Source organism: Dendrobates tinctorius, unplaced genomic scaffold, assembly GCF_039654945.1.
Source record: "Dendrobates tinctorius isolate UK_male_01 unplaced genomic scaffold, ASM3965494v1 ptg000027l, whole genome shotgun sequence".
Lineage (NCBI taxonomy): Eukaryota > Metazoa > Chordata > Amphibia > Anura > Dendrobatidae > Dendrobates > Dendrobates tinctorius.
In genome coordinates, this window is record NW_027361695.1 from 17,940,303 (window position 1) to 18,049,698 (window position 109,396).

Here is a 109,396-nt window from a genome sequence, read left to right on the forward strand (position 1 = left end):
GATAATAGATGTATAGATAATAGATAGTATATAGATAATAGATGTATAGATAATAGATAGTATATAGATAATAGATGTATAGATAATAGATAGATAGTATATAGATAATAGATAATAGATAGATAGTATATAGATAATAGATGTATAGATAATAGATAGATAGTATATAGATAATAGATGTATAGATAATAGATAGATAGTATATAGATAATAGACACTCGTCAACATTGGAATAATACACAGTATATATAGTATTTTTCCCCTTTGGAGACATGGGGGGCGGGCAGCCGCTGTCTCTTCTGACTGAGGGTGTCCAGCATTATTGGCAGCATGCATCAGCTGCTCATCCCTGGCTCCAGTGCTGGTGGGTGCGATGCTCTGCAGAGTGTGTGGGCTGCGGTGATACCGGGAGGATGGAGCTGTCGGCAGGGGAGGCTCCGGCACATTACAGAACAGGCACAGGTCACGTGACTGCTGCTCTCCTAGAAAACGCCGCGGACGAGGCAGCGCTCTGCAGATCCCCGGCGGCTGCAGCGCGGCGCGGTGTGTGCGGGCTGCACAGCAGGGGGCGCACTCATGTCACAGAGGTGGTTTGACCGGGTGAGGGTCCCCGATACCGCGGGCGCCGGGATGCACAGGGCCATGCTGGTCAAGTCTGGTAAGAGGGGGGCTTTATTCTGTATTCTGCTCACGACCTGGGACGTGTGGTGCCGCTGCAGAGCATCCTCTCAGCACGCAGCCCCAGGGGCAAGAGGTTCTGCAGCAGCTCCTAATAGCACTTGTGATTCCACAACAGGTGGAGCAGCAGAGCTTTACCCTACATATACAATGTATCTGCTGTATAATGGCTGCGATCAATATTTGCTACTTTGTGTAAATAATGAACCTGGGCATAAAAAGAAGCCCCCAGGGCTAAATACATTGTATGCTCCATCAGAATCCGCTGCATTACAGGCTGTCACCCAGATTTTTCACAGTCCGCCCTCTGTTCCCATATCACTGCATCAGATGGTAGATTTGCCATTCAGGAGTCTGGCAAAGTAGAATTCTTGGTTCGATGAGTGTCACAGCTTGGCATGTATCATAGCTGGGCATATGGAAATCCTATCCGGATCTGTTGGTGTGTGGATATGCAGGCAGGATTTCCTCCGGTGTGAGTTGTTTATTACTGTGTACAAACTTTGAAAAGTTTTCAAAACTTGACTCATTTTTGATTGAAGTTGTAACAGTCTTTGGACAGGCGAAGCGTAACTCACCGTGAAGTCCGCTGCCGCCACCGGGACTATCCGCAGACTATTATTTATTGAGCAAGTGAGTTACATACCATAAATATATATATATATGTAACTCACATTTAAAGCGCCATGGAATAAATAATAATATATATATATATATCTGAGATTCAGAGATGGAGCAAAGGAGGGTAATATGTCCAGATCTCGCTCTATATCTATCTATATGTGAAGATCTATGAGAAATCTGCTGTATATTTCATCATGATCTACCTGAGGTCACCCGAGGATCAGACCCTATTCCTTGGTGCTCTCTCTAGACTGTGTTTCGTATGTGAGTATATACCAGGGAATCACAATATTTTCTATTCCAAGAGCTATACTGTCAAATTGAAGCAATCCCAAGGGTCATAATGAAACTTAGGCCTGTTTCACACATCCATTTGTCACCATCAGTCAAAATCCGCCGATTTGCAAAAAAAAACGGCTCCGCCATTTATCTTGGCGGATCTGTTTTTTTTCCCCATTGACTTTCATTATCGGCAGATTTTGACTGATGATCGTCCATTGCATCCGTATTTCTGCGGATCCGCCAAAATTTTGGCATCCCCTGAGATCACCGAACGGACAATGCAACTTTTTTTTTGGTGTCCGGATCCGCATTTTTCTCGCTTCCTACATGTTTAACCCTAAATCCAATCTGGCTGCTGGATAATTTCTCTCTCTCTCTTTCCTCACCGCGACATCGCCCGAGATCTCGCCTCCACTCACCGCGACATCGCCCAAGATATCGCCTCCTCTGCCCGCTCCTGGCTACCGCTACATCGCCGGTAGTCATTTTTTCTTTTCAGCCGCGGTTCCTTTAAAATTCTGAGATCGGCGGATCCTGGCGCACCAACGGTCCGGTGGCTCCCGTTGGTGTTTCATCGCCCACAGATCCGTTATCCGACATTTTAGCGTCTGACAACGGACAGGAAAAACGTAAGTGTGAAACAGGCCTTAAAGGGATTGCCTCGTGAAAGACATTTATGGCATAATATATGATAGATGTGGGTCTCGGGTCTCAACTCCAGGACCCCAATCTACTTCCAGAATTTGGATCCGCTATTCCTCTGTTTCTCCGGTTTACTACTACCACTAGCGCATGGAGCAGTGTGCCGACTCTCTCCATTCACATCTATGGAAACACAACCTGGACTATTTGCAAGAAGACTACTTGGAAGAAGGCAGCCATGTTTTTCTAATTTCCAGACAACCTGAGTTGTGTCATAAAAAGCATTTTCGCATATACATCCGGCGTCCGACTACCAGCGACGAAGAAGAGGCGTCGTATGCCCCAGGTCTGTCTATTCATTGCTATAGGTATTCTGAATACCGCCAAGCTAATACATTAGGTTGTATTGCAGCTCAGCTCCATTGAAGTGAATGGTGTTGTACCACAACCCATAGACAGGGGAAACTGTTTCTGGAAGAAGAGAGACATGTTTTTGTGATTGTTTTACCATTTCAGACATTAATAGAAACTTTTTATTAAACCATTTTATTGTTACAAGCTGGGTCTTCAGGGCTCACGTGTGGTGCTCTCTCCTTTTTAGTTTTAGCCCCAATTTATCAATTGTATTTTTTAAGTAATTTTTTTCTGTCTTGTCTTTTTGTTTGTGCTGTTTGACTTTGACCCACTATCACCGAGGAGGCACACAAAGCTTGATAACATTTGGCACAAAGTGAAAGATGTGAGTTTTGCTCTTTTGAGTCTTTTTAAAATAAATGGCGCAAGATATTTTCAATGGACTTTAAAGTGTCGTACTTAAGAAAAATTTGGTTTTGTACTCCACTAGGGTAGCGGAGTACCTCTGTGCAAACATGTAGTGACATTTTGAAAAGTTGTAAATGATTAATTGGGCTAAATCATGTATATAATTGAAACTATGCTCAAGATGTCAAGAAAACCTCAAAAATGAGATGGACTGAAAAAAAAAAACTAGCACAAAAATGCCTCAAGAGACAATAAATTTGTCACCAAAATAAAAAATGCCTAAAATCTAAAGTTTTCTTCCTAAAAATGCACAAAATTAAAGGTAAATCAGTTCCTAAAAAAGGGTTCCAATGGCTTGATGCTATCAAAATAGTGGCGGAGAAGACCCTGGTGGACCTATCTAGGCTTGCGCAAGATCCATCTTCTACAGATCGTTCACTCACCAATGGAGAAGACCCTGGTGGACCTATCTAGGTTTGCACATGATCCATCTTCAATAGATCACTCATCCACCTGTGGAGAAGACCCTGGTGGACCTATCTATGCTTGCACAAGATCAATCTTCTACAGATCGTCCATTCATCAAGTGGAGTAGACCCTGGTGGACCGATCTAGGGTTGCACAAGATCTATCTTCTACAGATCACTCATCCACCAATGGAGTAGACCCTGGTGGACCTATCTAGGGTTGCACAAGATCTATCTTCTACAGATCACTCATCCACCAATGGAGAAGACCCTGGTGGACCTATCTAGGATTGCACAAGATCTATTTTCTAAAGATCACTCATCCACCAGTGGAGAAGACCCTGGTGGACCTATCTAGGTTTGCACAAGATTGATCTTCCTACAGAATGTTCATGCATCAAGTCACCACGGCTCGAGATCAAACCGAAGGCCATTAAAAAAAAAAAAAATATATATATATATATATATATATATATATATATATATATCAGAGTTGCTAAAATGAAAATAACCAAACTCATGGATGCCCACTTCATCCATACATTTTTGAAGACCCCTATCTTGCCTTTACGTAACCAAAAATTGGTTGCTGAAGCCTAACTTTTTGGGTTATTTTCTAATGATGTGTGTGTCAGGTGTAACTGTTTCTCACTGAAGGATCGAAATATAAACTTTTGAAATCCAGAAGAATTTGCTCTCCACTCTTTTACTGCCCAGACCTCGATCACTGGAGGATGAGGGAGGACCTCACCTGTCTCAGGGTTTCCCGGCTCTGCTTATCTTGGCACCAGATATATTTGTTCTGCAATCTCGGTATATCTTTCTCGCATTGGTTCTTGCATTTATCTTGGTTCAGTTCTGGTTGGTTCCTATGTGGATAATTCTGTAGTAAACATCTTAAGTTCTTTCTTCATCTTCAATGAAGCCCTGTGTATTCTTCATTGTCCTGAACTCACTGGGTCATTGCTTTACAGTGACACGCTGCTCATCCTCTCCTGTGTGTTACATCAGAATCTCGGAGCTGGTGTTGTGTCAGGTTATATGTATATTGCTCCCAGAGCACTGGATGGGCAATAAGTTGTGAAATAGACCAGGGTATTATTGTATTTTATTGCACTCCGTTTATCATGCATTCATATAGGCCAAGATAAACATTTGTTTTTAGGGGTAATTAAAGAGATGGTGCAAGAGTGAGAAATGCTGAAGTCGGAATGCCCTGTTTACTATAGGGGTTGTCTACTACTTAGATATTATTGGTCTATGCTTTGGGTGTAAACTGTGAACTGGACAGCACAGCGCCCTTCACTGCGTAATGGCCATTCTTGGGTACTGCAACTCATTTTCGTCAGATCTGAGCTGCAGTACCTAAAAACGGCTGCTACGCGTTACATCCATCCATCATCAGCACTGCAAATAGTAGATCATTGAGGGTCCTGAGTGTCAGACCCCCCCCCTTATCTGATATTGAGGCATAGTATTGCATAGCCTTTTTATATGAACAGCTAAGGGGGGCTTTTTTTAACTTAATGCATTTTTTTAAGCTAAAAATTAGAGATGAGATAATTGATTCCCTACGCCTCCTGGTCCAGCAGCCAGGTGAGTACTCCACAGTCTCCAGCCGGGTGTCCTGTGAACCTCCTCCTGTCTGCCGACACCTATAACTCCTCTTTTGATTAGCTGGCCTAATGCAACTCAGAGGCAATAAAAGGTGAACCGTGCACAATTTTTAATGAAACCCAATTGCAAAAATAATTTTGGGGCAGAAATATATTGACTTAAGTAAAATAAAATCTATTAAATTCCAAAATGAGTTAAATAGAGTTGGCATAATGGTGCACTGGAAAATGTGGGGCCTATTATGGCTTCTGAAAGTTGAAGAGAAAGTTTCTTGTGTTGGATGATCCTGAGCTAGCAATATAATCTGGTAGCCATATAAATGAATTGTTTTTAGGTTATTTGCAGCCTTAAATGTTGCTGGTCCATAGTCACAGACCACATATGACTGGTCGCAGATCTCTGAAAGAGAACATGGACATCATAGAAGGGGAATCGCTCCCTGTGTTAACCAGGACTGGGCTCAACATTTCTGACTGTGGTGACCATGTATGTATACTGGGCTGCTCTTTTCCAGAACAGTTTTCAGCTGATTATTGGGGGTTCCAGGTGTCGGCCCACCACCAATCTCATATTGAAGACACATCCTACAGTTTAGTAGTTCAGTCCTGACAACCCCTCTAAAATGGTTATCTGTAATCAGCTATGTAGCTCGATACCATCTGTTATATTCAATGCTGCTCCTGCAGACCTCGCCGGTAGACACTAGAATTATCAGCCTTTTCCTAATATACGTTATTATAGGAACGACTCCCTTTACAAGCAGGAATGATCGGATAATACGCCCAGAGAGATGACAGGGATTAAAGGCCAAAGACATCATGGTTAGTCTGCCAATTAGGGCTCCTTACAACTAAGCCCCCAAATATGTAATCATTTTAATATGACCAGGAGCCCCATCATTCAGAGCGGTGAGGATACCGTCCGGCTATAATAAAGCTCTGGTGTCCTGGGAATTTGTCAGATCTGATCTTCTGCTACATTGTAATTCACTAATGTGATGTTTTTCATGGGCCCATCTGTCGCCGACGAGAGCTGCAAAGTCTCAGGTCGATCATTTCTTGTTTTGTTCCCTCTTCGGATGGAACAACCTGCTTAGTTTCATTCCACTATTTTCTTTCCATCTATGTGACATCCTAATGAGCCGCACATAAAGTCTATAAAATGGGACCGGATCTGAATTCTCTACAAGTATCTGGGGGGAAGTTATGCATCGGTTATAAGGTTATAATTATATTACGATTGTTGTAATAGCTCGTTTCCAAATGCCCCCCGTCATTTATGGCATTTACACTCAGAGCTGGTACAGTGCCGGGACTGATGGCTTTGTCATAAAGGAGCTGGAAGTGCAATGTTATGGGGGTACTAATAGTAAGTGACACAATACTATGGAGGCACTGACTGTGACTGGCAATGTTATAGGGAGACTAATCGTAGCTGGCAATACTATGGAGGCACTGACTGTGGGTGGTAATGTTATAGGGAGACTAATAGTAGCTGACAATACTATGGAGGCACTGACTGTGGCTGGCAATGTTATAGGGAGACTAATCGTAGCTGGTAATACTATGGAGGCACTGACTGTGGGTGGCAATGTTATAGGGAGACTAATAGTGGCTGACAATACTATGGAGGCACTGACTGTGACAGGCAGTGTTATAGGGAGACTAATAGTAGCTGACAATACTATGGAGGCACTGACTGCGGCTGGCAATGTTATAGGGAGACTAATAGTAGCTGACAATACTATGGAGGCACTGACTGTGACTGGCAGTGTTATAGGGAGACTAATAGTAGCTGACAATACTATAGAGGCACTGACTGCGGCTGACAATGTTATAGGGAGACTAATAGTAGCTGACAATACTATGGAGGCGTTGACTGTGACTGGCAATGTTATAGGGAGACTAATAGAAGGTGTAAAACTATGGAGGCACGGACTGCGGCTGGCAATGTTATGGGGAGACTAATAGTAGGTGCAATACTACGGAGGCACTGACTGTGACTGGCAATGTTATAGGGAGACTAATAGTAGGTGCAATACTACGGAGGCACTGACTGCGGCTGGCAATGTTATGGGGAGACTAATAGTAGGTGCATTACTACGGAGGCACTGACTGCGACTGACAATGTTATGGGGAGACTAATAGTAGGTGCAATACTATGGAGGCACTGACTGTGACTGGCAATGTTATAGGGAGACTAATCGTAGCTGGTAATACTATGGAGGAGCTGACTGTGGCTGGCAATGTTATAGGGAGGCTAATAGTGGCTGACAATACTATGGAGGCACTGACTGTGACTGGCAGTGTTATACGGAGACTAATAGTAGCTGACAATACTATGGAGGCGCTGACTGTGACAGGCAGTGTTATAGGGAGACTAATAGTAGCTGACAATACTATGGAGGCACTGACTGCGGCTGGCAATGTTATAGGGAGACTAATAGTAGCTGACAATACTATGGAGGCACTGACTGCGGCTGGCAATGTTATAGGGAGACTAATAGTAGCTGACAATACTATGGAGGCACTGACTGTGACTGGCAGTGTTATAGGGAGACTAATAGTAGCTGACAATACTATGGAGTCACTGACTGCGGCTGACAATGTTATAGGGAGACTAATAGTAGCTGACAATACTATGGAGGCACTGACTGCAGCTGGCAATGTTATAGGGAGACTAATAGTAGCTGACAATACTATGGAGGCGTTGACTGTGACTGGCAATGTTATAGGGAGACTAATAGAAGGTGTAAAACTATGGAGGCACGGACTGCGGCTGGCAATGTTATGGGGAGACTAATAGTAGGTGCAATACTACGGAGGCACTGACTGTGACTGGCAATGTTATGGGGAGACTAATAGTAGCTGACAATACTACGGAGGCACTGACTGCGACTGGCAATGTTATGGGGAGACTAATAGTAGGTGCAATACTATGGAGGCACTGACTGACTGGCAATGTTATGGGGAGACTAATAGTAGGTGTAATACTATGGAGGAACTGACAATGTTATAGGGAGACTAATAGTAGGTGTAATACTATGGAGGCTCTGACTGCGACTGACAATGTTATAGGGAGACTAATAGTAGCTGGTAATACTATGGAGGAACTGACTGCGACTGGCAATGTTATGGGGAGACTAATAGTAGGTGCAATACTATGGAGGCACTGACTGCGATTGGCAATGTTATGGGGAGACTAATAGTAGCTGACAATACTACGGAGGCACTGACTGCGACTGGCAATGTTATGGGGAGACTAATAGTAGGTGCAATACTATGGAGGCACTGACTGCGATTGGCAATGTTATGGGGAGACTAATAGTAGCTGACAATACTATGGAGGCACTGACTGCGACTGACAGTGGCATTATACTGGTAGTAGTAGCTGGCATTTGTATGGAGGCACGCTCTGTAGGTTGCCATGTTATAAGGACAATGAATATTGCTATCAACGTTATGGGGGTATCTAGTTAGAAAGGGGTTTTCTGGGCTGATAAATAAGTATCTTCACTGTATGTGACTGCAGACAGCTGACTGATGATCGCACTTTCACGATTCTCTTGTATTCGCAGCTCCAATGTGGCTGCATTTGTGCCATTTGCAAACATTGGTCTTGTGCCGCCTGGATCCTCCAGGTCTTCGTCATTGAGAGACGTCCAAGAGAATCTAGTTGGCACGTGACTGCAAGTTTGCAAATTGTAGCCATGGATTCACATGACTGCCCACTCACGCTGCATGCTAAATATAGGGAAGACCACTTTGACACTTGAGAGGACAACAGAGACCCTCAGTTACTTATTAAATCTTGGGTAACTCAACTATTAAGAGCCCTAAGGTAATTTGCTTATAAAATGTGTCACAACTGATAGAACTTAACATTTGGAAATACATTTTTTTGGAAAACCTGCTTTTCTCTCGTCTACCTGAATAAGTGGCTCACAATGGCTCCCTGAAGAGCTGTATAATAAGCTTAGCTATGGCGCACTAAGTACACAGAAAACTGCTTTATTTCCACTCGCCCGGCTTCTCATTGTCAGAAATATATGGCCTTTACTTTGGCCATTTATCTATAGCAGCATTGTTTCTCCATAGATGTGCATTACGGCAACTACCAAAAGTTACAGTTGACAACTACCGTGGGGAAAATAAGTATTGGATACTCTCCCACCTACCAAGAATGGAGAGATCCGTAATTTTTATCGTAGGTACACTTCACCTGTGAGAGACCAGAAATCTAAAAATAAAAACCATTAAATCACATTGTATGATTTTTACATAATTAATTAGCATTTTATTGCATAAAATATGTATTTGACCACCTACCAACCAACAAGATTTCTGCCTCTCACCAACCTGTTTGTCTTTCGTTAAGAAGCCCAACTACTCTGTACTCATTACCTGTATTAATTGCACCTGTTTGAACTCTACCTGTATAAAAAAACACCTGTCCAAATACTCAATCACACTCCAACCTTTCCACCATGGCCAAGACCAAAGAGCTGTCTAAGGACACGAGGGACAAAATTGTAGATCTACACAAGGCTGGCATGGGCTACTGTTGTGAGTTCATTTTCCCCTTCACCATTGAGGTCTGATGAACTCCCTCTTCTGGTGAAGGAAGGTAGTGAGGCTGATTACCAAGCACCTGAGCTGGATGATGATGACTGGGTGATGGGAATTTCTGACTGGATATAAGGCAGCTGACGCCCTTCTGCCTTGCTGGTGATCTCTCTGAGGGATTCTAGAAGACCAGTCTGATTCCTGCTCCTCAAAAGCTAAGTTCTCTGCTCTGTTTTTTGCATTTGTATTTTGGTTTTGTTTTTCCTTGTTTTTCTGGATTTCTGCCATTCCCTGCTGGGGTGTGCTGAATTCCTTTTTGGTCTGTCTTCAGAAAATACCTGAGTACTGATATAGTCTTTTTGAAGCCTAGCATCTTCAGGGCTTTTTTCCCTATCAGCTGTTGGCTCTTTTGATAGGGTTTTGGCGGATTACAGACAGCAGCTTTTCTATCCTGTCCTTTGTAGATGGCTTGGGCCCCATCGTTTGCTCAGCCTATCTTTCTATCTGTGTGAGTGTTTTTTCATCTTGCTTCACCGTCATTATATGTTGGGGGCTGCCTATTGCTTTGGGGTCTGCTCTGGGGCAGGTTAGATTTCCCTTTCTGTCTTTAGGCTATGTAGTTCTCCGGCTGTGATCGAGGGGTCTAGGGCACCATAGGAACCCCCCACGGCTACTGCTAGTTGTTGTTGATAGGTTCAGAGGTCTGTAATCCGATAGCTGCCAACTTCTCTGGCTTTCTGGACTTAGCTAGTATTTCTGTTTTTGCCTCCTACGGTGACTCATTGATAACAGAATCACCAGCCATACCGCAGATCCTAGGGTACTCAATAGCAGGAAAGAATTGTAAAAAAAAAAGGGTGTCAGAATTTCTGTGTGTGTATTTTTTCCTCTATATCTCTGAGGCCGTAGGGGGAATTTTTTTTTCTCTCAATGGAGATAAAGCAATTGTCTGATCGTGTGGAGCAGCTCGCTGCGGAAGTGCGGGGATTTTCCGCCTACCTTGCTCATTCACATGCTGCTGAACCAAAGATCCCTACTCCTGATGTGTTTTTTGGGGATCGGTCTAAATTTTTGAATTTCAAAAATAATTGTAAATTATTTTTTGCCTTGAAGCCTAACTCGTCAGTGAGCTCCGCGCAGCAGGTTAAAATTGTCATCTCTTTGCTGCGTGGCGATTCCCAGGATTGGGCGTTTTCTTTGAAACCAGATGATCCTATTCTGACTAATGTGAATGCATTTTTTCAAGCCTTGGGGTTGTTGTATGACAAACCTAATGCTGTTGATCAGGCTGAAAAGACCCTGTTGGCATTGAGCCAGGGTCGAGATTCTGCAGAATTGTACTGTCAAAAATTCCGAAAGTGGGCGGTCCTTACTACCTGGAATGATAATGCCTTGGCAGCTCTCTTTCGGAAGGGTTTGTCAGAAGCTGTAAAAGATACTATGGTGGGATTTCCTGTTCCCTCTGGTCTTGATGATGCTATGTCATTAGCCATTCAGGTTGATCGGCGTTTACGTGAACGCAGGACTGCACGAGAGGTGTTGCCACCTGTTGAACAAGTGTCTGAACCTATGCAATGTGATAGAGTTTTGTCCAGGGAGCAACGTCAGGAGTTCAGAAGGCGTAATAAGCTGTGTTTTTTTTGTGGAGATGCCTCACATATTATTTCTCTCTGTCCTAAACGAGAGAAACGTTTTGCACACACGTTTTCTGTGGGTGGTGTTCAACCTAAGTTTCTTCTGGCAATTACTCTGATCTGCTCCCTGTCACATTTTCCGCCAAGGCTTTTGTGGATTCAGGAGCAGCCCTGAACCTAATGGACTTAGATTTTGCTAAACGTTGTGGATTTCCGATGACACCTCTGCGGACACCTATCCCTTTGAGGGGGATTGATGCTACTCCTTTGGCGAAAAATAAACCTCAGTTTTGGACCCATGTGGTAATGCGGGTCGCCCCAGACCATCAAGAAAATTGCGGATTTTTGGTGTTGCATAATTTGCATGATACCATTGTTCTGGGGTTTCCCTGGTTGCAAATTCATAATCCAGTTTTGGATTTGAGATCTGTGTCTGTTATGAATAAGTGACCGTAGGAGGCAGACACAAAAAATAGAAGCTACGTCCAGAAAACCAGAGGAGCTGGCAACTATCCGATTGCAGACCCCTGAACCTATCAACACAACTAGCAGTAGCCGTGGGGGGTACCTACGGTGCCCTAGACCCCTCGAACACAGCCGGAGGACTATATAGCCTAAAGATAGAAAGGGAAATCTAAACTGCCCCAGAGCAGACCCCAAAGTAAAAGGCAGCCCCCAACATATAATGACGGTGAAGCAAGATGAAAAAACACTGACACAGATAGAAAGATATGTTGAGCAAACGTTGGGGCCCAATGTAATCTAAACAGGAAAGGAAAGGAAAAGCTGCTGTCTGCAATCCGGCAAAAAACCCTATCAAAAACATAGGCCAGCAAGCTGAAATGGAAAAAGACCCTGAAGCAACTAAGCTTCAAAACTAAATCAGCACTCTGGTATTTTCAGAAGACAGAGCTAAGGAGTTCAGCTCACCCCAGCAGGGAATGGCTGAAATCCAGAAAAAACAAAGCAAGGCACAAATGCAAAAGGCCAGGAGGAAAACTTAGCTTTAGTAGAGCAGGAATTCAGACTGGACTCCAAGGATACCACAGAGAAATCACCCGCAGGGAGGAAAGGGCGTATGCAGCCTTATATCCAGTCTGTGACTCCACTCAGCCAGTCATCATCATTAATCTCAGGTGTCTGATAATCAGACTCACTACCTCTCCTTACCAGAAGAGGGAATTCCTCGGACCTCAGTGATGAAGGGGAAAATGAACTCACAACATGTGTCTGTGGTGAGTTGGGGTTGTCGGTGTGCCCTTAGTGAGGCTCTGTTTTTTTCCACCTCTCCTCAGTCGCATGATGTTCCTGACTATTTGGCGGACTTTTATGATGTATTTAGTGAGAGTGAGTCTGCGTCTTTGCCTCCTCATAGGAGTTATGACTGTGCAATTGAACTGAGCCCTGGGTGTAAATTTCCCAAGGGTCGGCTCTTCAATTTATCTGTACCCGAGTACGAGGCTATGCGATCCTATATTAAGGAGGCGTTGGAGAAGGGTCATATTAGACCATCCTCTTCACCCTTAGGTGCTGGGGGTTTTTTCGTGGCCAAAAAGGATGGTTCATTAAGGCCTTGTATTGATTATCGTGCCCTCAACAAAATTACTATTAAATATCAGTATCCGTTACCCCTGATTTCGGATCTATTCTCCAGAGTTAAAGGTGCTTGCTGGTTTACCAAGCTTGACCTCAGGGGGGTGTATAATCTTATCCGCATTAAGCATGGGGATGAATGGAAGACAGCGTTTAATACTCCGGAGGGACATTTTGAGTACCTGGTGATGCCGTTTGGGCTCATAATGCCCCTTCTGTCTTCCAGTGCTTCATCAACGACATTTTCCGAGACTTTGTGGATACATTTTTGATTATCTATCTGGATGATATTTTGATCTTCTCCAAGGATTGGGATTCTCATGTGGAACATGTTCGGACTGTGTTCCGGATCTTGAGGGAAAATTCCCTGTATGTCAAAGGATCGAAATGCCTTTTTGGGGTACAGAGGATTTCATTTTTGGGATTTATTTTGTCTCCGTCAACTATTGAAATGGACCCAGCCAAGGTACAGGCCATTTATGATTGGGTTCAGCCCACTTCTTTGAAGGCCCTCCAGAAGTTTTTGGGTTTTGCTAATTTTTATCGGAAATTTATAGCAAAATTTTCTAGTATTGCCAAGCCATTGACTGAGCTGACTAAGAAGGGTGCTGATGTGTTGAATTGGTCTCCGGAGGATGTTTCTTCCTTTCAGGAGCTGAAGCGAAGATTCACTCCTGCCCCGGTTTTGCGGCAACCTGATGTCTCACTCCCGTTCCAGGTAGAGGTGGACGCTTCTGAGATTGGTTCAGGAGCTGTTTTGTCCCAAAAGGATCCTGTAACATCTAAAATGAATCCCTGTGCTTTCTTTTCCCGAAAGTTCTCTCCATCCGAACGTAACTATGATGTGGGGAATCGGGAACTGTTAGCCATGAAATGGGCATTTGAGGAGTGGAGACATTGGTTGGAGGGAGCTAAACATCAAGTCGTGGTCCTCACTGACCACAAGAATTTGATTTACCTGGAGTCGGCCAAACGCTTGAACCCTAGACAGGCTAGGTGGGCTTTGTTTTTTACACGTTTTGATTTTGTGGTCTCTTTTCTTCCTGGCACTAAGAATGTCAAGGCTGACGCTCTCTCTAGGAGCTTCTTTGCTGATTCTCCTGTGGTGACCAAGCCTGCTACCATCTTAGGCGAAGGGGTAGTTCTTTCTGCTATCTCGCCCGATTTGAGACGTGCTCTGGAAGAGTTCCAGGAGGACAAACCTGAGTGTTGTCCCAATGGAAAGTTGTATGTTCCTGACCAGTGGAAGAAGAGAGTGATGTCTGAAGTTCATTGCTCTGCATTGGCTGGTCATCCAGGTATTTTTTGTACTAGAGATCTGGTGAGTCGGTCTTTTTGGTGGCCCGCCTTGTCTCGTGATGTCAGGAATTTTGTGCAGTCCTGTGGGACTTGCTCCCGGTCTAAACCTTGTTCTCGCTCTAGTGGGTTGTTGATGCCTTTGCCAGTGCCCAGGAGGCCAAGGACCCATATTTCAATGGATTTCATCTCTGATATGCCTGTCTCTCAGAGAATGACTGTTATTTGGGTGATTTGTGATAGGTTCTCTAAGATGGTTCATCTTGTACCACTCCCTAAGTTGCCATCTTCCTCTGAGTTGGTGCCCCTGTTTTTGCAACAGGTGGTTCGCTTGCACGGGATTCCTGAGAACATTGTATCTGACAGAGGAGTTCAGTTTGTGTCAAGATTTTGGAGGACTTTCTGTTCCAAGCTGGGAATTCAGTTGTCCTTCTCCTCTGCTTTTCACCCTCAGACCAATGGGCAGATGGAGAGAACAAACCAGACCTTGGAGTCGTATTTGAGATGTTTTATTTCCGCTGATCAGGATGATTGGGTTTCATTTTTGCCCTTGGCCGAATTTGCTTTAAATAATAGAGCTAGTTCTGCCACATTGATGTCACCTTTTTTTTGTAACCTTGGGTTTCATCCTCGATTTTCTTCAGGGCAGGTGGAGCCTTCTGCCTGCCCAGGTGTTGACACTGTGGTGGAGAGAATGCACCAGATCTGGGACCAAGTGATGGATAAGTTATCTCTCTCCCAGGAAATGGCCCAGCCGTTTTCCAACCGACATAGTTTAAGGTTGGTGATATGGTTTGGTTATCATCAAAAAATATTGCTATGAAGGTGGCTTCTCCTAAGTTTAAGCCTAGATTTATTGGACCTTACAAGATTTTGGAGATTATTAATCCGGTCTCTTTTCGTTTGGCTCTTCCTGTCACATTTAAAATCCATAATGTGTTTCATAAGTCCTTGTTGAAGAGGTTTGTTGAACCAGTAGTTCCTGGGGTGGCACCTCCGGACCCTGTATTGGTTGAAGGCAACATGGAATATGAGGTAGAGAAGATACTGGATTCCCGTCTGGCTAGACGGAGACTCCAGTATTTGGTTAAGTGGAAGGGTTATGGTCAGGAGGATAATTCCTGGGTCTCTGCCTCTGATATTCATGCCAAAAGATTGGTGCGTGCCTTTCATCGGGCTCACACTGATCGCCCTGGTGGCGTGGATGAGGGTTCGGTGACCCCTCCTCAAGGGGGAGGTACTGTTGTGAGTTAATTTTCCCCTTCACCATTGAGGTCTGATGAACTCCCTCTTCTGGTGAAGGAAGGTAGTGAGGCTGATTACCAAGCACCTGAGCTGGATGATGATGACTGGGTGACGGGAATTTCTGACTGGATATAAGGCAGCTGACGCCCTTCTGCCTTGCTGGTGATCTCTCTGAGGGATTCTAGGAGACCAGTCTGATTCCTGCTCCTCAAAAGCTAAGTTCTCTGCTCTGTTTTTTGCATTTGTGTTTTGGTTTTGTTTTTCCTTGTTTTTCTGGATTTCTGCCATTCCCTGCTGGGGTGTGCTGAATTCCTTTTTGGTCTGTCTTCAGAAAATACCTGAGTACTGATATAGTCTTTTTGAAGCCTAGCGTCTTCAGGGCTTTTTTCCTTCTCAGCTGTTGGCTCTTTTGATAGGGTTTTGGCGGATTACAGACAGCAGCTTTTCTATCCTGTCCTTTGTAGTTAGCTTGGGCCCCATCATTTGCTCAGCCTATCTTTCTATCTGTGTGAGTGTTTTTTCATCTTGCTTCACCGTCATTATATGTTGGGGGCTGCCTATTGCTTTGGGGTCTGCTCTGGGGCAGTTTAGATTTCCCTTTCTGTCTTTAGGCTATGTAGTTCTCCGGCTGTGATCGAGGGGTCTAGGGCACCGTAGGAACCCCCTACGGCTACTGCTAGTTGTTGTTGATAGGTTCAGGGGTCTGTAATCCGATAGCTGCCAACTTCTCTGGTTTTCTGGACTTGGCTAGTATTTCTGTTTTTGCCTCCTACGGTGACTCATTCATAACAGGCTACAGGACAATAGGCAAGGAGCTTGGTGAGAAGGCAACAATTGTTGGCTCAATTATTAGAAAATGGAAGAAACACAAGATGACTGTCAATCTTCATGGGTCTGAGGCTCCATGCAAGATCTTACCTTGTGGGGTAAGGATGATTCTGAGAAACCGCAGGAATCATCCCAGAACTACATGGTTAGGACTTGAGCTGGGACCACAGTCTCAAACAATACCGTTGGTAACACACTACGCCGTCATGGATTAAAATACTGCAGGGCATGCAAGGTCCCCCTGCTCACGCCAGCACATGTCCAGGCCCATTTGAAGTTCACCAGTGACCATCTGGATGATCCAGAGGAGGCATGGGAGAAGGTCATGTGGTCAGATGAGACAAAAATAGAACTTTTTGGTATCAACTACACTCACCCGTGTTTGGAAGAAGAAGGATGAGTACAACCCCAAGAACACCGTCCCAACCTTGAAGCATGGTGGGGGAAACATCATACTTTGGGGGTGCTTTTCTGTAAAAGAGACAGGACGTCTTCACCATATTGAAGGGAGAATGGATGGGGTCATGTATCTCGAGATTTTGGCCAACAACCTCTTTCCCTCAGTAAGTGTTTTGAAATGGATCGTGGCTGGGTCTTCCAGCATGACAATGACCCGAAACACACATCCAGGGCAACTATGGAGCGACTCCGTAAGAAGTATTTTAAGGTCCTAGAGTGGCCTAGCCAGTCTCCAGACCTGAACCCAATAGAAAATCTTTGACGGGAGCTGAAACTTAATGTTGCCCAGCGACAGACCCAAAACCTGAAAGCAGGGCTGCCACTAGGAATTTCGGGGCCCCATACTGGCAAAATTTATGGGGCCCCCCTTGAGACTCCGCCCAGGCTCCACCCCCAGTTCCGCCTCCACCCTAGCTCCTCCTTTACCATGCGAACCTTCCAAAATACCTCCGTGCTTTCATCGAAAAACTTCACCATGCCCTCAATCACACATTAACACCATATCACATACCTAGTCATCAGTTTTTGTTTTGACGGTATATATTGACGGTCCTGGCCAATATATAAATGTACAACAATATTCAATAAAAGTTCAGTATTCTATGTAGCATGCCAGAGCAACAAGTATATAATAAACACATATATTCAGTGTATTCGTTGTGGCCAATGAAATCCTCAGAATTTCAAATAACTCTACAATCAAAAAAAGTCTTATGATTAAACAAGAAATATTGATGATATTACATCAAGCCACCTTATAAATAACAAACAGCCATGTTAGCAATAGGATTGGCACCTAATAAAAACCAAATACAAGCGGTTAGTATGTTAATCAAAAGCCCAAGACAATAGAAAAGGCCGCTTTGTAATACCCTTTTCTTATGATAAGCCACCCTTGCTACTAGCAGAACAAAGACATGCTCACTGAACATGACGAGCCATAATGAATGCCCTGGTCCCAGGAACGGGATGCCACTCTTGTTACCCGATGCGTATCGTCACTAACGTGACTTCATCAGGAGTGGAAGAAGTCACTTTTCATAAGAAAAGGATATTATCATTGACCCTAGTATTTCTAGTAACCCCTTTTTTGCGACTCTAAATTTAACCGTTTACAAAGCGGCCTTTTCTATTGTCTTGGGCTTTTGATTAACATACTAACCGCTTGCATTTGGTTTTTATTAGGTGCCAATCTAAAATCTAATTTTATTTTCACTAAAATGATCTTTTCACCCCCAATGTTTGTTTTTCCCCAAGTGTAACATGAGAATTGGACCCTTAAAAAAGGTTTTGTACAATTTGTCCTGAGTAGGCTGATACCCCATATAGGAGTACAGGCTGAGCTGCAGGTGGAGACAGTCAACATGCTGGTACTGGTCAGCACAGTCTGTGATAACTAAAAGGATAGGACTACGGGCTGAGCTGCAGGTGGAGACAATGTGCCTACTAATCTTGGCACTGGAGATCTGTCCCCCTGGGCCCTGGCTCACCCCATCAGCCCCCTGGCTCCCCCCCATCATCAGCAGGGCCCCTCAGACCCCCCCGTGAATAGCCAGTCCCCTGGGTCCCCCCATCATCAGCTGGGCCCCTGGGTGACCCCCCACGGACAGCCGGGCGGGCCCCTGGGTGACCCCCCCCCACGGACAGCCGGGCGGGCCCCTGGGTGACCCCCCCACGGACAGCCGGGCGGGCCCCTGGGTGACCCCCCCACGGACAGCCGGGCGGGCCCCTGGGTGACCCCCCACGGACAGCCGGGCGGGCCCCTGGGAGAACGCCCAAGGACAGCCGGGCGGGCCCCTGGGTAACCCCCCACGTACAGCCGGGCGGGCCCCTGGGTGACCCCCACATACAGCCGGGTAGGCCCCTGGGTGACCTCCCACGGACAGCTGGGTGGGCCCCTGGGTGACTCCCCATGGACAGCCAGGCCCCTGGGTCCCCCATCATCAAACCCCAGACCCCCCCACGGACAGCTGGGCGGGCCCCTGGGTGACCCCCCCCCACGGACAGCCAGGCAGGCCCCTGGGTGACCCCCCACGGACAGCCAGGAGGGCCTCTGGGAGAACGCCCACGGACAGCCGGGCGGGCCCCTGGGAGACCGCCCACGGACAGCCGGGCGGGCCCCTGGGAGACCGCCCACGGACAGCCGGGCGGGCCCCTGGGAGACCGCCCACGGACAGCCGGGCGGGCCCCTGGGAGACCCCCCCACGGACAGCCAGGCAGGCCCCTGGGTCCCCCACCATCAGCCGGGCCCCTGGGTCCCCACAGGACCCGCAATGTCCCCCCATGATCGCGCCGGGGCCCCCAAACTCCCCCCCGTGATCAGACAACCGGCCCCCAGCGCCGGGGCCCCCAGACTTCCCCCCCCCCCCATGATCAGACTGAGACAACAGGCCCCCAATATCCCCATCCCCATGGGCCATAATCAGCAGGCTGCAGCCAGACATACAGACATAAGAAAAACATTCACTTACCTGCTCGCTGGCCGTCCACTGCACCGTCAGACTGTTACCCAGGGTCCAAGGACCGAAGTCTTCTGCTCTGCTGCAGGCCTGCAGCCGCTCCCAGTCCCACGCTGACGCCACGTGCACACCGCTCTTCTGCTTTCTCAGGAATGAGGAAGTGAAGAGGCAGCGTGTGACGTCACGTGAGCCGGGGGCGGTGCTGGAGTGTGGACCATCAGACCATGGTGCACTGGGGGGAGGGAGAGAGGAGGAGGAGCCAAGCGCTGGCCGAACCCTCCCTGCTGTCACAGACAGTGAGTGAATGTAACACAGGCAGAGCAGGCTGAGGGGGGAGGACAGGGGGCCCCGAACCACTGAAACAATTGTAGGGGGGGCCCGTCCGGGACCCGAGCGGCGAGCGCGGACCAGGCTGCAGCGCCCTGCTTGCTCAGGCGCCGCCGCCAGGCCCAGGCGGGCCCCCCTAATCACCGGGCCCCATACAGGTGTAATGCCTGTAATGCCCTGATGGCGGCCCTGCCTGAAAGATCTGGAGACGATCTGTATGGAGGAGGGAGCCAAAATCCCTGCTGCAGTGTGCGCCAACTTGGTCAAGAACCACAGAAAACGCCTGACCTCTATAATTGCAAACAAAGGTTTCTGCACCAAATAGTAAATTATTTTTTTCTATTGTATCAAATACTTATTTCATGCAATAAAATGCAAATTAATGATGTAAAAATCATACAATGTGATTTTCTATTTTTTATTATTAGATTCTGCCTCTCACAGGTGAAGTGTACCTACGATAAAAATTAAAAATGTCTCCATTCTTTGTAGGTGGGAAAACTTGAAAAATAGACAGTGTATCCAATACTTATTTTCCCCACTGTATCTAATCAGGGCTAAGTCTAACTCAGAGCCTTTTTCTTAAAGGGGTACTCCCATCTTATAGAGTGATGGCATAGTACTAATATGTGCCATAACTTTATGATCACTGGCAAGTGTTCAAAATGAGACCACTGCTCTGGTGTAACGCTGCATCCCCCTTATAAGTTCTCCCTGGACAGCTGTGTTCCCTGGCACTCTGTGCTGTGCAGCAAGTCTTAGGTGGGCCCATCCAAGTGCAGCATTTCCCTTCAAAGCAGGTGGATGGACTAACACTGTAGAAAACTATAAAAGCAATGCAGTGGCTCAGTAACTTTTCTTTACTATTGAGCCACCTGCCTTTTTTGTAGGCAGTTGATCACCTAAAAGCTCTGGTCACTCTGAAGAGTGACATGCCAGAGTAAGGAGACTTATAGGCCATGCAATGCTCCACTGGGAAATTAAATATGTAAATTGTCTCTTCAGCAAGGAAGAGGACTTGAACTCTAGTGTCACCTATTGGATGTAGCAATCCTAATAGTCAATATCGACCATTTACTGAGCCTTGCCACATGACTTTGGGTAAAAGTGCACTTTGCAAGGGGCAATAACCTGAAACACAGTGTCTGCAAAATGAGATTCTTGTTTGACTTTAATCCTAAGTCTTAATGCAAGGCTCATTAAAGGGTCGATATTGTCTTGTAGGATTGCTACTTCCAATAGGTGGGGCTAGAGTTCTAGACCTCTTCCTCTATGAAGAGGCAATTTGCATATTTAATTTCCCAAAGGACCATTGCATGGCCTATAAGTCTCCTCACTCTCAGGGCAGTTTCACACGTCCAGATAATTCCGGTACCGGAGCTGTCTGTGTGCATACGTATGCTATACGTATGTCCGTGTGTGCTGTCTGTGTCCGTGTTTTTGAAAAATTATTTTCAATGTTAACCCTTTGACTTTTAAAAACGCACACAGACAGCACATGGACAGCATCCGTGTTCGGTACGTGTTTACACGGATCCATTGACTTGTATGGGTCCGTGTGATCCGTGCTGTTGCACAAAAACGGACATGTCAGCGCGTTTTGCACATGGACACACGGTCCATGAAACAGAGACACTGACGTGTGAAACTGCCCTCACATGGCTTGTTAATCTCCACAATTAGAACCGATACCCCTTAGATCTTAGGATAAAAGTCAAACCAGAACCCCACAAGACAATGTTCACACGTTGCTTTTTTATGCAAATTAAAACATGCTATTTACAGTAGCAGCAAAAGCTATGAGACTTCAGAAATCTCATGCACAAACTTGTGCTTTTTCCTGACTGAATTAGAAAACTGCTGCTTTTTTATGTGTTTTTGCTTTTTTTTTAGTGAATAAAACTAACTCTATTAAACAAGTAATGTAGACAAATGACGCATAATCTGTACCAAAAAAATGCAGCATAAACGCACCAAAAAAAAGCATAAAGAACGCACCAAAACCTATTTTTTTAAGCAGTTTCTTTACTGCCAGGAGAGCAGGTTTTGCTTGCAGAAAAAAAAATGCAACGTGGTACGTCTAAGGGTGGTTTCACATTAGCGTTTAAGGCCGCAGCGTCGGACTGCGCACAGCCGCCGCTAAGCCCCGCCTCCACCGGTAGCTCCACCTATGGACGCAAGACACTGCATGCGTCCTGCGTCCCCTTTCTTTAGCACTGGGGACGAAGGCCGTGCGCAGGTATGTGTTTGGCGGCGCATGCGTCCTTTTGACGGTGCGCCGAGTGCACCAAATTGCAACAGGTTGCGTTTGGCGCTGGTCGGCGCACCCGTCAAAAGGACGCATGCGCCGCCAAACGCATACCTGCGCACGGCCTGCGTCCCCAGTGCTAAAGATAGGGGATACAGGACGCATGCAGCGTCATGCGCCCGTAGGCGGAACTACCGTTGGAGGCGCGGCAGGGTGCGGGGGGCTTAGCGACGGCTGTGCGCAGGCCTTAAACGCTAATGTGAAACCACCCTAATAGGTGTTGTTTTTTTTTAGAAGTTTTGGAGCTCCAGAATTCTCCTGAAAAATTGCATCAAAAACGCATGGAAAACTTTTCATGTCCATTTTTATGGGAAATCCACTTTGAGTTATTCAAGTTTATAATTCTTGAATATAAAAAAGTGCTGAAAGAATCCGCTTCAAACTAGGCACAGTCAAATCAAAAGACAGCAACAAAAAAAAAGATGTTTCAGAAAAGAAACCGCTTTCAAAACTCTTCAAAATTGCTTCGGGATTTGAAAAAAATCTTCCTAAAACTCCTAAAAAAAAAAGTAGTCTCTCCACTTGAAAAACTCAAGCAATAGAAAAACGTCAGCACTCACCTTGGCTGATTTTCCAGTTTTATTATAATTCCTTATGACAAATAACAGCAGGATACGGAGAGGAGGTACGGGGCAGCGTCTTAGCTCACAACGTCATGTTGTAGGTGTGAATTTATGGGATATAAAATTATAGTAAAGCATAGTGAGTACCGCTGTTCGACTATTGCTTGAGTCTTTTCAAGTGGAAACAACCTTAAAAAAAATACGTTTTGGCAAAATTTTAAAGGATTTTTTTCTTTTCCTTAAGCGATTTTGAAGACTTTTGGAAGCGTTTTCATTTCTGAAGCACCTACGCCATGATGTTGTGAGCCTGAAGAAGCGTGTGTCCATGCGAAACAACCTCCTCTCCCTTTCGTGCAGTTATGCGTCATATCAATTAATAATGAAGCATGAGAATCAGTCCCGACTAATGCCACTCTTCTTCTATTGTTTGACTTACACGTGTCTTCTACAATGGCACGTATCACTTCAGCTGAGCACCTGAAGCTGCATGCAAAAAGGTCAATGGAATAGCACTTTTTAGCTCCAGCCTATGCTAATTCTGATTCCTCATCCACTTGAAAAAATAATAGTTTTTTTTAAATGCCTCAAAAAACTGAGTGTGAACTTGGCCTTAGGTGAGTCTAAAATCCATGTCTCATCGGAAGCTCCTGTTTGACCACCTTCCTTATACTGCAGCTCTGCTTGTTCAGGTTGGCTACCGTTTCGCCAGGAAATGCAATGTGAGCTGAACTCCATTCCACAATGATTACTCACTACTAAGTAACCTAAACCACCACTGAGAAATAAAAGTTTATCCGGTAAACACTACACATGATAAAGGCAACTGAGTCTAGAGAATTGCCGTAAAACTGATTACTGTTTTTCGTGCTTATTATATTCGAGAGTTACTGGAGAGATCAGTTTCATCACCGATTCTACATTAGGGTTAATTTGCCACCATTCTAAGCAATCAGATAAATAAAAGTCAGATATGAATTGATGCGAACAGTTTTCTCTCCAAAAATCAAAAATGTCAGAAAAATAATACTGCGATGGGAATTAAGAGCGTTTGCTATGGAAACACAATTTTATGTTTAATATCTATGATGAAGATAAGAGCACATTACCCGGGTTCATAAAAAGAAAAGCAGATTGAACCTGTTGCCTCATACAAAAGAGGATTCCTTGCGTGCTCTCTTATAGGGAAACTCCGATACAAAAATTTGAAAATTGTTATTATTCCTTACGCAGTCCTTCAAGACTAGAAGTCGGGGATAGCGGTAAGATATTGTAAGTTGGTCAAACGTGAAAGTCATATCCATCTTAGGCTCTATTCACACTTTATTTTACTATGCATAGGGTGGGAAAGGTCTAGTGTAGTGTGCATGCATGGCCACTGGCCCTTCCAATGAGGCATTTTAAGTTTTGACAACCTGGTCTTCAGTTTTCAGGAGCAAACCGTTTCCCAGCCTCCCGGCTTCCTGCACGCCTGATGATTGACTGTCACACACAGTGTAGGACAGACTAAGTGCAACACAAAGGGACAAGGGGAAGCAGGGAGTGGAGACCCCTAGGCAGATCTAATATCACCCTGTCTGCCCTAAGGCTAGTTTCACACTAGCGTTTATTCCATGCAGCGCACGGCGCCGCTTAGCCCCGCCCCTTGCCGGCTCCCTGCCCGCCCCATCCGGTCATCGCCGCCTACTATCGCACATGGACGCATGCGATCTGCGCACCCTATCTTTAGCATAGGGTGCGCAGATCGTGCTCTGGCCGTGCGCTAGTAGGATTTTAGCGTGTCCTGCGCACTTTTGAAGGTGCGCCTGTGTGCGCCGAACGCAGCATGTTGCATTTTGGCGCGCTCGGCGCACCTTCAAAAGTGCGCAGCGCACGCTAAAATCCTACTAGCGCACGGCCAGCACACGATCTGCGCACCCTATGCTAAAGATAGGGTGCGCAGATCGCATGCGTCCATGTGCAATAGTAGGCGGCGATGACCAGATGGGGAGGACAGGGAGTCGGAAGGGGGCAGGGCTTAGCGGCGCCGTGCGCTGCATGGAATAGATGTTAGTGTGAAACTAGCCTAAGAGACCCTAAATAGGTTCCTCACCTATCGCCGAGCAGGATACCTAGTCACTGTCAAACCCTAACAGTAAGCCCTGCTTAGGGAAGGAAGGGGTGAATGCTGGTCGACCCCCACTAACAGTAAAGACAGTTAGGATACACAAAACAAGGGGAACCTAAGCTTGAGTACACTCAGAGAGAAACACCATCGTCCTTCAAACTCCAAAGAGGACGCTAGCCAACTGCTGCAGCTCCAAGCCTCAACAGTAAAGTGCAAATAGAAAATAACACCTGCATCTCACAACAGGAACTTGGGAGTTACAAATACCCAGATCCAGGTGACACCATTAAGGCCAGAGGAGGTGTCCATTAGTCAGCTTGGTCATCTTCTGAGACCTTCTGCAGCCAGATGCAGTGCGACTTGTCTGCAGCCTCTGACACACCGGGGACATTGACAGCACAAACTATGCGCTAGCAGAGGTATATTTGCATAGAAGCGTAGGAGTACTGAAGCTGGCCAGATCAGTATAGCTTCAGAACAGCGCTTACCAGCTGTATAGCAAACAGCTTGCAAATGAGCGCACCATGTCCAGGAAGCTGTCCACCTTGGAGGTGGCCTTGAAGATTGGCAATGAGCTGTAGACTATGAAATTAAAAAACCCTTCATTTGGTAAATTGCAAAGTTTTTCTTACCATCCATAGTATTGATAATATCATTCTCCAGCACCAAGTTTCAAAGGCATTGGTTCTTCTTCTGTCTTGTTTCTTTATCATTCATGTTTTGCATCTGTATGTAACCACAGAAAAGACCAGGCTGTGTACGAGCCGTGTCTTATGACATGTCAAGACATATGACTCGAAACAAGGCTCACCAAGCTATGACTTGCCTACTTTGGGCACATCATACGAAGAGAGCGATCACTGCAGAAGGACAGCATGGTCGGAACAATAAAAGCAACAAGTCGAAGAGGAAGACCAGCAACCCGATGGCTTGGTACTATCAAGATAACAGAGGAGAAGACCCTGGTGGACCTCTCTAGGCTTGTACAAGATCAATCTTCTTACAGATCATTCATCCATCAAGTCGCCATGGCTCGAGATCGAGCTGAAGGTCATTAAATAAATAAAAATTGCAGTTTCTTGTTTTATAAAGCACTTTACAACATTACCCATTAATGAAGATGAAAGAACCCTTTAAATATAAAAATATATTTTCTGTTCATCTAAGGTTCCTGTTTATCAAATAACTACAATAAAAAATTTTTCCAACTAATGAATATACATGAGCCATTTATAAAGAAGTGAAAATTGAAGTGGATGTTGGAATCAAATGGGGGCGAATAGAGGAGTCGGAGTCAGAAACCCCCATCTCATCTCATTGAAACCCCCCACTAATCCCTAGATTGAAGGGTCCCAACCATTAATCAATCCATCAAGGCAGCAGTAAAGTTCAGTTTTAATACGATATGATGATAACTGAAATTCGTAGCCTGGCAATTGTTGAAATCGCCTTTTTAATTACCTTTTTTCCAAATAACATACCAATCATTCTTTCTTACCCTATCGAAACCATGAAGAGTAAACTGGAAGTTTCTGCCAGAAACATTGTAAACTTTTAGGTGTGGTTGGGATCCGTTTACATCCGTGTTTGATCAGAACTGATTTGAAATTCAGATAGTACACAATGGCTATATCAAAACTGTAGGATAAATGTGTCTTATAGTCTCTTGATCATAAGAGTACCTGTATGATGTGATGAATGCTAAATGGGGTAATGTAATGAAGAAAAGTGCAAAAAAATAATGGAGAGAAAAAAGTCACTTAGATAATAATGCAGAAAAATATTGGTTCTGACACTTTCAAGAGGATCTGGTGACAGTCTAATGTCTAAAGCAGGGGTGGACATATCATTGGTGCAACTTGTGTAGGCAGACAGGGGCCCAGGAGGAATGGGGGCCCATCTCCACCTCCAGACCAGGTGGAATTGTGCATTATAATGAGCTCTTGGACTTCAAAAGAGCCATATATTCTTGCTCAGGAGCACTGTCATGTCAGCGCCCGCTGCCGCCGCTACCTCCGCTCCCATGCCCTCTTCTCTTCCCACTCACCGACTCACGCACCGTGCTGCTTCCCCGTCTTGTCCTCCTGCCACCCGGGGGATCCAGCGTGGCGCCTCCTCGCTCCCCTCCTTCCAGGCCTGCTGCGGCTCCGTGCACATGCCTTAGGCCGCTTGCGCACGCTCCCCCACCTTCTTAACCCTCCGAGCACCTTGCCCAGAAGCATTTGTGGCCCAATCAGGTCCCGGCACAGGGTATATCAGGCTGCTCCTCCATATTGGAGGCGCCTGATTACCGTGTGCATACTGTGCGATAATCCTAGCCCTGCTTGTGGGTTCTGCCCATTTCCTATTATCCTGCTTTGTTCTGACCTTCCGCTCCATCCTGACCTTCCAGACCCATACTGACCTCCAGCTCCATCCTGACATTCCAGACCCATCCTGACCTCCAGCTCCGTTCTGACCTTCCTGTCCCGTCCAGTTACTGGTGCCTTCGGCTCCGTCAAGGTAACCTGCCTTGGTGGCCCTGTCTCCCTAGCTCCGTCTGGGGGCCTGAGCCGTCCCTCTTGGTGCCAGCTGTCGCGGTACTAGACTCCCTCGGGTCTGCCCCTAACGATCCCTGTATAGGGGTTGGCATCACCTGGTCCGCTCGCTCGTGGGAGCTTCAGTGCCGTGACCCAGAGGGTCCACTCTCGGGAGCACGTCATTCCCTAGGCGTCACAGGCCCTTTTTTGTCTGTGTCCACCAGTGGTCTAGGTAGACTTCCAGACAGTATCCAATATCTGGCATTAGGAGTAGCAAGGACCCCAAAGATTGAGTTTTAACCTTTTGGATTTTTGGTCTCTTTCGAAGTGAACTGATGTGGCAACTTTGAGATTTTTACGGACAGCTTGAAAGGATATCCTGATAATGAGCGAATGAATTCACAGGACCATGGTCAAGTGTCCAGGGTCCCATGGTTGCCAAACAGGAGCCACCACCTACTTGTCGCCATCCACGTCTCCACATTTGATTAGCTGGCCTAGCTGGCATGCGTCACGCCACAACAATAATGTTGCACCAGGCCAAGTAATGAAAAGAGGAGCTGGGGATTTACTTGTTCGGCAAATTTATTCTCTCATCTCTACTACTGACCGTAGATATTTATGGTTTACGTGTAGAAGAAATCTTATCTTACATGTTTTGGCATGCAATCATTAATTTTGCTAATGGTTGTCATGCAATTCGCCAAGATTCGCTGCTTTCAGCTCCTTTTACAATTGACAGATGTGCTCGATGGCAGGCAAGTCCGGAGATGCTGCCATGGTATCACGTTTAGGCCACACAAGCTGCTTAAAATAGCACCGGCAACATACGACTTAGCATTGATGTGTTGAAAAACTACTCCTATGACACTTTGGAGAAATGTCTGTACCCCTGGTTCTACCAGCAAATGGATGTAACTCCAAGCTGTTAGTGCACTTTAAATGGAGACCATAGGGATCCTGCTAGGGGCAGAGATATCATTGGTGTAACCTGTGCAGGGGCTCAAGCAGTAAGGGGGCCCAATTCTACTTCCAAATCAGGTGGAATTTTGCAGTATGATGAGCTATGGAGTGCAGCGGACCCATATATTGTTCTTGCACAGGGGCCATCTTCTGTCTATGTTTGCCGCCAGTGGGTCCGGCTATCATACATTATGCCACTCCACTCCACACTCCCGGGAGCAGCAGTGGATCTCAGTGATTTGCATTCCCAAGTGTATTTAGCCTGGCAGAACATTTCCCCGATAACCTCATTTATAGCAGACAAGGCATACAGTGGCATGTAAAAATTTGGGAACCCTTGGTCAAAATAACTGTTATGGTTAAGAAAGTTGAAAATGAAATGATCTTTAAAAGGCCTAAAGTTAAAGATGACATATTTCCTTTTGTATTTTACACAAAAAAATAAAAATATGTTGTTTTTTTTCAGTTTATACATTGCAAAAAGGGAAATGGGCCAATACAAAAGTTTGGACACCCTTGGATATTTACTTTGACCAAGGTTTCAGACCTTAATTAACCTGTTAGGGTTATGGCTTGCTCACAATCATCACTAGGAAAGGCCAGGTGATGCAAATCTCCCAGCTTCATAAAAACCCAGCCTCCTCTAACCTTGTGCCAAACAACAGTAACTATGAGTTCTTCTAAGCAGCTGCCTAGTACTATGAAAATTAAAATGGGGAGGCCCACAAAGCAGGAGAAGGCTGTGATAGTGTAATTAAGAAATGGCAGTTAACAGGAACAATGGAGGTCAAGATAAGGTCTGGAAGACCAACCAGAATTTCAGTAAGAGCGGCTCGTAGGATTTCTAGACAGGCAAATCAGAACCCCCACTTGACTTTAATAGACCTTCAGAAAGATTTTGCAGACTCTTGAGTTGTTGTTGCGCATTGTTCTACTGTTCAGAGACACCTGCACAAATATGGCATTCATGGAAGAGTCATCAGAAGAAAACTCCTTCTGTGTCCTCACCTTAATGCATTCAATGAAATTTCAACTAATTCTTAAAACATAACACCATCTGTAAAAAAGCTGATGTTTTAAACAGGATGGCTTCTACAAATGGATAATGATCCTAAACACAATTCAAAATCCACAATAGACCAAATCAAAAGGCATAAGTTGAAGGTTTTACAATGGCCCTCACAGTCCCCTGATCTGAACATCATTGAAAATCTGTGGCTAGACCTCAAAATACTAGTGCATGCAAGACGACCCAGGAATCTCACAGAACTGGAAGAATTTTCCAAGGAGGAACGGCTGAAAATCTCTCAGACAAAATTAAAAGACTCTTGTCTGGCTACAAAAAGCGTTTACAAGATGTGATACTTTCAAAAAGGGGTAATAATAGTAGTAGCCATGCTGAAACTTTTGCGTTACTCATTTTAATTTTTGTAGTATTTAAAATGTAAAATAAGAGATTATATACGGTATATTTTTGTAATTTGTAAACTGTTAAAAAATGACAATTATTTTTTGTCTTCTATACAAAGGAAATGTGTCCTCTTTAACTTTAGGCCTGTGATTTCCACAACTCTTCTTTTTGGATGTTCCAATCTCAGTGTTGCACAGTCTTAGTAAGGTAGGTATCTTGTGTTGTCAGATCTGGTGACAAGATCAACTTTGAATATATAAATGGGGAATTGATGTCTTTCAGGGACTTCTTGTATGGAAGCATCTGGAGGGCCGTATGTTCTCTATCTGTGATGTCATTTTATAATGCACACAACATTGTGCCGGCGATCAATTCCTGCTTATTAATAGCTTTATGCTTCAGCTGAGGTCGGTTCTAACTTTATTTGCATAGCATTTCCATTATTTCTTTATTATTCGCATAAACTGCACCAAATTTATCAGATTTAATTAGGTTGTCTAGGACTGCAGCAATAATGACATCTCTTAAGAGCTCGGGCACACGATCGTATTTTCGGTCCAACTGCGATCCAACAAAGCAAAGGATCGCGCTCGGACCAATGGTAGTCTATGGGGCTCTGCACATGTACAAACTTTTCTTCAAACCAAGCCGTTCCGAGGGAAAAGTCACAGTAGAGTTTAGTCTGATATTCGGATACTCGGCCGTGCAAGTCAACATTGGACTGCACACGGATGACATCTAAGAGTAGTCTGATTTCCAAGGACTGTCAGAATAGAAAAGATGGAGAAAATGTTTTTTCCATCCTCTCCATATCCGAGAAAATCTGATCAGTGTTTGACCAGAGTGTGACGATCATAATCGTCCCGATTCTCTTGGATGAGAGAATGTATGCTGGCGTGACCCTAGCCTAAGGATAGGTCATGGGTATCCGATTCAGAGACGAAAAGTGCAGGGTTGAAGTCGCACCCGCAGCCTAGAGCTGCCCAAAAGGTCCATTTGGCCTATATGAGAAGACCAAGTCTATTGAAGACCATGATAGTTGGGGGTCCTGTTGGAGATTTTCTATTAGCGCCTACAAGCTTAAAGTTACACCCATCATCTAATTGGTGGGGTTCTGACACACGGCACCCCACTGATCATCTGTTACTTTGTCCCTCGGGAGACTGAAGTGTATAGTATATAGAGAATACAGAGCAGGGTTATGAAGTTGGAATCAGTGTCCATTATGGCGGACTGACTTATGTACATGCTCAGTAGTTAGGCCGTGCTGTGGAGTCAGAGTTGGGGAAATTGAGAAGTCGGAGGTTTGGCTTACTGACTCCACAGCCCTGATGTAGAGCTATGTAGACTGTGTAATGGTCGTTCTTGGATACTGTAGCCAAGCTCCCATTCACTTCCCTCCGCATGCCGGACCGCTACCTACCTGATATTGATGACCTTTCATAGGGATAGGTCATCAATATCGTAGTCTTGAAGTAAGCCTTAGCCTGATGCCTTTTATTTTCCGTAAATTCTTCAATCTACGGTATTGGTTTACCATTTCCAGAAGTCTATTTATTACCTGTTTACCCTAAAGGAGCAATGATAATAATATGTGTATAAACGTTATAGTCGAAGTGCCAAAATCAGCCAAGGGTGGGATTTCTGGGAGAGGGCGCTTTGCTTTAGCTATGGATACAGTACTTGGGCAGCAGCTTTAGAAAAGATGCAAAGAAGAATGAAGATAACTCCGCTCAGAAGCCAGAACCTGATTGATATTATCATCGATTTCACTTGGAACCTGTGAATTTGTCCCTTAGTGTGAATTCTGCCGTTCCTCTGATGAAAGAACGAGGAGGAGGAGGAGGAGGAGGACGCTCTTGCCCACTTACAAGCAATTATGTAAACAGCGTGATGAGCTGAAAAGTGCTGGAGAAATGTCAGGCAGTGAGTTGTGTTAACCCTACATGCAAGAATGACACTAGAAGAAATCTCTAATAATGATGATATGAACCAGCGGAGGGGGCGACCGCAACTCAACACGGAAAGGTCAACCGCTCCATTGGAGAAGCCAAACCACCAATGCGTCCTATGAATCTTGAAAGACCATTAAAATTGCTACCCACTTCTGCATTCAAGTAGTAACATTTTAATATTTTGTTGTACATTTATGCACAAAGTTATTTTACAATATTTTTAATTCTTGTTTTAAAAAAAAAAAAAATCATTTTTCTTTTTATACCTATTTTATATGTATTTTAATATTTGTTATATACAGCATTGTGGCAAGAGCTGTGCTGGATTCGAAGAATATGCAACTCCTGACTCTCAATATATCTCTTAGGCCCGATAAAGCTGGTGTACTTACTGTGAAAACAAGTATCAGAACGGCTGCATAGTCCTATAGAAGCTTAGCGCAATCTCTACCCACTTATGATGATTGACAGCTCCTCAGAGTTCCTCCTCCTTGCTCATGCTGAAATCTCACTCTGCTCGGTGCAAGCTGCAGCTGTCAGCTAGGCTGGGCGAGCTGAGAGTGGACTCATGAGCTCTGTCCACTTATAAAATGCTCATCTTAAAATTGGGCTCAAACAAATATTCTAACGTTGATTTTTCAAACTAAGTACACCAGCCTCATTAGGTCTAAAATATCTATATAATAATGAATGTTGTTTGTATTGTGAAATCTGATGACTGATCACAGCAGCTGGTATTTGTATTTTGTGGTTAGCACTACATGGACCAGCCGTGAGGAGGCTGCAGGTAATAGATGAGAGCTGGAGAATAGGGGAGCAGCATGGCGGCAGTGTGAGCGAACAGTGAATTGTATGGTGGAATTACAGTGTAATGCGTCCCATGTAGAATCAAATCCCATCTACCTAACACCCCTAACACATAACAGAACACCTCGATACACCCCATAATCTGTATTAGCATCATATGACCCCTTCATGTGTCCTAAGCCTCCCGGGAGCCCATATGATCTAGATTTTACCATGATGGCACCTCCAGGGCAGGAACAAGAATAAGGGATGGGGCAGCTACAATGGGCTCTGCAGCTTCCTCATCCACAGATCCTCCTTGGACAAAGTGTTTCTTAAGAACACTCGCTTCTTTTTTGTCCCTTTCCCCCTTTCTTAGCATCACTTTAATATAACTTTAATTAATATCTACAATATCAAGACAAGAGCTGCACAAAACCTAAAAAATATGCAGCTCCTGACCTTAATCTGATGAAGCTGGTGTACTTACTTTGAAAAAAATGCTTTATCAGTTTTTTTTATTATGGGATACTGTGCATGCTCAGATAACACCTTGCTGTTGCTATAAAAAAAAAGATGCATGGATGGATCTGATTTTTTGATTTCTGAAATTTCTACAGCCTTTCTGCCATGTGTGGACTTGATGATTGCCACCAGGAGCCCTAAAGAATGTATATCGTCTTAAAATAAGATGTTCTTAGGTGTAAAGTGATTTCAGACTATTTTGCTTACCGCCGGCCTGTAACCGTAGAGCCCTCTTCCTTTATCTCCCTATAGCCCTCCCCTCCTCTCCACGCTAACGGTACCATCTGTGCGCATCCTGCCAAATGTTCATTTTGTAAGCGCCATCCCTGCCAGCTCCGTGGACTGATATATTCCTCGCCAGGCTGCTTCCATTTCTGTAAATCATATTTACTTTATATTAACTGCATTTGCATAACGAGGTGTTTTACAATAGGTTTTTTTTACGATCCTGGAAATCAGCTGGAAGGTAAATGGCGAGATATCATTACGACAAGTGTTTCATAGCGGGATAATCAGATTTCAATTATCTATTCAATGATTCCTTTGCCTGTTTGCACTAAGACATAGATGTACCCATACACAGACCGTTCTTTATTTTTAGATATTAATTATTTTGTACCGTAGATATTACTCAGAAATAATACGCCTATAATACTCAAATAATATTCCCGAAAATTAATACGAGGATCGTTGCATTAATGAAACCCACTGGTGTCCCAGTTCATGTGACCATAGTAGATATTCCAAGTACAGCTGAAACCAGATGTTTCCATACACTATATAAAAAGACACATCTGCATGTTTTTTTCAATATCTGACATGAAATCAGAATAAACCTTTTCCCATTTTAGGTCAGTTAGGATTACCATAAAGTCAAAAGTTCACATACATTTCATTAATATTTGGCACCATTGCCCTTAAACTGAATGACTTGGGTCACACGTTTGGGATCTCCTTCCACAAGCTTCTCACAATAGTTGGTCGGAATTTGTGCCCATTCCTCCTGACAAAACTGGGGTAACAGATCCAGGTTTGTAGGTGGCCTTGCTGGCACCAGCCTTTTCAGCTTTGCCCATACATTTTCTATAGGACTGAGAGCAGGGCTTTGTGATGGCCACTCCAAAACATTGACTTTGTTATCCTTAAGCCACTTTGTTACCGTTTTGACAATATTCTTTGGGTCATTGGCCATTTGGAAGACCCATTTCCACCCAAGCTTTAATTTCCTGGCTGATGCCTTGAGATGTTGCTTCAGTATTGCCACATAATCCTCTTTTCTCATGATACCATCTATTTTGTGAAGTGCACCAGTCCGTCCAGCAGCAAAATAACCCCACAACATGATGCTGTCTCCACCGTGTTTCACAGTTGAGATGGTGTTCTTAGGCTTTCAAGTTTCACCCTTTTTCCTCAAAATGTAATGATGGTCATCATACCCCAAAAATTCAATTTTAATTTCATCAGACCACAGGACATTCTTCAAAAAATAATTTCTTTGTTCCTGTGTGCATTTGTAAACATTAATCTGGCTTTTGCATGTTTCTTTTAAGTATTGGCTTCTTCCTGGCAGAATGGCCTTTCAGCCCATATTGATACAGTACTTGTTTCACTGTGGATATTGGCACAATCTTACCAGCTTCCACCATCATCTTCACAAGGTCTTGTGCTTTTGTCCTTGGGTTGTTATACACTTGTCTTTCCAAAGCACATTCATTTCTGGGACACAGAACCCATCTCCTTCCTGAGCGGTGAGATGGCTGGACATTCCCATCTTGTTTGTACTTGTGCATAATTGTTTGTACAGATGAATGAGGCACCTTCAGATATCTTGAAATTGTACACAAGGATGAGCCAGATGTGCAAGTCCACAATTCTCTTCCTGATATCATTGCTGATTTCTTTAGACTTTCCCATGATGCTACACAAAGAAACAATATGTTTCAGGTGTGCATTAAAATACATCCACAGGTGTGTCTCTAATTAACTCAGATGTTGCCAAAAATCCTATCAGAAGCTTCCAAACACATGGCATCATGATATGGGCAATCCAGAATTGTTTAAAGGCACAGTAATCTTAGTGTTACGTAAACATTTGCCTTTGCAGTAAGTAATAAAAATGGCTTAAACCATTCTCTCTCCCTCATTATTCTGGCATTTGGCAAATATTAACTAGCTGAAGAGCCCAGCGTTGCCTGGGCATAGTAACTAACTGTGGTTATAACAAATTATGATGATTCTATTGCACATAAAAACATTTCACATCATATATTCAACACTACAGATTTGCAGCACAAATTAACTAAACGATTACCCAAGTATTGATAGTATTTTATTTTCAACTCATTCAAGATTTTTGGTTTTTCCTTTCGGTGCAAAGATGAACAGATTTTTGGCAGTTCCAACTCTTGTACAGACCACGTAAAGTTGACCATGAGAAAAGCATAGAGATTGCAAATCGATCCCTACTACTTTCAAGGACTGTTCCTGAGCATTGTTAATGGACATTGCAAATAGCAGTTGAATTGGAAACTGGAGGCGTATAAAATCAAAAAACAAATCAGATGGAATGAGTGGAATTCTTGGAATGAAAATGTCCTCTCCTTTGGCACATCCTGTTTCTGAGCTGTGTATCTAACCCTATCCTGTGTGATAATGTCTGCTGAGCTGTGTACCTAATCCTCTCCTGTGTGATACTTTCTGCTGAGCTGTGTATCTAATCCTATTGTGTGTTACTGACTGCTCAGCCGTGTATCTAATCCTATCCTGTGTGATACTGACTGCAGGGCCATGTATCTAATCCTATTCTGTTTGTTACCATCTGCTGAGCCGTGTATCTAACCCTATCTTGTGTGATACTGTGTGCTGAGCTGTGTATCTAATCCTATCCTGTGTGATACTGTCTGCTGAGCTGTGTATCTATTCCTATCCTGTGTGATACTGACTACTGAGCTGTGTATCTAATCCTATCCTGTGTGATACTGACTGCTGAGCCATGTGTCTAATCCTCTCCTGTGTGATACTCACTGCTGAGCTGTGTATCTAATCCTATCCTGTGTGATACCATCTGCTGAGCCGTGTATCTAACCCTATCTTGTGTGATACTGTGTGCTGAGCTGTGTATCTAATCCTATCCTGTGTGATACTGTGTGCTGAGCTGTATATCTAATCCTATCCTGTGTGATACCATCTGCTGAGCCATGTATCTAACCATATCTTGTGTGATACTGTGTGCTGAGCTGTGTATCTATTCCTATCCTGTGTGATACTGACTACTGAGCTGTGTATCTAATCCTATCCTGTGTGATACTGACTGCTGAGCCATGTGTCTAATCCTCTCCTGTGTGATACTGACTGCTGAGCCGTGTATCTAATCCTATCCTGTGTGATACTGACTGCTGAGCCGTGTATCTAATCCTATCCTGTGTGATACTGACTGCTGAGCCATGTGTCTAATCCTATCCTGTGTGATACTGACTGCTGAGCCGTGCATATAATCCTATCCTGTGTGATACTGGGCTCCCCCTGCAGTCTGTGTCAGAGGGTGGTCTGTGTTGGCACAGTAATAAATTGTGTTATTTCCAGCTTTACAGAAGGACGATAACACCATAGAAATGATAAGAATAATAGGCCAAATTGTTTGGTGAATTGGAACACGCATGGTTAAAATTTCGCCTCACAACATAGCCTATGACGCTCTCGGGGTCCAGACGTGTGACTATGCAAATTTTGTGGCTGTAGCTGCGACGGTGCAGATGCCAATCCCGGACATACACACATACATACATACACACATTGAGCTTTATATATTAGATTAAGGTAATCCTAATTGACCTAAAACGGGAAAGGTTTATTCTGGCTTCATGTCAGATATTGAGAAAAGCATGCAGATGTGTCTTTTTTTTAATAGTGTATGTAAACAGGGACAAAAACTTTTTGTCCCCAAAAATGTTTTTTATTGTTAAAAAAACAAATAAAAAAAACCTCAAAGCGTTTTGGCTGGTAACAGCCTTCCTCAGGTCACCTATTCTCTGGATAGTGGTTGTATAAAAATATGAGCCTGACCATCAAGATGAATGACGTCAGCCTCAAAACTCTGCTAGTTTGGACCAGTGCGGTGAGGTCCTTGTCCAAAAAACCCCCCCACAAGTGGCTTATTTGAAGATCTCTTCATTACAATTATCCATCCTTATGGTCTATAGTCATTCAGTGCCGTTCAAGTACGCAGTGCAGGCAGAACCAATGTGCTGAGCGAGACTCATGAGAAATGTTCCCTCTTCATCTGGGCATCGGGCCAGACTCCTTTCTTCACCGTACGGCTTGCTTCTTTATACGTAGCCAAACGTCCCTCATCTCTGACAGATTCACTCAGACCATTGAAAACGAGGAAATAAAAACTTTTTTCTTTTTTTTTTTTCTCAAAGCCTGGAAGCCAGGCCTTTAGGAATCTGCATTACACCATACGCCAGCGGCCGGAGGAATACAAATGTCTTAACTATTGTTATCACACAAAGATCCACTGTTGTCGGGAACGTTACCCACTGCCGAGATTGTGCTGAGGATCTCGATCTGCATTCTGCCGGAGTTATTTAGATATTAGATTACAATGGTGCCCGCAGCGCCCGGCCAACATAGTTCTCCAGTGTGGGGTTATATATAAAGTGCATTATGTGCTTTCAAAACGAAGAATTCTGCCGTCATTCCTCTATAATTCAAGAAAACTCTAGTGAAAATGCTGGAAAATATATTTTGGGGTCTTAAAGGAGTTTTTTTTTTAAGTTTGATGGACTCTTAACATCAAAGTAGAGTTCATGTAGGAGTCAAAAAGGTTGAATCATCTTGACAACTCTTAAGCCCCTCTTAAGGTAATATTAGTTAGAACTTAAAGAGGTTGTCCAATCACGAAAGAATGCAATCACTGTGACTGCGGACTTGTGAATAATCACATCCCGCGCAGCGGCGAGACTGAGCGGTCATGGGAACACAAATATACGATATGCACATTCCCGGTCACAGCCTGACTAGAGGTCACACACGACTAGTCGGAATGTGGCTAAGAGAATGCAAATCGCATACTTTTGATCATATGACCGCTCGGTCTGGCCGCCGTCTTACCGGGAGAATCTTCATAGCGCGTGATTTGAGGATTCATAAGTCTGCAGTCATTCTATGTGATAAACCTGGACAAATCCATTAAATTCTAATTGGAGACAGACCCACCATTGTTGCATATGTAAGGAAGTGGCGGGGAGCCTCTCGTGCCTCTTCTCCCCTGGAGTCTGATCACACAATTTCATGCGGCACCTCATTGTTTATTATTGTGAAATGTAACATTTATGCACCGTAATGTCATGTACTATGTTTAGGATTAGGGATAGAAGTTAGCATAGAGTAACAGTGGTGTTAGAATAGAGGGGGCGCGCATTAGAGAGTAGATAGGAGTGTTAGATGCAGACAGCATAGGGGTTAAGCAATTGGGAGGGGTCACAGAGCAGCGGAGAGTGGGGAGATATAGTCAGGACACCTCCTGATTAGGCAGCAGAGCCCAGGTGGCCTTGCCCATGGCAGGTTGTGAGAAGCAGTGGAGCAGACAGTTATTGGCTGTGGGGATAAAGCTGTGACGGCAGTAAGGGGCCCCAAGCATAGACTAGTGCAGTCGGGCACCAGCTCAACAGGACCATCCCCAGGACGGATCCGGAGTCTATAACCGGGGCAGGAACAGCGGAGATGGCATTCCTGGAACCTTTCCCAATTGGAACCGGACGAGGGGATGACAGGGAGCTGGTGACGTCGGCTGCTTGAATGGGACACAAATTGTCCAAGGAGTCAGCAGGGATTGCCAGGTGGAAAGAAAAAAAGATTACAAAAAGAGTAGAGTCTGCCCGGAAGGCAGGGAAAGCACAGGATACGTGGCTCTGTGTGAATTGTGCTGCCAAGGTGATGAGTGCCCTTTTGATAAGTAAAGTTGAACTGTTTGAAAAAGACTGTGACTCTGAGGTGTTATGTGAAACTTGGAAACAAGAAGCCGGAGTGCCAGAACTGGAAGGAACTCTGACAGTAACCGTAAGTGTCTGCTGCGCACGCTGCATGCGCAGCAAAAGGGACATTGTGTTTTATCTGTGGGGAGCCAGGGTGTGGGAACTGTAAAGCCCGTTGCCACTACTAACCATCCTGACCGCCTTCCAGAATACTCCAAAATGCCACTAAAGGGAATCTGTGACCAAGTTTTTGCAACCCTATGTAAAAGCAGGATAATGTAGGAAAGAGACCCTGATTCCAGTGATTCATCACTTACTTTACTAGGTGCTGCAGCTTTAATTAAAGACTGTTTTCTCTGCTGCAGGTAGAGCAGTTCTCTGAATGCTGAGCTCTGTTTAACCCTGCCCACACCACTGATTGGCAGCTTTCTGAATAAACTAGGTGGGCCATTTATATGGATACACCTAAATAAAATGGGAATGGTGGGTGTACCAGATCGGCATGCTGAATTTGCAGAATGGGCGAAACAAAAATTGGAACAGGCCCCTCAGTTTACACAGAACATTGTTCAGTGATGAGGCAATCTTTTTTAGGTGGGCCATTTATAAGGATACACCTAAATAAATTGGGAATAGTGACAGTTTTCTTGCGTAGGGTGTCTTGCACTGAAATCTGCTGCAATGACCCCGGGAACTTCGTTCACCGGCCATCAACACAATTTCTATCCGCTCCTCACGTGTTAACCTCTGCAACATGTCAATGGCTGTAAACAAAAAGAAACTTGTAGATAACTCATGAAAGAATAAAGTTATGTTAAAAGCAAGCACACCATTGTTATTCTTGTGAAATTCTCAATAAGTTTGATGTGTCACATGACCCTCTTCCCAATGAAGAAAATAAAGTTGGATCCAAAATGGCCGACTTCAAATGGCCGCCAAACTTGAAAAGTTTCCCCCCTCCCATATACTAATGTGCTACAAACAGGAAGCTGATATCAATGAGCATTCCCATTTTATTTAGGTGTATCCATATAAATGGACCCTGTACTATGCATAGGCAGAATCCTGCCAATCAATGGTGGGGATTTGTTTGGATTACATGACAGCATACTAGTCTTCTAGTGATAATCTCCTGCTGATAAAACAGTGATTTCATCAAAACTACAGCAAGCAGCGTGGTAAGTGTCATAGGAATACATGTCACCTTCAGGTTCGGAGAGCTGACCGCCAGTCCGAGGATTGCAGTGCGATCCTTGCTCGAGTAATACGGCAGTCTGACTGTGCCCTAGCGTGACTCTGAACTGTCTGGAGCTTACAGCAAGAAAACAGGGCACATTACCGCAATAAACATTACATATTCTGAAAGCACAGCCCAGGTCCTATTTCAGGATGCTATTAGTATGCTATGAAAAAAAATCGCCTGATAGATACCCTTAAAGTTATCAGCACCAAGTATTTCTGGACTGATCAAAAAGTAGTAGAAGAGTGCGCCCCTCGGTCATAAAGGGTATGTAAAGGGTACCTCTCATATAAAATAACGCTATTAACCTGCACATACGGGGCTCTCAGCGCGGGCGCCGCACGGTGTCAGAAGGCTATTAACCTGCAGATTAACCCCATAGACCTTACAGCAACACAGGTGCCTACAAAATAGCAAGGACAGCATAGCAGGAAAAAGTAGAAGAAAAAAGTCACCCAACATCCATTAAACCCTTTCTTCTTTATTGGAAAATTACATTGTGTACACAAGGACCTGTTGGTGAGAAACGGCTGTCGTCCTGCAAGCATTCCATTCACCCCTGCAAACCCTAAATTTTAATTTTTCCGTAAAGAAGAAATGTTTTACAGGACGCTGAATGCGTTTTTTTCCTCCACTTTTTCCATCTTAGTTGTTGCCTGCCTTTTTTTTTACTGTGCTTCTTTCGCCAGGTGGTGCCACACTTGTCACAGGCGACAACTCTAGTTCTGTGTCCTCTGGGACTTGAGTTCATCCAGTCTAGGATTTTGGGAGTTAACTTACGTCATGGTAGTGTGTCTGCATCTCATTAGTACTGTGGTTCCTTTATGGTCCGCAGTCTGATAATGATTGATAACAACAACTCCAAGCATCTCCTTACTGTTGTTCAGGACATGCTGGGAGTTGTAGGCTCATGCAACACAAATGTATATAAGGCTGACTTGACAATACAATTGATTGCTGTACTAAGCTTGGTGATGCAATCATGTACTTATGGTGATTCTGGTGAAGTATTCATGTACTGATGATGGTATTGGTGTATTTATTTACTGATGTGGTTCTGGTGATGCAATTATGTACCGATGGTGGTTCTGATGCCGTATTTATGTACTTTGTGGTGGTTTTGGTGATTTATTCATGTACTGATGGTGGTTCTGGTGATGTATTTATTTATTGATCATGGTCCTGGTGTCTTATTTATAAACTATTGATGCCTCTGGTGTTCTACTTTTGTACTGATGATGCTTTTGGTTTCATATTCATGTACCGATGATAGTTCTGTTGATGAATACAGCATCGGAACGACCATCACTACATGAGTGTCACCAGAACCAGTGCCAGTATAAAAATACAACACCAGTTTTTTACTTTTGCTGTTTTTTGGTGAAAAAGGTAACAATTTTAGTGTAAGTGGTCGTTAGAGCTTGTTACCTAACCTATCGGATGGGGAGGGTGGGTGCATTAAGTGTCTTGTTACCTTAATCTCTGTCCCATTCTTTTGCTTCGTGGCTAAGGGTTCATCGGGGTTAAGCACCATTGGCTTCTTCTGCCTTGGGCACGAAAATACCTTGACCTGGCCCTAATAGTTTGTTCTAGTCTGCATCATGGATCAGCCACTAACTCTGTGGCCACAACCCAGAGGCCCCAGTGAAAGTGCAGATCCCTGCGCAGGAGTCAAAGGGTGAAGGCCAGAGCTACCCCTGAGATCTGGCAAACAGAGTGGCTTGTGCTAAGATTGTCTGTAGTAGTCATTTTAGAGTTGTCATTCGACCACAGGCAGACCCACGTAACAGAAATTAAACGAAACACACAATACATATGAGTGGATCCATCATTTATATAGTTTTGTGGGATTTGTTGGCACTACTTGAAGAATAATAATATTCTTACAGGTCCGTAATAGTTGTCTGTGCTGCAGGTGCCTCACCCACTCACTCTCTGCATCTACATTATTTAGGTTTGTTACCCAAATGGAAAATGAAATGTATAATAACTTGTTGGCGCACAATCCATTGGATGCTTTTAATAAGTAATGGGATTAAGTGTCTTTAGTAGCAGCCTTTGGGTTCCTCTAAGTATTCTGTTTGGCTGTGTCTTAGACATATCAAATGACTGTTGCTTTGCAGGCAAATACAGTTTCGGGTTATAAAGAGGATGATAATTAATGCATCACAACAAATTAAAGGCCGTTCGGACTTGTGACTTCTCCCTCGAAGGCAAATTCAACACCTCAAAGAGAGTCTGAAGGACACTTGAAGACCAAAACTGAAATTTTCATCTTCCATGTGCAAAAGGCCACGAGTTCGTTTTAGAGAGGTGGTGCAGAGTGACATATATAGGCACAATATGCCCTATATATTGGGAGAGGGTTCGCGCCAGTAACACTCTTTTAGTCAAAGTGAAGAGCCACTGAAAAAAATTGACTTCCCCCCGCTAATAATGTTGGCGCAGCCATATTATACGACCTTGTTGTGTTGATTTATTACGGTATTATATATAGGTCATCAATATCAGATGTGTTGGGATCCAACACCCTGGACCCTAGCCGATCCATCAGAAATCATTCACCGTATAGTAGCCATTGCTGAGAACTGCAGATCAGCTTAAATTCACATGAATAGTAGCTAATCTGCAGTTCTTGGCAATTGCCGATACACAGTGATTGGATCTGTTCGGTTCTGTTCCGCTCACTGGTTACATTTGACCAGTACTGGGATTGAAAATAGCTGATGTGAGGGTGCCAATTATTCGCCCCCCCACGAATATTATATTTATGTCCTATTTCTTTAATGAACCATTCAAATTAATAATTTTATAGTCTTTGTGCCAACATCCATGGTGGTCAAGGGTATTGAAGTGGTCAAGGACAGTATCATTGATGCTCTAGGGTAATTAAACTCTTTGTTTGCATTCCTCGTAGCCTTCAGCAGAAAAGGAGGTAACATCTACAATTCTGGAAGTATATACTAGGGAATAATTTAATTTATGTATCCCTGGTTGTCCAGGGTAGAGTTGGGAATAGTATATCATGCCTGGTTCCCAGTGGTACAGAAGCACTAGGGACACTATCTGCATGATTTCAGCCACGTATTTCATGGCTTGTCAGAGAAAAACATACTTTAAAAGCGTCCGGGACCAAGCAGAACAGGAGACTAATCAGAAAGGCCGGTCCCCAGCGGCTTCTCCCTGCCCACTCCCCCTGAGTGCATGTGTGTATAGGGAGAGACCTGTCAATCATTGGCAGTGGACAGGGAGAAGCCGCCAGGAGCCAGCCTTTCCAACAATTCTCCTGCATGGTTCCTCGCCGGCTTTTTAATATACTTTTTCTCTAAAACGCAGCAGCATTTCAGAATCAAGCAAACCTGGCTGAGATCACACAACCGGTGCCCGATGCATGCCGCCCGCTGTCCGGTTCCCTTTAATGTCTACAGCTCGGGACACTACTTGATCTGCTTCATCACTTCTTCTGTTTAGAACTCTACTTCCCCTTTAATTCATATCTCTTATTTTTCTATGACCCTTTATACTGTTATGGGCGTTTTATTCTTTCTGACATTACGCTCTCAGTTTCCATTCCTTCCATTTTTACTTTTAAGTTTCTTCTTCTTTTCAGGTTTTTTTTTCTGCTCTCTCTCTCACAACCCCCATCTAGACACAAAGTTAATATTATCCAGGACGTGTGTCATTTTATAGGACGCTGTGAACGTCTGCTAATTCCATTTATACCCTGCTAGACCCCGGAGGGCCTTTTGGCCTAGAATGACTGTGCACCTGACCGACTTCACGTAGACATCTATTCATTCTTGGGGAATTAGCGCTGATTTTAAAGTAGGTTTTCGTTGCTTTTGTAAGACGTGCAGCTCCTTCCTTTGTATTTTTCCTCCAGAAAATGGGAACAGACTACGGAATCGCCTTTTTTATTTACACCCCTGGCACTGACTTTTATAAGCAGACTATTATAATAAGAATTGTGAATATTTTATCTAGCAGCTATATATTTCATAACTAAAGGGAAACTTGATTATTAGCGTCCAAGTTCCTTCCAGAGGAGACGGGACTACAGAAACATCAACGTGCGGCTGTTTCCCATAGGAGTGAATGGAAGTTTTGTAAAAGCGTGATACAGCGAGCTACATTGTTTCCTTAACCTAGGCGTTATGGACATAGCTTATTCTGCTATACTGCCTCCATAATGCCCAGACAATTCTATGGGAGTTGCAGTGTCCCTACAACTTTCATCCATTGCTCAACTCTTCCTAGAATGTCGTGCAACTTTCTATAGATATAAGTATTCCCATCTCCAAGATCCTATCCCAATATGAGTGTAATATTAATAAAATTATCAAATACCTCCAATTAGAAATGTAGTATAGTTTCTCTGATTCACTATGTCTCTTTCCTCATGTGCAGGCATTGCAGGACCTTAGGTATCCATGGTTATGACCACTAGCAACTAGCTGTCACTATATCAGTGGTCGTAACCATGGATACCTAAGATCCTGCAATGTCTGCGCATGAGGAAAGAGACAAAGCTAATTAGAAAAACTATGCTACATTTCTAATTGGAAGCATTTGCTATTATTATTATTATTATTACACCTACTACATATTGGGATAGGATCCTGGAGATGGGAAAACCTATTTAACTTTCCAAGAAATTGACAGGGATGTTAGTTATCTGACCCCCTATCGTTAAAAACTTTCACGACACCGTGACCTGAAAAAGTTCAACACCACACATACACCTTATGGGATTGGCACTTAAAATTTCAATGTCATCTGTTGGGAAAACTCAAGAGGTCCCTGTACAGATGAAATGGTCAGGTTTGGATGATTTCCATCTCAAGGGTAACAAATAGCCCCCTAGACCTCAGCACCCGGATTGATTGATTAGGAATTCTGCTCTTACAATTTCTCAGGTTGTGTTTCTTTTCGGCATTAATGTATCGTGTGTTTTACCCGCAGCTTCTATGTACTCTGAGATTCAGAGGGAGCCGCCTGATATTGGGAGTATTTTGGCTCATCCTGACTATCTGGAATCAAACACAGAACTTATCAAGCCCAAGAAACTCTTGAATCCCGTAAAAGCTTCCAGAAGCCACCAGGAGCTCCATCGCGAACTGCTCATGAACCATAGGAGGTACGGCTTCCCTTCTTCATGACTTATCAAAGCATTTCAGTTCTCTAGCTTAAATGTTGAAGGATTATTCCCAAAATCACAAGTTGCATCACATCTGTTGAAAAGGGAATAACTTTCTGATGACCCCCAGCGATCCCGAGATCAGGGCTCCAGAACTCCTGAGAATGGGGCTCTGCAGCGCCGTTTTTGAACGGAGTAGAGGTGCGCATGCAAGACCTTTACTCGATTCATTGTCTATTGGACTGGCAGTGGAGTGCTCTACTCTACCTTCCATTAAAAAAAAGGAGAAGAGTTTGCGCAAACATCCCTCAGCCTCATTCTAGGTGGTTCCAGAGCCTCAATCTTGAGATTGTTGGTCAGACCCCTAACGATAAGCAAGTTATTCCCTATCTTATGGATAGGGGAAAACTTGATTTGGTAATTTCTGATAAAACTCATGTCTAGTGATCCCCAAATAGCCATTTTTTTTAGATTGGAGTGGGAACATGATGGGCAAATTAGCTCTCCTTTGTATTAGGACTCGTTGACACGACCGACCATATTTTCAGTCCAAGTGCTGTCCATGAAAAAATAAAGGACTGAAGTTGTTCAACGGGGCGATTTTCTTTTTTCTCTGACCAAATCTGCGTAGGAGAAAAATGGCAGCTTGCGCATATTTCTTCCGTGTGACACCCACATTCAAGTGTCTGTGAGTCCGCCAAAAAAAGAAAAAAAATCGAAATCCATTTGGAGCCACGGTATAGCGTCTGATTTTTAGGGATACTTTGAAATTTTGCAACATAGGAAACTGTAATTGGTCCTGTTAAAAAAAAAAAAAACTGCCCTTGATAGGTGGCGCTAGAGAGACGGCTTTCTTATGGAGAGGAACTTATTATTATACCTACTGCCTGGCCTATAAGATTCCCTGTCACGGCTATAGGTTGGTACTAGGAAAAAAGATGCCTCATCCAAACCCAAATCAAAGGCCTCTTACCTGCCAACCAGTACTGAATTTTGCACTAAAGTGGTGCAAAACCTCTGAGTCCCAAAGTCAGTAGATAAATGTAAGACGTATAATGTCTTTTCATTTCTTTTTTCATTGTTTTAATAATTTACATTTTGTTAAATTTTTCTTTTTTTTTTTGTTTTTGTTTTGCTTTTTGTCAAAATTGCATCTATTTTCAGAACTTGTGACTCGCATGCGCTCACTTCTCCAGTCTCTCTCTGGGTCTCAATATCTATTAACAAAGAAATGGCATATTTTGCAGAGTTGTCCTTAATGTCCCATTTATAAATATTCCTTTTGATTAAAAAAAAAAATGCCAAAAAATTCATGTAAAAAAAAAAAAGTTGGCCAAAAAGTTGTATGAAGGCAGGCTAGCCTAGGAATGGCAAAAATTCAAGGCATGCCAATAATAAAATAATCCTGCTAGTGACAGTGCGTGGTATTAGGTTACCGTCCTGATAAGACCAATTTGTTTTCTTGACTTTGCCCTTGAATACCGGCGAGTAGCTTCTGTCCCAGAACAGCGGTTGTCAGCTCAGTATCACTCTCCATTTACAAGTCAGGTAGAAGTCTGACAACAAGGTCACCAGGGAATCCTGTCCTACAAGTAACCTTTATACTCACATTTAACAGCAGAGAGACATGGCTGACACCTCATACCGTATGCATTACAGCCGCCCGCACCGCCCCGTTCAGACCCAACGGCAGCGATGATCCAATGCGGCCTTAGCACAGACATTAAGGAGTAGTCAGACGCCGGTGCCGGGTCGTCTCCAATCAGCATTATACATCATTTTTCTAATAGTGTTTCCTACAGTCTTGTTTGTTCTTTTTTTTTTTTGGCAGTTGTATAAAGGGTTAAAATTAATATTGTTAAGTACCTTATGATCACAAACAATATTAATAATTAATTAATAATTAATCAATATTCATTATTGGCCACAATCAATATTAATTTAATATATTCAAATGGTATTTATGTATTTTATTATTATTATTATTATTACTATTATTATTACTATTATTGTTGTTGTTGTTATTGTCATTATTGTTGTTATTATTATTATTATTATTATTGTTGTTATTATCTATTTATGTTGTTGATGTAAGTTCAGAAAAGTGCATCGGGTAATAGTTGAGGAAACTGAACAACTCTTTTAAAGGCCATATACAGTCACCAAAGCAGAGATTTTCTTTGTGTTATTGTACGTTTGCTACTTTAAATACAGAGTTAAGCAACTTTCAAGAGTCCTCATTAAAAAAAAGTTTCTACTGGAAGTCATTGATCCAGCTGTGTGAGGGCTTTGGCAAAACTGATACAGATCAGTCAGAACTTGTGGTGCTGATGGCTCTTTCTACTCCCCCTTTTCCTTTTCTCAGTGTGAGTGTTAGTAGGAGGAAGGAGTTTTCCACACTGTGGACAGGGAAGAAAGGTTGTATAGTGTAAGTGAGGGCAGGGAAAATAGGATATAGACAAGGACGAAAGCACATGGAGAGGAAATAAGTGCAGGATAGAAGCTGTGCTATGGATATGTTTTATATACACTGATGAGCAAAAGGGTAACGATGTTTTGAATGTTTGAATTTCAGGCTCCATATCTCACCATCCACTACTGCTTTGAACGTGAGACCACCATCATTTTATAGACAATCATCTTGGCTATCTCATACGTAAATGTGACTTGTAACTATTTAGCATATGATTAGTTATGCCGATTCTTGTCGTGTCCCTGCATTGTTACTGTTTTGCTCCCGGTGGAGGAAAAATCTTTGTCTTCCTGAACACAACGAATTACAACCTGCTCTCACATCCCCTAACAGCTCAGTGTGTTATTGGGTTGGTTTCCAAGCGAAAGGTCACTGGTTCAAATTGAGGAGCAGCCATGAAGGAGATTTCCCAAGAAAAGAGAAACAGCATCATCCAGCTCATCGATAGATGTCTCTTGGCCAAAAAAATTGCCAAACTGCATCATGTGAGGTCATGACAGCTGGAAGCATACGGAATGAAGTCGTCCATCCATTCCGGAGCCAAGAGGTGGACGTCCAGGCAAAATATCAGTCAATAAGTCGGCTCATCCCAAGGTCTATCCGTTCTGGAGCGACAAACGCGGCAGTGGAGGAGGCTCGTATGCTTCATAATAGTGAGATCACAGACGTCTATGAAAGCACCGTGCAACGCCGGTTACAGAAGTCTGGAATGCTGACCCGAAAAAAGATGAAGTAGCCGCAACTACAATATTGTTATAATAAGCGTTGAGTTTGCAATAAAGTGCCAAAAGTGGACAGTAGAAGATAGGAAACTGGTGATTTGGAGCAATGAGACGAAAGTCAATAGACTAGGCTCTAATGGGCCTGGAATAAACAAGGGAAAAAGGGCTAACGGGATGGAGAAATTGGAGGAACTGTCAAGTTTGGTGGAGGAAGCCTGATGATATGGGGGTGTGTTTTACAGTCAAAGAGTTGGATACTTGACCAGGATCGATGGTGAGCTGTATGTGAGTGTCCTACAAGATGAGTTACTTCATACACTTGAGTACTATGGGTATGAAAAGGGCGACACAGTGTTCCAGTAGGAGGGCGACACAGTGTTCCAGTAGGACAACCACCCCAAACCATACGTTGAGAATATCGAAGAAATGGTACAACGACAATGAAGTAGAGGTCCTCTCAGACTTCAACACAGTCAAACACTTGTGGGTAGAATAGAAGAAAAAATACCAGTATACATACCCAAGTGATGCACCACACTTGTGAACGTGTAGAAGAGACCTGGGACAAGATTTTGGTTGGGACATGTTTGAAACTGATGGAGAGCAGCCAAGAAGGATTCAGGCAGTGCTGAAGCCAAAGGTGATTTACAAAATAAGAATAAAAATTTTGATTTTTAAGAGGAACAATGCAGGGACATGATAAGAATCTGCATGACTAATCACATGCAAAATAGCTGCAAGTCAAATTTATGTATGAGATATCCAAGATGATTGTCTATAAAATGATGGTGGTCTCACATTAGAACCTGTAGTGGATGGTGAGATATGGAGCCTGAGAGTCAAAGGTTCAAAATATTGTTACCCTTTTGCTCTTCTCTGTATAATATATTTATAGTTATATACTGCAGATAAGATATACAGTTGTGGCCAAAAGTATTGACACCCCTGCAATTCTGTCAGATAATACTCAGTTTCTTCCTGAAAATCATTGCAAACACAAATTCTTTGTTATTATTATCTTCATTTAATTTGTCTTAAATGAAAAAACACAAAAAGAATTGTCCTAAAGCCAAATTGGATATAATTCCACACCAAACATAAAAAAGAGGGTGGACAAAAGTATTGGCACTGTTCGAAAAATCATGTGATGCTTCTCTAATTTGTGTAATTAACAGCACCTGTAACTTACCTGTGGCACCTAACAGGTGTTGGCAATAACTAAATCACACTTGCAGCCAGTTGACATGGATTAAAGTTGACTCAACCTCTGTCCTGTGTCCTTGTGTGTACCACATTGAGCATGGAGAAAAGAAAGAAGACCAAAGAACTGTCTGAGGACTTGAGAAACCAAACTGTGAGGAAGCATGAGCAATCTCAAGGCTACAAGTCCATCTCCAAAGACCAGAATGTTCCTGTGTCTACCGTGCGCAGTGTTATCAAGAAGTTTAAAGTCCATGGCACTGTGGCTATCCTCCCTAGATGTGTACGGAAAAGAAAAATTGACAAGAGATTTCAACGCAAGATTGTGCGGATGTTGGATAAAGAACCTCGACTAACATCCAAACAAGTTGAAGCTGCCCTGCAGTCTGAGGGTACAACAGTGTCAACCCGTACTATCTGTCGGCGTCTGAATGAAAAGGGACTGTATGGTAGGAGACCCAGGAAGACCCCACTTCTTACCCCGAGACATTAAAAAGCCAGGCTGGAGTTTGCCAAAACTTACCTGAAAAAGCCTAAAATGTTTTGGAAGAATGTTCTCTGGTCAGATGAGACAAAAGTAGAGCTTTTTGGGCAAAGGCATCAACATAGAGTTTACAGGAGAAAAAAAGAGGCATTCAAAGAAAAGAACACGGTCCCTACAGTCAAACATGGCGGAGGTTCCCTGATATTTTGGGGTTGCTTTGCTGCCTCTGGCACTGGACTGCTTGACCGTGTGCATGGCATTATGAAGTCTGAAGACTACCAACAAATTTTGCAGCATAATGTAGGGCCCAGTGTGAGAAAGCTGGGTCTCCCTCAGAGGTCATGGGTCTTCCAGCAGGACAATGACCCAAAACACACTTCAAAAAGCACTAGAAAATGGTTTGAGAGAAAGCACTGGAGACTTCTAAGGTGGCCAGCAATGAGTCCAGACCTGAATCCCATAGAACACCTGTGGAGAGATCTAAAAATGGCAGTTTGGAGAAGGCACCCTTCAAATATCAGGGACCTGGAGCAGTTTGCCAAAGAAGAATGGTCTAAAATTCCAGCAGAGCATTGTAAGAAACTCATTGATGGTTACCGGAAGCGGTTGGTCGCAGTTATTTTGGCTAAAGGTTGTGCAACCAAGTATTAGGCTGAGGGTGCCAATACTTTTGTCTGGCCCATTTTTGGAGTTTTGTGTGAAATGATCAATGTTTTGCTTTTTGCTTCATTCTCTTTTGTGTTTTTTTCTTTTAAGACAAATTAAATGAAGATAATAATACCAAAGAATTTGTGTTTGCAATCATTTTCAGGAAGAAACTGAGTATTATCTGACAGAATTGCAGGGGTGTCAATACTTTTGGCCACAACTGTATAAGGTATTAAACACAACAGCCGCCTGAGTACACAAAGACCTCATATCCAGCCTATATTACTGGGAGAGACACTCCCACAAGAAAAAACATCTGAAACTTAGATTAGGCTGCAAACTGCATATCAATGGGTCTGGAAATGAATGAAGGAATGAAGATGGCAAACTGCAGTTTTATTAAAAAGGGTTTGTTCTGCGTTTTTTTCTATTGTGTTTTTGTCATGGAAAAAGTGCCATGGGGCAGCACGGTGGCTCAGTGGTTAGCGCTGCAGCCTTGCAGCGCTGGAGTCCTGGGTTCGAATCCCACCAAGGACAACATCTGCAAGGAGTTTGTATGTTCTCCCCGTGTTTGCGTGGGTTTCCTCCGGGCACTCCGGTTTCCTCCCACACTCCAAAGACATACTGATAGGGAATATAGATTGTGAGCCCCATCGGGGACAGTGATGAAAAATGTGTGCAAACTGTAAAGCGCTGCGGAATATGTTAGCGCTATATAAAAATAAAGATTATTATTATTAAGTGCCATCAAAACATATTTTATGCAACACTTTTATTGCTGTAGAAAAAATCTGCTGCAAATACTCAATGTCTGCACATTGCTTAAAGTTATCCATTTACATATGTAAAAATCATTTTTTTTTTTTTAATGTCAAAAGTGTCCGTAGTTTTCATATCTATTTCTCTGCAGGGGATCTGGTACAGGAAGCAAAATGAGCTATGCCATAAAGAAAGATTAAGAAAGTAATCAATTTGTAACCAAGTTTATCTGCAAGTCTTGTGGAAGACCACTGATAACCCAAGTGTGGTCAAGGGATATTCTCTGCTATTTCTGAGCAAAATTGCCATCAAAAGGAAATACACAGATCTGTGACTACATAGGATGCATCTGCTGTGATCTGATCCATTGATTCTTATCTATATGGTGCTGCTATGCCCTCTAGTGGCAGAAGTGGGCATTGCAGCCAGATGCCGCTCAGATCCCTGAATTACAGTAAATGGAAGTATCTCAATTTCACGGGAACATATTTCTGATAAGGGTCATTTTTTGTTTTCAAGCATTTTGGTGATTTTTTTTTTTTTTTTCTTACCGTGATTATTTATTATGGCCACTTGTCATTGGTACGAGGTGAATAATCACATCTGGTTCTTGTAGAGGTCTGAGCATTGACAAGAAGCCAGAGCTCCAGAGAGTGTTGGAAAATCGGCGAAGAGACCAGATCATACAACAGAAGAGACAGGAGGAGGAGACCAAGAAGATGCAGTCGCCATTTGAACAGGAGTTGCTAAAGAGACAGCAGAGGCTCGAGCAGGTACCAGTTTCTCTGCTGTGCGTCTCAAATCGATGCATCCCCTTTGAAGGTGTGAGAATTGTACTCTAGTAATATAAATTAAAGCGTATTTTATAATGATTGTTGCATCAATGGCTTACTCTTAGGCCACGTTCACACTTTCAGTATTTGTAAGTCTCAACCAGGAGTGGGTGATAAATCCAAAAGTGGTGATAAGTTTCTATTAGACATTTCCTCTGATTGTTCCTCCTGATTTTGGCTTACAAATACTGATGTAACATCCTGACCAAATACTTAGTGCAGCCATGCATGTTTGGCTGATCCAACCTCCAGGACCCCAATGATCCAGTACAATGAAGGGGATGTGGTCAGGGCAAGAAAAAGATATTTTAATGTCCTAGGCTGATGAAGCAGATGGCGCCTCCTTCATCCCCCTTTCCCCGGCCCGCAGCAGTAGAATAAATCAAAGTCTACCCTAACACAGCCTCCCTCCCGCTCTGATGGGTCAGTGAGCAAGCGCTGACAACCACTTCCACGAGAATTGCTACTTCTTTCACCAAAATACATGTACTGATGGTTGTTTTTGTGCTGTATTCATGTGATACTGATGGCTCTTGTGATGTATTCATGTAATGGTGATGGTTCTGTATTCATCACGAGTACATGAATGCAAAACCAAAATCATTATCAGTACATAGATGGAACACCAGAGTCATCAATAGTACATAAACACAGCATCAGAACCATCAACGGTAAATAAATAGGTCACTAAAACCACGACGAGTACATGCATCCATCACAAGAACCACCATCAGTGTATAAATACGGCACCATAACAAACATCAGTACATAAATGCATGACGACACCCACCATCAGTCCATTAATGCATTACCAAAAGCACCATCAATCCACAAATGTATCACCAGAAGAATAATTAGTACATGAATACATCACAACAACCACTGTTAATAAATAACAACACTGATACCACCATCAGTACATGTATGCATCACCAGAGCCAACATCAGTACATGTATGCATCACCAGAGCCAACATCAGTACATGTATGCATCACCAGAGCCAACATCAGTACCTGCCAACATCACCAGAGCCAACATCAGTACATGTATGCATCACCAGAGCCAACATCAGTACATGTATGCATCACCAGAGCCAACATCAGTACCTGCCAACATCACCAGAGCCAACATCAGTACATGTATGCATCACCAGAGCCAACATCAGTACCTGCCAACATCACCAAACTTAGTTACAGCAATCAATTGTAATAACAAATGACCCCATATACATTTGTATCGCATGAACCTACAACTCGTACTTTATAGGTGGATTGGGTCCTTTCTTTTCATCTCCATTTTGTCCAGAAGCCATGATAACTTTTCATATCAACAACTCGTCTCTGCAGGCCCTCCCTCTTCTCCGGTCTTCTGCAGCAGATCCCGAAGTGGTGTCTTTAAAAATAAGAGTATTATTAAAATGCCCTCTGCAAAAAAAAATCTGTTTATAATATGACCTAAATAAGCTTCATCATTTCCTCTCCCCATCACCTAACTTCAATTCATCATTTGCTGTCCCCCACTCCAAATTCATCATTTGTTGTCCCCTGACTCCCACCCCAATTCATCATATACTGTCCCCCACCCCCAATTCATCATTTGTTGTCCCCTGTCTCCGACCTCAATTCATCATATGCTGTCCCCCACTCCCAATTCATCATTTGCTGTCCCCCACCCCCAATTCATCATTTGTTGTCCCCTGACTCCCACCCCAATTCATCATTTGCTGTCCCCCACCCCCAATTCATCATTTGCTGTCCCCCACCAACAATTCATCATGTGTTGTCCCCCACCCCAATTCATCATTTGTTGTCCCCTGTCTCCCACCCCAATTCATCATATGCTGTCCCCCACCCCCAATTCATCATTTGTTGTCCCCTGACTCCCACCCCAATTTATCATTTGCTGTCCCCCACCCCCAATTCATCATTTGCTGTCCCCCATCCCCAATTCATCATTTGTTGTCCCCCACCCCCAATTCATCATTTGTTGTTCCCTGACTCCCACCCCCAAGTCATCATTTGCTGTCCCCCACCCCCAATTCATCATTTGCTGTCCCCCACCCCTAATTCATAATTTGCTGTCCTCCACCCCCAATTCATCATTTGCTGTCCTCCACCCCAATTCATCATTTGCTGTCCCCCACCCCCAATTCATCATTTGTTGTCCCCTGTCTCCCACCCCAATTCATCATTTGCTGTCCCCCACCACCAATTCATCATTTGTTGTCCCGTCTCCCACCCCAATTCATCATTTGCTGTCCCCCATCCCCAATTCATCATTTGCTGTCCCCCACCCCCAATTCATCATTTGCTGTCCTCCACCCCCAATTCATCATTTGCTGTCCCCCATCCCCAATTCATCATTTGCTGTCCCCCATCCCCAATTCATCATTTGCTGTCCCCCACCCCCAGTTCATCATTTGCTGTCCCCCACCCCCAATTCATCATTTGTTGTCCTCTGTCTCCCACCCCAGTTCATCATATGCTGTCCCCCACCCCCAATTCATCATTTGCTGTCCCCCACCCCCAATTCATCATATGCTGTCCCCCACCCCATTTCATCATTTGCTGTCCTCCACCCCCAATTCATCATTTGTTGTCCCCTGTCTCCCACCCCAATTCATCATATGCTGTCCCCCACCCCCAATTCATCATTTGCTGTTCCCCACCCACAATTCATCATGTGTTGTCCCCCACCCCCAATTCATCATTTGTTGTCCCCTGTCTCCCACCCCAATTCATCATATGCTGTCTCCCACTCCCAATTCATCATTTGCTGTCCCCCACCCACAATTCATCATGTGTTGTCCCCCACCCCCAATTCATAATTTGTTGTCCCCTGTCTCCCACCCCAATTCAACATATGCTGTCCCCCACCCCCAATTCAACATATGCTGTCCCCCACTCCCAATTCATCATATGCTGTCCCCACTCCCAATTCATCATTTGCTGTCCCCCACCCACAATTCATCATGTGTTGTCCCCCACCCCCAATTCATAATTTGTTGTCCCCTGTCTCCCACCCCCAATTCATCATTTGCTGTCCTCCACCCCCAATTCATCATTTGCTGCCCTCCACCCCCAATTCATCATTTGCTGTCCCCCACCCCCAATTCATCATTTGTTGTCCCCTGTCTCCCACCCCAATTCATCATATGCTGTCCCCCACTCCCAATTCATCATATGCTGTCCCCCACTCCCAATTCATCATTTGCTGTCCCCCACTCCCAGTTCATCATTTGCTGTCCCCCACCCCCATTTCATCATTTGCTGTCCTCCACCCCCAATTCATCATTTGTTGTCCCCTGTCTCCCACCCCAATTCATCATATGCTGTCCCCCACCCCCAATTCATCATTTGCTGTCCCCCACCCCCAATTCATCATTTGTTGTCCCCTATCTCCCACCCCAATTCATCATATGCTGTCCCCCACCCCCAATTCATCATTTGCTGTCCCCCACCCCCAATTCATCATTTGTTGTCCCGTCTCCCACCTCAATTCATCATTTGCTGTCCCCCACCCCCAATTCATCATTTGTTGTCCCCTGTCTCCCACCCCAATTCATCATATGCTGTCCCCCACCCCCAATTCATCATTTGTTGTCCCGTCTCCCACCCCCAATTCATCATTTGCTGTCCCCCACCCCCAATTCATCATTTGCTGTCCCCCACCCCCAATTCATCATATGCTGTCCCCCACCCCATTTCATCATTTGCTGTCCTCCACCCCCAATTCATCATTTGTTGTCCCCTGTCTCCCACCCCAATTCATCATATGCTGTCCCCCACCCCCAATTCATCATTTGCTGTTCCCCACCCACAATTCATCATGTGTTGTCCCCCACCCCCAATTCATCATTTGTTGTCCCCTGTCTCCCACCCCAATTCATCATATGCTGTCTCCCACTCCCAATTCATCATTTGCTGTCCCCCACCCACAATTCATCATGTGTTGTCCCCCACCCCCAATTCATAATTTGTTGTCCCCTGTCTCCCACCCCAATTCAACATATGCTGTCCCCCACCCCCAATTCAACATATGCTGTCCCCCACTCCCAATTCATCATATGCTGTCCCCACTCCCAATTCATCATTTGCTGTCCCCCACCCACAATTCATCATGTGTTGTCCCCCACCCCCAATTCATAATTTGTTGTCCCCTGTCTCCCACCCCCAATTCATCATTTGCTGTCCTCCACCCCCAATTCATCATTTGCTGCCCTCCACCCCCAATTCATCATTTGCTGTCCCCCACCCCCAATTCATCATTTGTTGTCCCCTGTCTCCCACCCCAATTCATCATATGCTGTCCCCCACTCCCAATTCATCATATGCTGTCCCCCACTCCCAATTCATCATTTGCTGTCCCCCACTCCCAGTTCATCATTTGCTGTCCCCCACCCCCATTTCATCATTTGCTGTCCTCCACCCCCAATTCATCATTTGTTGTCCCCTGTCTCCCACCCCAATTCATCATATGCTGTCCCCCACCCCCAATTCATCATTTGCTGTCCCCCACCCCCAATTCATCATTTGTTGTCCCCTATCTCCCACCCCAATTCATCATATGCTGTCCCCCACCCCCAATTCATCATTTGCTGTCCCCCACCCCCAATTCATCATTTGTTGTCCCGTCTCCCACCTCAATTCATCATTTGCTGTCCCCCACCCCCAATTCATCATTTGTTGTCCCCTGTCTCCCACCCCAATTCATCATATGCTGTCCCCCACCCCCAATTCATCATTTGTTGTCCCGTCTCCCACCCCCAATTCATCATTTGCTGTCCCCCACCCCCAATTCATCATTTGCTGTCCTCCACCCCCAATTCATCATTTGTTGTCCCCTGTCTCCCACCCCAATTCATCATATGCTGTCCCCCACCCCCAATTCATCATTTGCTGTCCCCCACCCCAATTCTTCATTTGTTGTCCCCTGTCTCCCACCCCAATTCATCATATGCTGTCCCCCACCCCCAATTCATCATTTGCTGTCCCCCACCCCCAATTCATCATTTGTTGTCCCCTGTCTCCCACCCCAATTCATCATATGCTGTCCCCCACCCCCAATTCATCATTTGTTGTCCCGTCTCCCACCCCAATTCATCATTTGCTGTCCCCCACCCCCAATTCATCATTTGCTGTCCCCCACCCCCAATTCATCATTTGTTGTCCCCTGTCTCCCACCCCAATTCATCATTTGCTGTCCCCCACCCCAATTCATCATTTGCTGTCCCCCACCCCGAATTCATCATTTGCTGTCCCCCACCCCCAATTCATCATTATTTGCGCTACCACACCTCAATACATTATCATTCACTGTCCCTCGTCCCACATCGGACTAGTTATCGACAGATCCCCACCATGTGTGTGCTTGCCAAGAGACCTGTCAAGCCAAGCTCTGACTAATGATGGGTGTCATTGATCCCTTTACACAATAGTTCACTCTTTGATGACGCATATTGATCCATTTTTACTTTTTCGTTTCTTCAGCTTGAAAAAGAAGAGGAAGTACCTAAAGACGAAGCTCACGCTCCAGAATTCATAAAAGTCAAGGAAAATCTCAGAAGAACGGCCACATTACCGAGTGACGAAAAAGTGGTGTAAAAAAAAAATGTAAAATTTGACAAGCGGGAAGGAAGTTCTGGATTGAGCCGGATTTGTGATGTCGCCGGACATCATTGTACAGGACTTGGTGCTGTGGATCATTTGTGCGAAGAACTATCCCTCATCCCGACGGCAGTATACACCGTGTGGGAGCCATGTAACACCCTGTATTTATCCGCCACAGCATTTAGTACATGATGCTTAAGTCTAACCCATGGAAGTATCCTCCTACACCTGCACATGGCCGTGGAGATTTGTGGCTGAGCTGATGTGTCGCCCGCGCTTTTCCATACGACTCGATGGTCAAGAAATGTGGGGAGGTGACCTATCCAATGTGTATGTTCTGTGACCCCCAAAGAAACACTTGGGGGCGTACGGGTTATTAGGCTGTGTATACCGCATACATGTTCTGCATGGTCCAATTCCAAGATATGTGTTGCACAGTCATCGTAACCACCACGTGACCGTCCAAGGACGCCGACGCTATCGTGTTACCAGCCCATGCTCTGGGCAGTATTACATTCCTATTTCCATATTACTATGATGCAGTATTACCTGCGTAAAACAACAACGGCACAATTTTTGGAAATGCGATAATTTTTGGACGTGCAGTTCTCCTTTTGACCACCAGAGGGAGCTGTGTGGTTGTGGGGTATGGATTCCTAAATATTATGCAGATAGGAAGAAAGTGTCGTAATTTTAGCACTACATGTACAGGGAAGATATCTCAGGCATAAGCTAAGCCAGTCTTTAATCAAGCCTTAATGACGCAAAATAATCTCAGAAAAAAAGGGGTCAGGATCGTCACAAATTAGAGGGGCCGCAACTCCCATCCATGAGACCCATTAAAGGGCAAGACTAGCAAAATCCAGCTTCTAGGAAAAACAAATATATATGCACAAAAATAATCACATGATGCACAAAAATCTGCTGTTTTTCCTTTAACTGTGATTGATCCTTCCCCTTTAAGAACGCTGGCCAATCACGATATCACATAGAGCGTATATTTATTTTGGCGCCCGTGCCGGCTATTTTTCTATACAGTCTTCTAATGAGAATAGGTCGATAGATGTATAATATTTGCATACCGTGTATTGAAAAGAAAAAAGGCACAAAGTATTTTTTTAACTCTAAATCGGACCTGTACCGTTTCGGTATCTCTGCCCGCGCTAATTATAATGAAATGACACGTTGCACTTTATGTATTAATAGGAAGGTTGTCGTTTTATTTTATTTTTTGGCCTTGATATCAGATACTTACAGATTAACCCTAAATAAATTGTCATACCTGTGATTTTTATCACTGTCCTGATAGGAGTAGTAGTTATAGGAGCAGTGGTATGTCGTACTATGTGCCCCCTACACCCTGCAATAAAGGGTATTCCCATCCCAGCTCCAAGGTCCTATCCCCATATGTAATAGGTGTATTAAATAATAATATTAGCAAAAATTTCCAATTAGAAATGTAGTTCTTTTGATTAGCCATGTTGTTTACCCTATGTGCAGGGCACTGGAGTAGCTTAGATATCTATGGTTACGACCACTCATATAGTGACAGTGACAGTTCTTAGTGGTCGTAACCATGTATATCTAAGCTACTGCAATGCCTGCACATGGGGTAAGTAACATGGCTAATCAGAAGAACAAAATATTTCTCATTTAAGTTATTTGCTAATATTATTATTACACCTACTACATATTGCGGTAGAATCTTGTAGATGGGAAAACCCCTTTAATGTCAACTTTTTCTTGTAAATTAACAATTATGGGGCGTCTATATTTAGAACATGATGCTGTTCCTCTGTTACTCATCCTGGAAATCAGGTATATAAACTGACAACTGAGCTTTATATTCATCGAAAGGTCTGAGAGATTGGTCACGGACAGTGGTGTCGTTTAGTTATACATTTCCAGGAGGAATAACAGAGGAACAACACTACATAGACTTCTAAGAAAATGTTCTGAAAGCATTCATACAGTTGTGCCTTTGGGTACTATATTTTTTTTAGTAAAATATGCATGTTTTGCTGGATTATTAGAGAAGTCTTCTCAATCCTCCATAGCAATGAAGAGAAACTACAAGAGGAATCTGCATTGGTGGCAATAAGAGTCAGGTCGCACGACCGATATCTCCACCTGCGTGAAAAACCATCCGATTATTCAGAGTGGCATCGGTTTTCCTCGGGTGTAGAGAAAAAAAAAGTTTCAGTTTCTCCAGTTTGTCCTTTATGGCAGGCGATGAAAATCGAACTGCACTCTGATGTCGTTCAAGTGCAGTCTGATTTTTATTACAGACCCACAGACTTGCATTGATGTTTTTAATCCGACTCCTTGGATCAAAATTGAAACACTTCTCTGATTTTTTTCCGCTGACCACTCGGTCCGAGGAAAAAATTGGAAATTGTGCGCGGTCCCACAAAATATCATAGATACGAGTGCTATCCGTGAAAAAAATGGACATGTGCAAGAGCCCTTATGGTGCATATGTGGACATCTCAGTGTAGGAGTCACCTTTCCCTCGTTAGAAATGGAGACACGCATATAACGTATTATTATGCTTTCTTATATGGCGCCATCATATTCCACAGCACTTTACATACATTATCATCACTGTCCCCATTGGGGCTCACAATCTACATTGCCTATCAGTACAAACTTGGAGTATAGAAAGAACCCAGAGAGAACTTACAAACTCCTTGCAGATGTTGTCCTTGGAGGGATTTAACCCCAGGACCCCAGCGCTGCAAGGGTGCAGTGCTACCCACTGAGCCACCGTGTTGCCCATGAGTGACGTAGCTGATGAAGGAGAGAGGCGTCACGATGATGGTGTCTGTCGAGTGCTGTGGAAATGAATGGCGCCATATAAGCAAATAAAACGAATAAAAAAATGTATGCATGTAAGTGATTGCACGACCAGAAGGGGTCCCTGAACATGGCAGGAAGAGCAGCTCTGGAGCACAAACTGCGTCTTTAACAGGCGAAATGCTGTGCACACTAAGATCACGTATAGGTTATAATGTGAGGATGAGGATTTGGGGACTTTATTATTATTTATGGATCCTAAAGGGAAGAATAGTCTGAAGTATTACATGATAGTAAATGCTGTCTTCCTTCTAAAGAATCCTTCCAGCCATTAGGAATCTCAAGTCCCTGATGTCAGATGTCCCTGTAATAGAGCCGGTGCAGGCGGCCGTAGATTTTCATCGGCCGACCAAAAGATCAGAGTAAGTTCAGAGTTAGTAAGTTCAGAGTTAGTAAGATTAGAGTTAGATCAGAGTTAGTTAGATCAGAGTTAGATCAGAGTTGGATCAGAGTTATTTAGATCAAACTCTGATCCAACTCTGATCCAACTCTGTTCTCACTAACTGTGATCTAACTAAGTTAGTTAGATCAGAGTTAGGTGAGTGTGATCCTATTCTTTCGGATGAGGATAAGTCTCTGTCAGAGATAAAAAATCAGACCTGAGCACAGCAGCCGCATAGAATAACATTGGTCCCAGTGCGATCCAATGTTTTGTCAGATCGCGTTCTGACAGAAAATATGCTCTTCTGCACCTGCCCTAATTAGGATAATTTTATGTGTAGCCTAAACTCTTGCTGTTCTCTTAATGTGATCCTACTTGGGAAATCTCAATATAGAGGGACCCCCTAATTCCGAAGCCTCTTTTATTTGCCAGACTCGAGTGGCTGCAAAAAGTGTCTCTAACTCCTTAGTGCCCGACACATCCATTGAATAATTAAATTTGATGGGTGCCACGTAATGCTTTATTTCCCCTGCGGCAGCGCAGCAAGGTATTGAAAACTTGCTGGCAGATTACAGCTGATTGCTGCGGAAGTTCTTAGCAGCGCGGTTTCATGTGCTTGGGACATTATACTATATTTCCTAAGGCAAGTCTGGGAGCAAAGTCACTTTAAGTATACAACCACTTACCAGTTAAAGGGATTTTTCCAAAATAGGAAATTATTCTCTATCTATTGGTTTGAGGATAACTTGCTGATCACTGGAGGTCCAGCCGCTGGAACCCCAATGATTGAGGCTGTGGAACCACAAGAAAGGCTCTCTGTACAGTCCCATCTTGTACAGTGCAGAAGTGCTCATGCTCAACCATTCATCGTCTATGGGACTGCTGGAAACAGCCCTGTGTTGTACTCTGCTTTCTCCTCCAGGCCTAATAACAATGAATAGATTGAAGTACCATGCGCACCTCTGCTTTTTTCAAGATGGTTCTCGGCTTTGTTGGGGTCCCAGCAGTCAGCCCCAACCGTGATCAGTAAGTTGCCCACTACCCTATGGATAGATGATAATTTTCTTCTTTTAGTATCATAACCTTGTTTAAAGAGCTTTCTTCTTTTACAAAAAAAAAAAATTTTTAATCCAGAAACAGCGCCACTTTCCCCCATGAGCGGCGCCTGGTATTGCAACTCCGTTCCAACATAGAGGGAATTTTATATCTTCACCAAGTTTTGGAGCTCAGTATAAAAAAATTAAAAAAAACTCTGACCACTATAACAATATATCAATATATTCCAAATGTATCATATCAGAAATTTTATTTTGACTTTAAGAATAAAACTTCATTTCTTAGTTGCTTCAACATTGTTGCGTATCCTGTACATCACCCCGATAGAGATCCCTTATTCCTTATTTTAGTTTGGTCACATGATTCATCATTTCTAGTTTCTGTGACCTGCATAACGAGTGTGCGAACCATTACACCAATATCATAAAAGGCAACATGTCAGAGCAAAATAACTGTTCAAACCAAGCACCGATGCTCAGTACACCCTCGTCATGGGCAAACAGTTTCCGTGGCCCTTCCTCACCTATTTCTAGCTATCTGTCATGCATCTGGGTTCGAACCCCTGAGCCTGTGCTCTGTGGTCTTCTCCTCTATCCCTTTATCCAGGTGTTTAGTTTCTGTTATCCTTGCTCCAGTCTTTTCAGGGTAACAGCTATTTTCATTTACTCATTTGTCTGTCTTATCACCTTTTGGGTGCGGCTTTATATACTTTCCGTCTGCTGGTATTTCCTGCTGGTGATAGTCTCATTTGAATGTCCAGCCATACTGCTGTAGCTTAAGCTAGTCAGTGAAAGACCAGCTAGGGTTTACCTCTTTACTGTTTATGTTCTTTTCCCTGCATCTATCTTCAGTTTCTTTTTAAGAAGTAGACGGCATGTTTTCTTACAATACATACTCAATCCTTTTATTTTGTAATTTGTGGTCTGTTTCACTCAGTCTGGGATCTTATTATTTCAGTACACTTTCCTTTTTGTAGGTAATTCTCACTCTGCTCTGCCCTCCGGTTCTTTAGAAGGAATGTGACACGCTCGATGGCCTTTCAGGCAGTATAGGTCCGAGTTGCCATAGTTTAGTCTGTGGTTAGGGCTGGGCTATCTGGGCTCACACATGAACCACTAGGAACTGCAGGGTCAGGATCTCTAGTCTGTACAGGAACCTCTAGTCTGTACAAGAACCGGTAGGGTCAGTTGTAGTTTTTAGAGTCTTAGCTATTTTCCTGAGTGAGTTGCTGCACATTATCTGTGCCCCTCTCTGGCCACAGAGCCAGCAATCAAAGAAGGGAAGGCAGAGGTAGATGGGAAGGTGCACTGAACCGCTCGGCCACGCCAATGGTGCACCGAGCGCCTTTGCTTGGTTTGAACTGTCGTTTAGTGCTGACAGACCGTCTTTACATGCATCTATGGCCTGTTTAGTTGGTTCTTTATAAAAGCATATTTCTTCTAGTATACTTAACTGGCAGTTAATATGTTTATTCATTTAAGTACAGATTGTAATTTCACATTAATCCTGTGATTGTGACGCAAGGTTTGGTTTATTAATCAGTATCTCCCTATCGATTTTGTTCGGCATTGTCGTCACTTTGTACAGTACTTTGTTTTTTTATTTTATATACATATATATATATATATAGAGAGAGAGAGAGAGTAGTTCTTGGTTACTATAAAGCACCTGGCCATCAATTTGCAACTTTTCATAGCTAATTTTGACTCAAAAAATGAAACCTTTCTTCATTACCCCCCACAGAAATAATGACATAATGTCATTGGATAAACAGCTGGATGATTCACCCCCTCGTTAATTCTACTCCTCAAGTTCCGTAATAATGCCACAAACTTGAATCTCTCTAACTTCCACTTTACTTTTTGGTGACAGTAATTTTAATTTTGTAAATCCAGTCCTTTCTCACACACTGATTCTGAGTTAGGGATCGGTCACACATCAGTGTGTCTCCCATACAAGATTAGAAAAAAGACTGCAGACTAGAGTCCGCGCAAAATAAGTCAATGAATCGAATGTATTTACAAAGATAATCAATTTCTTTATGTGGATTATATCTATATGCGACATGGGAAAGACGCGAATATACCTTTTATTCATATTGTATATATGTTTTGTGTAAACGTCTATGTAACTACAGTATCTATCTATTATCTATCGATTATATATTATCTCTCTATTATCTATCTATTGTCTATCATCTATCTATTATCTAAATATCTATCTTATCTATCTATTATCTATCTATCTATCTATCATCTATCTATTATCTAAATATCTGTCCTATCTATTATCTATCATCTATTATCTATGTATTTATCTATAATCTATTTATCTATAGATCTGTTTATCTATCTAGCTATCTATCTATTATCTATCTATTATCTATCATCTATGTATCTATTATCTAGCTTTATCTATTTCTTTCTATATCTATCATCTATCCATCTATCTATTTATCTATCATCGATTATCCATCTATTATCGCTCTATTATCTCTCTATTTATCTCTCTATCTATTATCTATCATCTATCTATTTCACTGTATCACTCTTATTTCTTTATATCTGTTTCATATCTATCTAATATCTGTGGTATCAGTTTAAATATCATGTACTTTTTGTTACAGTTAAAAAGGGTTAATAAATTTATTTCTCCAATTATTAAGGATTTCTATTAGGGCAATGTTTTCCCAGCGTTTTTTTAATTTTTTAGATTTCTCTAGTGCACTGGGTTTGCCACATTTATTTATACACACTGGATATTATTTTAGGGCATTTTCACACTGCTGGGAAAAAGTGAATTGCTAACATATTGTATATGTAGGCACCTTATATGCCTTTCACTAACACATAGAATAGATATTATGAATAACATGTTTTCTTCCGCCTTTGCTCTGTTATTCCTCCTGGCAATGCGCCAATAAGTCAATACCTGGATATTACCATTCTCATTGCATTCAGTGCTGAGTGTGAAGCAATACCCTATGGATAAAGCACAGATATTAATCCATGCAGACATTTCCGGGATAAATAACAGAGGAACAGCACAGTCTAGAATTCTAAGGCCGGCATCACACTACAGAGGAATACGGACGAGTGAGAGGCGTTAAAACAACGCATTGCACACGGACCAATGATTCTCTATGGGGTAGCTCCCATCAGCTGTATTTTTCTCGCGTATTTTCTACGGTCCGTGCCAGTCGCAGCATGCGCCAATGCAAGTCTGTGGGTGTGCAAAAAAATCGCATTACACACGGACCACCCGTGTGACTTGCAAGAAATACGCAAGACTTTTCCTGGTCACAGGAAATGGGCCAATCCATCATCAGGAAGCTTAGACATGCAAATTAGCTCAAATAGCGCTCCAGACATCCAGGAAGTACGCCTCCACAGAGTCCTGCAGCGTCATGTCTGGCCACATTAATGTGGAGCTCCTAATTGTGTTGGTCCAGGAAAGGCCCGAAATTTGGGACCAACGGGATGCCCATTATTCTGACGGGCCGCAAAGAGGCGGCATGGAGGCGCATCTGTGTGCACATGTTCCCAGACTATGCCCAACGTCCACGTGAGGAGCAACAACACATTCGTAAGTAATTGCCATTTTTACCAATCAGCTTAAAGGCCAGAACTGAGCTTTTTTAAATGTAGCCCCTACAATCCTAGACTGTGTATGTAGGGTATCCCTGTTTGCTAAAGAAACATTTAGAAAAAACCACCCCCTACTAGGCCACGTGACTATGTGAAATGTTAGGAATATTGCTTGGCACAATTCACAAAGGTTACAGTCCCTTTTCAATTCACATTGCAGTTGATATGATGAGACGCTGGCGCAGCATCCGCGACCAGTACCGGCGGGAAGACAGCAGAGGGCCAGGAGTGGGGCAGCAGTACCAACCAAGCTGAAATACATCTATTTTGACCGCTTGGCATTTTTGGCACCCAGTATGGATCTCGGACTGTAAGTACAGACATCACACCACATGACGCATATGCTTTTTAGGGTCAGAGCTACATTTTGTTTTTTGTACATTTCCTAACAGAACTCAGTCCAACCTCAAAGAGAGGGAGACAGGGTCGGATACTGAGCCCATTATAGACCCGGATGGGGGATGTGAAGAGGTGGCTGGCCCATCTTCTGACCATAACTTTTGCAACCCCCAAGCTCCACCAGCAGACCCAGCAGAGCCACCAGTAGCCAGCAACTTAGAAGACCCTGGCAACAGCAGCAGCCCTACTGTTGAGGGGTCCCCCCAGCCTGCAGCCGTAGACCGCCATGGGAGACGGAGAAGGGACAACACTGCCTCTGATACCCGGAGGCATGTAGACACAGTTGTCCTAATTTACCTGTCCAGGGATGCCCAGGATGAGGGTGAAGAGGCATATTCCCGAAGCCTGGCCCGGTACCTCTGTCCCCTACCCCGTGAGGTGAGGCTACGTGTGCGCGGATCCATTCAGATCCGCCTTGTCCGACAACCAGCTGTGCATGCTCAATTAGGATTTGAGTGTCCACCTGCACGTGTGCCTACACCTCCACCCATTCCCCCCCCAAACCAACCTTGGCAACAACAGGGCCAAATGGCAGCCTATAACCAACTTGCCCAATATGGCCACTTGTACAGACCTGGTGTTGGAGGCTGGCCCCAACCTGGGTTTGGACGACATGGTCATATTGGGGGGTATGATGGACGTGGCTACAATCAGCCACAGGATTATAATCAACAGTATCCTTATGGTCTCTTTGGTGCACAGCTGCAGGAACATGGCCACATCTTCCCACAGGGTCAAGATCATCCACCCAAACAGGGTGATGGTCAAGCTGGGCACCCCAACCCCCAACAAAGAGATGAAGGCCTCCCGCCATCACCTCCGCCAAGCTACCGGCAGTTATAAAATAGCTAATTGTTTTGCACATTTTTTTTGTTGGTATTTATAATTTCTTGTTACCTCTTTGTGTGTCAAAAAATGACAATGTTATATACAGAAAAGGCTAAATGGCCTGGGCAATATCTGCCATATGACAAAAATATGGTACACCATATTGTAAGCTATTTTTTGCTTTTATAAAACATTTGAAAATGCATTTTTGGCCGTCTTCCTGAATTATTTTAGGCATTTGAATAAGTAAGTCAACTTTATCACATATAAACAGACAACACAAATCAGAGAAGACCAAACCAAAAAAATTATATACACACACATAAGAACATCACAACATAGATACAGCCTGATCTTGCCAGGTAGTAGAACCATGAGGTGAAACAAAATACTGGGTGAACACATCACGTACTTTGAGTCCTGAGAGAGGACGCCGTAAAGGGAGCACATGTGGCCTAGGCCTAGCCCCATTGTCCACACACCTTCAGTCACATCAGATGAGGAGCAATCATGCAGTCTAGTGAAGTTATGGAGGACCACACAAGCTTTTATGACCTCATTGACGTTGGCTTCACTCAGCTGAATGGAAGACTGGAGGACACGCCATTTGGCACAAAGAATGCCGAAGGCGCCCTCCACCAGTCTTCGGGCACGTGAAAGGCGCACATTAAAAATCCTGCGCCAGTGGTCAAGGTTTCTGCGCGGGTATGGCCTCATGACATGCCTGGTCAATTGGAAGGCTTCATCCCCCACTAGGACATAAGGCACCGCTTCTTGATTTGAGCCTGGCAGCTGACGTGGTGGTAGGTCCAACAGGTTATTGCGCAGCCGCCGACCCATAATGGAAGAATTGAAGACTCTAGAGTCCAGTTCTTCCATAAGCCCCAATGTCTACAATTATAAACCTGTAGTTGCTGTCAACCAGAGCCAACAAAACTACAGAAAAATATTGTTTATAATTATAGAATTGGGACCCTGAGTTCGGCGGCTTACGCACACGGATGTGCTTCCCATCCAGGGCTCCAATACAATTGGGGAATTGGAAGTGCAACTCAAATCCCCTGGCAATCCTCAACCAGTCTCCCATCTTGGGCTCTGGCATGACCAGATGATGAACTCTGGACCAGATTTCCGAACATGTAGCACGAACAATGCCGGATATTGTCGATCGCCCAATCAAAAACTCCAGATGGAGTGCTGCATAAGAAAGGCCAGTTGAGAGGAACCTACAATTAAACAAATGTAAAAAATATATACATTAAAATACATGCTCAAGGATGCACACATTACATAGAGATCACCACAACAGTGAGTAAGTAAGAAGCTAGGCGAACAATACATATACACATGTCCCACGACTATGTAATGTGGAATAACACATCAAAGTGTTCTAAGTTTCAGAGCATATATTTGGTACCAATACCTAATGTTTCTTGGCCAAAAAGGGGTTACTGAGTTAGAGAATTATTTGAGAAAATAATCATCTACATACATTCTGTAGCTGAGAAATGCATACCGTAACGTAAGGAGAAGGCGCTCCTCCGTAGAGATACATTTGCGCATCCGGGTGTCCTGGAAGGTGATCCCTGGGCGCACTGTCTCCAACAAAACATCAAAGGTAGAAACGGTCATCCGACAATAGAGGAAAAACTTGTCAGGATGTGTCCTCAGAGCTGCATAAAGCCTGTGAAAATGGCCTTTATTGAGGCGTTGTCTCAAATGCGGATGCACCCACATGCGTCTCCTCCTCCTCGGATCCACAATCACTGGGTATGGCTGGCCAAAGCGCCTGGACAAAACCCAGTTGAAGAGAACATGGTCAGTTGGGGTGAACTGAAGTGTGTCAGACGTGTTTGCTAACAACCAGCGAGACCCCCACACAAGCAGAGCACCAAAATGGGCAGATTGGAGGCTGCCACCTGATGTTGAGGCAATAAATAGGGTTGGTGCTGATGATTTAAATTATGTGCAGGCCTCAAAACCATTAAATGTCCATTTTGCAAGGTTGCGAGAAAAAAATGGTATACGGATGCCATACGGATTACATATGGATTCTTACATGAGAAAAATACGCGCCCACACCCTGACAACGGATGACACACGGAGCACTGTTTAGGGACCATTTATGCGTATTACGGACGTAAAATACAGTCCGTATTTTTCTACCTTGTGTGTGACTCCAGCCTTAGTAATAATGTTCCAGAATTATTATATCCTCGGAAATCCATGTATTTATTGAAACAGATCTGTCAGAAAAGCTGCCGGGTCATTTTTAAGAGCTTCCTCCTTAAAATCATAGTTGCTCTGCACTTTTTTAGGCAACGTAATTGCATTTTTTTTGTAATTTCACCTATGGTTGCCTTTCACAGGATTACTGACAATATTTTCAGAAATTAAGCTAATAAGAGATATTGGGAAAGTTTTCTTACAGGATTTATTTTAAATATTACATTTTAGGTTCTAGATGTGTTGGAATTGTAAGATTGTAAGATATAATCACCTATCCAACACTTGTGATGTTTAAAGCCCCATACACAAGAAATAGCTTTCTGCCAAAATATAGTTCGGCTGACATCTAGGTCTCCCGACTCCCCCATACACGGTAATGTTCAGCCCGGCCAGGCGCTCCTATGTAAGGATGAGCAGATCCATGGAATTCGGGTTCTGGTACCCGACTGAGCTTTAGTCCAGAGTTCAGATCGGGTACCAGAACTTTACCCCAACTTGAACCCCGAACCCCATTGAAATGTATAGGAACCCAAACTCCTCCCGGAAATTTGAACATTAACATGGAAATCCAGGAGAAGCCCGTGTTCGGAGTTCAGCACTGGACACTAACCATCCGGTGCGAACCCCGAACTTCAAAGTTCAGGTTTGCTCATCTATACTCCTATGCTATAGTTAAGGCCGGATTCGGTCGACCGTATTTCCAGCTCCGTTTATAATCCAAAATGCTTGGACTGACCAAGAGTCTCCTAACCCGAACCTACAACCTCATATATGTCTATGTAGTTGTATACTCAGGTCAGGTGACCAATGGTCAGTCCGGGCACACTGCACTCTATATACGGACATTTCCAACAGTTCACCGGTAAATCCCAAGGATCTTAGTAACATCAATTTTTGGGCAATGTAAAAGCAGTATCAGCCGTCCACATAGTGGCACCCTAAATATGCCCTGCCTAGTATTTTTTTTTCAGAAATGATTTTTTTATTTTGTAAATTTTGCTCAAATAAAATATACGTATATTGCTGAACTTCTTTTCAATGTTTAAAACCAAGAATTTTCCATCAATCCCTGTATATTTTGTATTTTTTTTTTAGGGGATTGTATAAAATTTCTGGAGTGTGTAAACAGTGAAAAACTAATAATTATATACAGTATATATATATATATAGCCGATATTCCATTCTGACTACTATTCTTTACACATGATATCATGGCTCATGGAAAATAAATTACTAATATGACTAAGGCTGTGTGCCAATGTAACTCTGTGCTAGAATGCTACACGATGTATATATGTATAGGTTGCACCCAATAAATGGCGAGTGTGATGAGCAGAACACTTTACTTTGAAAGTTTGTTAAGGCAGGTCAAATGAATGTTGTATATATTTTTTATTGAACGTTTTCTGCTTTAACTGTGACTTGTTACCAGGAATATTTCTCATGACTGTAATAAAAACCTAATTATCACACGTACATTTGTTTTTGTTTTTCATTTAAGATTCAGATATGTATTGCAGGGTTTCTACTCACTCATCTACGGTTGAGGAAGGCACAGGAAGCATTTTCAGTAAAAAAAATGTCCAGGCTGGTTTATTAAAATTTCATAAACCGCTCTGCATGACCAAACAAAGCGACAGCCTTTTCTGGAACAAAGTGATACAGTTGTGCAGGTTCGCCCTCTCAGGTTAGTTCAGCTCTTGAGTGCTTTAGCAAACACAAGCAACACTAGAGGTCTACACACCTCCAGACACAAATACTGAATGTGACAACTGGCCTCCTTTTAATCCTCCATACCATGCCCCCGGGGTGGGAATATGTGAGCAGCCAGTCCCACCCATCTCTTTGACTGCTCGTAAACCCAGCCCTAATACACCCTATTAACTCTCTCAATACTATACGTGCTGGAGCCTGCTTTCCCAGGCTTACATCACCGAAGCCACTAACCTCAATGATGCATATCTCCCCTTAAAGGGAATCTATCACCCTATTTTTCGCCTATCAGCTGTCGGCACCGCCATTAGGGGCTTATCTACAGCATTCTGTAATGCTGTAGATAAGCCCCTGATGTAACCTGAAAGATAAACAGAGCAGAGCAGTGCGCCTGTGCAGGAGCCGTGACTGGAAGGAAAGAAGAAGACGTCACCGTTAGAAGATGGGAGGCGCCGGACTGCGACACCCATTGGACCCGAATCGGACCAGGACCACCCCTGGGTGAGTATAATATAACTTTTTTCTTATATTTCAGGGTACATCGGGGGCTTATCTACAGCACTACAGAATGCTGTAGATAAGCCCCTGATGGCGGTGCCGGCAGCTGATAGTCCAAAAATGGGGTGACAGATTCCCTTTAAGGACCTATTTGTTCCTCTGCAAATGTGAACCACCCCTATAAAAGCAGAAGTTTTTGAAAGTTTGCTGATCTGGAGAATTCAGGCAATGTTTGGTCATAATGCCCTGTGCCACGTTTTAGTGAAAAACACCTTATACTAATGTCCAGCACGGTTAAGAGTTGTGCTTGTTTTGCAGCCACATGAGCTGGGCACCTTCCTGTCATTGAGCCAACCATAAACTCCTCTGTGTTTAGGTTCAACTAGTGAGCTTCATCCTCTAAGCCTCAGGTTCGGGTGGGCACATGGAAACAGATGTTGGTGCACCTGGCAGGAAAGCACATAAGAAGTTAGGAATTTCAGGAGCAGCAAGGGGGATGAAGTGGAACCCAGTAAGGAAGGAAGCAAGCTGAAGCATCCCACCAAGGACAACATCTGCAAGGAGTTTGTATGTTCTCCCCGTGTTTGCGTGGGTTTCCTCCGGGCACTCCGGTTTCCTCCCACATTCCAAAGACATACTGATAGGGAATTTAGATTGTGAGCCTCATGGGGACAGTGATGAAAAAAAAAGTGTGCAAAACTGTAAGAGCGCTGCGGAATATGTTAGCGCTATATAAAAATAAAGATTATTATTATTAAGGTGGTGCACACCAAACATAGAAGTCTAGAGTCTCAAAGATAAAACACGGGTGTGTGACTCAATGAGCCTTAAATAGGATTAGAGAGAGAATGTCACTGAAGCATGACTGGCAACCTGAAAAACCCGATGTGGAATGCAACAGAGGGCAGCAGAATGAGCTGAGGGAAGCAGAGCCCCGATACCCAGGACAAGTTGTGTAACACCCTGCGGATTCTGCCAAGAGATGCAGATTCTGTGCAGAAAATTCTGCACCCAAATCTGCAACGTGTGCACATACCCTTAACTGCCTAGCTTGTGCTTGCTTGTAAGCTGTTTTGAACTGCTGTTTTAGCAAAAATTAATACCCCAACAATATTTACAAAATATTCCCTGTGTGTCATGACGAGTGTTTCACATTGTCCTGAGAGATCTGGGATTACACAATCTTTACGTACTGTGAATTGCAAGTCTTCCATTGATTTAGAAGGCGGTTTTGTTCCTCATATTAAATGGACTTCGTTTCCTTTGGTGCTGAAGAGGTTAACGACTGGTTAGAGGCATGCAGCTCCATCTCACAGCTGCACCTGACCTGCTCATTTTCTCTCTCTATAAAACCTGGCCAGACCTTCTCATCCCCGCCTGTGAAAGTTTACTCCCTGGTTTGCTGGAGTTGTGCTGAAGTTGGAGTTAATAGTTGCTGCTGGAGATTGACTGCTGTTTTTGGATGTTTGCTTTCTCCATTATCCTATTCCTATTTGGTTTGTACCTTCCTATCCTTCCCAATATTCCTACCTATTCTTGGTGAGTGTTTTTGCATGTAAGTTCCTTTTTATTATCCCTGTTTGTCTTACATGTATTTATATCTGTCCAAGGCTTCGTAAGGGAAGGACATTAACAGAAGCATAGTAAAGGCAGAGAATCAGGCCTCTCTACCTTTAACAGTACCCCCGGGACAGGGATAGTTAGGGTCTCAGTTCCAGGGACAGTTTGAGGCTCCCCTACCTTACTGAAGACCGTCAAAGTGTGACACTGTGAGCTTCTCTACTCCTCTCACAATACTCACACTGGCTGAACGTTTGTACATAGTGTATGAGTTTGGATTCCTGATAGATCAGCGGTTCAAAGCAGGTTCTAAAATAGCATGAACTAGGCAGCTAAAACTGCACTTTCAGCATGTTGTCTGAGACAGAAGGAAGCAAAATGATGTATTAGAATATCTTGCAAAGATTGATAACCTTACAAAGGCTGATGAATAATTACATAAAACATTTAGTTACTCTTTAAGCCTTTGAGGTTTTTATAGAAATTGTTCCAAGAGCGTTTTCTAGAGCAAAGTTAAAGGAAAATTCTCACAATGTTTGCCACAAAATTGCTTTTCAATGTGACCCTTCCATAACAAGGGCTTTATTATTTAACGTAATATCTTTTATCCCTTATTACATTTACAATTTGAAGTATCATCTTCAGGGTAAAGGAAAGCCAAGTTGGGAGACAACAATGCTCCTTTTGAGATAGATTGTTAATGTAATTAAAGAATAAAAAGCAAAAAAAAACTTATAGTAATGTATAGCTTTATTTTTAAAATGTAATTACAGCCCCCAAAATATAGAAAACAATTTGATGGTATGGTGAGAGGGTAAGCTATGTCAGTATTTTCTTAAAGTACAATACATGTTCATGGGGGATAAAATGTTCACTAGTGGAAGACAGGGAAGATAAGGATTTGTAAAGGGGGGGAATACTAACTTTGCCCGAGGCACTGGTCACCCACTCTACTTTATTAGACCCCATATTGGTGATCGATGGTGGTCCAGATGGTTGTGTCACCTCTGCTGTACCAGCCATGTCAAGTATGGATTACAAAAATATTCCTCCAATTATAGGAACAGGAGTATAGGTAAATCCGGGTCGGACTATGAGTTTTTCTGATAGTACAAATGTACGGCACAATCACACTAATTTATAGGGCGACCTGAATGTCCAAAAAAGAATTCTAGTGAAATGTAAGAATATTCTCCGATAATCCTTTAGTGTCAGATTTTTATGAAGTCATTCAGCTTTGTCTATGAAACGAATCCCTCATCGTTCAACAGGAGGCCACTGTGTGTGGCAAGACGTATTGGTAACACAATAATGCCGTCTAATCTCTGGGTGATTGGCGTTATGGAGTCTGGTATGTATACAGTCAGGTATAAAAAGGATCTGCAGGCGAGGCGGCAGTATTTGGAGACATGAAGCTTTTCTTGGCTCTGAGTGTTTGCTATGGCCTGGTTTTCCATTTTACACATTCAGGTAAGGAGCAAATATGCTTAATTTGGGTCTATTTGGGTAGGTTGAGATGTCTTCGAAGTGGTGCTGCAAAAGGCAGGACCACCAGCACATGGCATTAAAAAAAAAGATTCAAGGTAATGTTCAAAGATATTTTTAATGCATCATTAGACCCAAGTGATGCAAAAAAAAAACCCCGGTACATTGGGTCACGTTGGGATATTCATTTCCCCGATGTATGCGCCAAACTTATACCCATAATATATTGTGAATCGAAACCTTATTTCATTGAAGTCAGAATAGAAAAACATTGACTTTTTTAATGTTTTAAGTGGTCACACTACATCTTTCATGTAACAGGAGGTGAGAGGCTCCATTGGTATGAAGCCCGTCAGCTGTCTTTCAGGTCTCGTGCCTGCTAGGCAGGTATCGTTCACCTGCAGCCAATTCAGGGTTGAGAGGCTTTAAATAGTAATTATCAAGCCAATTCGGGGATCCATAGTGAAGGGATTAGTTTTCGTTTCAGACAAATCTGGGGGGATGGCTGGGCTGTATAGGATTTCGTGGACCGTGGACATTTGGATGAACATCCTGTAGACTTGGAAAATTTAGCAGTTGGGATTGGAGGTCTACTTTGACTTCATAGTTTCATAGTTTTAAGGTTAAAAGAAGACACAAGTGCAACCTATAACCTAACACAATGATCTGGAGAAAAGCAAAAATTCCATGAGGTAGATGCTCATTGCCCCATATTAGGGGAAAAGTTATTTCCTGACTCCCCATACGGCAGTCAGACCAGTTCCCCAGATCAATGTCCCATCACATAATCTAGTACTCATAACCTGTAATATATTTTTCAAGAAAGGCACCCAGGGTCTCCTTGTATTATTTTTTTAGGGAATCAATCATCATAACATTACGTGGCCGAGAGTTCTATAATTTCACTGCCTGCAAAGTAAAGAATCTTTACGCTCACTGCTCTTACAGTAAAGAATCATCATCTGTGATTATGATTAAACCTTCTTTTCTCTAGCCGTAGATGAGGCCTTCTTGTCACCATTGCAGATCTAGGTGTAAGAAGATGATTAGACAGATTTCTGCACTGGAGTCCCAAATTTGCCATACTAGAAACTTTTATAGAGGCAAAACTTCTGTATGTTTTGCCCAAAAACCTACTTACATTTGCACATGAATACTTAAAAAAATTGAAAATACTTCCTTTTATGCCATACTGACTCTTCTGGAACCAATTCTTCCAATTATAAATTATCAATATCTTACTTCTTAACAGTCTTTTTGAAGAAAACTGAAGCATCTGACTTCCTGCCCATAGTTGGAAGGAAAGAAGCCGGTAATGGACCTTGTTCTGGCAGGAGGTGTGACCTTGAGAACAGTGATGCAGTTGATGAGCGCAATTTAAGGGTTGGTAATTTTTCAATACTAATATTCACCGAGATGAATTATTCATGCTGTTCTACGTCTTCTTGACCATGTGCTGGATACATTATTTAGTTGATAGAGGCGTAATTGGATTGGGAACCTCCTCTTCGTAGATAAACATCTCTGAGATGTCGAAAAGCAGTCAACCCCTTAACTTTATCCAAAATTAGTTTATTTCTCCTAATAAGCATTTCCACTAAAAGTTAGTGGAAAACTTCACGATCTTTTTCCATCTTAAGGTGTCATTATCCAAAAGCATGGTCAGATGACCAATAACTCATCAATCTCTTAGCTACAGTTCTCATGTATGAGGCCAACCAAAAAAGTCTGGCAAGGTCTACTTTGGCCACACAAGTTATGACCCATTCTACAATCTGCATTAGATGGAGTCTTTATTGTATTATTGGGCAGGGTATGAATTGTGAACCCTGTTCTCTTCCTTATATTCCTATTTCAGCTGCGATTGAGTAGCAGAGCGGAGTCTTCATCATCTGAATCTGCTATGGTTCCACAGGTATCTGGAGAAATTCATTTCATTATTGTAAATGCCAAAGCTAAATTTATCAACATTCAATGCCATTAGTACACCATCTTAGTATATAAAGGAAAAACAAAAATGATTTAAAATTAGTGTCACGGTTAGGTTAACATTTTACAGTGAAATATGAAATATTTCTGATTGCACTTCTACAAAAATGTCACAGATATCTTAAAAAAGACGTGGAACAAATACATTTATGATGCAACCATTTTTAATACGTACTAATACAGTAATCAAAAGGCACAATTTCTGTATTGGGACTGAGAGCATATTAAAGTATAGCTCTCCCAACATATGACAAGGATGTAGTCTCAATAGTGAAGCACTCCCAATAATACGGGAAAGCTGAGAAGAGAACGAAGTAAACCGAAATCAACCAAAAAATAATATAAACCAAATGGATTTTATTAGGACATAACATTAAAAATATAATAAACAAAGAGTACATGATAACAATTAAAGAAATATGGAGGAGACATGGAGGTAGGCAAATGAGAGGGCAGAGGTCAGAGTAGGACCTAGGGGAGCAGGACCATAAGATCATTACAACATATGTAAAGGCAGCACCAAGTGGTAGGAAATGCAGTTAGTTATAGGATGTATCATGTATACCAATAGTGTAAGCAGCCATAAGAGATCAATTCTGCTTATCCATAGTAGGTCTGGACCTCTATAACCCTCCTTGCAGCCCTGACGCGCGTTTCGCGTACCTGCTTTATTGAAGGGGTGTTGATGGCACGTCCTGCCACATGGGTTTAAATTGTGCCAAACGGAATGTGCCGACTAATTACGGCGCATGCGCGCCTGACTCCATTCACATAAGAGATCACTTCCTGCGCTACTGTCGCTACACTGTGCGCATGTGGGTGAACTCGCACCCGATGACGTCATTAGGCATGCGATAGCTGTCGAAGAAGTGACGTAGTGGATGAGTCACAGCGCACATGCAAAAGGAGAAAAATAGTGCCAACAGGTGCACACTATCTGTGCACACAAAGAGGAGTCTGTGTAAAGCCCTAAGAAGCACATAAGATGATAACCAACAAATCAACTAAAAAAGCCAGACAAAACATCAGTTAAAAATCAATAATTGTAGAGCATCCAATAATAAAGGCACATAAGAGGCGATGGTGGTGGAAGGCGTCTTATAGAACAGGTTAGGCACCGACAGGGACAGGTCACAGAAAAGGAACAAAGATAAGTTTTTCGTTAAGTCCTCTTGGGGGCCATGACATCAAGGGTGACGATCCATCTAGATTTGAGTTGAGCCAAAATCTGTCAGGTTACCACCCCTGATACAACCATGAATCCTATCAATACCCCTAACCTTCAAACCACTGGGATCCCGTGACAGGCATTAAAATGTCTTGGTAGAGTTCTAAGTGTCGATACATCAAACAGATTTTTAATACATAATACATTATAAAGTCTCAATTTACACACACAAAAAATTCTGCATTTGCTTACGACATTTGACACACTGGTCTCAGGTTCTTCTCTAACATTGGTAAGTTTACCACTGTGCTTAAAAAGTGGCACTGACATAATTTGCACCACGGAGTGGCGGAGTTGAAGTAAGTAAAATAAAGATTTGGCATAAAGTACCCTATTTTTGGTAAATGTGGACCAGTATATACTAATATGATTTTTGGGTCATAAATGACCTCTTAGGGCCCCATCAATATTGATCATATCCCCCATATTGTATGGTATTAAGGAACTGTAAGGAGCTGCCTTTCCCATAGATTTTGCAATGCCAACAAACAAGGAGGGGTAATTAGCACAAGAGTCAAGTTAAAGGAGACGGCAAACAAGCATATCTCAATATTCAAATTTTCAGCCACATCCCCACAAAATTGTCAGGCACCTCCCCCACATATTTAGGACTGCAGGCGGCTATGTTTCCCCTCTTCCCCGTACACATGAGCATTCGGCTCATCTTACCTGAAAAAAATAAATAAATACAATTCCAACTGCCAGACCCTTATCTTTTTTTACATCAGCTGTAAGGAAACAGTCGGGAGGCCTCTGTACAGATCTGACAGCTGTTCCAGCCAAAATGGACAGGTTCAGACAACTTTTATTAAGTGTGTATGAGGCATTCACACTGATCCCAAGAACAAGGAGGCTCCATCCCTGTTCCTGTATAAGGCTACTTTCACACTTGCTTTGTTTTGCAGCGCGTTTTTCCCGCAAAAAAACGCATGGAAAAAACACATACAAACGCATACAAATGCTGCGTTTTTTTCAAGCATTTTTATGAGCATGCATGAAAAAAGCAGCGTTTTTATGCGTTTGTATGCGTTTTTACTGCGTTTGCGGTTTTTTCCAACATTAGTTGGCCCCTCACACTAACCCAATCCATGACTTTACTAACCCTAACCCTAACCCTTAACCAAACCATACCCTAACCCTAACCCTTAACCAAACCATACCCTAACCCTAACCCTAACCATAACCCTTAACCAAACCATACTAACCCTAACCCTTAACGAAACCCTACTAACCCTAACCCAAACCCTAACACTAAACCCTAACTAACCCTAAACCCTAACCCTTAACCAAACCATTCTAACCCTAACCCTAAACCCCCTTAACTAACCCTACCTCTAACCCAAACCCCTAATTTCCATTGTCTAATCAATGGTCAACAAAAAAACGCATGCGCAAAAAAAGCATACATGAGCATGTCAATATGCACATATGCTCACGCATAGACTTATAATGGGTGACTTGCTGTAAAAAAACGCATTGCGCGCACATGCGTTTTTTTGAGGCAAGTCGGACGCCCAAAAAATGCAACAGGATGCATTTTGTGCGCCCGAGCACACACCACAAAAAAACGCATGCGCGTAAAAACGCATACAAACGCATGTGTATGCGCACATAGGCGCATCCCATGCAAAATATAGGGAAAAAAAGCGCATGCGTTTTTTAGCGCTAAAATACAGCGCAAAAAAACGCAAGTGTGAAACCAGCCTAAGAAGTGTCACTGCACCCATGATGACTAAGGGAGTTAAGTTGGAGTTCTGTAATCAGCAAAGAGATCTCCAACCATATTGCCGATTGATTGATATAGACAGTCGTCTACACAGATGTGGCTCTTTCTCCATCAGGAACAGGAACTACATGGGATAGAACCACCATCTTTCTTGCGAAAAGTAGTCACCAAGTCGGTGTCACACTGATATGATACAGTCATATGTAAAAGTTTGGGCACCCCTATTAATGTTAACCTTTTTTCTTTATAACAATTTTGGTTTTTGCAACAGCTATTTCAGTTTCATATATCTAATAACTGATGGACTCAGTTATATTTCTGGATTCAAATGAGGTTTATTGTACTAACAGAAAATGTGCAATCTGCATTTAAACAAAATTTGACCAGTGCAAAAGTATGGCCACCCTTATCATTTTCTTGATTTGAACACTCCTAACTACTTTTTACTGACTTCCTGAAGAACTAAATTGGTTTTGTAACCTCATTGAGCTTTGAACTTCATAGCCAGGTGTATCAAATCATGAGAAAAGGTATTTAAAGTGGCCACTTGCAAGTAGTTCTCCTATTTGATTCTCCTATGAAGAGTGGCATCATGGGCTCCTCAAAACAACTCCCAAATGATCTGAAAACAAAGATTATTCAACATAGCTTTTCAGGGGAGGATACAAAAAGTTGTCTCAGAGATTTAACCTGTCAGTTTCCACTGTGAGGAACATAGTAAGGAAATGGAAGAACACAGGTACAGTTCTTGTTAAGCCCAGAAGTGGCAGGCCAAGAAAAATATCCGAAAGGCAGAGAAGAAGAATGGTGAGAACAGTCAAGGACAATCCACAGACCACCTCCAAAGACCTGCAGCATCATCTTGCTGCAGATGGTGTCACTGTGCATCGGTCAACAATACAGCGCATGCATAACGCCTTTTTGTATGACCAAACAACTCAATCTTTGTTTCATCAGTCCACAGGACCTTCTTCCAAAATGTAACTGGCTTGTCCAAATGTGCTTTTGCATACCTCAGGCGACTGTTTGTGGCGTGCTTGCAGAAATGGCTTCTTTCGCATCACTCTCCCATACAGCTTCTCCTTGTGCAAAGTGCGCTGTATTGTTGACCGATGCACAGTGACACCATCTGCAGCAAGATGATGCTGCAGGTCTTTGGAGGTGGTCTGTGTATTTGTCCTTGACTGTTCTCGCCATTCTTCTTCTCTGCCTTTCTGATATTTTTCTTGGCCTGCCACTTCTGGGCTTAACAAGAACTGTACCTGTGTTCTTCCATTTCCTTACTATGTTCCTCACAGTGGAAACTGACAGGTTAAATCTCTGAGACAACTTTTTGTATCCTTCCCCTGAAAAGCTATGTTGAATAATCTTTGTTTTCAGATCATTTGAGAGTTGTTTTGAGGAGCCCATGATGCCACTCTTCATAGGAGAATCAAATAGGAGAACTACTTGCAAGTGGCCACCTTAAATACCTTTTATCATGATTTGATACACCTGGCTATGAAGTTCAAAGCTCAATGAGGTTACAAAACCAATTTAGTGCTTCAGGAAGTCAGTAAAAAGTAGTTAGAAGTGTTCAAATCAAGAAAATGATAAGGGTGCCCATACTTTTGCACCGGTCAAATTTTGTTTAAATGCAGGTTGCAAATTTTCTGTTAGTACAATAAACCTCATTTGAATCCAGAAATATAACTGAGTCCATCAGTTATTAGATATATGAAACTGAAATAGCTGTTGCAAAAAAACAAAATTGTTATAAAGAAAAAAGGTTAACATTAATAGGGGTGCCCAAACTTTTACATATGACTGTATTTATGATTTATGTCTTATCTAACTGATGTTCCATAAAAGTCTGTAACTGGGAATAAATTCTTATAAATTCTAAATCTAATAATTTTCTCTCTTTATTCATTATAGGATATTTTACTGCCTCCAACCCCATTAGTGGGAGTCACAAAATAACCTGGTGTCGCTCCTTGGCTGCCATTTTGCTGTACCTGAAACATTATGACTCCTGTTTTGGTTTTGCTGAATTTTATTCTCATCCAGTTTGAATCAGTTGATGATGTATCTTTTGACAGATTGATGCACAATAAAGTAATCATACGATTCTTGGTTCATTGGAAATTCATTGAAAAATAGAAAAGATACAGACAGATTTCTAACAATATCTGAATGGTGATTGAGCAAAAGTGCCTCCATACCAAGGTATGCAACATACTTTACAACTCTCGCAGTGCGTTGGGGAGACTCCAGGAAAAAGGAGAGAATACATGGACTCCTAGAAGAGTTGTCAAATCGGAAAACATAGCTTTGGGAAGGCATTCAGCATGTGATGCCTGGATGCTCTATATAATTATGGAGCCTTCAGGTCCCAATGCACATTCAGGGGTCATATGATGCTATGTTCACATGAAGATTGTGGAGGAGTGTTCTAGAGCAAATCTGCTCCAAAATCTTTATGAAAAACCCCTTCAAAAATTGCTTATAAAACTTGTCTTATTTTTTTTTAAGGGCAGAATTTGGCCGATTGGAAAACTCTTCCGATTTTTTTCTAAGAGCAGAATTGAGAGAATCGGGCCAATTATGCAAATAACACTTTGATCAAACTCTGATCGTAGAATAGTCAGAGTGTCAGCATACTGTGACGATTCTCTCGGATGAGAAGATGGAGAAAAAAATGTCTTTATCTTCTCCGTTCTGTGACGCCGCGGAAATCGGATGTCATCGGAGTTCAGGTCAATGTTTCCCATGCACTTAATGAATTGATTGGCCGAGTGTGATCCAAATATCAAACTCAGGTATACAGCGATTCCTCTCTCTGGGGAAAAAAAAAAAAATCGGACATGTGCACGGCCCCCATAGACTAACATTGGTCAGAGCGCGATCCGATGTTTTTTCGGCTCACACTCAGAATACAAATATCCTCGTCTGCACCTGTCTTGAGGGTTGTCCTTTTTCCTGTTCATATAAGAAGTTTTTTCAGCTTTTAATTTCCTAAGGAAGTGTTGAAAAAGATTGTTTGAAAAAAAGTGAATGCCGCTGAAGTGGTTCCTGATGAAACCAGGCAATATCCAATCAAAAGGCTTAAAAAAATCCCTCAGATAAAAAAAAAAAATCTTTTTTCAAAACTCTTCAAAATCGTTTCAGGAAAATAAAAACTTCCTCCAAAAACGCCTAATAAGTGAGTTCCACTTGGAAAAAATAAAAATCTCAGAGTCTAAGAGGCATAGAGTGTGGAAGAAGCATTACTGGAAAAAGGGAACATGACTACAGGGAAAAAACATTTGGAGTGTGTGATCCTCCTGGAAGGATAGATGTAGAATAGTGATGATCGAGCACTGAAATGCTCGAGTGCTCATTACTTGAGTTAAGCACGTCGGATGATTGGACGGGCTCAACTCAAGTTGCGAGCATAATGGAAGTGAATGGGAAACTCAAGCTTTTTTTCGGAGGACCCAAGCTTGCCCGACTAGTGAGGGCCGTGAGAGGGAAAGGTAGAGGGAAATGAGCATGCTTGCCTATCACTGATGGAATGAAGCTGAAAGGAAGTAGATACAGATTAATTATTAGAAAAAAAACTTTTTAACAGTGAGGATGATCAATGAGTGGAACAGGCTGCCACGAGAGGTGGTGAGTTCTCCTTCAATGGAAGTCGTCAAACAGAGGCCGGATAGACATCTGTCTGAGATGGTTTAGTGAATCCTGCATTAGGCAAGGGATTGGACTCAATGACCTTAGAGGTCCCTTCCAACTCTAACCATCGATGATTGTATGAACATTTGGGTGTGTATGCAACAGAAGCCGCCCACATAGCTGCAATCGGGACTATGACAGGTTGGGATACGTCAGACTAATCCAACTGTTTTGATGGCTTTATGAAGTAGCTGCAGTGATAGCAAAAAAATGACATGATTGCGGCCAGAGGGACATACTCTCCATTACTCATCCAGAGAATGTGGAGGGATATATCACACACTAAGACCTCCTATCCTAAGACTGCATAGATCATAAAACGAACAACCAACGAAGGTTAATGACCTCCTGAAGTCAAGGAAAACTCTCAAACACGGCTTGTGCTCCATAGGTTCCTAAATTGCGGCAACATGATGCAAAACTAGCATGCAGCCCCATTTTGATATTTTGCTATCCTTCTTCTTTATGTCCCCCCCTAATTTGAGAGCATTTGTCCCTTTTAGTGCAATTTCATTATGTAGAGCAAAGTTGAGTTTTGCCATTCGCCCATAAACCTGACATGATTATTTATTTACAGACATAACCTTGTCTGCAGTCAGATTTTCGGAGGATAAAATACCAGCATAGATTAATCTTATCTATGACTCCTTACCTCGATTACATGTGTGCCCACTGAGAAGCATCTGCAACAGCAATAACCGGACATATAGCAAAGCATCTGAGCTGTCAGTAATTAGAAACTAGGCAACAAACCTTTCTTTATCAGGATCACTCTTGAGAACCTTTTAAAGTTTATGCAATATTTCCCCTGTTTGGAAAGTCCTATCTGGGTTATTGAGGGAGTTCCTTATTCTTAGGGATGTAGAAGTGTAAATGTCAAAATTCCTGGTGGTCTTGTAAACACGTTGCTTGGGATGCAACAGCGCAGAGGATGAGGACGCAGCGGGAACTTAACCAAAGATTATTATTATTCTAGCACAGTCATGTAAATGATTAGGTTTAGGATACAAAATTAAACAAGGTTAGCAGATTATTAGAGACCAATAAAATGTTTTGCCGTCTAAACGTAAGTCACTTCTTTGGATAGAAGCAGCATTCACAGTTCTGTGTACCGTACTTCTGCCTCTCACGTTACGGATCCCACGAATGTCCCTCCAACATGATCTACTCGCTTGTCTTGGCTCCGGTCTTGCTCACTCAGTTCTGGCCCCAGTCACTTAGCTCTGTTCTTGGTTTCTCAGATCTTTACTCTGGTCTGGTTACTCGATTCTTTACTCGGGTCTGGTCACTCATTATGGCGGCTATAAGCTAATCTCACTGCACCACACTTCCATCCTCCTACAAGTTCAGGTACTGTGCCCTCCCCTACACTACGCTTCTTGGCCTTTTAACTAGACCTATCACCTGACCTAGTGTCTCCTCTAATTTCATCCCTGAGGGAACATGCACTTTGCTCTTCAGTTCCTGCTAATGCACTTCTCTCTGCTCTCCCTTTTCCTAACATCTTTGATGAGCAGATGGCAGTGTTCCCTTGCAGACACTCTGTTAGGCATTAACTGTGTGAGTCGTCTCACTTATCCATCTCCTTACATTCCTCCCCTCTTTAAACTCGCCAGTCCTTGGCGACAAAGATCACTTTATCTCTAGATGCTTCTCGGGGGCAGTCCCAGCATTGCTAGTATCTGTTAGGCATTACCTAACTGAATCTTCTCACTTGTCCATCTTCTTGCAGCCTATGGCCAACAAGCTAAACATTAGTAAATGAAATGCCTGTTACAAGTAAATGGCTTTACATCTGCAACATATAAAGAGCCAAACAAGAGAAAATTGGGCAAGTGATAAGGGCACAGTTAAATAAAATAAACAAACTACAAAATAAGTCCAAAACAAATAAACTTTATTCAAATCGGCACATATAAGACCAAACATTTATAAATAATTAAAAAAGCACATAAACTCCATTAATACCCTTGGTGTTGCACCCTGATAAGTTCCTTGACCCCAATACTCCCCTCCCTCTTGATGCACATGAAATAATGAGAAGCCTGGGATCTCACTAAAGATTAATATTTAAGCTCCCACCTTGGGAATTTGGTGCGTTTTTGATGCTGAAGGTTTTCTGCACCAATTAGCTATTATTCATGAGGCGTTTTGCTACATGCTTTTTTTTATCCCTTTTTTGTCTCATTACGGGAACATAGCCTGGTAAAATGGCAAGAAAGAACTTACAAAGTATCCCCAAGGCTAAGTAATAACAGCAAGTGATTACAAAGATAAAACCAAAATAATACAAGTAGACCAGAGCGTCTCCATGCACAGCCGGATGAGGAACGGTTACATCACTGACTCCATCATAGTAGGACGGAATGGAGCCTGGTGACTTCACAATGGAGGAATGGGTAATATACAGATCCGCTGGGTGACCCCTTTGAGGGTTTATAGTGAAGGCGAGTGAGGATGTCAGGTACTGTATATAGAAGGTTTCACTTTTTTTTTTTTACATTTCCTTCCTTAGTGCCCTTACCCACTATAGGGGCAGGATTAGTAGAAATTTTGGGGCCTGGTCAGAGACCTACATTCTCCATTTCTGGAGCCGTTTATCAGAATCGGGAATGTACAGACCTCCATGATTAGTCGGATACTTGTTGGGCTTCTTATTAATGTAAACGATATTTTGAAAAAATGGGGGGGGTCAGGCTGCCACTTTCAGGGGTTCTCCAAAAATTTGAGCTGCAGCCTAAGTTTGATAATTTGAGGGATATTTCTTGCAATGATGAAAGTTTGTTATCCTGCAGTAATAACATAACTTATAATGCCAATCTCTTCCTCCATACCCTGGGGGGAGGCCATGGCTAATGGATGATGGACAACCTCACTCTGAAATCTCTTCTGTCACTATAGGAGTTTGCGAGAAAGTGACGACTTTTACTACAAGCGTCCTTGTGACAATAATAGGTTTTGCTAGTAAATGGCTGCCTCATTGTTCCTGGTAAGTAAAGGATTAATACAGAGGGAGTGACCAGAGGGGACCACTTCTATGGTGCCCATAGCTCTTAATAGGGTGCATTTCCTGGGGTTGGACAATGCATTATTCTGCACATTGCTTCCTTCTATAATTCCTGCCCATGATAAGGAGATTAAAGATTTTCTCTATTTCCTATTTCCAGTAACAAAACAAAGGTTCAGGAAGAAGATGAGCTGATAGAAATAATAAGTGATGACCCAGGTAAGTACAATAATGTGGGTCTATAAAAAAAAAAAAATGAACTGCATATTTTTTTTTACTGCTTAAAGGGTAGGAGAACTTATTTTTTGGATAGAGGAAAAAACGATTGTACCGTGATGGAAAAAGCGGACACATTGACCAAAAATGGATGAACATTCTGAATGAGGCCTTACTAATTTTGAGTTGGCCTCCTCCATTACACCCAAAGAAATAATTACATTATCTTCTCCTGTTTTTCACAAACAGAGCGTCCCTTCAATATCAGAAAAGAGGAAATAGTGGACTAGGTAAGGTCAGTGGAAGCCTGAAAGAGACGAAGAAAGAATACAATCAAGATTTATAGACAACATCAACAATATCATCAATACCACCAGTAAGATCATCACTAACATCATCATCATTACCACCAGTGAGATCATCACTAACATCATCATCATTACCACCAGTGAGATCATCACTAACATCATCATCATTACCACCAGTGAAAGCATCACTACCATCATCATCAATACCACCAGTGAACGGTTTTGTCAGCAGATCGTCAGTGTTCTGACGAATAAATCTAAAAAGAATAGAACATCAGAAAGTTTCCTGAATGCAAAAACACTTTCTTAAAAATAAAAGCAGAGAATGTGATAGTTTCACATTTATACCTGTACGTACTGTGACAAATATTGTCTGTGTTTTCATATTATAATATTAATCCCCCCCAATTTTTTTTTTTTTTACACTGTCTCTCAACATGTTTTTTTTTTATTTCAGTCTTTGACATATACCCTTCACTTTTCTACTGTTGGGATATGGGTATTTTTTCCTTAAAATTCATGTATTTGGGGCTAAAAATCATATTTTCAATTAGGTTTAATTAATGAACTTTACACCAAATGAGATGTCCCTTTTCAGAGATTCCTTGACGAGGTGGGTTGGGTTGATCTTTGAGGGATGCGTCCGCCATGCAGGGCCGGTTTTAGACAAAATGGGGCACTTGGCAAAAGCTTAAAGTGGGTCTGCAAATGCTCACATATCGCTCCATCACTCAGAAACATTTCTGTTGTATTTACTTGCGCTGAGTTCAGGCCCCTAAACGAGCCCGATCGACAATATTGAAGTCATTCAACGCTTGTTTCCTGGAATTTTTAGGGTATCTGCACACGTTCAGTAATTGGCAGCGATTTGTATGCAGCGCATGTCCGCTACGTCCATAGTGTTGCCAGCTATTGAATTCAGGTGATTCTGAATGTGTCCATTGAACTGTGCGGAATTAAACCTTCAAATACATTGTACGGGTGAGATTTATCTTACGGAGGCTTGTGTCTCTGCAAGATAAATAGACATGCTGCGAACTGGAGAGACACGCCACATGTCCATCTCTGGGTGATCCACGGGCATCCGTGCACGCACAGTAGGCATGGGATTTCTTGAAATCCTATTCACTATGCTGCAACATCTGGATGCTGCACAGGTACGCAGCATCCAACCCACATCATTTACTGACCATATGCACCTACCCTTACTCTGGCTGAGGGAGAATGATTGGTGCAGATAGTCCTTGATACTGTATAATGCAGGTCCCATATAGTACATATAGTAAAATGCACTCCCATGGTCCTTGATAGAGTATAATGCAGCCCCCCTCAGAGTATAATGCAGCCCCTCAGAGTATAATGCAGCCCCCCACAAGCACACACACACATAGTGCAGCCCTCACACACAGTATAATGCAGAACCCACACACACAGTATTATACAGCCACTTCAGAGAATAATGCAGCTCCCTCAGAGTATAATGCAGCCCTTTCAGATTATAATACAGCCCCCCACACACACAGTATAATGTAGACCCCCAGAGTATAAAGCAGCCCCCTCAGAGTATAATGCAGCCCCCCACACACAGTATAATTCATCCCCCCACAAACACACACAAAGTATAGTGCAGTGCCCCAGACAGTAAAATGCAGCCCCCCACACAGTATAATGCAGCCCCCACACACAATATAATGCAGCCCCCCACTCACAGTACATTGCAACCCCAACACACAGTTTAGTGCAGTCCCCACACACAGTTTAATGCAGCCCCCACACATACAAAGTATTGTGCAGTCCCCCCAAACACACAGTATAAGTGCAGTCCCCCCACACACACAGTATAGTGCAGACACACAAAAAAACAGTATAGTGCATTCTCCCCACACACAGTATAATGCAGACAACACAGAATAGTGCAGTTCCCCACACACAGTATAGTACAGAAGAAAAACACACACCAAAGTATAGTGCAGTCCCCCCATACGCAATATAGTGCAGCAGACATACACAACACAGTATAGTGCAGCCCCCCACACACAGTATAGTACAGTAGAAAAACACACACCAAAGTATATTGCAGTCCCCCATACACAATATAGTGCAGCAGACATACACAACACAGTATAGTGCAGCCCCCCCACGCACAGTATAGTGCAGACAACACAGTATAGTGCAGTCCCCCCACACACTGTATGGTACAGCAGACATACACACACCGAAGTATAGTGCAGTCCCCCCATACGCAATATAGTGCAGCAGACATACACAACACAGTATAGAGCAGTCCCCCCACACACCGTATAGTGCAGACAACACAGTATAGTGCAGTCCCCCCACACACAGTATAGTAAGCAGACACACACACCGAAGTATAGTGCAGTCCCCCATACACACTATAGTGCAGCAGACACACACCACAGTATAGTGCAGTCCCCCCACACACAGTATAGTACAGCAGACAAACACACACACCAAAGTATAGTGCAGTCCCCCCATACACAATATAGTGCAGCAGACATATACAACACAATATAGTGCAGCCCCGCACACACAGTATAGTGCAGACAACACAGTATAGTGCAGTCCCCCCACACACAGTATAGTACAGCAGACACACACACACACCAAAGTATAGTGCAGTCCCCCCACACACACTATAGTACAGCAGACATGCACAACACAGTATAGTGCAGTCCCCCCATACACAGAATAGTACAGCAGACACACACACCACAGTATAGTGCAGTCCCCCCATACACAGAATAGTACAGCAGACACACACACACAGTACTTACCTCTCCTCGTTCCACCTGCTGCTCTCGCTTCTGCATACTGCAGAGCTTCTCAGCTTCTCATCAGCTCCCCTGCTGGCACATGCCGAGTCAGAGGCGAGTGATGGGAGAGGGAGCATCACATGATGCTCTCTCCTTCATTACTGCTTTCAACTGTATCGGCATCTATAATTTGATATGATTATTAACAGGTTGGCTTAAGATTATTTCAAGGTTTTCTATGGGTCTGATCACTTTGATAATGGCTACAGTAACGAGGTGTACGGAGCGGAGTCGCATGTGTACGAGGTGTACGGAGCGGAGTCGCATGTGTACGAGGTGTACGGAGCGGAGCCACGTGTGTATGTGGTGGATGGAGCGGAGCCGTGTGTGTACGAGGTGTATTAAGTTTGAAAGGAATGGCGCCCGCCAGCTCAAATTTTTTTTATGTGCGGCACATTTACTCTGCCGAGTTTGAGACCCCTGCTGTAAAGTGTCAGATCACTGATCTGACACTTTGCAGTGCACTGTGTAAGATCAGCGATCTGACATGTACTGCAGGAGGCTTTCTCAGCGCCTAATCTCAGCAGGCACTGAGAAAGCCACCTCCCTGCAGGAGGCCCCCGTGGCCATCTTGGATCCGGGGGCCTGAAGGGAGGAGGCCCTCGGAACAGCACGATCACATCGCACTGTTCTGAGGGGCTCAGAGAAGCATGCAGGGAGCCCCCTCCCTGCGTGATTCTTCCCTATGCCCACGATACACTGCGATCATGTTTGATCGCAGTGTGCCAGGGGTTAATGTGCCGGGGGCGGTCCGTGACCGCCTCTGGCACATAGTGCCGGGTGTCAGCTGTGATAATCAGCTGAGACCCGGCCACTATCAGCGGCGCTCCCCCCGTGAGCGCTGCTGATCGCTAAGACGTACTATCCCGTCCATGGGAATTAAGTCCCAGGTCACATGGAGGGGATAGTACATCATATGACAGTAAAGGGTTAATATGGAGCATCTTATAGGGCCACCATTAACCTTTGTGCAGCATTATATGGGGCATATATTAACCCCTTCATGACCCAGCATATTTTGACCTTAATGACCTGGCCATTTTTTGCAATTCTGACCAGTGTCCCTTTATGAGGTAATAACTCAGGAACGCTTCAACGGATCCTAGCGATTCTGAGATTGTTTTTTCATGACATATTGGGCTTTATGTTAGTGGTAACTGTAGGTCGATAATTTTTGCATTTATTTGTGAAAAAATGAAAATTTAGTGAAAATTTTGAAAATTTCGCAATTTTCAAAATTTGAATTTTTATTATGTTAAACCAGCGAGTTATTTCACATAAAATAGTTAATAAATAACATTTCCCACATGTCTACTTTACATCAGCACAATTTTGGAATCAAAATTCTTTTTTGTTAGGAAGTTATAAGGGTTAAAATTTGACCAGCGATTTCTCACTTTTACTACAAAATCAGTTTTTTTAGGGACCACCTCACATTTGAAGTCATTTTGAGGGGTCTATATGGCAGAAAATACCCAAAAGTGACACCATTCTAAAAACTGCACCCCTCAAGGTACTCAAAACTACATTCAAGAAGTTTATTAACCCTTCAAGTGCTTCACAGGGACTAAAGCAACATGGAAGAAAAAAATGGACTGTTTAATTTTTCCAACAAAAATGTTGTTTTATCATTAATATTTTCATTTTCACATGGGTAACAGGATAAAATGGATCCTAAAATTTGTTGGGAAATTTTTCCTGAGTGCATCGATACTTCATATGTGGTCATAAACCAACCTGATGTACACTACACCACACACACCAACCTGACACACTATGTCAGGTTGGTGTGTGTGGTGTAGTGCACGTCAGGTTGGTGTGTGTGGTGTAGTGTACAGCACACATACTCACCAACCTGACGTACACTAGGCCACACACACCAACCTGATGTACACTACACCACACACACCAACCTGACATACTATGTCAGGTTGGTGTGTGTGGTGTAGTGTACATCAGGTTAGTGTGTGGTGTAGTGTAGTGTACATCAGGTTAGTGTGTGAGGTGTACTATACACCACACACACCAACCTGACGTAGTGTCAGGTTATTGTGTGTGGCGTAGTATACGTCAGGTTGGTGTGTGTGGTGTAGTGTACGTCAGGTTGGTGGTGTGGTGTTCTGTATGTCAGCCTAGTGTGGGTGAGTTCTGTCGTGGAATGTCTGGATGTGTTTAGTCCGTGGACGTGTGATGAATTCTGAAGCATTCATTCAAAGTCCAGGTTTGTCAGGACACGTTTCACATTGGAAACAAGTCGTTTTTCTTGTCCCCCTTTTATAGCACACCCGGCACCTTTTTCTTGTTATCCCCTCACTGGGAAAATGTTGCCCTGGTACCATACGGGAAACTTGAGTTCCAGGGGTGCTGGGGCGCTCTCCATCCTCCTCTCGAAAAATCATGGCCTTTATCACCGCCTCCTGGAACTCAAGGAAGGAGTGGTTCTGGCCTGCACATCGTGATAGCACGCATGGGTTATACAGTGCCATTTGTACGAGGTGCACAGCCAGTTTTTTGTACCACACCTTTGCCTTCCGCATGGCACTATAGGGCTGGAGGACTTGATCAGAAAGATCAACTCCCCCCATGTGATGGTTGTACGCCAGGACACAGTCCGGTTTGTGGACCGGTGCTGGGGTACCTCGAACGGTGGTGGCCGTGGTGCCGGGACCATGGATTGTGGTCAAGACAAAGACATCTCTTTTGTCTTTGAACTTGACCACAAGCATGTTGCCGCTACATTGGGCTCAGCTCTCACCCTTTAGGAGAGGCTGCTCAATTAGCGGCAAAGGGAGACAGCCCTCTGGTTTCCGCGCACAGTACTGCAAGCGACGGTAGCTCTGGCAGAGAGGGATTGAAATAGTGTGATGCTTGTATAAAAGTTATCAACGTACAGATGGTAACCTTTATCAAGCATTGGGTGGACCAAATCCCACACTATTTTCCCACTCACCCCCAAAGCAAGTGGACATTCTGGGGGCTGGATCCTACTGTCCTTTCCTTGGTAAACTCTAAAGCGGAGAGTGTACCCTGAGGTACTCTCACACAGCTTGTAGAGTTTTATCCCGTAACTCGCCCTTTTGCTGGGCAGGTACTGACGGAACTGAAGCCTCCCTTTGAAGTGGATGAGGGATTCGTCCACACAAATTTCCCTTTCGGGAATGTACACTTCAGCAAACTTGTTGCTAAAGTGTTCGATGAGCAGCCGAATTTTGAACAGTCTATCAAAATTCGGGTCATCGCGGGGAAGGCTTTCAGTGTTGTCCCTGAAGTGGAGAAATTTATGAATCGCCTCAAAAGGTTTGCGAAACATAACCATGCCAAATACTGGAGTTTGATATAAAATATCGGTACTCCAGTAATGGCAAATTTCTGGTTTCTTCACAATCCCCATGTGAAGGACCAGTCCCCAATATTTAATCATTTCTACAGAGTCCACGGGACTCCAAGTAGAGAATGAAGAAATTGGGTGTTCTGACAAAAATTGCTGGGCATACAAGTTTGTTTGCTCAACCATGAGACTGACGATTGACTCAGAGAAAAAGACTTAGAAAAAGTCTATTTCCCTGAAGTTGGCAGTCTCAAACTGGATACCTGATTGGGGAACGAAGTCAGGAATCCGTGGAGCAAAATTTTCAGGGACGGGGGGTCCAGGAGGGAGCACTAGTGCTAGGTTGGGCATGACTAGCACTAGGTTGGGGGAAACTCACACTTGACTGTGGGACTTCCTCCAAGGTACCCGACTCTTCCTCTAAGGCCTCCAACTCTTCCTCCCTGGGCCCCGGACGATTTCTCGTCCTGCGACATCTTGGTGGTGGCAAGTCTGTGTCGCTGGAAGAGGAAGAGTGGGAGGTATAGGGAAAGGTGGGGTCCTCCTCACTATCAGTTTCGGAGGCAATAATGTCATATGCCTCCTCAACTGAGTAGACCCTTTGTGACTGGGATGAGCGGGACATTGTGTGTGTGGTGTGTGCGTGTGTAAAAAGCTTTCATATAGTGTGCGTGGGCGTGTGTATGTGCGAGTGTTTGGTGAAAAACTTTCTACTGCAGGATGGGGCTGTCAGGCGTGGGCGGGGGCAGTCAGGAGCGGGCGAGGGCAGTCAGGAGTGGGCGAGGGCAGTCAGGAGCGGGCGAGGGCAGTCAGGAGCGGGCGAGGGCAGTCAGGCGTGGGAGAGGGCAGTCAGGCGCGGGCGAGGCAGGAAGGGGCTGAGGAGATGCAGCAGCAGATGGAGATGGAGCCGGCAGTAGCAGCACGTGATCAGGGGGTGATCAGCGGGGCAGGGGTGATCAAGGGGGCAGGGGGTGATCACCAGGGGAGGATGGAGCTGACAGGCGCTGGGGGGGCAGTAGGGGAGCAGAGGACAAGCTGTTTATGGAGCCGGCAGCAGCCGTAGGTGATCAGGGGGTGATCACTGGGGGGGTGATCACCAGAGGAGGATGGGGCTGTCAGGTGCGGGGGGGGCAGGAGGGTAGCAGAGGACCAGCTGTAGATGAAGCCGGCAGCAGGTGATCAGGGGGTGATTACCAGGGGAGGATGGGGCTCTCAGGTGCGGTTGGGGGCTGGAGGGGAGCAGAGGACCAGCAGAAGATGCAGATGGCAGCAGCAGGTGATTGGGGGGGCAGGGGCTGATTAGGGGGTGATCACAAGGGGAGGAGGAGAGAAAATGGAGCTGTCATGCGCAGGAGGGAGGAGGGGAGCAAATGGAGCCTGCAGGAGGAGGTGAGCAAATGCAGCAGGTGATTAGGGGGGCAGGGGGTGATCACCCGTTCAGGTGGTGATCAGGGGGGGCAGGGGGAGGGAGCGGAGGTCGGGTGGGGTTGGAGGACAGGAGGGGGAGTACCTGTCCTCAGCACACAGCAGCGGTGGTGCTAGCAGCGGCGGCGGCGGTGGCAGAGGCGGCGATCGCGGGCTCTGTGGGGCAGGTCAGTGGTCAGGCACCTCCCTCCTCAGCTTCAACAGATGGAATGAAGCTGAGGAGCAAGGCAGACATTGTTTTCCTCTGCTCCTCCACATCTGATTGGCCAGAAGCTGCAAGCGCCGCTGAGGCACAGCAAGGGCGGATGAAGATGGAGCTGACTTTCAAAATGGGTACGCAGAGAGTTGTACTTTTCCTAGCAGATCTGTCAGCTCTGTGTCGCTTTTCAGAAAACATTGACAAATGAGATTAAGCGCATGAGCCAGCCATAGCACATGTGTGAGCTCGCATCGCCACAGACCAGCCACCAGGTTCCAGCCATTGTCACACACAACCATGCCTGACTGTGGGTTCAGCGGTGTCAGCCACAGATCTGCCTGCTCTTTTAGAGCTGTCCACAACTCTTCATCATTTTGCGGTTTGTCACCTAAGCATATTAGCTTCAGAATAGCCTATTGCTGCTTGGATGAGGCAGTGCCTCAGTGTTTCCAGCTTGTGACTGATGTGCTACTTTTGGAGATGGAGGCTGAAGAGGTGGCGAAGGAGGAGGAGGTGCAGGAGCTGTAGACTGTGTGGGCAACCCAGATTGATGTAGGACCCGCAATACTCGGGGTTGGGAGGATGTGCACGATACCAAAGTCGGAGTGGGTCCCGGTTTCTACTATGTTAATCCAGTGTGCCTCAGTGAGATGTACCGTCCCTGACCACAAGCACTTGTCCACGTGTTTGTGGTTAGCTGGACTTTACCAGTAACAGCATTCTGGACGGCACGGGTAATGTTATGGGACACGTACCTGTGTAATGCCGGGAAGGCACACCGGGACAAATAGTCCCACTTGTTCGTGGCCTCTGTTTGATCCTCGACTCTGCCCTCTCTTTCAAGCTACAAATCCAAACCCTTGCCTCCTCCTGCCCACTACAACTCAAAAACATTTCCTGGATCTGTACATTCCAAGAAACTTCAGAATGTTTGTGCACGCCCTCATGATCTCCCGCCTCGACTATTGCAACCTTCTACTCGCTGGCCTCCCCTCTAGCACTCTTGAACCACTCAAATCTATCCTATCTGCTGCCAGAGTAATCCAACTGTCCCTCCGTTATTCCCCAGCCTCTCCTCTGCCGGGCCCTTCACTGCCTTCCTATTGCCCATAGGCTACAGTTCAAAATCTTAACTATGACATACAAACCCTTCCACAACCTGTCTCCTCCATACATCTGTGACATGGTCTCCCAATGTCCAACTGGGTCATGACATCTTCTACGCTAACCCACTGTGCTACCAGCGAGATGTACCGTCACTGCCCACAAGCACTTGTCCACGTGTCTGTGGTTAGGTGCACTTTCCTTGTAACAGCATTGTTGAGGGCCCGGGTAATGTTGTGGGACACGTGCTTGCTTGTGTAATGTTGTGACGGCAGACCGGGAGAAATTGTGGTGGGTGGGGACCAAGTACCTTGTGACGGTCACCGCCATCAGGTTGCGGAAAGCTTCCGTCTCCCATGAGCCTAAAATGCAACATTTCAAGTGCAAGTGGATGAGAAATGTGTGAATTAAGTCCTGTGGCGTTGGCTGCGTAATAAAGCTTGCATTCCAAGGACTGGGGTATGGACAACTGAATGCTGCGTTGGGACAAGGACGTGGACGTGGACGTGCTTGTTAATGGTGCTAGTTGAGTTTGTGTGCAACTACAGATGCAGGGCAGGAGGCATCTTTGCATGCAACATGGGCAGGGGATTGGCTTGCACGCACAACAGTGGAAGAAGCAGTGGTATCACCCGTAGACACTGTTCATGGAGCCTGATGTTCAACCAACAGAGTCGTGTGCTTTGCTGCCATGTGCCTGATCATGCTGGTGGTGGTAAGGCTGGTAGTTTTGCTACCCTTGCTGATGCGGGCATGGCGGTGGTGCAAATGGCCTTTTATGGGTTATCGGCAGAGTCTTTAAAAAACAACAAGACTGTTAGGGGGACATTCATTTTCTCCCTCTCCCACACCACCTCCTCACCTCAACACCTGTATTTTGGTGTTCCCCAAGGCTCAGTTCTAGGATCCCTACTCTTCTCCATCTACACCTTCGGCCTGGGACAGCTGATGTAATGGCACGGTTTGCAATATCATCACTACGCCGATGACACACACATCTACCTATCTGTACCTGACATCACCTTCTTACTGACCAAAATCACATGTCTTCAGGCTGTATCATCCTTCTTTTCTGCTCGCTTTAAAAAGTGGACATGGACAAATCAGAACACATCACCTTTCAAGCATCTCACGCTGAGTAGACATGAGAGTTTTGTATGCATCATTCAGTACCACTTTAGTAAGAGGGAAACTTTGCCCAAGAGAAAATGATTTTCCAAACATTCACGGACTTTTTTGCACATTTTTTTGCAGCTGTGATCTTCATCTTCTTGGTGTGGATGTGGTTAATTTCAAAGTCGTCATCAATACCATCATCTTCCATAATTTGTAAAGAGGAAATCTGGTGTTACAAATGGTCGTGGTTTTGTACGTTTAGTGGCAATCCTTAGTGTTCGTTACACTAGGACAAATTGTTTTCAACTGGGACATTTGGATATTATTGGTAATATGTATGGGTGAAGATGAAGAAGCTTATGCCACGGGTGTGTTTATACTGTAGTCACGGACGGTGCACTCCTCTTTAAACTTAGTTTTCCACGAGTATCAGTTTGTTTGGTTTTCCTCCAACGCTGACCTGCTTTCTCTAATTCAGCATCTCACGAACATGTTGCACTTTGCCCTTTATACAGACACGTGCGTCTTTGGCAACATATTTTGGACGGGCATTTTTTAGGCCGAGTCTCACACGTGCATCTGTTACACCGATCTTCTGACGGGCATGAAAACCATTCTGGTAATTAATGGTGGCTAAACGACTAATCATTGTAGGCTGTATCCTGGATCTCATACCTCCCATAGCCACTACTGTTATTAATCATGTATGTTCCCATTCCTGTCATTACCATGCCCCTTTTCCTGATCACTTCATCCAGTGATTCGTCTGCCATATTTTTACTGAAAATCTGCACCTTCCCAGCAGCAACTGTGTAGGAAACCACGTTACAGTTTTGCAAGGTGTTTATGATGCCCCTAAAAAAAAAAAAATGTACATGCTATGTTGATATGTACCCCCAGGGGGGAATGTTTGTGTTTGGGCATTCCAAGTATAGATGAAACGCTCCTTTGTAATGTGAATTTTTTATGAAAGCCTCCCCCATGTTTCTTACAAGGGGGATTGTGGTGAGTGCAAATTAGGGCCAGGTCTTGCATTCACTTTAGGGACAAACTTTATGGTAATATAAACTAAAATATTAATGGAAACTTTTGTTTCATGTGACCATCCAGTACGTGGTTTCAAATTCTTATTGGGGTGCATATGACTTGGCAGCGGGGCAGGCCTTGCTGTCAATGAATAAGAAAAGAATATGGGAGTACAAAATGAATAATGTGAATTGGATTTTCCTGTGCCCATCCAGTATCCAGGTTCAAAGGCTTATTGGGGTGCATATGACTTGGCAGCAAAGTGTTCTGCCCATTCATGTGCAGCAAGACATTTCTTAAGTGCTGTTCCAACTATGGCCATTAGATGTCGTAGTTGCCCTTCTTTTTCCTATTCTTGGAGTTAGGGGCTCCTTTTCCCTTAATTGTTATTCTGTTCGGAACCGCCCCTTCATCTTCCAGTGCTGAAGGATGTAGCCATTTTCCCTCAGATCCCAGAGCTGCTCACAAGTGTCCAGCTCCCTGCAAAATCACTGCTTATATCAAGCGGATTCCGGTGAGGGTTTAATGCAGTTATGTGATATGTGTTGTGTATCTGTGTTGGCTGGCCATGATGAAGCCCCATGATGTTGCAATGTATTTTCAGTTCCTTGTAAAGCTTTTACACTGCATGTTAGACAGATGCCCCATTGTTCAGTTAGCACAATGCTTGCAGCCTAAGTTGTTTATATATCTCTTTTCTCTTTTCACTGCATTGTGTGTTGTATTGTTCAGCCTCTGTGGTGATGCCTACTGATGTAACAGCAATTTGTAATAATGCCTGCTGTTTATCATTGCTTTACTGTTATAATAGCACCTTATATTATTGCTGTGATGTTATCTGCCAGCACTGACATTTTGCTCTGTCTGTTTATTTATAGTTTTTACCCAAAATAATCCACTTCTATATCTCCGATATCATCCACTTCTATATCTCCGATCTCATCCATATTGTGTTCACCAATTTCCTCCAATATATCATCCTTTATCATTTACCATTGTTGTTCACATCATCCTAATAAATATAGACTTAAGCACCCATACAGTCTTGTTACTGGGAGTGGATGAAGGGTTTAGCCGTATGCTGGAATCCACACAGCGTCATACATGGAAGAAGGCAGAACAACAGGCTTTGCTGTCAATGTATAAAAAAACAGTATGAGAGTGCGAAATGAATAATGTGAAGTGGATTTTCCTGTGCCCTTCCAGTACATGGCTTCAAAAACTTATAGGGGTGCATGTAACTTTGGGGCAGGGCAGGCCTTGCATTCAATGCAACATTTTTTCAGGAAGCCCTCTTGTACCTCTCGTGAAAGGGGTATTGGGTTGCGTCGTAATTCTTGGCAGTCCATCCACTCACTGCATAGGCAATAACAACATAGGAGACCCACTGTTTAATAATGTCCCTTTAGGAAGATTAATGCTGCCTGATGCCCCTGTAAAAATAGGCTCTTTGACTTTAAGAGTCCATCCTTCATAAATGAAACAAGATGTGTCTGCTTATGTGTCACACACCACATGGCCAGCTAGGGTTGTGAAATGTTGCAATGACATTTCCTAGTGGGGAGACAGTGCTTTTCGTTCCTCCATAACAGAGCCAGAGACGTTGTCCACGGTCTATGACGCCGGCGGGAGATATTCCAGCATTCCCCCAACAAAATCTTCAAGCAATAAGTTATCTCTTTTTCGATCACCCTTTTCAAAATATTGTGTTTTTTGTGGAAGTCCTGTTGTTGCGCTCAGAGTTTCTGCATTTTCCCACTGTTGATTTGATCTCCCTGCGCTGAGTATTCCTTGTACTTCCATAACCTGTTGTAGTAAATCTTGTTAACCCCTTCTCTGCCTCCGGCTCTTCACTGCATCCAACTAACCTCTTACAATATTACACAAGGGAAATCTGTTTACTGCAGGTGTGTAAGTGACCTTCTACAGGTGTCAGTAATAGAGGGGTCCTGTTATGGATAGTTAACCAACATGATCACAGAAGTTCCAAGTTAAAAAAAAAATACTTTGTTACAATAAGAGTTTGTTCACATAACCATATAATATGGCCTAGAACTATCTGATGTTTTATCAGATAGCACAAGACCCAATGTTATACCCCTGGGCAGAGCAGATCTGCTATTTTTTTTCTCATACTAATTTGGCATGAGAAAAAAAAAAAAAAAAAAAAAAAAAAAAAAAAAAATCGCAGCAATGCCACCTGGCCACGTCCTGATGGGCACCATCAAAAATGTTCATGAAGTGACCAGATAAAGTCCATTATCATCCTTCTCCGTCGTTCAGCTGAACGTGGCTCTTCTTTAGCACATGAGGTTCACGAAGGAGTCACGAAAGCATTTTTTATACTAAGCAGATATTCCATTTGTTGCTCAAACTGTTTTTATTGAAAATGTTCTAAATATTATATAAAATGGAGTTAAACAACATGAAGTAAGAGAAAAGGAAAAATATGGTAAAACAAGGGAAAATAAAGGAAAATGGGAGAAGGAACTATCACAAAGCAATAATAGTTATTGTGTCTCTGATACATGTACCAAGAGATATTAAGATCAAGGGTAAAACAATGGAATTATCATTTCTTTGAGAGTATCTCACCAGTTTGATAGTTTCATTATCACATATTATGTAAGCTAGCTATGTTCCTGATCAGGGCTACCAAAAGGAATTTCAGGGCCCCATAATGGCAAAATTTTCGGGCTCCCTTGAGACTCCACCCAGGCTCCACCCCAGTTCTGCCTCTACCCCCAAGCCCCGCCTACACCCTTCGAACTTTGCACAGTCCCATTGCCCACTCTTGGAAAAACTCTTCTTCCCCGTCGTCACCAATCACACATTAATAGTTCCCATGTAACGATACCACAAACGTAACCATCAGCTTTTGTTTTGACCAACAGGTTTTTTAAGCCTGCCACCACGACAAGGTAGACTCTTTTGGCAGGGCCCTACTCTACTCTAACGTATTAAACATTTCTTAAAATATCCAATAATCTTTTTAGGTATATTTTTTACTTATTTTTCTTTAAGGGAATGTGTCACATACATTTATAAAATTTTTAAACTAATTGAAATCAGATTGTTATAATCTTTTGTACAATCTGTATTTCTGATTGCAGATGATTGTATTCTGTTTCCTGTACATTTATGGAAGCTGCTCTCTTGCCTGTTTGAAGATATGGACATTGGACATATACATGTACAGTATATATATCATAAGACATTATAAGGGACTCTATTTCCTTGGCAGAGTTTTCTATTCATGTTCTCATGTTTAGTGACATGAAGATGTCATTGTGCAGGAAGGGGGAAGAGGTGAGCTGTGACACTACCTACTGTGAATGGTGAATTCTATTAACTCTCATTGTAATCCTGCCTATTATGATAATGAGGTGACTGCTAATAAGGGATCTCTTCTAGACATGCCAGTCTATTAGAAAAGTCGTTTCTTTTGATTTATTATTTTATGATATAAGGGGTGACAAAATTTAAAGTAAATTCTTGCAAAACTTTAAACTATGATTTAAAGGATTGGACATTTTCTGGTTATTGTTGACGAATGTTTTTGAGATAAGGCTGACGTTTTTAATGATACCACTTTTGCGGAGATATGTTCTTTTGATCGCCCGTTATTGCATTTTAATGCAATGTCACAGCGACCAAAAAGAAGTAATTCTGTTTTTTTTATTTTTTTTCCCGCTACACCGTTTAGCGATCAGGTTAATCCTTTTTTTTATTGATAGATTGGGCGATTCTGAATGTGGCGATACCAAATATGTGTATGTTTAATTTTATTTTTATTGTTTAATTTTGAATGGGGCATGATTTAAACTTTTATATTTTTCTATTTTTTTTCATCTTTTTAAATACATTTTTTTTTTACTTTTAGCATGCTTCAATAGCCTCCATGGGAGGCTAGAAGCTGCCAAAGCTTGATCGCCACTGCTACATCTAGGCGATGAGCAGATCGCCTATATGTAGCAGAAATACAGCATTGCTATGAGCGCTGTCCACATTGTGGCGCTCATAGCAATCCGGCATCAACAACCATAGAGGTGTCCAGGAGACCTCTGATTGTTGTTCCAACGCATTTGTGACCCCCTTATCACGTGACGGAGGACAGCGGTGCGCGTATTTCTGACCACGCGGCCAGAGCGCTTGTTAAATACCGCTGTCAGTGTTTGACAGCAGCATTTAACTAGTTAATAGGCAAAGGTGGATCGCGATTCCACTTGCGCCTATTGCAGGCACATGTCAGCTGTTCACCGCCGGAGCCCTCATCAAAGCGGGGGAGATGTCCAATGATGGACTATGTCCGTCATTGGACATTAAGGGGTTAAGATTGTTGTACTTGTGTTTATTATGTACACCCCTTTTCACATGTAAAGCACCATGGCACCATGGAAAAAATGGAGCTATAATAATAAATAATGGCAATAATATACACATTGGTTAATAATGACCAGATAGTGGTCAATGTCCAAAACCTAAAAGCTTCATAACACATTCCCACTAAACATTTTGCTAACTAAATCTAATTTCTTTAGAGTCATTTAGTTTAACCCTTTGGTCAAATACATAAAGTGCAAAATTACAGTGCCAATAACAGAAAAGAAAACAAACAAATACAGAAAACAGACAAAACAAAGATAACACATATAACCAATCAGAACAATGAAAATAAAGTCATTTTGTGGGATCAGAGAAACAACAAAGCATTATCATAAAGACAGAATATAAAACTTATCCACAACAAGACCATTAATATGAGGCATACAGGAAGGACTAGCTTACCATTTCTATTACCTGTATGCCCATATTAATAAGTCATATACGCCTCGGGTGGAGAGGGAAAGATTCAGTTTAAAGCATAAACAGACATATATAAATTCTTATCTATCTAATAGGATGATGGCAGCTGTCCAGACCTGCATCCCACCACAACAACCACTCTGGAGTAATCCCTGGCGAATGCTATCCTCCTCAGTGACACAGTGAATGGCTACGCGCCCCCTTCTGCTCTGAGGGTATGTACTCTTCTAAGAGTGATGCTCAAACTGTTGGGGTGCAGCTGTGGGACCCTATTTTCAGAGATGATGTCCTCCACCCAAGTCTCAAAAGCTGAAAGGGTCTTCAGGAGAGGTGGGTAGTCGAGCTAGGCTATCAGACGGTCACCTCTGTAGCTGTAGTGTCATCCTTCCTATGGTTCCATTCAGGGGTGAACAAGGGCAGACATGTTGTTGATGCAACTTGTGCAACTGCAGACGAGCCAAGAGGTAAGAGGACTAATTTCCACCTCCAAAGCAGATGAAGCTGTGCGTTATGATGAGTCATTGGGCTGATCATTAGCATAAAGACAGAATATAAAATTTATCCACAACAAGACCATTAATATGAGGTATACAGGTAGGACTAGCTTAACATTTGTATTACCTGTATGCCGATAATAATAAGTCACATACGTCTCGGGTGGGGAGGGAAAGATTCAGTTTAAAGCATAAAACATACATATATAAATTCTTATCTATCTAATAGGATGACAACAGCTGTCCAGACCTGCATCCCACCTGTAACGTCCGTCTGCGGTTCTGGGCTGCAGCCAGGCAACACCCCGAGAAACACTGATACCCTTTACCCCTATACAGGGATCTGGATTTACAACAGAGCCCAGGAGGTACTGTCTGAATAGGAGCAGCGGCCAGAGCAGGACGGTCATCAGAGTGCAGTACAAAAACGGCAGGCAATAGCAGAGTCAATTTCAGGCCAAGGTCAGAGTCAAAAACCAGGAGGGCAGCAGAGGTACAGAATCGTTAGGAAGTAGCAGAGTCAGAATATCCAGGCCAAGGTCACAAACCAGGAGAGTAGCAGAAGTACAGAATTGTCAGGCAAAAGAGGGGTCAGAAATCCAGGCTGAGGTCAGAGTCAAACAGAAATCAATCACTAAGTAACACACAGGGGAACCAAGAATATATCCGGCGGCTTGCAAGACCAGTCCCAAGGTATTTGAGGGATCAGGTCATCCCTCACAGGTTCCTGGACTGGTGATATCATTAGGGCCGCCCCCAGGACCAGGCCAGATGGAGTTGCAGTAACCCCCTGATGACTGACAGAGGGGCGGAGCCTGCGCCCACCAGATGCCTGCGCAGGAGCCACTTCTCTGTCACCACCATAACTCACGGGCGGACCACGGCGTCTCCCAGTGGCCGAGGCAGGAACAGCTGTCCCCGAGTCTGACAGTGAAGTGGCGGTCTGGCGCCTCCTAGTGGCCGTGACCGGAACAGCAGGCCTCGAATCCAACGGTGACGTGACAGACCGGCGCCTCCTAGTGGCTAAAGCTGGGACCATAGGCCCTGAGTCTGACGGCGACGTAATAGAACCACGGCGCCTCCCAGTGGCCGAGGCAGGAACAGCCGTCCCCGAGTCTGACGGCGAAGTGGCGGCCCGGCGCCTCCTAGTGGCTGCGACCGGAACAGCAGGCCCCAAATCTGTCGGAGACGTGACAGTACCCCCCCTTCCAAGAGGGGCCTCCGGACCCTCAAAACCTGGTTTGTCAGGGTGAAGGAGGTGAAACCTTCTAATTAGTGCTTTTGCATGGATGTCCCGCGCAGGGACCCAGGACCTCTCCTCCGGGCCGTAGCCCCTCCAGTGTACCAGATACTGTACGGACCCTCTTACAAGGCGAGAGTTAAGGACACCCTGGACTTCATACTCCAAGGACCCTCCGACCGAAACGGGAGGAGGAGGGGATGGGACAGGGTGAATTGGGGAGCGGTACAACTTGAGGAGAGACTTGTGGAAGACATTGGGTAATTTGAAAGACTGAGGGAGTTTTAAACGGAAGGCCACCGGGTTAATCACCTCTATAATCTCGTATGGACCAATAAATCTGGGACCCAGTTTGGCAGACGGTACTTTAAGCTTGATGTTTTTGGTGGAGAGCCAAACTTTGTCTCCAACTCCCAGGTGCGGTCCTTTGGATCGCCGTTTGTTCGCTGCTGAGGTCTGTCTAACCCGGGCCCCTTTCAAGTTAGAGTTTACCTCAGACCAAATGGTTTTTAAACGATGTATATTTTTCTCTACCCCAGGAAGCTCCGACATTCTGGCCGAGAATGAGCCAAAGCGCGGATGCAGCCCGTGGTTGCAGAAAAAGGGGGTAGACTTAATGGAGTCCTGATACTGATTGTTTAGGGCAAACTCGGCCAGTGGCAGATGTTCTGCCCAATCGGACTGGTGTTCTGAGATGTAGCAACGAAGGTATTGCTCCAGAGCCTGGTTGACACGTTCGGTTTGCCCATTGGTTTCAGGGTGGTAAGCCGAGGAAAAAGATAGCTCAATACCAATGCGTTTACAGAACGCCCTCCAGAACTTTGACACGAATTGGGTACCCCTGTCAGACACAATATTGACCGGGGCACCGTGTAAACGTACCACATGTACAATAAACAGTTTACTCAACGTTTCCGAGTTAGGTAACCCCGACAGGGGGACAAAATGACATTGTTTACTGAACCTGTCCACCACCACCCAGATACACGTCTTTCCATCTGAGGACGGTAGGTCCGTAATGAAGTCCATGGAGATGTGGGTCCATGGACTCTCGGGGATGGGCAAGGACTGGAGCCAGCCGGCAGGGCGAGTATGGGAGGACTTGGCGCGGGCACAGACCTCACATCCTAAGACATAATCTTTGCAGTCCTTAACCACCGTCAGCCACCAAAAATTCCTAGTTATCAATCTGGCGGTATTATTGAGACCAGGATGGCCTGCTAAGACAGAGTCATGTGATTCTCTAAGCACTTGTAGGCGAAACGCAGGCAGAACGAACAATTTGTTGGGTGGCGTAGTGTCAGGGGCTTGTTCTGGGGATTTACGGATCTCCTCCAGAAGGTCCAATGACACTGCGGACACAATGATCCCAGTGGCCAATATCGGAACTGGTTCACAGTCCTCGGCTTGTGAGGGGCAGAAACTGCGAGAGAGGGCATCGGCCCTCACATTTTTTGTACCAGGGCGGAAGGTGATTATAAAATTAAACCTAGAGAAAAACAATGCCCACCTTGCTTGTCTAGAATTTAACCTTTTTGCTGATTCTAGGTATGTCAGGTTCTTATGATCGGTAATTACCGTGATCTTGTGTTTGGCGCCCTCGAGGAAGTGACGCCATTCCTCGAAGGCCCATTTAATTGCCAATAGTTCCCGATTCCCAATATCATAGTTTTTCTCCGTGGGAGAGAATTTGCGGGGAAAAAAACGCACATGGACGAAGCTGAGTGAGGGATGTAGTGCCTTGTGATAGCACTGCTCCCACTCCGACTTCAGAGGCATCCACCTCCACAATAAATGGACGGTCCAGATCCGGCTGAACCAAAAATGGGTTGGCCACAAACCTCTCTTTTAACGTAGAAAACGCCTGAATTGCCTCAGGATTCCAGTTGGCCACGTCCACCCCTTTCCGGGTCAGATCCGTGAGTGGCTTGGCAATCTCTGAGAAACCTCTAATAAACTTGCGGTAATAATTAGCGAACCCCAAAAATCGCCGCAGCGCTTTCAGCGATTTTGGTTGCACCCAAGCCTTAATAGGCTGGACTTTAGCAGGATCCATGCGGAAGCCTTTACCTGAAACCATGTATCCTAAAAACTGTACCTCCTCAGCAAAAAAGACACATTTCTCCAGTTTAGCAAACAAGGAGTGTTCACGTAGTCTTTGTAGCACAGAACAGACGTGTTGAGAGTGTGTCACAGGGTCAGCAGAGTAAATCAGAATGTCATCTAAATACACCACGACATACACCCCACAAATGTCTCTAAAAATATCATTAACAAAGTGCTGAAATACGGCAGGTGCGTTGCTGAGTCCGAACGGCATAACCAGGTACTCAAAATGGCCAAGGGGTGTATTGAAGGCCGTTTTCCACTCATCTCCCTTTCTTATGCGGACCAGATTATATGCCCCCTGGAGGTCAAGTTTAGTAAACCAACGGGCTCTTGTTAGCTGATTAAAAAGATCAGGGATGAGTGGAAGCGGATACTGGTTTTTTATAGTGATTGCATTCAACTCCCGATAATCAATGCAGGGTCTGAGACCACCATCTTTCTTCTCCACAAAGAAGAACCCAGCCCCAACTGGAGAAATGGACGGTCTGATAAACCCTTTTCTTAGGCTATCTGCAATATAGTCATTCATGGCCTGACGCTCTGGGCCAAAGAGATTAAATATTCTTCCCTTAGGGAGACGGGCATCCGGAATCAGATCAATAGGGCAATCATACTCTCTGTGAGGGGGTAGCTTTTCAGATTCTACAATAGAAAAGACATCCTCAAAATCTCTGAAAGCAAATGGTATGTGGAGGGTTTTAACCTTAACTTGGTTTACTGCCAAGGATATGCAATTTTTCTGACACTGTGGGCTCCAGCGTACAACGTCACCCAAGTGCCAGTCGATGATAGGATTGTGCTGGCGTAGCCATGGCATACCCAGAATAACTGCAGAGGTTAAATTGTCCATCACAAAAAAATGACACCAGCTCAGTGTGTAAGGCTCCCACAGACATAGCAACCTTGGCAGTAACAAACTTAACCCCCTCCTGAATAATGGACGTGCCATTAATAGCCGTGGTTTTAATAGGGGCATTAAGTTTTAGTAGAGTTACACCCAGATTCCTAGCAATCAAGGAATCCATAAAATTTCCTTCAGAGCCACTATCCACATACGCATTTAAACACAGCAATTTCTGACCACATGAAACTGAAATGGGTAATAAAACTTTAGCCGCATCTGCGGGCAATACCTGAGCTCCTGGGCAACCATAGCCAGAGCAGTTGCCCAGAGGTCGACGTGCCAGGAGCATGGATCTCTGAGGTGCAGCTCTCTCCCTGAAGACTCCAGACTGCCGCATAGTTGTCCAAGAAAATGAGAGAGATCTTCCAGGCTGTGCACTGCAACAGGTGTTCAGGCTAAAAATCAGCTTAGTCAGAAGAAGAAAAAAAAAAAAAGTTCAGGGAGACTGCTTTTGTATATGTTGGGTATATACACAAGAAGCAGTTAATTTTAGGGCCGGATATAATGTAACGTCCGTCTGCGGTTCTGGGCTGCAGCCAGGCAACACCCCGAGAAACACTGATACCCTTTACCCCTATACAGGGATCTGGATTTACAACAGAGCCCAGGAGGTACTGTCTGAATAGGAGCAGCGGCCAGAGCAGGACGGTCGTCAGAGTGAAGTACAAAAACGGCAGGCAATAGCAGAGTCAATTTCAGGCCAAGGTCAGAGTCAAAAACCAGGAGTGCAGCAGAGGTACAGAATCGTTAGGAAGTAGCAGAGTCAGAATATCCAGGCCAAGGTCACAAACCAGGAGAGTAGCAGAAGTACAGAATCGTCAGGCAAAAGAGGGGTCAGAAATCCAGGCTGAGGTCAGAGTCAAACAGAAATCAATCACTAAGTAACACACAGGGGAACCAAGAATATATCCGGCAACTTGCAAGACCAGTCCCAAGGTATTTGAGGGATCAGGTCATCCCTCACAGGTTCCTGGACTGGTGATGTCATTAGGGCCGCCCCCAAGACCAGGCCAGATGGAGTTGCAGTAACCCCCTGATGACTGACAGAGGGGCGGAGCCTGCGCCCACCAGATGCCTGCGCAGGAGCCACTTCTCTGTCACCACCATAACTCACGGGCGGACCACGGCGCCTCCCAGTGGCCGAGGCAGGAACAGCTGTCCCCGAGTCTGACAGTGAAGTGGCGGTCTGGCGCCTCCTAGTGGCCGTGACCGGAACAGCAGGCCTCGAATCCAACGGTGACGTGACAGACCGGCGCCTCCTAGTGGCTAAAGCTGGGACCATAGGCCCTGAGTCTGACGGCGACGTAATAGAACCACGGCGCCTCCCAGTGGCCGAGGCAGGAACAGCCGTCCCCGAGTCTGACGGCGAAGTAGCGGCCCGGCGCCTCCTAGTGGCTGCGACCGGAACAGCAGGCCCCAAATCTGTCGGAGATGTGACACCACCACAACCACCACTCCGGAGTAATCCCTGGCGAATGCTATCCTCCTCAGTGACACAGTGAGAGGCTACGCGCCCCCTTCTGCTCTGAGGGTATGTACTCATCTAAGAGTGATGCTCAAACTGTTGGGGTGCAGCTGTGGGACCCTATTTTCAGAAATGATGTCCTCCACCCAAGTCTCAGAAGCTGAAAGGGTCTTCAGGAGAGGTGGGTAATCGAGCTAGGCTATCAGACGGTCACCTCTGTAGCTGTAGTGTCATCCTTCCTATGGTTCCATTCAGGGGTGGACAGGGGCGGACATGTTGTTGGTACGACTTGTGCAACTGCACACGGGCCAAGAGGTAAGGGTACCTATTTCCACTTACAAAGCTGATGAAGCTGTGCGTTATGATGAGTCTTTGGGCTGATCATTAGCATAAAGACAGAATCTAAAATTTATCCACAACAAGACCATTAATATGAGGTATACAGGTAGGACTAGATTAACATTTGTATTACCTGTATGCCCATATTAATAAGTCATATACGTCTCGGGTGTGGAGGGAAAGATTCAGTTTAAAGCATAAAACATACATATATAAATTCTTATCTATCTAATAGGATGACAACAGCTGTCCAGACCTGCATCCCACCACAACCACCACTCCGGAGTAATCCCTGGCGAATGCTATCCTCCTCAGTGACACAGTGAGAGGCTACGCGCCCCCTTCTGCTCTGAGGGTATGTACTTATCTAAGAGTGATGCTCAAACTGTTGGGGTGCAGCTGTGGGACCCTATTTTCAGAGATGATGTCCTCCACCCAAGTCTCAAAAGCTGAAAGGGTCTTCAGGAGAGGTGGGTAGTCGAGCTAGGCTAT

At 43.9% G+C, this 109,396-nt stretch overlaps 1 protein-coding gene across 1 annotated transcript; it reads left to right on the forward strand.

Annotated features, from left to right (window-relative positions):
• The first annotated feature begins 423 nt into the window (after positions 1-423).
• On the forward strand, positions 424-70,565 carry FAM107A (family with sequence similarity 107 member A). The gene is made up of 4 exons (XM_073569814.1): positions 424-658; positions 44,790-44,964; positions 51,867-52,023; positions 57,573-70,565. Exons 1-4 carry the CDS (start codon positions 577-579, stop codon positions 57,684-57,686), a joined length of 528 nt encoding a protein of 175 aa, XP_073425915.1. The 5' UTR covers positions 424-576; the 3' UTR covers positions 57,687-70,565.
• Positions 70,566-109,396: the final 38,831 nt, after the last annotated feature.

Coding starts and splice junctions, on each gene's coding strand:
- FAM107A (XM_073569814.1), top strand. CDS start 577: ATGTCACAGAGGTGGTTTGACCGGGTGAGGGTCCCCGATACCGCGGGC. Junction 659..44,789: donor GGCCATGCTGGTCAAGTCTG/GTAAGAGGGGGG, acceptor TTTTACCCGCAG/CTTCTATGTACTCTGAGATT. Junction 44,965..51,866: donor CTGCTCATGAACCATAGGAG/GTACGGCTTCCC, acceptor TGGTTCTTGTAG/AGGTCTGAGCATTGACAAGA.